The sequence below is a fragment of the Nomia melanderi genome, chromosome 6 (assembly GCF_051020985.1).
Source record: "Nomia melanderi isolate GNS246 chromosome 6, iyNomMela1, whole genome shotgun sequence".
Lineage (NCBI taxonomy): Eukaryota > Metazoa > Arthropoda > Insecta > Hymenoptera > Halictidae > Nomia > Nomia melanderi.
Window position 1 is genome coordinate 5,470,099 of NC_135004.1, and position 144,179 is coordinate 5,614,277.

General features: G+C 43.5%; 5 protein-coding genes across 11 annotated transcripts; 1 reads left to right on the forward strand and 4 right to left on the reverse strand.

Annotated features, from left to right (window-relative positions):
• Positions 1 to 12,060: 12,060 nt before the first annotated feature.
• Optix (optix) lies at positions 12,061 to 63,900 on the reverse strand. The gene is made up of 3 exons (XM_031978685.2): positions 62,472 to 63,900; positions 14,600 to 14,995; positions 12,061 to 14,145 (listed from the first exon to the last, which is right to left on the reverse strand). The coding sequence occupies exons 1-3, from the start codon at positions 63,113 to 63,115 to the stop codon at positions 13,764 to 13,766; spliced, it is 1,422 nt and encodes a 473-aa protein (XP_031834545.1). The 5' UTR covers positions 63,116 to 63,900; the 3' UTR covers positions 12,061 to 13,763.
• Positions 63,901 to 81,510: 17,610 nt separating this feature from the next.
• LOC116427798 (toll-like receptor 2) lies at positions 81,511 to 88,224 on the reverse strand. 2 transcript variants are annotated; one of them, XM_031978576.2, is made up of 5 exons: positions 86,871 to 88,224; positions 85,939 to 86,295; positions 85,209 to 85,810; positions 84,591 to 84,837; positions 81,511 to 82,175 (listed from the first exon to the last, which is right to left on the reverse strand). In XM_031978576.2, exons 1-5 carry the CDS (start codon positions 86,928 to 86,930, stop codon positions 82,170 to 82,172), a joined length of 1,272 nt encoding a protein of 423 aa, XP_031834436.2. In that variant the 5' UTR covers positions 86,931 to 88,224; the 3' UTR covers positions 81,511 to 82,169. The 2 variants fall into 2 exon arrangements, with proteins under 2 accessions (XP_031834436.2, XP_031834427.2); XM_031978567.2 differs by lacking the exon at positions 81,511 to 82,175 and having other exon boundaries at positions 82,463 to 84,837.
• Positions 88,225 to 89,387: 1,163 nt separating this feature from the next.
• On the reverse strand, positions 89,388 to 93,856 carry LOC116427770 (FERRY endosomal RAB5 effector complex subunit 3). 6 transcript variants are annotated; one of them, XM_031978556.2, is made up of 11 exons: positions 93,543 to 93,701; positions 93,417 to 93,456; positions 92,210 to 92,764; positions 91,425 to 91,646; positions 91,151 to 91,354; positions 90,954 to 91,069; positions 90,753 to 90,889; positions 90,562 to 90,682; positions 90,373 to 90,491; positions 90,163 to 90,288; positions 89,388 to 89,846 (listed from the first exon to the last, which is right to left on the reverse strand). In XM_031978556.2, exons 3-11 carry the CDS (start codon positions 92,713 to 92,715, stop codon positions 89,733 to 89,735), a joined length of 1,665 nt encoding a protein of 554 aa, XP_031834416.1. In that variant the 5' UTR covers positions 92,716 to 92,764; positions 93,417 to 93,456; positions 93,543 to 93,701; the 3' UTR covers positions 89,388 to 89,732. The 6 variants fall into 6 exon arrangements, with proteins under 6 accessions (XP_031834416.1, XP_031834391.1, XP_031834409.1 ...); XM_031978531.2 differs by having other exon boundaries at positions 89,389 to 89,846; positions 93,421 to 93,456; XM_031978549.2 differs by lacking the exons at positions 93,417 to 93,456; positions 93,543 to 93,701 and adding an exon at positions 93,708 to 93,856 and having other exon boundaries at positions 89,389 to 89,846.
• On the forward strand, positions 93,803 to 95,476 carry Aos1 (SUMO1 activating enzyme subunit 1). Its single transcript, XM_031978601.2, has 6 exons — positions 93,803 to 93,954; positions 94,076 to 94,247; positions 94,309 to 94,565; positions 94,637 to 94,818; positions 94,961 to 95,093; positions 95,184 to 95,476. The coding sequence occupies exons 1-6, from the start codon at positions 93,857 to 93,859 to the stop codon at positions 95,344 to 95,346; spliced, it is 1,005 nt and encodes a 334-aa protein (XP_031834461.1). The 5' UTR covers positions 93,803 to 93,856; the 3' UTR covers positions 95,347 to 95,476.
• A 40,123-nt stretch (positions 95,477 to 135,599) lies between these two features.
• LOC116427809 (protein mesh) lies at positions 135,600 to 137,873 on the reverse strand. Its single transcript, XM_031978588.2, has 5 exons — positions 137,479 to 137,873; positions 136,693 to 136,934; positions 136,427 to 136,614; positions 136,038 to 136,353; positions 135,600 to 135,905 (listed from the first exon to the last, which is right to left on the reverse strand). The coding sequence occupies exons 1-5, from the start codon at positions 137,792 to 137,794 to the stop codon at positions 135,756 to 135,758; spliced, it is 1,212 nt and encodes a 403-aa protein (XP_031834448.2). The 5' UTR covers positions 137,795 to 137,873; the 3' UTR covers positions 135,600 to 135,755.
• Positions 137,874 to 144,179: the final 6,306 nt, after the last annotated feature.

A 144,179-nucleotide genomic window follows, 5' to 3' on the forward strand; every position in this document is an offset into this window, starting at 1 on the left:
ATAAATCGTCGGCGTAGCCGTCGACGTTCCCGTCGTCCTCGAGCAACGATGCCGCACAATGAAACATGAAACGTCGACTCGGGGCCCCTCGCCCCACCGGGGAGGAACTTACCGATTAACTCATCTATCAGAGGCATTGTTGCCCTCAATGAGAGGATACCGGTCGCGTTTATTATGGATATCGCGTTATTATACTAACCTACTCGCTTTTGTGCGGCGATATAACTTTTCCGGTCGGTCGTTTGTCCACCCGCTGTTGGGGTGCCGTCGCTGGACATCACCGGGATCATTCTTTATTTACTTCAATGGCGACGGATCTTTACTCATTGGCCTGGTGGTAATCGTTTTGCCATTTTGCGGGACAATATTTCAGTGTTGTGTTTTTTCTAATATCAAACTTTAATTTTACTTCAAAATGAAATTCAATGAAACTGATGAATCAAATTGAAGAAGTTTTGAAATTAGTCATTGATACGTGATGGGTCTGGAGTGGGTTGGTTGTTCTGCCATTTTACGGGATTCGTCGTTGGGTTCGGACTAAATATCAATTTATAATATTTTTATTTTACTTCAATCTTAAATCAATTAATCAAATTGATCATCGAAACTGACGAAATTTTGAAATTCATCTATGATATGTGATAGGTGATGTGTTTAAATATATTTAGAATATGGATGAAAGGATAAATAATTAAATTCCAAAGTTTACGTTGATTAAAACTTTTTCAATTATTTCTTTAATGATTGGTGTTTGATAAAATTCGTTTTAATGTCATTATGATATTAAGTCTCATTTGGACGAATGGTTTTAGTATTTCATGAAAACTCTCGCATTAACATCGATCACGTAATTCGTTCGGTAGATTCGCTTGTCAAAATGACGATGTTATGAGACAAGCCTCTCGTTTACTGTTGAAGATTGCAGGCAATTGCGAGATTAATCTGCAATTTGTATCGCGAAACTACCGGCATCATTAGGAAGATTTTAATCGTCGACTATTAATGTCGCATTAAGAAATCAAGATTGATCATCGGCAGGCCTATTCAGCCTTTTTAAGAGCACCCTTTTTCGTGGTTCACGTTTACCAGGGAAGCCGAGATTGCTTCATTAGAAAATATGAATCTTCTTTTATAAAGGAGTACGTTTATCATGGCACAGAGATGTGATAGTTCGAGAATTCATCGTCGATGACAGAATAGCTCCTTCTGATCAAGATTAATAAAGCTCACATGCATGAATAAAAGGTATATGATTGAGAACTCTTGGGCACTTCGGTGATAGACTAAAATTCGTTAATACGGCGTTAATTGACTCCAAAACTATATTACTGGTAAAAATCCATAGAATAATAATCCAATCAAAACTCCTCGAAGAATAAACTCTAATAAAATAAATTACAGTATATAAGCCATTCTACACTATCTTCTCGTAGATACAGAAACCATTATATGTACCTAACTTCTCAATTTTCTCTAACTGTATTATGCTGATACTTATGTCTCTTCGATTTTCGCGATCAAAAACATTAATCTACATAGAAATTTCAACCATACCTTCGATGTCTTCAACGTCATCGATACTCAATATTAAAATGAAAAGAAACGAAGCGCATACACGTGTAACGTAGCATCGAGACGTTGATCGTTCGCAATTAACAAGTTCGCCGGCCTCGAATTATAAAATCGCAGAGAAATGAAGTTCCAAAGCGGATTCGAGCGTCTTCTGCCATTGAATCCTGACCGCGTCGATCCTGCGAGATCAGATGTACATATGTACACACATACGTACATGCACGGTTGCCGGATAAGTATCAAGTATACAGGTCGAGGCAGATATAGTCGGCCAGTATCGACCGGGTAGCCAAGTTCAACAACCAATCCTCGGCTGCGCGTTAAAACCACGCCCTTTATTTCGCGGTTGCATTAACCGCATCTCGCTGTCTGTATTTAAGTCGCGCCTGGATACTTAAACCATTTCCTCCAGATCCGCCGCCGGGGGAAAAAATGCGAGGAAGCGTCCCTCGTTGATCCGCGAGTCACGTACAATGAATTAGAAGCTGTTTGCTCGACGCGTTTCCTTTCCACGAACGTCTCACACAACACGCGGATTTTCGCGAATCCCTTCGACCGACGAGAATTCTCCACGTTGAAAAATAAATCCGCCGTCCGCTCCTCAAGTATTTTTTCTGCAATCTTGACTCTTCGAGGAAATCACCTCTATCTCTGAAGAAAATTTACCCTTTGGATTTGAGAGGCAACTCTCGGTCAGCACTTGATTTGACATAGCAAAATGAGGAAGTTTGATACTTAATATTATTAATATTAATACTTAAAATAAAATCCCTTCGTCGAACGAGAATTTACGACGTGCGGGGGTAAAATCACGATCTCAATCAGTGCCGGCGATGTTTGTGCCGGATCGCGGGAAATTAATGGCGCCGTGTACTCACGATCCGCGCAATTGTTCATGGGAATTCGTTGCTAACGAACTCGCGAGCACTAATATACCGGCATCAGAGAGATTCACTGATTAATTGAATTCATTCGATCGTAACGAGAAGGAATAATTACCTCCAACGCGCCCGTATACTAGTATTACAGGATACAGTGTCGTTGAACGAACGAGACGAGAGTGTCTTTTGTCGATCGGTTGCTTTTATCGGACTCGTTCCCGCGAACGAGATGTCAGTTAATTGTGAACAGTTAATTGCATTCTTTCTGTCCCTTTGATGGAATCATACCGCCCCGAATTGATTCGGAAAGTTCCGATGCTGAATCTCGGAGCATGAATATAGTGTGCTATGTAATACCATAATTTTACGCAATCATCTCTCTTCGTTTCAAAATTTGTCCATTCCTTAATTGTATTATACCTTCATTCTGCAATCCTAATATTATATTTATTGTCAACATTACATTGATATCATCTGAAATTATCACTGAAAAAATTTTGATAAATATTCTCTAAGCACTTCTAATCGCAAACTCGTTTTCAGTGGAAATAAGAAACTTTAATTTTCAGCAGACCCAAAGGAATTTTCGTTTCCATATTTCATATATAATATATCATAGATGTTTTTAACTTCTAGAAAAATAATAGAATTTTCTTATCTTACTTAGCAAACACAAATTCCGCTTTCATGTATCGAAAAACAATCTATTGAACCGCTATGCATTCTTTAAAGATCAATCCGTCCAAAATGTTCGATCTATTTCGCGACGGAAACGGCGGATCGCGCAAACGCATCAGCCGCGGTAAGTTTCCCGCAATTCACGGCCATTAAAACTCTCGTATTTATGTAAATAAGGAATTCGGTTCGGCGGCTTGGGAAAGGGACGCCAAAGGGTAAGACGGCGGAGACAGCGAGGAAAGGAATGAGAAACCGTGGGAGGGCGAGACGGAAGCTGGTTGCAGGAACGCCGCGAAGGATATCGAGGCGGAACAGTGCGTGGAAGGAGCGCGGGTCTTGGAAACGAAGGAACAGAAAGCTCTCGTTAATGAGCTTCCTCACCCTCAAAGCTTTGAAAGCCGGTTACACTCGTCTCGCCCGGGCACGTCGAGCAAGAGAGAGTTGTTCAATTCAAAGCTTCCAGGAAATTATACGTCTGTTACCGTTCCATCTCGGACGGGTAGGGCGCGCGGGCTCAAACTCGTCGTCTAATAGCGGCAATAGCGTATTTTAATCTTTCCTCCGGTGGAAGTGCATTTATCATTTTCCTGTCGCGCGAAAGCTCTCCTCGCCTTAGAGGCTGCAATTTGCCGGGCGAGATCATTCGTTCAGAACGGTTTAACGGTGACGCGCGTCGGATACTCGGGAATTTCATCCGGTGGTAAAGTAACCGTTCCTTGCCGTTCCCCGGGCCGCACTGTAATACGGGGTGTCTCGGTACAAATTGAACACTTGGAACTACTTCTGTTTGAGTCGGTAGCAATGAAAAATGACCAAAAGGAATTTCTACATTCTTAACGCATTCGTCGATGATAAGAAAATTCTCCACGATGTTAACATTATACGATATAAATCGTTGACAAGTTGAACTGATCAACCCCACGTTTTCAGTGTCTCCATACGTCAGCATCAAAACGCTTGTTACTACTTATATGCAGTTTCATCAGATTTGTCTACTTTGTACAATTAATATTCATCGAATAGCTCGTATAGTTCTAATATCACAAAGCATTCGCTCATCAATGTCAAGGTTGTCGATAGAAGTTGCAGTGGAGGGGTGGAAAAGTCACGATTCCCTGTCGCGTATCGTTTAAAAACGTCGCCGGTGTTTTCCGATAGTTTCGCGAGCTCTTGTTCACTCGCCGCGTATCATGGCACAGCGTTGCGTCCGGGTCGCCGTCGGCTCGATCACGCCCGCCCCTTTAAAAACGGAGCATTAGAAGTGCCATCTGGACGAGTCACTTCGAGTCGCTAAAGTATTCCAAGCGAGCACCCGGAGCCCCGACTTGGCTGCTACGCCGTCACGGCAATTTCTCTGGGGGATGGTTACTTACAGTGTTGGCTTAAACAACATACTTAACCGGGCTACTTAGTACTCACGGCCGCGCAGACGTACCCCTTGCAATAATAACATTTCACCCCCTTTAATCCGCGGCCCGCTGTTAGTCCTCGGCTAAGTATCTATCCTCCTCTCACCCTCCATTGTCGCCGGCCCCGAAATCAAAACACGGAAAAGCCGATACAGTTTTGCGTAATACCCCTCGTCGGAAACTTCCTCAAAATGTTTTTCCGCCCTGTTGCTGAGGGGCGCAGCGATGTCGTAGCGAGGAACACTTGAAAAAAAAGCGCTGGACGAGGAATTGTTCCGTGCGTTTCGGGTTCTAATTAACGCGTCAATTGCTTTTTGGAACCATTGTGAAACTTGATTTACGTCACTGGACAAGGGGCAGGGAAAATTGATGAAATTACATGCGTTGTTTTTAACGTTCTCATTTTTGGAACGTTTCAAGTGCCTTGGAGGCTGCTGCTATTCCACGTGAAACTGGCAAATTAAGCTTCATAATTGCATTCCGACACAGGTAAGACAGTTTTTGTGTATGAAACGCCGAAAAATCTCGAACTTTTCAATTTATATAGCAATTTATTTGGTCGAAGATTTTATAGTTAATCTATATGTATGAAATAAGCCTAAGATAGAAGACAGAAGTGATGTGATCTGAGATATAAGCGAAATACGTAACGTAGAATTAGTAGACGAATAATTGCGTAAAGAGAAGGAGATGGAAGAGAATAACTGCGGGTTTTCGAATTTTTTAAAAGGTGAAGCATAAAGTTGGAGTCAATAGATGGAGTCAGCTTGGGAATTAGCTGACATAGGTGAGGGGAAGAAAGACTTGACAGAATATGCAACGAAATAGTATATTCGTGCAGCAAGGGCTAAGAGCTTCTTTTTGTGTTGAACAGTTTTGTTTCTGTTAATAATTTTGTAACATTGTATAACGCATTGTGACATCTGTGTAAATTTGTATTTCTTATTTTGTTTGTAATCTATATCATTTTATTTAATAATAACTTTAATTCTTTTTTATATAGCATCAAGAACTTATGTCTAATTGTAAGTTGTTTCTTTAAAAGCTTTAACGTAATTCTACTCGAGAAAAAGCCTTTCATTCATCGTTCAAGCATTTGTAATATCATTTTTGATTATTTTTTATCATTAATAGAGAACAGAAGTTGATTACTGATAAACGTCCAATAAGAGGTTCAAGGAACATCGCATTGGTACCATATGTGCGGTCGAATGATAAGACAGTGTGCAGTAGGCAGGGTTTACGGATTCCCATATAAGTTCTACAGAGTTAGGAGATACCCCATCGAATATAATACACCGTAAACCCCATAGTGCTAAGCGGCTTACTACCTCGCAAGGGCAGTGACGCCTGACATATCCATATAGTATGTATTCAGTCGGGATACGTGACAGTTCTGAGATACATTTTCGAAACACCTTTTTTTTATCCAACGAAAGATTTCAGTCTTAGAGAAAAAGAGAATTTGTGTAGATTCTGGGAAGAAAAATCATTATTTTACAATACAAAATCTTTTATCAGTCAAATTACCATTTTGGAGTAATATACTAGTTATTCCTGTTAAATCTGATTATTATTTTTTATGCAAACTCAATTACCATTATTCATTAATAACAGGATATTTTAGATCACCAATCTTGCGAAACGTATAAAATTCAAATATCAGAGAATTAAATTATTGAAATGATGTGCTCCCATAATGTATGTCTACGCAATGGTATAAACATTTTTTGTGACGCGCGCACTTCAATGTTATTGGTATGAATTGCTCCCTTTAATCTTTATTTACCAACACTTAATCGGTTTAGACGTTTCACGCTAATACCAATCAAAATTCATAATTTCTCCATGCTGTTCGATAATGTTTGTATAAACAATCGCAAGCGGGAAGAGAATGTTTTCGGGCAGTTATTGCAGTTAGCTAAATATTTTGTTTTTCCCATGAAGCCGACGCGGGTCTCATAGAACCGGGCCGAGGGAGCGACGCGTGACACACCCCCATTGAAATCCTATGCACGGGATATACTTAAATTAAACGGACGCCGGTGTCACATTATGGCGCAGAATGGCGAGTTATATCTAACCTCTCATTAACCCCGTGTGAACTCGGCTATAGCAGAACCCTCGTTGAAACGCGACACGCTGATTTTCGAATTCGAAATTCGCACTGGGGCAGTTTATATTATGGGTTCAGACGGGTCGTGCGGGACATTTTAAAACGATCAGGTTTAACATTCACGAAAGAAACACTGTTGATACTTTCCATTTCATAACGATCCCGTATAGGGTGCCTCACAAGTTTCCTCGAAAACTTTGCCGATATTTTCTATACAATTAAAAATAAAACAAAAATATCAAATAACGAGCAATCCATAAATGTTATTCACGCAATTGATTGTTTTATTTAATAACAAATGCAACGAAAGTAACTGTAATCCTACCGTGAAATTATATTGAATAAACAATTGGTCAAACAAGTACCTACTACAAAGATTGAATTAGCTAATCGCGTCATATATATATTCATCCAAAACAATTAAATTACAATCGTCGAAATTTCGAATACGCGGGAAGACTGCCCGTTCTTGAAACGAAACCATCGCAAGATCAACAAATCAAACGGTATAAATACGATTCGCCGCACAGTCGATCGTTCAGTGTCACCGTTGCGCCATTATGCGATCCGTAATCACTAAACTCTATAATACCTCTCGGCGCGTTTCCTTTCGACGGGAGTCTGCGTCGCGCCCTTAAGCAGCTAAGAGCCCATGATCCCAGAAGAGAACAGATCGAAGAATGTAAGTAGACCGTTCACGAGCGAGACGAATTGCGGTGAAAAAGGTGTCACGGGAGGGGGTGAGGTGAGGAGGAAGAGGTGTGGATGCGTAAAGCCGAAAAAACTTCTTACCGCAACAATGGCGGGTAGCCGATTTTTAAAAAGATCCGTCGAAGATTTACCGTCACTTTCACACCTTTGCTTGGCACCCTAGCGTCTGGCCTAAGACCTACAACAAATACCTGGCGGGCATCGTAATCTCGCTAAGGCCTCCCATAGCGGGTCCCTGCGGGCCCCCATTATGATTTTTCGCGGCATTGTCACGGTGTCGAATCTGTCTACAAATAACCACTAGAGAAATGGTTACCCTGTCGATACTCTTCAACCGATCCCTGTCTCTTCCCCTCCCGTTCCCTCCGCGGCTCCGCTTTCAGCCACTGTCGACACCGTCCACGTCTCTACCCCCGGTTAGCGTCATACCCCTCCGCCCCCTTTACACCGTCCCCTCGTTCCGCTACGCGCCATTCAAAGTGGACTACATTATTTTGTTGTAAGGCCCCGACCACACCGTATTATCCTAACATCTAAATCCGGACAGCTGGATGTCTATCAGAGACTCTCAACTAGAACGGCCCAACGATCCCCTATTAGCGCGCCTTCCGGGATTAGATTCGTGTTGGAAATGGAGCTACGGCTTCATCGGTCCCATGATTCGATGATTTTGATAAGGGATAAAAAGATTTTTGCAGGTTGAAACGAAGTAATGATGTCCTTGTGTCGTGATAGGTTATAACTGTTATTTACTCTTCTTTCGTGCGTATTCGGGTTAATGTGTCTTCCTTTGGAACTTTAGCGTCTTACCTTCGAAATTTCTTTAAATATCAATATAATATTTGTATTGAGTGAATGTGGTATTCTGATTTTAAAGAACAGATCAAGACACCATTCTGAGAATCCATTGATTTTTTTAAAAATATCAACTACCCACAAAAAGTTGAAGTAAAAATGATTCATCTATGAAAGACACAGAAACAAACCAGAAACAACCTGCTCAAATTTCGAAAACTACAATTAGTGCCGTTGATGTCTACCTGGGATAGAGAACCACTGTCTAATGAATGTGCCAGAGGTGTCAGAGCAGCAACTGTCAAAACACGATCGGCGAGACGAGTTGTACGACGACGAGTAGGGACCGAAGTGGGGACGAGCGAACGGACGGAGAACGGCCCTTTTCACGCCATATTGGATGTTACCTTGGAAAACGGTACACGGAACCGATGCCTATCGATAATCGCGACATTCATCCTTCTCCCGTTTCCACCCCGGTACGGAATTCTTCCGCGGCGACACGGGCGTTCCGTCAAGGCATTGTTCGCAGCGCGCGTTTGTTGCACAACGCTCTCTCTTCCTCCTCGTCCGCCTGTCCCACTAACCGCTCGTCGGATCGCAGACGATGCTTATCAACAAGACCGCCTCATTCCTTTTCTCCTCTTCACTGTTCCTTTTTATTTCTTTACTCTTCCACTTTTTTTCTTTTTTATAGGAACGCGGAGAAACCGGGAATTAGCAGCTCGTCGACGTTTCACGGTTTGCTGTTCCAACGAGAGGATTAATGTAGATCGCTCGGCTGGGAGTTCGAATCGTAACGCGCGGGGCACGATGCCGAAGGGGTGCCGCGAGATTTGATTGCGCGCCTCGGGACGATGGGGTGGCTGAAAGGGGAACGGGATTTTGTTCGGTGACACATTGTATTACCTCTTTTTTGTGTGTTTTACTTAACTCGACGTATAAGTGAGGGGTTTTTTATTGGGGAATGGTTTGTAATACCTTTGGTTACTAAGGCAACTCAATTTTTAGAAGGTTATGAGTAAAACATATGTTCCATGGTTTAGGAATTCGTAGTTAGGTTAGCAGCTTTATCAGATGGTTAAAGAAAAGTCATCATGAATAGACGAGTACTCGTAACACAGCAAGTAGGCAATATACGAGTTAGCAAATTAGTTCACAGTATTGTATTTCAATTGCTACTGCAATGATTATAATAAAAACAAAGGAAATATCATATGTAACTATATGAAACACATTGATGTGCCAATTGCTCAAAAATGTAATGCAGATATCATCGTTTCACTGGAGGAAATTATTCGTCATAAACAAGTTGAAATTTAATTTCGATTTCCAATATCCAGCCAAACCCACGAATCAGTTTTTACAATAATAATTACGATGCGCCAGTCAATCCAGGCAATTAAGATAAACGCGGCCCGCTCCGAATCGAGCAAGAACCAAACATCCCCCTTTCCATTACCGTAAACTATCCCCCAGCAACTGTCGCTATTCGAACGCAACCGACAATCATCCCTCTCGGGCGGTCCAAGCGGATTCCGCTTAACGAATCTCAATTGGGTCGGTCCGTCCGATCGGCTCGATGGTTCGCCCTGGAAAACTACGCTGCGCCAACGGGAAGAACATCTCTATTCCCGGCGGCGTGAACGACTCCATCTTCCAGCGGCGAGGAATCCACCCAGCTGTCAAAAACTTTCGCTGGCTGTGGCAGGCGAAAGGAAAGGGTGCAACAAAGGAAAGACGGAGAGGAAAGATCGCAGCGGGAAGGTTCACGCGTCGCGCAGGAAGAGTGCGAAGGGGTGTCGAAGAAAAAGATGGAGCGACGGAAGAAAGGAGGGAGATGTAGAGAGAAATGTGTAGAGAGAAAGAGTAAGTGAGAAGCGACGAGCGAATAGAAAGAAAAAATGAAATGCAATGAGAAATAGTAAGACAAAGTGAGAGAGAGAGAAAGAGAGAAGTAACGAGTAAATAGAAGGAATGAGAGAAATGCAACGAAAAAAAGAGAGAAACGCCGAGAAAAGAGAGAAAGAAAACGATATGCAACGAGAAAGAGAAAAGAAGAGACAAAGAAAAAGAGAACCGACGAGAAAATAGAGAGGGAAAGAGGAAGTGGTCTCGCGTAGAAGCACCAGGGCAAGGGTGGAGTCGTCGATGTGGTACGGTTAGGCGTGCGCTCTGGGCATATCGGCTTTTTGGAGAGTCTTGGTCGATGTTCCTGGTTCCTGGTTAACCCGCGGGATCGGTTACAAGGCAACTCAGCCAGCCGATTGGTCCATTTTGTCAGCGACACCCGCCCACGCCACGTTATCGCGCGCAACTACCACTCACTCTCTCTCTTTCTCTCTCTCCCTCTCTCTCTCCCTCTCTTTCTCTCTTTCTCTATCTCCTTTCATCCTTTCGATTCGCTTGTTCTCTCTTGCTCGTCAACACCCTTTCCCTCTCCTACACTCCCCTTCGCACTAACACGTATTCCCGGGCCTCTTTCTCTCTTTCCAGAGCAGAGAGTGACTCGTGTCGATAACCTTCCCCCTTCGACTGATCTCTTTCTCCGTCGATCTCTCCCTCCACGGCTCCGTCTCTCCCCGTTTTTCGACCTCCTCCTCTTCTTCCTTCTCCACCGCCATCGCCAACGCCGCCGCCGCCGTCGTGTGTCCTCGCCACCTCTCGAGAGCGTCCCGAGACGCGCGTTTTGACCTTCGACGAAAAAAGAGCCGGTGCTCCGAACGCGACTTCTTCGAGTTCGTTAACAGGGAGCCCGGTGACTAGGCGATATTCGACGGCATCGTGGGGAACGGCTCTCCCTTTCTCTCGAGGAACGCTTAAATTGTGGGAAGAACCGGCGACGACGGAGAATGGAGGGATCGGCTCGTTTCTTTCGCGGGCCGAAGTTATTTTAATTGTTTCCTCCAGCGGGAACCGGGACCCGGTGCGGACGAGCGCGAATCATCGCGGAAATGGAGACGTTCATTTGGTAAATTAAAGGGGCGCGCTCTTTTTCTTGGAGAGTAAAGGCTTGTACTGCTCTGAACGGTTGGAACTAATGCGACCAGTATTTCGCAACGATGTAAGTGAATATTAGAACACGATCTATGTGGTATGCAATCGGGTATTATGATTTTGTGAGGTGGAAAAATTGTTGATTGATGGGATAACGATAATTAGATTTCGTCGACGATTATCCTGTGTCTGAATCGGAATATCATTCTTTCAAAATCATTGAACAGCAAAAAAGGCGTACTGTAGCAGTGTAATAAATATTTCTGTCACCGTTCATACATTCTCTTTTACTTGAATGTTTCCAGTAAATTCAACACAAAAAACCCGAAGTACAACTTAAGGTCCGCAATCCAATTATCAAATCTTGCGCGCGTGTCTTCCCAAAGATAACGGATTTACAGAGCAAAGTCAACGTTGCCGTCGAAAAGTTTACAAACACAGGCGCGCTCATTTGAATCAATCGCTTTAATTAATTCCGTCGCTGTCGGTTTACCGATGACGCTTATAGAGCCAGTGGCAAGTCCAACACCTGTCGTTGGATGAGTATACAGTACAAACGATCACAGAGAGAATGTGAGAGAGAGAGAGAGAGAGAGAGAGAGAGAGAGAGAGAGAGAGAGAGAGAGAGAGAGAGAGAGAGAGAGTTTTATGACGGCGACAGTTGAAACGGGCTGGATAATTGCCGCGAGCCAGCCGCATGATTTTACCGCGGCTGGCGATATTTTCGGCGTTGCGGATTAACGGGGACGATCGCATAAATTTCTGGCGGGATTGTTGAACGGTTCCTGGTTTGTAATGGAATGGGATTGAATGGCATTGGTGGTCGCATACGGTGAGGGAGATTTGGATCGCACGAATTTGAAGTGAGTGACAACCACGGTTTTGTTGTAATGTCATAATAATCTGTTAATATATTTTCGCGTGAATGTTATGTACAGGCGCAAATAATAATATTAATAATATTTAATAATAATATTAATAATAATAATTTTCATAATAATAATAATAATAATTCATAATGATTCATTCTCTCCTCCATGTATTTATATATGTATAATTCCGTTGGTAATAGTCTTTTACGTAAGGTGTGTCTATGTGTACATAGATCGGTAGGTATGTTCAATATGTATAAGGGCCGATTACACAAGAAATTCGCTAATTTGTTTTTGTTTTTTTTTCTTTATTCTGTTCCTTGCGTGTTACGGTGTACGTATTGGTTATCCGCGATGCGTATCTACAGAGAGAAGAGGAACGTCAATTACGGGTGGGATGTCCCGGCGTCGAGTTTTTCTACCGCTCAGTTAGGCTTCCTTCGGAGAAAGATTCATGGATCGATCGACTCTTGTCGATCTTCGAGTCATAAACCGCGGCTCGTTCTGCTCCCGGAGCGAAACGATTTTAACGTGACCACGGACGATTTCGGAAATTTACAAATCGCTAATCTCTACTTAGCCTACTGGGGACGAGGATGCGTGTTTATCGTGTGTTTGTACGTGTACGTGTACGTGTACGCGTGATTGTGTGTCCGCCTCTGATCACGACGTATGCGTCGGTTCGCGTCCTCCGCGATTTTCACTTTTTCACTCTCGGTCGTCGAGTAAGCGACGTTGTGCGGTTTTGACGTCGACACATGGTCGACGCTGACCCTGAGGATCCCAACGCTTACCGCTCTGCGTTCGTTGGATCCCGATACAAAGAGGATTCAGAGACGACGTCGTCGTAATCTCGCGTGGATCATTTACGAAATGGTTATTCGTTTATCACTCGACAATTAGCTCTGACAGTCTAGGACAAGGAACTATTGTCTAATTCCTTGACCGAATAAAGCGTTGGATATTTCGATCATCCGCTCGACGATGATTCGAATCAGCGTCCGAGAGGCTCCAAGCGACCACCGAATAGTTTCTCGAGTAACGACTACGAACAACCTGTCCCTTCCTATTTTCCTCGTGTTCCATTTTTGGTTTCGCAGAAGCGTCGCTATGTACAAACTACGAAAGTAACATCTCACTACACTGAGAGTCCGTCGCTGAAGCAGACCGCCTGGTCGTACCAGAGTCCCAGGGAAACTATTTACACTCGGATTCAACTTTCCATCTCGGTTAAATTGCACACGTCCGCCCGTGCGATCTGTTTACCAACAACGCACCGTCAAAACTAGAATACTCTGGCCAGGCTTCCTGGAATACGTAATCGACAGCGTCGTCCGTCCCATCAGCGTTTTCTTAGGCGCTGATCCCGCCGATCTCCTTTCCCGTCGCCGCACGAGTTGTTCACCGGATTTACGGTGTCAGATGTTGATTGATTTCTCGCGGCACAGCCCTCCGCCCTACGAACAGCTTCCTCGAGTTACTTCGTTCTTTGATCTCGAGTAATCATCGGGCAGGGGTGATCGTCGAAGTCTCGCGAACTCGGTTCGCCTTTGCGAAAACGATTCTCCCCGTTTCGCGGCTTTCATCGATCTCACAACACCTCGAACCGCTTCTCGAGGAACAGCTGGTGCTCCCCGTTGCTGGTGGTTACTGCTGCACCACTGGGCACTGAAGCCCGGTAGCTCTCCCGTTCCTCCAACACAATTTCGTCCGGGTCGTCGTCCTTATCGTATCACGCCGGCGAGAACGGTCTGTGGATCTGAGGCGGTTTCGGGTTCGGCGGTGGCGTCGCAACCCTTATCAATCCCTGGCCCTGGGACTGACCCTGCGGGGTCGGCTGACTCGACGGTGGGCTGCCCCGCGAGGAGGGCGTGTGAGGGCTCGGCACCGCGACCCTCAGCGGACCCGTCACCGACAGGTTCGTCGCCATTAGCGGCGGGCTGTGCGCTTCCGATAGGCTGTCCGAGAGACGCGAGATCCCGCCGTCGGAGAGCCGCGAGCCGTCCGATAACCTGGACATTCCTTCCGGTAGCTGGTGTGGGACGTGCGGATGATGGAGCAGACCCTCGTGCGGATGCAGCCGCGGCGGCGGCAATCCTAAGGGATCCGGCAGTCTGGAAAGAAAGATTTCAGTTTCAGAGGCGAGCGCGGAGAAAAATGGCGCTGGGGGAGCGAAGGCTTATTTGGCGATGCGAAGTCTTTGGACTAGAGGATTTGAAAGTGAGGATTCGTGTTTGCAATTAATTGTGATTTAATGTTAACGTTTCAATAATAGTATCTGTTATTATTACAGCAAACATGCAATTGTCTGCTATTCCTCCGACTTCTGCGCTTCTACGGACTTGTTTATATATTTATATAGAAGCTGCAATCATTTTCTCGCGTCAATTGTCCAATTGTGATTCCTCGTTACGTGGTTAAAACAAAAAAAGAGAAAACCAAGAAGAAGCTAATAGTGAGAGGACGAGTTCACCGGCCCGTTGAACGGGTTAAAGCCAACCAGCGATCCCGCAGATAGCCAATCGACTAAATGTGTTCGATTAAGGATGGTTTTTTCGAGCGACTTACCTCGATCCGAGATCACCCCTTGGTCCCACAGCCTGGAACGGGCTCGTTTCCGTCAGCCTGAAGATCCCGCCGCCCGAGATGTTCGGATGATTGTGTTGCGGGCTGTGCGGTCCAAACCGGAAGCCCGATGGCGGGAACTTGAAGGCCGTCGCGTGGTTGAATCGAAACTGCGATTGCGACGGATCGAAGCGGAAATTTAAGGATGGCGGCGGCAGAGGTCCGAGGGGCCCGAGAGGAACAGGAGATGGTTGATGAGTCGGCGGAGGCGAGGAACTCGGCGACGGAGGCGACGTTCCGCCGAGAGAAATGTCGGAGTCCTCCGAGTCGCTGCCGCCTGGGCCGGGGCTCAGCGCGCGACGTGTACTTCCGTTTCCTGTGCCGGATTGTTGCTGCATTCTGTAACAGAACATGACGCCATAGCGTTAATAACGAGCCGATAATTTCGATTTGCTTGATCGCTTCAATCATTAAGCTCACGTTATTGCTCTAAACAGGATGTTTCGTCAGATGTTGAGGATTGTCAGTAATATATAGATTATGGAATTATGTACATTCGAAAAATTACGAAATAAATTTTCCCAAGATTCTAGACGATTTTAGGCGATTTCACATGTTGCGAAAGTGTTTATTATTTAGAAATCGAGACACTTCCCGCTGCACTAGATTGTTAGATTTACACGTTCCCTTAAGTGAAAATTCATTAATTTGGGTTGGTTGGTTGCACGCTGCCTATTAAAGTTGCACATGCTAAAATCTACTATCTAATAGTCAAATTATGATTCAGACATCCGAGATCTCGTGGGAAAGCCTCGGTCGGTGTGTAATCCCATCCACTGACAATGAGAATTAATATTCAATTACGCGTTGACGATGCGCGTAGGATATGCAACCTGCGTATTTCTTCGCATTCATCGAGTGACACTCTTAATCCAATTGCCAGCTTCTACGTCAACCTTTTTCTTTTCAACGAATTCAACAGCTGGAACTTCAAGCTATTAATCAAGCTATTTTCCGTCGCTGATTCGGTGCGCGCAGCGTTACGTTGTTCTTTTCCGTATCGATTACTCGAGCATGCATCTCCCGTCGCGAGGTTAACGAAAAAGGTCGCCGGCCACCAATGGCCGCGTTTATCGCGAGCCAGAAGCCGCGTAGGCGTCAGATCGCGATGGGAATTTTAATTCGTTCCCGCTTAGAACGGGAACGGGTGGGATGCACGACGCGCACCGCTGAAAAACACTTTGTTTCCAGTCATCGCCGGCGTAATTAATGAGCGGGCTCATACTTCCCAGGTAAGCAAGGATTCACGGGAGAGTAACAACGATTCCCGGCGACGCGACGTCGCGCTCTATACCGGAGGAACGATCCACCTCATTACTCGGGAGATTACGGACAGATAGAGAAAACGCCGTGGATTTCTCACGCGAGCCATCCTGCGTACGCGATAAATGACGAGCAGACGCGGCGTGATTGAAAAACGGATGTTCCGATCTGTCGACGGGAAAAATATTATTCACCGTGCCCGCACACGATGAATTATTTCTCTCGCGAGAAACGTGGAAAACATCATTCGTCTCTAGGTTTCGACAGCTTTCTGTATGCAATATTGATCCCTTTTTCTTGTCATTTTTTTATTTAAACATGTGTAGAATTATTAACTTATTTTATCATCTATGATGGTGTTACATTAGAAATGAATAGTTATGGTAAATGAATAGAAATTAATAGTCTAGAATAGTTGTTATAACTCACTTTAATTCAGCTTCAATGTGATTATGCACGCTATTAGATTATCATTGAAGGTTGGTATTATTCTATGATTCTAGAATTTCCACCGAATCTAGTCTTAATGCTTAATTTCCATGCAAAGACGATTGTTTTCAGTTCGATTCTGTTACGAAAGTAAGTTTAATGAAATTCAAAGGCACGTATGTTCGAAACAAGAACGCTTCCCGTCGACAAGGTGTAAACAGAAATACAAATCCCTCGTCTGTGCGTGAAAGACAATGGGATGTTGTGGTCGCCTTAAAAGCCTCTTCGGCTGCAGATCGATTCGACGTCGGTCCTGGCCGAGATACTCGCGTATTTTCTTTGCTAATCGAGTTTCGAGCCCGCGCAGTTACCACGGTAACACCTCGAGTGATTTCGAACAGGTTCGCAGCTCGAACGAGCATCGCGTCCGCCCTCCTTGTCCTTCAAAAAGGAGAGAGAAAAGAAGAGAAAAGGGAAAGAAGAAAAAGAAACATTCGCGAGTAGCTGATTCAGTGCCCTGATGCAACCGTGGGCTACCGATATCACACAACAATTGTAATTTTTTCATACTTGTACGAGGAAATCTGTTGCGACTGTCTTATTTCTTAGATATTTATATACACGTATAATCTTATATTAAACTTCTAAACGTCAATAAAAATCAGATTTTTAAAGTGTATGAAGACTGTTCTAAAGAGTATCAAAAGTGAAACGTGTAATACAAAAATTCCCAATTTTTAACAAGGTATAGCACTTTATAAGATCACTAAAGATAACAAAATTCTTGATGCATTACTCTTCGCGCAGCGAACCATCTAAGCAGAAATTTCAGAATATAAGCGAAGCTTTCAAAACTAACTTTCAACTACCCAGATCGATCAAACATCCCACCACCGCATCTATAATCCATGTTAGCATCGAAAGGGTTAATCCTTCCCAAACTATTTTCAAGCGCAACCAAGAAATCATATTTCCTTTCGATACTTCACAAATAACGGCGACCTTGAATGGATTTCTAATGAGAGACGTCAAACTTCTTTGACGAAGCGCGGCGTGAACACGATTTACTCGATTCCAGGGGGTTGGACGATGAAAAGGTAGCGGTGAACGATGGAACGCGATTCGAGCGGAGGCCACTCTCACGAGAGAGCCCCTCTCTTCTCGAAAACGCGTCGGACACGCTGGTAATCGAACCCTTCCTATTCTGTCCATCTCTTTCTCGCGCTCTTTCCATCTCGTTTCGCCGGTGTCTCGATTCGACGGGACACTCGACGCGTTTTAATTATGCCTCCGAGACCGCTCTCGCCTTTGTCTTCGTCCTTTCACGGGACACCCGCACGAGCGCGCTGCGACTTATTATGTGCCAGCCTCTCGTTTTGTTTCGCTAAGTGCTCTCACTCCCCCACCCCCGTCATGGCCCACCATTCAGGCCTGCCGTCTTAATATCGTGGCATTAAAGTGCGGAGGCTCAAGCTTACGGTGTCAATTTTTCGGCGTGAATGCCGACTGGAGCGGCATTAATTTCTCTGATTCCTTTGCCCCGCATGGAACGCTCGTCTCGTCCCGGGGAAAGTTTCTCCTCCGGCTCCTTTATTTCTCGTTTCTTTTCGGGTTCGTTGGATTGCCTTGTTAACTATCGTACGTGTGAGCGTATACGTGTTAGCGTGTATGCTAGAGAGAGAGAGAGAGAGAGAGAGAGAGAGAGAGAGAGAGAGAGAGAGAGAGAGAGAGAGAGAGAGAGAGAGAGAAAGAGAGAGAGAGGAGATTTCAACGTTATTCAATTTCGAAAGACGAGTTTTCAGTGTTGATCGCGGCGACGGGTAATTAGCTGACTTGCGAAGATCGATGGTACGATCTACTGTTGGGAACTGAAAGGTTGCCGCGAAACTCGGTTACTTTTGAAAAGCACTGCCTTTTCGAAACCGCTGTGACCAATATCCTGGTCACAATGACTTCTCGTTTTTACCTCGCTTCGTGGTTCTCTGTGGAAGCTACTTATCGCGAGTTGACGTTTGTTCTTCCAGACGGAAGCGTCTTCTTCGCGATACGTGCATAGATATAAATTGTTTGAAATTTTTAGTAACATACGTGACATGGCATTTTGTGTCCGAGAAAAAATTACGTTTATATAACTACATAAAGAAAATGTTTCCAATATTCTCAATATTAAGCAATATCAAACGTAATCAATCTAAAACTCCTTTATACATTCAGTTGTCAGTAAAATCTACCGAGAAACATTTCAAATCTAACTTCGTGAAAATTCCCTATTAAAATGTTCAAATCTATAGGAATTCATGGAAACCGTTCAGTTTGAAATGCATCCTTGGTTCGCTCAGCTCGTGAACCGACCACGGGCTCACTTGAAAACGAGCGGCGCAGGGCCCGAGAAGATGGCTCGATGGATTTTTAGCGAAGGGGCCTGGCCACGGTTTTTTCCTGCGGCTCATAATATATTCGCGGCATGTGTAACGCGCGTGCAACGCGTATTCCCCCGAATCCGCGTGGCGAATCGAGGAACCGCGTCGAAACCGCCCGGCCTGGGGAACGAGCTATCACAGGTGACGCGGTGGTTTCGGGTGGTGGCACGATTAAAAAAGAAATTCATCAGGCGGTTCTCGCGCGTCCAGAGGGGAAAGTATCAGGTGCGGCCGGAGGAGGACACCGCGATGAGGATGCGCCCCGCCGTTAAGTATTTACGCCGGATGACGAGTCACTTTTAGTAATCCCTCCGTGTATGTTGTAAAGTATTATGCACGCGGACGGCGACCAGCGCTCAAACCGTGACGGAAGCTACTGTAATTACGCGCAAGATGGTTGCCGGTGAGCGCGACGCGCGGAGGCCAACGATCGATCTCCGATCGAGGAACTAACGAGTCGGTGAAAGGCGCCGAAGCGGCTGGCGACTATAACGCTGAGCGACTTTTCGAGAAGGTCGATCGTTTCGTACACGAAATCGATGAAAGATGATCTCATTAATATCTCAATTGAACGCATGCTACCTTACAATAAATCGTATTAGGGTAGACCGAGGCGTATTGGATCTTCTCTTCGACACTAAAAGAGTAATAATACTGAAGCATTACTAACAGAAACTTAAAACGAAGTTTTAAATCCTCCCTTTGATCCGATGATCCCATGATCCGATTCGCTTCGGATGATAGTACACTGAGCATTACTAAAATATTATTTAAACTAATTGAAAACACATATCCTTGTAATTTTTTATATTTCCAGTATCTTAAGTACGCATTACAGTGCATTCACCCCAGATTTAGACAACCAACGGTGGAACTAGTCGACCCACACATTTCTCTAACAGCCTCGAGTCATCCGTAAGAGAACTCGTTCGAAAAAACGTCACTCAAAAAATTCTAGATCAATGCTCCCCTCCCGTTCGAACAAGTTTCTCCAATTCTCAGTCCGGACGACACGGTTCTAAAAAGAGAAACGATCAATTTCAACCTGATATCGGAATCGGATCTATCCCCGACTCCAGTGGAGTGACGGGGGATATCATTCTAACAGAATCTCTACTCCGTGTGTGCGTGTGTGTGCATGTCGAGCAGTGTGGATTTTCGTGCGTGCGGTGCACATCCCCCTCTCCCCCAAATTTCGGCCAACCCCGTGCCATGCTAAATACCCGGCGCGCACAATGGAGGAACATATCATTCGAAAATCTGAGCTACACGACGAAGGCCTCGACAAAAGGTAACTGGACACCGGTACGAGGAGGAGACGGCATGTGAACAGAGGGCCCGCGATTTCAAGCAACCGGGACGAGCCCGTCTCCGTCCCACCCTGCCCCGTGCCCCGTGTGTCCCGTACCCAGCAACCCCTCGTCGTCGTTTCACTGCTTCCTTCTCTCTCCCTGTTTTTTTTTCATTCTCCTCCTTTTTTGGTCTCTAGCTCATTTTTAATAGCCGCTAATAGAGACGTTAAAACGATACGGGCCCTCTCGGTCGACTCGGTTGTCGATGCTCAGTTCTTTCTTCCCTTCAGCCCCTCCACGCCCACCCCCTTTAATACACGTCTCTTCTGTTTGTCCTTCAACCCCCTGTGTTCTAGAACGAAATGTCGAAATTGAAGAATCTTGTGTTTTAACTGGATCGGGCGAAGTATTGCAAGATGTCTTCTGCGGGATGCACACATCGATTTCATTATTTACAGTGAACCCATTCACTACCGATCACGAGTGTACATTCTTCGTTCGTTGAATTTGAAATGCGTCTTTATATAATGCAGACTGAATTGAAAATATAAATGAAATGGCACGTTTAATACTGGCAGCATGTGTGTTAAAATAAAATTTTATGTAATATTGTATAGAACGTTTAAAATTCTCATGGCAGTGGACGTGTTAAAGGTATACTTATCTCATTATTCGAATGGCGTTTATTGAAGCCGAATAAAATTTACTTAAGTCAGTTATTTTTATTCGTCATAGGAAAAGATCCTATTGTGAAGAAAATTACTAAATAGTGTTTTTATAAATGCTATTCAATTGAATCGATCGGAAGGACATTAGTATCTAAAGAGGACACCGGATGGTTCGAGACAAAGAGGAGTCGCGTGGAAAACAAGCGGGCGCATGGTGCAACGTGCAGTGAGCTCGAGAGAACAGGTAGCCCATGATTTGCAGTATTTTAATCCGGGCTAAGATCGGGAAGCGGCGGCCACAACATGGCGTCCGTGGCGAAGGTGAACACCGCGCCGCGAGAACGGCCTCGTTCGACGCGAACGATCGCTCACGGTTCCTTCCTGTCACCCCGCAGAGGAAACAGGCGAATGTTTGCCCGCGAACAAAGAGTATCCACTGACGCAGCGTTCCCGCTCTGGACACTGAAACCCTGATCTGTTTGCGGGGATTTTTAAGCGACGGGAGAAACGAAATCCACACGGTTCTTCCTCGAATTTTGTCCCATCGCTTTACACTCGCGTGACAGACCGTAACCTTTCGGAAATCTTGAAAAGAAATATTGTGAATTACTGCGTCAGTGTGTGGACAAATATTTTACAGAATCTTGAGTAACAGTCGAGTTACGCACTAAATAGTTCAGTACAATATTCTCCCGATAGATTTTAAAGACTTTTGCTGTTTACTTCCTTAGATTTTCTAGTCTTTTGACTAATTGTATAGATAATTGGTAATGTATATTTTTTAAACTATTTTCATTTTATTCCCTATTTTTAGGTTAAATTTCAAAATTGCATCTCATGACTGCATCCACCTTTTAGTAGTTGCTTGCAATATTTATGTACAACTATTGTTCAGTATCTATTAACTGCTCAAAATATAGCTCTATCTGTTATATACAGATACACCTCACTATAACTCTTCCAATCGATCACAATCATTAGCCCCGATCGTCCGCATTGTTCCGAAAGTATCGAGCGACGTGTCCCCTTCCGTTCCGCGAGAGCTCCCGGTCATTTACCAGGAACGACAGATAATTTCCGACAGCGGCATAGACGTTTCGAGTGTTTGCGGAGGTCCTTGAGGCATCCGCCACCGTCCGGACCGTTCCGTGGGAAAAATCCTCGGAAATTAAATCCTTGCCTCGACCTCCTCGTCGAGTCGGGGATCCGGCTGCGAGACTAATCCCGTTGTTTTAGGCCGTGGCTCGGCCTTTCCCTGAGCGGCTCCCGAGGAAAAATTATTCCTGGTCGGTGGGCCGTGGTCGCGAAGGAACGAGGAATGCGCATGCCCGAAATGCTTTTCATGGCAAGAACGAGTCCCAGGGAAAATATTTGCGGTCGACCGAGATAAACGAGGATAGGATAATTTTCCCTTTCGAAAAACATGGCGTCTCTTGTTACCGGGAGTTCTTCCGGTGAGGCGTAGGTTGTTCCGTTTCTTGTACCGAGACAATTACCGATCGGTTTAACGATCCGGGACAGGCTAATTAACCGTCACGATCGTCTTGTCCGAGAGCCGATAGATCGTTATCCGATCCTCTCGGCTCGTACTCGCACGGTTTTCAATCTTCCGATTATTCGAGCCATTTCGCTGGTTGACGAGCTTGAAGGGACGTAAAGAAGATGCCGGCGTGCCTAAACGTTTGGATATTAGCCACTGGTTTCGTAAACATTCCAGTAAACACTGGGCCGATCGACAACGGTGGGCGGCGCTCGATCGCCCGGGAACGGATTCGAGCCGCATTCCCGATGAGAATTCTCGCGTTCTCATTTAATTTAATGACCCGTTTTCGAGAGAAGCCGACTCGGCACATACGTCAGAAATCACTCGGTAAATAATTAATGTGTAATCAGACTCGGTTTGTATGCGCGAGTGAAAGGGAGGACTCGCTGCGCTAGCTCGGTCCCTGGCGCGCACGGGCTGACGAGGTAGCGTAAGGGGGCGCCATCGAGGAGACGCGAGAACGAAGGGTGTTTGCCGGCAAACACCGTCGAGGACCTCTTAACGTGTCCTAAACCTATGCGTGGGGCTTCTTTTCGTTGAGCAAAGCGACGTGAAAGATGGTGTATCACGGGGGCCCGATGGCACTCGCTCGTGCTCGTCTTTTCATTTTCGTACTGGGGTCCTTCGGAACATCTTGGGAAAGGTAATCTAATTTTGACAAATTTTGAATAAAAGAGTTATCTATTCGAATTGAGGTTTCGGAAGATTCCAGCAGCGAATTGTAACACATTTTACAAATTTCTGATACCAAATTATAATACATTTTTTGAAATTCTAATGCCAAATTACAACACATTTCTCAAGGTTCTACTGTCAAATTTAAGTATAATATGTACTTTTCCCAAGATGTTCGTAGCGAACTATAATTCGTTTAATAAGTTTCTATTACCAAATGCAATACATTTTTCAGGATTCTAATACCAAACTGTAATACACTTTCAACGACTCTAATAGTATTCTCCAAGTCACAGGTTCATAACGCTCTTAATCAAATTTTGCGAGGAAGGTTCGAGGTCACGCGATCGGATATTTTGCGGATGTCGTTGCAACATTGGCGATACATTTCTGATAGTTTTTCTAGCTGAGGGGCGAGGGAAAAGGGTGCGTAGATGGCGGAACGAGTGCACCGCAATCGATGTCTCTCAATTATCGCACGACAAGAAAGAGAGGAACTTCAATGGCATCCGATTGAGGCACGCGCCGTCGCTTAGAGGCTCTTCGAGGTTCGAGAGCCCTCGAATTGATTCGAGTCCCGTGGCACACTTCGGGGCAAATTAAGTTTCGCTTCTGAAATATGCCCTCCCTCTTCCATTCTCTCTCTCGTTCTCGCTCTCTCTGTCTCTCTCTCCTTCTCTGTGTCCCTCCTCTCCGCGACTCGCTCTCGTTCTCGTCTCTTTTCTTTCCTTCGCCATTCATCTTCGCGTCTTTCATCCTCGGGGTTCGCCGAATCGGCGGCGTTGCGAATCTGCATCGAGTCCGATCGTCTTCGCTGTCAAAGATCTTGAAACCGAAGATGAGGGTGATGACGTTAGAACCGTTCGGTTATGGTAATAACAGCAAGACAGAAAGATTTAGCGACCGAACCGTGTTCGATCCGGCAGAAATCGGTTAAAAATGAAAAGAAGCGGAGTTTTGTTCGGTCAAGTAGTCATAGATAAGGATGTGTAAGTTTAAATCAGAGAAAGGAAATGTATGTGTTATTGTTGGAGTGTTGTGTCTTATTAATATAAAATGGTTGCGTATTCTGTAGAATAATGAATTTCTATAAAATATAGAAGTGTATAATTATATAAAATATTAAATTGTTTTAGGTAAAATTGGTGTTGTTGATACTGATGATGAATTTGCAAAAGAGAAACTTCTCGAACATACAAAGAAGATTTTTATTATGAACCTAATGCGACCATCGAAATATATATTTACCACAACATTAATTTAAATTCACTAGTACGTATCGAACTTCAATTTCGTCTTCGACTCCTGTTACTCTCAATTTCGGGGAGGCCGAACCGTAACACAAGCAGGGAACAAGAAAAAGTGAGAAAGAAGAAAAGAGAAAGAAAGAAGGAGGGACGGCGGAGGTAAACGTCGAGCGGGGCCCGTGCAAAAAGAGGAAACAGCCCCCGGTAACCTCTCGTTTGCACCGGCGCACGCTCAATTAACCATTTTCAGGGAAAAAATTCGCCGGCCAAATTCTGCGCGACAGCCCGTGAAGTCCGCGGCTCGTGTTCACCGCGAGGCAACCGAGCCGTACGATGGAACAAGTGGACGAGAGGGAACACCGATCCGGCGCGCGGAAAAGAAACAGAGAAGACGAGCGACGGGGACAGGAAAAAGACGAAGAAGAACGAAGAGAAAGAAAAGGAGAACGATATCGAATAGAAAGAAAAAAAAAGGAAAAAGAGGGAAAGTAAGGGAGGTCCATTGAGGTAACCCTGTATCGTTTTTCAAAGAGGCCTGTTTGCGACTCCCTCCCTCCCACGCCGTTCCTCTCTTTCTCTCTCTCTTCGTTCCGCCTCGTTCCCGATTTTTCATCCCTCTCTTACCTCCCGTCTCTTCCTTCCGCTGTCTTTTTTCTCCTCCCTAAGCGAAGATCGTAACGGCACGGTCCGGTGTAAGATTTCACGTGTACACGCGGGATGGATCAGATTGGCCCGGCCTTAAGCCGTCGCAAATTACCCCGTAAGCCTTTTAGTCGCCGTGTGTGTTTTGCTGGCTGCGCCCTAAACCCACCCCGGACCGCCGACCTCCTCCCGCGCCCTTTGCTGTCCAGGACCGCCGCCGAAGTACAGAAAACCCGTCACCCCCGTCTCCCCCGGCTGCGTTATTATTTTGTTGCCCCGTAATATCCTCAAAACCCCCGTGGGGCTTTGCTAGGCCACTCTAAAGGGAATCTAAACACGGCGCGGTGGTATACGGGGGTATATTACAGGAATAGTTCTAAACTCGGCGAATTATCAATCGGGCACCGACCGCCGACGTCCTCCTTCATCCTCCCAGCTTCCACGTGGATCAAGAGGAACTTTAAATTGGAGAATGGCACTTGATGGCTGGAAGAATGAGGTTCCGACGGGAATGAGGTTGTTTCAACCCCTTTTCAGATTTTTCAGTGACTTGATTGTTCTGCGCGGGGTGTACGTTCGTGCGACGGTGATCGGAGTGACTATGTGAAAGTCGATTTTTTGGGAAACATGTATTGGATTTGAGTACTTGAGAACTAAACAAATTTTTTTCCAAGTAATTGTTATGTCGGTGTCCTTAAATTTACGCAGGGTTAATTTTCATTTTTCATAGTTCTCAAGTTTACATGGTGTGTCAATGCCACCTAAACATCTGACACAGTCCTAACATTCTCGACGTTTGATTTACAAACCTTCCGTTTCTCGTTCGCAACACCACAGAGCAAAACATGATCCTCAAAAAAGCGGAAATCCCCATCAGATGGTAACAACCGATAAAACAAAATGAACTTCCATATTTGAAAGATCACGGTTCAGGGGATCGCTTTCATCTTCTGTTTTCGAATGAAATCCGCGATAGCTACCCCGCCAGTGCTATCCGTATCCCCTATAATGCTATTTTGCCAGCAGTAATAGGCTCGGAGACACCGTATCGTCCACTAAACGCATCTTTCCCAGCCGATTGGTGATCCCGGGCATCAAAAGACCAAGACGCGCAACCCCCATCGGCGTGAGGGGTGAGTGGGTGGAGTGAGTCGCGCGAGAGTAAAAATTTAACGTAATTCCGAGTGATTACCGCAGTCCGCTCTGTGATACACCCCTTATACCATCCACCCCTTGATTGGCTTACATTGTCGATGCTTAACCGTTTCATGCACCAGTGACCGAATAGGGGAGGATATCATTGCCTGCGATAGGGGTAACGTTTTCATAGCCCCGGGGGCGGCCGGCGGTATCGTCATTGTCGGGATTCAAATGTAAAAATCGCCCGCGGGTCCAAGCCAGTGCCCCGATGAAAAAGATCGGTCGCGTCGAAACAAGTCTTCCGAACGATTCGCGGCCATTACGTTCGGGAATAATCGACGAATCGCGTGACCGCCGCGTCGCCCCGACCTTGCTTGCCGTCGACGTTTCGCCCCCGTTTTTATCAGGCTGATGTCATAGTTTTCGTAATTGTACCCCTCTCTTTTTCATGGACATTGAAATTGTATCGTGCGCGCAGAAACAGTTTCCCCTTCCATCGTGTATAATTCCTTTTTTCACCCCCTCCCCCCGCCGGGCGAATAATAACGGTGGCCGGTAATGGTCGACAGTAGACCGGAAAGGATATATCGGTATCTATCGATCGGCCACCTAAAAGTAACGGCAGCTCGTGTCGTACGTTTAAACAACCATCGCGGGGAAAATGATCGTTATCTGATCGTTAGAACAATCGGCAGCATCGGGATCGAGATGCGCCAGAAAAATATCGTGTCTTTAAACGGTTCGCTTGGTATGTATTGTTTTTGTAGCGTTCCTATGAATAATGCGATATTTTGTGTAGATTGTGTGTACTGTAATCTAGTGTTTTGTGCCCTGCATTAACGTAAATACGGTTTTTCGAGTACGGATAGCATCTAGACGGTATGCGCTTGATGTCTTTAATAACCTCGTAATATTGCTTCGAGTGTGCGACACGTTTGATATGTTAGATTATATACCGTTGTTCAGAGATATTTGATCAGTCGCAATACCGTTGGACTATCTGCGAGCAAATATTTTCAAATTGCTCGGAAAATTATAGTAGACAACCACAGGTCGGGGCAAAATAAATTTTAGATGAAGATGATTGTGTGTTTGTATCATTCGCAAATATATGAAACGTAATATTATAAAATAAATATGTAACCTAAGTTTCAAGTAATCTAAATTAATTTATAAAAATTTGCATTATACTTGCGACTAGATGCATCACAGTTTCGAACACGGATTTCCGGACGCTACAAGAATTTATGAAAGGGGAACGGAATTTCGTGAAAGCTAGATCTGGAGGATCAAGATGCGTTCAGCGATAGGGAATAACTTTTCGTGTGTCGTTCGAGCGACAAAGAATATTACGCGGGGGTCACTCGATACCCGGCCCGTAGCATAATACGCGCGCCATACGTGCGTGCAACGCGCTGCAGCCAGGTATGTAAGTGCGCGACGCGTCCAGGTCGCCGGAGATACCATCTCATTCAAGGATCAGGATCAGGACTAGAGTGTTGCATTACATCACCGGTTACGGTTATCCCTTAATATACCGGGTGCTCTCTTAACGAGACCGTAAGCGAGCGTCGTGTTACGGATGGGGGAATGGGGGCCTTTAACGAGAAAACAAGACGAAGAAAAAAGGAGAGAAGGAGGAGATCCTTCGAGTCCTGCTACACGGGAGAAATGGGCGTGCCCTTGTGGTACGACCAATGTGGCACAATAAGGATGGCATTAGAGCAGTGAAATTGACCCCGCTCGGGTCACAAGAGAAAATCGCGAACCCAAAGGGTGAAAATATTTTTCTACCCCTGGAGCCGAAGATTTAACATTGGATTTTATAAAAAGTGATGTTAAGTATTGAGTTGAAAATTGCATGGTACCTACAAATTAAAATTGGAAGATTAAGATAGTGAAAACTAAGAAATTATGAAAAATTTACTAACTATAATGCAGTCTTTTAGAAAGAGTCTTAAGCAAGAGATGGACTTTGTAAATTTATAAGCTTTGTTGTTTACATTTTTAACTGCGTATAGTAGGTAAATAGTGGTGCAATCATATTTTCGGAATTTAATGGCCAATGTATTTCCATCGGGATTGTGACAGGTTACGTAAATCGAGAGTCTTCGAAGCAAAATCAAAATGGTGACACCATTGGTGGTAACAATGTTAATTCGGTTCACACTGTGTCCATCATATCAGTTAGTTGCGTGATCACCGCGACACAACATTTCACTGAATTGAATAATTAAAATATCATTCGTGTACCGGCTGATACACGAATGAAAATTACAAACTGTGTCATCGTTTGACACTCAACCGACCGTGTTCACTGGGTGTTATTACCGACCGTTACGGCTAAATGCGCGGCCACACGAATATTCCCAGTTGAAACAGTGGCCGCGATGCCGTGGTACTAATACACTTTCCATAGACGACTATTAGAACCGAAAAAAAACGATTAACACATAAATGAACAAGCTTCATTGAAATGAATTACTTACGTAACAATAGAAGTATCAGTTCAACTTAGAATTTCAGTTCACTCGAAGTGCTAACATTATGCATGAAACATAATCTGCATTATATATTCATTTAAGTACCTTTTTATGAATATCAACAAAATCCCTCCAACATTCTCAATTTAAAAATTCGATCACGTTTATCAAAGAAGTAAGCATTGGTATTATTATAAACACTACCTGCTATCACCCTACGAAAGTGACTTTTTAAATTATTCATCTTATCCCTGAAACAATTTTCTCAAAACATGCACAAGCAATCCACACAAAAACATGAAATTTCATTTCATCGAAAACGTCCTTTGACTGCATCGACCAGCGATCCTCGAACGAAAAAGGTCGTGCGCGTCGGGCGTCGACACCGGCTGCGACCGTTCGTACGAGCGCGCGCAGGAGCCGGCGTATCGTATCATATCGCGCATAAATGCCCGTGTCGCAAGATTTACTACGTTTGATTAAGCAATTAAGCGGGGCCAAGATTTTTTGCGCAGCAGCGTCGGCCTCTCCTCGTTACAAGCTCCATCGTCTTCGACATGGAAGTTTGCCAACGCTTCTCCTCTTCGTCCAGCCTGCGTTCTCATTCGCGGCGAGTGGCCGCGATAGCTGCCGGGTAAAAAGGGGGTTGATCGACAGGCGAGGGGTGCAGTGGAGAGGTTCACGTCAGAAATCTCGTCACGGTGTACCCCGTATCCGCTAATTGTCGCTATAATCTGCGCCGCAGGACCGAAATTCCAGGTTGTTAAAAGCTAACGATCGCGGATGGCTGGGTGAAGTGGGAGAGAGGGACACGTTAATTATCCTAGGCTAATAACGCGAAGCTGTGCCGTTTACCGGTCAGATCCGGACTTTCCATTCGCCCCGCGTGATCGCGCGATGGAAGGGTATTAATGATGACGTCCGACGTCTTTTTAGAAGAATCGACGGGGATACGCGCGCGTCTTAACTAGACGATGTTAATCGAGCGTTGATTTATGCAAGCCTGGTAGAGAGATGGGGGAGCCGTGGCTCGTTTAGAAGCGACACGGAATTCGCCGGGCAATTATTTAACGGCGATTAACGGGAGGAGAGACTCGGCCGTCGATTCCGTCGGAGCTGGAAAAAAATTCGTTTAGCTAATTCCTCTCTCTCTCTCTCTCTCCCCCTCTCTCCTCTCGGAGGCAGACTCTAGCCGCCATCGCGCGCCATCGTCATCCCCCTTTCTCCTTTATCGCCATCTCTTACCTTCTTTCCCACTGCCCCCCACTTGGAAACTGTCTGCTGTTGATTCATTTTATTAATTTTTCTCATTCCCCGCGATAACTCGATCCGGAGACGAAAGCGAAGCGGCGTCTTCGACGACTACGGAATTAAAGACGTTAACCCCCAGCGCAGGCCGCCCCCCAAAATCGCTTCGTTCCAGCGTGCTTCTTCTGTTGTGTCTGTTCTGACTGTCGTGTCGTTAGGGTGACGGCTAAGGAAATTGTCGTCTCGCTCGGCCCTATGTATTTATTAACGACGTCGCGCGTTATTATCATGGCCAAATTATGGTCCCGCTACCATTGAAACTTCGTTAACGATTCTACCGTTACTTGGCTTGTTCTACACAATTTTGCATATACTTCCCGCATGTTTTTGAAATTTACGAAGAATTATTGTTTAACGTGTCGGCTGCCTCGAGAATTTTGAGTGTTTTGTATATCACTTATTACTTCATAACAAAGGTAAGTGTGAAAATTAATTGCTAACGGTTTAGCATCATAGTTCTCAAAATACATGATTATTTCGTCATTTATACTATTAAATATTGTGATTCAACATGATTTTTCTCGTTATAATTGGTTTCAAGCAATTTGGAGGATCGGGTCATCGGTAATCACTGTGGCGATCAGCGTGTTAATTGAATTATTTGCGATCATTTGATTTGATTGGGAGCTATCGGTAAGCACAGTATTTAGCACCGATATACTTGTCGGTTTCGTTGAATCTCGATCGAATGCGTGAAGTTTACCTTTAGATTTCTTTTCTTTGGTCTGTTTTGTCGTCTGGTCGGCTTCTCTGCTGGCAAGGAATAGAAGGACGGCCCGCAGGGAATAAACGTAGCCGAGCAGAAAAATTAAACGCATTCAGCAGACCCTGGAGGGTGGACCGGGCGACCGGTAGGGCGGCAAGAGAGCGCGAATCAATTTCTGACGTGCCGGCCGTGTCCGTGTAAACCAATTTCAGGCAATTTCGCGTCAAGAATAGCCACTTCAACAATGAATCGACCCGCCGCGAGGACCTTTCCAATTTTAACCGATCTCGAGGAGGCTTGCCCCGTGTGGAACGGACCAGGCCTCTGAAACTTGTCCCCCGCTCCTGGGTACGATCACGGTGCACGACGCGGATAAGGTTGATATGTATTTGCTAGGCCGAAATATTCTCGTAGCATTGCCATTCGATAAAGCAGAACTCGAGTATTATGTCCTTTGAAACGATTGATTCGATTCGTACCATAAGACGATGGGTTTTATTACTTTAGGAAACCAAGCCTTGAAAATTGAACTGGTTGTTTTTTTTATAAGAAGCGCTTCTTTTTTGTACGATAGTATATTAAATATTTCATTTATCTGAACATTGTGCCTATTCGTGAATCTATAGTAAAATCAGCTATCAGTTTGTACAATGTACGATATGGTCTTCATTCAAACAGTTTCATCTGCCTACTAGTGAATATAATAATCTATATATCTGTTGGGTCGAGTCAACAACTTTCACTATAAATATTTAAAACTTATTGAAATGCATGAATCGAAAGTAAATCAACGATGGAGACATTTAAAAAAGTACTGACGATAATCTAGTTCCTAGATGAATATTAATTCTAAATCATCTTCTAATGACAAGAGCGGAAGCTTACGCCTCCGGTGAGAGTACCTACGTTGGAGGATCCGATTTTTCGCGAGGACCGTGAATTTTTTTAATAAACTCGCGTGTATCCGGTTTCATTTTCCCAGAAGAATTGCCACTGTCCGGACTATTTTCTCGGCGGGGTGTTTTCTGGCTGGAGCCGCCTGTCTCGGGTAAAATTAGCGAATCCCAGCTCCCCCGGGGCGTCAGGATACGCATCGTCCACGTGGTGGTTGCTCGCCGAGCAATGGGGTAACCGTCCCGTGCATGTGCCGGCAGATATTCGTAGCCCCTTTTCAATGTTCCGGCTTCTTGAAGTGTCAAATTTAATAAGCTCGCTATCTAGATTTTCTGCCGGCGAGAATATATACTCCGCAGAGCGCAGCCGTGGTTCAGAGACTCGAGTTGCCCCCGATACTTTTCCACCAGCCGATAATGATGACGCGGAAGAGTCTCTTGTCGTGAAACTCTTTGCATTTGCCGCCCGTATAAATTGCCTTGTACGTATATCGTTAAATAGTAATACATCCACGCCGCGTAATTTGCCTAGACGTCGTACCGAAATTTATTACGCACCCCGCAAAGCAGTCAACGTCGCGTTTCAGGGAAACTCAATTACCGAGCGCATAAATTGCTGATAGCTCCTTCCCCTCTCTTCCTATGTATATCTATTTTCCTCTTTCCTTGTTCTTCTTACTCCTCCTATCTCTGGCCTTGCCATTATTCCACTTTGTTCTTCTTCAACGTTTGACTCTGTGACTTTCAAACACGAACGGGGAAACGTCGATACTTTGGACGTGTTTCGGAAATCCTTTGTGTAACATATCTAACCACGGTGTGGTCATAATGTGCTAACTCTAGAGAAGATTGAGCAACTTGTTCGTTTTGTGTATTTGATTATTTCTGATCCATTTGTTCAGACGTTTTTGACGAAACGAAAACAATTTTCGATGGCAATCTTGCAGGAATAGAGAATAAATTTTGATAAAATGACAAAAGTGTTAATTTCTTATTTAGTAATTACACAAATTCACCCGAGTAATTTTTATATTTCATTCTGTAGAAGACGCATTATATCTCGCGACAACTTGAAGGCTTTCGTTGTTTCTATCAGAGTTTCACAGACGACCGTAGGAATGCTGTACCTTGATATAAAAATATAATAAATGTATCCAACGAGGAATTGGGACACCGGGATTAATATCACCGCCACACACTGTTAATTACCCTCCGCGCGACAAGTACGAATCCTTGTTGGAACACTCTCGTTACGCCGAGATAGTTGTACGGCGATAAAACGCAATTAACACTCTCATTACTAGTGTCATATATTTGTAGCGATCGACATTTTGTATCTCATCTAAAGAAAAGTAAATTATTTTTGCCTGTGTATCTTAGTCTACTACCGAAACATATGATGTAACATATAAAAAGTCAAGGAGACTTTGCTCTTGAATTTTAATGGTATCACGTACAAACAATCTTAAAAAAGGTATAATTCAAGGATCCGAATTACTGAGTTTATAGATAACTAGACGAATGATTCTGTTAATGGAAGTTCTACTGTATTAACATGAGGACTACTGAGTAATCGAACCGATTTTTCCTAAGTTTCATATAAAAACTCCAAAAATGCATCTATCGATGTTGAAATTGATTTATAATTCAATTTTCATATTATTAGATCAATCCTTAACAATCTACTTTGATAGAAATAATTTAATTGCTTCTTTGGAAGCAACTGCCATCTTTTATTACTTATAATTTTATTTTAATAATTGTAAAGGAAGTATCCCAGAATGGATCGTCCAAACCTGATATATCCAGCATTAAGGTCGCCAGAGCGATTTTTTATCCAGCGAAGCCGAATTTCGAAGTTTAATGGAACAAAAGAGTGATAAGATCGCAGGGGAAGAGAATTTCGGGAAATTATCAAGCTGCCCCATCGATCTTCACGTCTCTTCGCAACAACGGTCGCGGAATTACATGCAGATTTCGCGGGGACCGGCGCGCGCGCGGTCGTTACGATTTTTTGTAGCTTAGGCTCACGAACAGCTTTTCGAGGAGCGTGTATGCACACGCACCAGATCGTATCTGCTGGACGTTTACGCTAAAAAGGCCACGCCGCGAAAGGTAGCGAAGGAACCGCGTTCGAAGCTGGCTACGTAAAGCAATCCGTTATCTGCGTGGTCCGATCCCGATTAATTTCGTATCCCGCTGCAACTACGACATTTTTCACGCGTGCCTCGTGTAATTGCGTGTACCAGCGGCCCCGTAGATTAATCAGAGTACGCCAAGACAGACGGTTCCGGAGCTGAACATCTACTGTCGACTCTCCCAGATCGTCGATTAAAAGGAAGGCTCTCAGATTGCAATCGAAATGTAAGGAATTCTTTCGCTTCGCTTCTGGTGTAATGTTCTCTACAAGACATTTTCATCAGGCGCTTCCTTTGCATTTACATGAGATAGAAACGTCTAACCAAAGAAGAAATAGGAAAGGCAATCGAACTTAAGACGACTTCGAATTTGAACAATATCTAGACGTGACCATTAGTGACCACTTGATTCGATACAGTAGAACTGTAAAGTTTAACGTTTAGTATTAAATATGATTATTTAAATATTATTGCTTAATATTAGACTTTGTATAATGTATCGCTGCATGAAATATTGAAATAAAACAAGTTAATTGGCTTAGTTCATATACGATGTCATTAGAAAATTGTTAGTCAGAAAACATTGAATGTTTCCAGTGAAAGACTTCCGACTGCAAGGAGTTAAGACAGAAGTATTCTACAGTATTTAGAATATATCCCGATAAACATAAAAACTCTCCTGTCCTCCGCTTCCCAGCGTCGATCTCAACCGATCTCCCCCTGTTCCGCCGGAAGTGCACTTTTCGCGTTCATAATCGCTGGCGAGGCAACGCGACGCGACGCGATTTCCCAAGCCCGAACAAAAAAGGAGGAAAGAAACGTACGCCGCGGATGCGCCGCTAGAAGAAACTATTACTTGCAGTTTCAGCTTTATGGAAATTAATCGAGGAGCCCCGTGCGATCGACAAGAAAGCGAGCATCGCGGCTGACCGAGGAATTCTTCGGACGCGTTGTTGTAATCACAGCCTCTACCGCCGGTGTTTAACGGCAGGTTGATTTTTTAAGATTTTGTAATGTAGCCGGCAGCGCAACCGGTTCTCGCTGTTACGTAGAAAGCGCTCCGGTTTTTTCTCTCCCCCGATACAGCACGACGGTATCGTGAATCGATCGCGCACACCGCGATCCAGCGCGGCAGCAGCGCGGCGCGCACTGGCAACCGGCGAAACACGGCTCGTCGGCGTAACGAGTTTAATAATTCGCCCCGGGGACACCGGGATCGGGGACTCGGCCGGACGTCGGCCTTTTAAGGATCGATCACAGTTTCGCGGGCGATCGAAGTCGCTCAAGTGCTCGTAGCTTTAATTCGGAGCCGCGGAAAGGGAGCGACGCGTTTTTCAGCGTCCGCGATCGATCCTTCTTTAGTCTCTGATTCGAGAAGACTCGCGATTCGACTCCACTTTGCATTATATTCAATTGGAATTCGACACCTGGATCGTCGGTTGATTTAACAATTATTTTCTCGATGTCATATTGGAAGAACAGAATTTTGTTAAATGCATAGGATGCAGGAGGGTTAAGAAAAGAATGCTGAGAGGTGAAGAAACAGCTTTGAGTTCCTGCTATGTTAGTGAAATTATTTTTACTGTAAAGGTTCCCGACAAGTATTCGATAGTTAAGGTATTCGCTGAATTATAATTTTGTCGTTGATTTGAATCGACCGAATACGTTTCTGCGAGCAATAGCGTGGTGTACGCGTAGAAACTCAGTTATACAAATATTACTTCCTATTACGTAATAATAAATGAATAATAGTGGCAGGAACAATTAATGTACCTGTTATCTGAACCGCCTTGTCCCACTACAGGTTTTAATAACTCCGAATATATCAAAGTCCTACAGTTACTCCTATCTTATCCAATCTTTACCTACTACTGCTGTTTCTTCGCAATTGTCAACTTCTCGGAACATCGACCATTCCGTTCACCCCTCCGTTAATCCGAAACCGGACAATAAATTTGTCTTTGAGCTGTATCGTGGACGCAAGGCTGCGTCTAAAAACACAGCTGTAATTATCGCTACTTTGTCCGCGACGTAATTACACCATGCTATTAAACGAAAAACGAGGCAGAGGCCGTGGTTGGTCGCGTTCTATGGAGACAGGAAGTGCACGTTGGCGAGCGGGAGGAAATCGCGCTTTAAACGATATCCACGCGGCCGTGCGTGCTGGTAGTACACGCGTGTACGTATACCATCCGCTGGACGTCCCACGATCATTACGCAACGGATAGTTCGACGTACGTTTAATATCGTCCGTTTTCTTCAGCGGTGGACAGGGTCGCGTCCCGTCGCGGCCGCTGTTCATCGCTTTTCCGTTTCCGGTGTAATTAGAGCCTCGCGCCGGCGAACCTAACGCGCGTGTCTCGCCGCCCGGTGAATTAGCTTTTGCGTAACGCGAGAACGAAATTACTCGGTCCCATTGTTCCCTCCTCACCCGCGTGTCCCGTCTTCGTCCTTCTCTACCACCCCTTTTGTCCGTCCTCGCGAACCGAATCCTCTCCGTCTCTCTCGGTCTCTTGCTCTCGCATTTTTCTCTGTTCGTTTTTCGTTTCTTAACCCCGTCGGCCGATAACTAGGTGTCTACCCGCGCAAAGTGGCCGGAGAGCGAGGGGCCGCGAAAGAAATTTCGATTCGACAAAACGATAAAACCGGTTTAGAACGATCCCGCTGGATTAATAGCGCTTTTTCTGCCGGTCGCCGGTCGCCGGTCGAACGCACCGGAGATTTACACGCGGCGGTCTCTCCCCAGCTGCCGGACACCGCGATCGTGTTACCAGACGGCCGCGGAAAAATGCGAAATGCTGTAAGCGAGTACCTACGCGCGAGTATTTGAGCGAGAAAATGCCGTGCCCCGCGGAGAACGCGCGGGTAACACGCGTCACCCCGTTCGCAGCCGCGGACGTTATCGCGGCGGAGGATCTCGACCGGTGGCGGCGGGTCGAAAACCTCGCTTTTCTTCGTAAATTAGGGGCCCGCGGCTATTTTCGATGGCGGATGTGACGCTGCAGCCTTCGGAAGTGGCCCTTTTTGTCGGAACCGCGAACCGTTCGGACGGCCGACCCGACGTTAATAACAGTTTCACCTTGCCGCGCCTCTCCTTTTTCGCTCTGCTCGCTCGGCGTTAAGCATCGTAGGTTTTAGAGTCTCGCCTCGGAAATTCGACTTTGCTGATAAGGAACTCGCTTCAATCCGCCTGGTAATGCTTGTTTCCGGCGTTAGCACGTCTTTTTGCCGCGCGTGTTACTTGGTGTTCACCTATATTCAAAATCAGGTTTATATTGCGGAGAAAACCGGATGTTGAAGTAAAATATGGAACGTCGAAGAGATCAAATTTTTTATAGAATAATTATTAAAAATTCTAACGAATGCATATAAATATAGAGGATGAAACTTTCAAATTGTCTATCGCAATTTACGGTAAAATAAAAATTTCCTAATCTCCATTCTTTTGTCATTTTCGATATTGTTAATGAATCGCGAGTAAGAACGAGTATAAAATAACATAAAATGATCCAAGGATTCGTAGAACGCGGGACTTGTTAATTTTTACTAAGACGCGAGATTCTCTCTAACAGACACGTGGAAATCGAAAGTGAATCGCTGTAGACTCTCTTCCCGATTACTGTGGCAGCTTGTATTTTCAAACCGAAACTGTCATCTAGTGCTGACTGGCAAACTCGATGCCCCGGTCTCCCTCGACCGGTATCGATCACGGTCCTGCTCCCGCGGATGTAAACTAATTACTTTCATCGATATCGCTACTGTCGATCGCCGGTAACCAATATGGCGACGGGCAAGCCGAGCCACGTGACACGGACGCAGCTCTTACCGCGCTCTTAATGAACCTTACGAAACCGAGCTCCTTGGAAGATATCCCCGGAGTTACGCGTAATTGATCGGAAACAACGAGTCAATTCATCTTTCCCGTTCAACAAACTTGACACCCATCAGCTGTTGCAATTACGCACAGCTCGGGGAACACGATCGCGCGCGGATCGGCCGGTAGCGGCATGGGAAGATTGATTTCAACCGCACTCCATTCGTCGCTTCGAATCACGCCACGCTGTGTGAATTTGGAGCGGTCTGTCGCGATTGTTCGATACTAGAAACTCGTCTGTTAAACGATAACGGTCCTTCGGAATAATTCGGAACGTGCGTTAGAATATATACATAATATTCCATAATGATCCATTTTTTTTTATTTTTCTAAGTACCATTTTTCTAAGTACATTCTTAGAAATTTTGTATTCCCATGAAGATCAGCTTGGTTAGAATGATTTCAAAATGTGGTCTTCTTTTTAATATTAGTTGGGAAAAATTATCGGAATTCAATTCTTTTAATTATATTCATAGAAGTTTGTATTTACTTAAAGATCGAATAGGAGTGAGAATGATCGCATAACGAAACTCGAAGGAATCTCATCGTCCCGCTTTCTCTTCTTTCACTTTTTCTCTCTCTATTATTTGAACCTCTCCCTTTCCCTTCTTTCTTTCTCCTTTCTTTTTTCTTTACTATTCTTCCATCTCTCATTTTCTCTTTCTCCCTCTCTCATCTACAGGGTACACCTTGAAAGCGAACGAATGAGACGGCGATTTCTTCTCATGATCCCAAGAACTTTAACAGGCGTGCAGCCGTTCACGTAAACGACTGCATCGGTAACGAGCGAAGAGAAGTGAGAGGAGGTAGGGGGATTATTTGGGCCCCGTTAAATGTCAAGCGTAAGTAGCGTGGACCGATTTCGACGACTGTCTAATTGCTTGTAAAGACAATGCTGGACCAGTGAAGAAGAGCTTCCTGAATGAATCGAACGAAAGACCTTCTGTAGGTTATTCTCTTATACAAAACATAATGAAAAACAGTCGTACAAAATGTAATCGTTGTTCCGTAACAAATTATTTTTTATAATCTATCAATACAGTAAAACCTCAATCACCCGATTTAATTGGACAACTAACAGTTCACATAAATGATAAGTGGAGAACAAAATTTTCAAAGGATGTTTGCAAAATTCATCCATAATATCCTGAACTATTCCTCAAGGATCCAAATTGTCGAGCTTGTGGATAACTACAGCTCTGAACGGTCCAAATCGCAAAAAAATACCATGTCGGTTAACTGAGATTCTACTGTATCATTAATCTATAGTTTAAATTACATAGCCATTAACTAGTCAGTAAACTCCTACTCAATAACCATAAACAATAACTAGAACTCGAGCAAAAAGAATTGCATTTCAATTATTAATCTCATAGTCAGATTATAATATTGAACCCTAACTCTATCTTCCAGAAAGAAACAGGTCGACGCGATACTCGTCCGTTGATTCGATTCTCCCGTCAGGAAAGCCGCCTTTTATCGAGACAGCCGATTCAAACCGTGGCTGAAACGCGTCTCGCAATTTCGCGGGACGAACGAAAGAGGTAACGCCGCGCCGGCTGAACACCTGTCGTTCCTAGCTAGTTACGCAGCGCGCGCCCGCACCTTTCCGCACCTTGACGCCGCGTGTCATCGGCGATTTCGCGCGAACAGGAACCGCCGCCGCCGCGTTTTTGCGCGACCGCGCGAGGCCGACGGGGGGTAAACGTGGCTACGTAGACGCCGCGAACTATGCGGAAAATGCGGTCCGCTTCCGAGTCGCCGGCGCCGAGTCGCGAGACCGTTGACGGAGACAAATCCACGGGGCGCGACAAATACCGTGTCGCGAGACGAATATCGAGGAATCTCGTTCGTTCGACATAGAAGGGAACAAATTTGTCGACATGGTTGGAAGTCTTGTGAAGCTAATGGAAAACGAAGCACCCATTTACTTTTTGTTGAGGAAGAAACCTAATAACAGATTCTGATGAATATTTTAGAAATATTGTTATTGCAGTTTGAAAACATCGGCATAAAAGTTGAGGAATATCTTTGCGTCGATGTTGAAATGATGGTTTAGTTTGAACGTATAGTGTAGATACTTCAAAATTCTGTTGCTAAGTAAATCATTATTACTTTTAAATAGTTAATTAAAATTGTTAATACTCTGATGCTGAGAATATAATTAGGGGTAGATTAAGTTTGAATTGCGATCAATAACTCAAAGGACATGGAATCTAGATACCAATGATAATTTCAAGAGGACCGATACTATCTGCTTGCGAATGCAATAGCTTTGCGCCCGACTCACCCCGAACGAATGGTGGCTGCATAAAACTACCACGTGGTTAATTATCCTTCACTAATCAGCCGGCGAGGGTTGAGAGGGTGTGGGTACCGTGCATCTGGTCCTTCAGCGGGGCCCAAAGGCAACCACGGCTGCGATGGCACGACGATAATCGCAAATTGGATTATAATTTGCAGGAGATAAGTCACGCTCGTCACCTCGGCTGCGAAATGGCCGGGAGACTGTGGTGGGAGAGAGACGGGGAGAAATGGAGAATCGGTGTACGGAAAAAAGAAAGAGTGCGTACGGTTCGTTCGTCGAGAGCCCTTCGATCCTCTTTCTCTGCGTCCCGCGGTTCCCCGTCCACGAGTGCCACTCTCACCGTCAATTATTTAATAATTGAATGCGTGGTAGCCAAGGAGTCATCGTTTAAATTATCATTCCCGAGCCACTGTCCACAACGCACCGCACACACGACACTCGACGGTGTTCCATTCTCAATCACCGGCGAAAGCGTGAGCTTGTCCCATTGAGGTTCAATTCGCATGACGTTCAAAAGCACACCGAAGTACTCCGATTAAAAAACTTCGTTTCCTACGGGGAATCTCTCATAATCGAAATGGTAAAGGCGTGAGACGAAGAATGATCTCGGGAACGAACAGTCCAATCTGAGGGATAACGAATCGACTTTCTAATCGATTCCGATCAGGATATCGAGCAGCTGAGCTAAAGAGAGGGAGAAAGAGAGAGAGAGAGAGAGAGAGAGAAAGAGAGAGAGAGAGAGAGAGAGAGACTTTCTTCGCGAACCAATCTCTTTCGGATGAAAGGGTGCAGGTCGTCGTCACGAATCGAAAAGCCGAAGCGCACGATTCGTCGCGCGCGCTGCTCGTTTCGCAGCCAGATCCTTATCCGCGGGGCTAATAAATAGCTCGAGACGTGACTACAACGTTTCGTGACAACTTAATCACGCGGCGAGACCGGCAATCCCCCGGGAGGAATCGCGGCAACGCGCTGGATGAATCCACAGAAACTGCACATATTTATGTAAATGCGGGCTGGCCGGGCCTAGCCCAGCACTAGCCGGCCGCCTCTTTGTTTTACAAATATGGCACTCGACGCCGCAGGAACTCGCGGCCATCTTTGTTTGATGACTCGACAGTAACCGCGGTCTCCGCGCCAGAGCTACCCGGCCCGATCATTAGGGATGGGATCAAGCTCGATACATGGCCACGGATACGAGTCAATTTCGATTCTCGAGTTTCGTATATTGTGAGAAATTAATGAAGACGGGAAAAAATTTGCCGCGTAAAATTGAAGATGGCAACATTCCAATATCTTAGGATCGTTGAATTATGGAATTCCGAAGTTTGACAGATTTTGCATTTGGTAAACAGAACTCCATACAATGAAGGTAGAAAAAAGAAGCAAAAGATCGTTGATCATATTTAAAACATCAAGTTTGTCACGATATCTTTAAATTTAGTTTAGAACGAAAAAGGCGTTCGCAATTGGAATTCGGCTCCAATTTTCAGAAATCCATTCTGGAAAGGGTGTTTTACGATTCTGACTTCATCGAATGCTCTAGTTGGGAGATTAAAGCTATCCTCTTACCTCACCCTTCCGCGTTGTTTTCGATTTTAGACGGTTATGTTTGCGCTGATCGACGCGACGGTACCCAGTGCAGGACGCAGGCCTGGGATTAGGCCAAATGGTAATCCGCTAGGCAAAGCGTGGCATTACAACGCGGTAGCGAGCGATGTTTTTACAACCGGGGACACGTTAACGCCCCGTCACTTGTTTCGTGTTTGCTCGCTCGTTTGATCTTTAAGCACGCTTCATTTGACGGTTATTTACCCTAGCAGCGCCCGGCGCGGCGTGTGCTAGCGCTCGCGCGCTTCGTCTCGCTTTTCTACGTTCGCGAGTTGCAACATAAGGCCGAGATTTCACGGCGCGGCGGCCAATGGAAAAAGCAAACAACCGTGGGCGACTTCGATGGACGGAGGAATGTGTTCCGGGACTAGTAGCCTTTAAGATGCCACTTTCTGTTGGCTTCTCGTGGGGTATCTGAATAATAAGCGGAATGTAATTAATCGCTACCGTTGCAAGGGAGTCAGAGATTTCAATTGCTCGATAAATTAAAATATCTTTAATTCTACTTTAATCTATAATACTAACTCGTAGATCAAAGTTCAAAGACTTTTAATACATGATCGTGCCAAGGGACAAGTAAAGTTTCAACATAATGTTCTTCAGTCATCAAATCCTTGTTTACAGTAAAAATATTAACGACAACAGAAGTATAAGGAATATTATAAATAATAAAAATGAGGATTATCAAATATCCTTGATAACCGCGATAGTTCAAGTCATGATGAGCGATTTTCCGGACGATAGAAAACGTATTACACGGGGAAAAGAAGTTAATCAAAGTCGGAAGGAAGCCCCGTCGCCATCGTAAGACGATCAATTTTTCTTGATCGGGGCCCGTCAGAAGGCGCGGATATGAAAAATTTCGAGCAGCCGGTAATGAGGCGCGTCCACAAAAGCGCCGCGTTCACGTTTGGACAGCCACTGTCATTTGTTCTCGGGTCCGGGGTCATTTGTCTGAACGCGGGCCAGGCCTGTCTTTTGTTGCACCGTCAAAACAGCATTGTGTCGGACTAACGACGTTCATCCCGCGCTGCTGCCACCCTCTTGCGCCGATACACCGGGGGCCCAACGTCGTTTGATTCACGCGTGCCTCCGTCTAATCGCGCGTTTATCAAAGTCTCCGGACAGGGACCAGGTGATTCTTGAATCTATCGGAGGAGCAAGGTATCGCTTCTGAAGAATCTTCGTAGGGGACCGACGACTAACCAATCGTTCGTATCTGTGTCATTATACATTAACACGTTCGAAGCGGTTGGAAAGTTCTCCAAGTAACTGAATCCTTAGTTTTAAATGCAGAGTACAACTATAATTTCCGAAGCGGTAGTTCTCACGATGATACTGTAATCTCCAAGGTAAAACTGCAGTTTCCAATTTAATACTGTAGTTCTCAAAAGTCTCGTAGGTGGTACTACAGCTGGCAAAGTGAGACTGTAGGCTACAAGGTAATTCTATAGTTTTTAAAGTGATATTGTAATTCTCAATGTGATACCATAGTTTCTAAAACAATACCATAGTTCTCAAGGCAATATTGTAATTCTCAAGGTGATAGTATAGTTACCAAAGCCATGCTATAGTTCTCAAGGCGATATTATAATTCCCAAGGAGATAGTAGATTTCCCAAACCAGAATTCTCTCTTGTGAACTACAGTATCGCCTGGGGAGCCACAGTATCGCCTGGGGAGCTACAATACATTACCTTGGAATTACAGCGTTGCCTCAAGAACTACAGTAACGAAATCGAGATTCGCTCACTTCGGAAACACTTCCCATTCGTTCCGAACGCGTTAAGATACCACGTTACACAACGCCGTGTCTTTTACAACGGGTTATCGAGTCTCAAGCTCGCTCGCGTAGATAAAAAGTCCCCAGATCCAAAGGTTCAGTGAGTCGGTTAATTAACGCCTCAGTAATTCCTATCACGTTTTAATAGATATCGCGGCGCACACGCACTGTGAACGGCGCGCGTTTAGAGCTGTCGGCGATCGACGGAGCATTAATCAAACTAGTTCCCCCGTCGAAATTCTAAACCGGCCTGCTTTCCATCGGTCGGCGGGATATAAATCGCTGATATCATCTGTGCAATTAGAAGCTAGATAATTTCCAGATACCGACGATTTTTCCCGGACGGTCCGGTGATTGGTTAATTCACGAACATGCGATCTGAGTCCGCGAGCCGCGACAGCACACTCTCGCGCGGGAAAGTTTCTCGCGTGAGAATTTACGATATCTACAGCCGTAGATCATTCGTTTCGCTCGCGGATCCGTTGTGTTGACAATCGGTGGCACCACCCAGCGTGGCGGATGCTGCGCGTTAGAGGTCTTCGCGAGAACAATCGACCGCCCCGGGTCACGACAGCCCGAGAAACCCCGTGAATTTATCGTAATTTTATGTATGGCACAATCAGTGGCCTCGGTCGCCGGATTAAAAGGAAGGCGAAACGCGTGATTTACTGGCTTTTAAGAGCGCGCGGCCACGGCACGGGGGCGGTGGCCGGCCGCGATTCAACGCGTTGAAAGTGATACGATGCTGCCTTTGAAACGAATGTTGTTTCTTGCGACTTTGAAACAGCCATACATGGTACTGATTTCTCAGATTTTTTAGAGCAATTGGTAATCTTTACATAGATTCGAATTTTTATGTGAAACTTGTTCCTAGTTGCTGGAAGGGTGAATTAATTAATAGAATTAACTGAAATTTTAAAGAGTTCGGAAAACATGGATGAAATGGTCAATTTACAATGCAACGAGCACAGTAATTGACAATTAATGTTATCATGCAGAATTTTAGAACACCGCTTTCTTAGTAATAAATCTATTAAACGGCTTAAACGATGAAACGAACTTTCTCTCTGTGGCCCATCAGCCACTGAACGGGTTCAGCAGACTTCGCTCGGGGGACGTACCATAAAGCTGTCACGGATGAAAGTTTAAAACGTTTCTGTTCGCACTTTATCAACGGAAAGTTGTTCCTCCGCGAATATAAATTAATAACTGTCGTTGCTGCGAGCGTTAAATACTTTTCCAAGGATACACGAAACTCGGTGATCGTGAAGATCGGGCATCTATCTAATCTTTGAGTACGATACTTTCTAATGGAACAACAATTGGGGCAAAGTATTCGAATAATTTCAATCTGTAACGGACGTAGTGAAACGTACAATCAATCGTTCTAATTTAGAATAATGTAATTACGCGAATGAAAGCGTGGTAGTTAAAATCCTTATATCAATTTGCCAATTATTTAATGATAATTATTAACACTATGTACAGCATTAATACACTAAAACTACCGAATAGCTCAAAGTGACCCATTCCTGGATTCTTCTTTCTCGATTATGGAAAAGAGTAACAGGTGCTTCTGTAAGAAGTTCCTAAAAAAGTTGATTGAGCAACACGCAAACCGAATTACAAATCAATCGAATTCAATAGTTGCATTCTTAGAGTTTCTACAAAAAAGAAAATGTTAAGAAGTCAATTTGACTGTTCGGTAGAGAGTAATCTATGTAGTGTTAAGAACTAGAAACTGTTAACACCGCATAAAAATCGTTATGTGTCAGTTATTCAATTCCATATAGCCCGAGGACAGGTTCCCACTGCCCACGGAACAGTTTAGTCCGTGACGAGGCTGGTATCAAGTGGTATCAGGTTACCGGTAGGAGCTTAACGAAGCCTCAAGGACCGAGATCCGACAACGCAACGTTCGAGTTCGATTTTTATCGCGGAAACGCGCGAAGTGAAGTAAAACGCTTCTTGTAGCTCGTCGAGGAGTGAAGAGGAGAGAAGAATGCCGGTGGTCGTCCCTGAATGCAGATCGTCCGGTCGGCTTCGCCGGCGATCGGAAACGACGCGATGCCGTGGCGCGGCCGAGGCTTGGTGCAAAGACCTGGCACACTTTGTAACCTCATATACCGTGTCTAATTGACACGCGAGGCGTAGGGTATCGCGTCGTGGCCGGCCGACGATAATCTGGGAAACACCGAGTACGGTATTATACTTTATAATAGAAGGCGTACGATGGTCGCGCGGGCTGAGGCGTGCGGGCGAACGGGGCGGTTCTGGAGGAGGGTGGAGAGAGGGGCGAGGTGAAAAAAGGGAACGAAACGAGGGAATCGACGCCGACATTCAATTTTCTTGCCGGCGGGCCAGCACGTACGAGAAAAAGCGTGTTCGAAGGTGGGGTTCCTCGACGGAAAAAGTCGTCCTGGTAGGCCGTACCAGGTCGAAGGCTCTTTTATGCCACGCGAACTGCTACGTTCGACGCGTAATGAAGACGTATTATTTAATGTACGTGTTCCCCGGCCGACCGGCCGGCAAGTCCACGGAGCCGCCATTGTATGCTTTACACACCGTAATCGTCGAATTTATCGCGGCTGAAACACTCTTGCCGTGGAAATTTTCACGAGAACATTGCTGCCCTGTGTATTTACACGCGTGTACTTCATGCTCCGCGGGGCCTCCCTCTTTCCGCCTTTTCTGCAACGTTTCACGGCCGATTACCGTTTGACTTCGATGGGTTCTTCAGTCGTTGAGCTCAAGAGGATTAATTTCTCAAGTTTCTGATTTACCGAGCTGGCGAGCGTTATTTTAAAGTGTATATTTATCATCCAATAGTAATATGTTTTCCATCAATTCGAGTGATGGCATATTCGTATTTCTGAAATTTAATGTCAAAGTCTTCGCCGTGATATGATATTATACGCTTAGGAATTAAAGACTTATTGACCAAAGCGATTACCTACAGTTTTACTCGACACCGCCGCCATTTTTCCGGCTTAGTTTTTCTCTATTTATTTCCCATTTAACCAGTTCACTGTGTTTGACGAGTATACACGTCATCGTAAAGCTTGACATGATACTAATTCTTTCAGCGATGAATTTTTTATTTTTTCACATAAACATGTAATTCTTCTTTGTTTCGCTTTGATATTTCATTAAAATATACTCTACGTGCATTCATCCTGCGTTCGACGAGTACTCGCTCCATTTTTCGATTTTATTACGCGCAGAACGAGAGGTTCTTCCAACTGAATTCCACAGTTAACTGGTTAAAGTGGAATCGTTCCTGTTCCCTTATTTATTACACGCGAATTAGAACGTCACAAAAATCAGAACGAACAATTCCTTCAATGTTCCACCGGCTTAACGGTTCGTCGCGGCGAGAGGCTTCACGACTCGATACCCTGTTTATTCGACTCGACATCGAGTCGACGCGTCGTCCGTGGGGGCGACAAAAGGAGTGGCGGTACACGGGGGACAACGGTGAAGCGTGAAAAGGAGAAAAACAAAGCGCATCTCACGGGAGGACCACCGTCGAATCGAGTGTCACTTGTCTTCGGCGCGTCGAGCATGTTCCCCCCTCGACCCCCGGTGTTCGCCCCGAGCACTCGTCGAGTGCGTTCGCCAAGGGGGAGAACCGGTCAAATCGATACAGTGTTTTGTTTTAAGTGACGTTAAAAGGGTCGCGCGCGGGACAAAACACACGGACCGGCCGCCCACCCCCGCACTGCATCCTTTCATCGGTTTTTCCTTCATTTCACGATTCCGACGCGTTTCCTTATCAATGAGCCATTGTCCTTGGCCAGGACGAATCAGGTTCCTTCCACGGAAATGTTGGAAACGCCCGTAGTTCCCACATCAAGTAAAACCATTGCATCGTACCTATAACTACATGCGAGCATGGCAAACAACAGCTTTTGTTTCGATAAAACCGAGCGCCGGCTCGTCGACGATTCGATTCGTCGCGGGCGGATTCATTTTATTCCATGTTCCTCTTTTTATCGCTGCCGTTTCACGCGTCCCCGCATGGAAAGGCCACAGCATATTAAGTATGAATAAACTCGTCGATATAAAATATGCACGCACTCCCGCGCGGGGGGAATGGAGATTCGCGGAACACTGGTGGCGCGGGCAGAAGTCGCGCGCGCAATTTTCCGTCCCTTTTGTATCGGGCTGGGCCGCCGGATAATACCGTTGATAATTTTTTCCATTTACAAAACGTTACAAAACAAACGGCTTGGCCTTTGGTGCGCTGGCCCACGAACAGGCCGGCCGACCGGGACGTGCGCGCCCTTCGATCAAAGCGTCGGAGCATTGTGACGAGGAAACACGAATTCCTGGTCTGGAAACGAGTGTTTTAACAACCCTCCTCCGCCTCCGCCGCCTCCATACCCCACGGCCCCATGGTTCCCCCTCGCGGACCCCCCGGAGCCCGGCCACGGCTCTCAAAATCTATTTTCATCGCCGGACAGATGTAACTTCGCTCTCTCGTGGCAGTGCCGCGTGCATCGATCGTCAGATGTCTCCATCCCCCTTCCTCTCAACCCTCGCTCATTCTCATTCTCTCTTTCTCTCTTCGTTCCTCCTCCTACCCCCTCCCACAATTCTCTCTCTTCAATCTGCAGTCAATTGTTTCCAGCTAAACTGTTTGCCTTTCAGTCGGCACCCTTTTGCCGCACGGCACCGTCTATTTGCTCCGTTTAATGTGCCGCGCGCTTTCGAGACTCGCCGAATTTTCCGGCGACATCGAGAGAGAGAGAGAGAGAATGAGAGGATGAGAGAGGGAGAGAGAGGAAGAGAAAGAACGAGAGAACACGGAACAGAGGGCGCGGAAGGACGGTGAAAGACTGCCGCTGTCGTTTTCCAGCGAGGGGCGAACGACGAGTGGAAGAAAGTTTCTAGGGGGATGGAAAGAGGCTCGCCGCACCGCGAATCACGGAATAAATTCACGGGAATACGTGTGGAATTGCGTTAAATGTCTTATGCCCGGGATCGCGATAGTCTTCCGAGGCTTTGGGGCTGGAAATTTTGGCGACGGGAATGGAGAGGACCGAAGTTGTTATCTCGGTTTGAATGTAGAATTTCAGATCGATAAAGAATATTTTTCGGTGTGCTCGTATCCCCGCTGTGAAACTTGTTAAAATCAAAACTACTGAATTCTCGAATTACCGAAAAAAGTGATTACGTGAAATTTATATACATATTTTCTGGAATAAAAAATATTACAGGCGATTTTTGAATAATCAAGTGAAAAAAACATTAAAAATGACAAATGATTATTGAATAGCAGGGTACAGAAACTTGTTAAAAGTAAAAAACCACGATATACGGTTTCAGAATGGCGACTCCCAAATCGCTCAGTAACACGGTTTCCAATAATATGTAATCAATTAATCGTATCGTTGACGGACAACTAATTTCTCATTGATACATGCTTTACTCGTTCAAGCGTTACCAGAAAATGAATTGTGTTAATACACGGACGAAATGATTTTCGGTGGCCGCAAGATTGGTCCAGACGGTGTTTGTTAGTCATTAGTTTTTTTCAGCCTGTACAGGAGGGGAGGGGGACAGAAACGAGCCGCGTAATTACGACTATAAGTTCCACGTCTTGTACTCTAGTCGGGTACGATGAAATTAAGACGGCACCGCGATAGGTTTTCAATTCGAAAACAATTAATCACCGCCGCCTCCCGCGCGTCCGGGCCTTATCCAGTAACGGCTTAATTATAAAACAATCACGCTCCGCCGGGGCACCGGTACATGTAAAAGGCGATCGGGATGCGAACGAGCCTCTCCTGCTCGAATATGTGCTAAATCATCTACTGGTCGTTTGTTGGCAGGTACCGGGGCCGCCTCCTGGTGTAACTATCAGCCGTGGGGGCCAAGAAACGAGAGACGATGCCTTCGATACTCCTCGACGATATAATCCGCTCTCGTTTCTCCTCAATTCACCAAGACGGGTACCGGTGAATGGGTGCGGGCTTCGTTATTTTTAGCGAGCGGAACTTCCACTGAATTTTAATTACCATGTGGATGGAACTACACTCGATGGAAACGTTCCGCAGTGGTTTTTTTTCAACAAAGAAATCAATTTCCCTGACTGAACCGTATCGTTCGTTGATGTTCCATTGATTTGATGTAATGCTCATGCTGTTAAACGCCAATCTGATTTTAGTTGAATTTGTTTTTGATAATATAGTTTACGGTGTCGTTGCGCGATTGATCGCAGAAGGTAAAATGTTTTGATTAAATTACTTTTGAATTATGTACGTTCTCGGGTTAACTGTGATTGCAAAGATATTTTAAAGTAAGACTGTAAACGTGTTGGTTAAATGTGGTGACATCTTTTTTGTTCTGCCTTTTTATGCATCGGAAAAACAGTGGAAACGATCGTAAATTAAGATAAAACGTTTTTCAACGATTGTATAGCCTTCTTCTGTTACTGACGTAACAAACGAACGCTTCGAATATATAATGCTTTCTGGGACACCGTAATAAATGTTGGTAAACGCACTGTCGCAGACGACGAGCGCAATAATGAGAACTGTTATATAACTAAGATATTAGGCGGCATTCGAGTGTTTAGATCCGGAACAGGCGTCGGTAACTTCGAGCTGCAAAACAATTTAGTTATCTGCTTCTCGTCAGTCGGGAATAAAAAGCTAGAAAAAAGTAATGGAGTAGTTAGACGTGTCAAATACGCGATTTCTTGCGTAGAAACGTGAATTTTGCGGGATTGAATGAAGGACTGTGCAACCGACAACCATTGGTAATATACGTCAAAGTGGAATAGCGATCGTCATAGCAAGCCCTACTGTTTCGTACATAACGTAAAAATAATTATCCATCGAGTTTACACTTTTTCACCTTATATCGTAACGTTTAACATCCAATTCTTATTGTCAATTTTCCATTATTTCTCTTTTTCTATTATATTCTTCAGATATTCTATTTTCACCCTTATTCCAGTTTCACTCTCCTGATCATGTTTCAAATCACTTTCCATTTATCCAATTCATATAATTATCCCCACTAAACACGACGCAACAAACAAATCCACAACAATAAATTCTAATCTCCAAAGTCGAAACTACTCTATCATCGAAACACCGAGCCCCGATCATTTCGTAAGGGTTAAAGTTTAAAACGGCCATGGAATCGAGCGTCAGCTTTTCCGTCCGGTCCGAAAACCGAATCACCGATCGGCACGCATCGATTCCCGTAAACCTATCTCCGCGAGGCACTCTACTGCGACGATATATTCCGAAAAAATCGAAAAAAAGGAAAAACGGGCCGAAGGTCCCCGATACAAAACAAGTTCATCGATCCTATCCGATCTCCTCCGGTAACCGAAGTCGCCCTGTTCCTTTCTACGCTTACACGCGTTGCATCGATCCAGAGGCGAAGGGATGCGGTTGGGTGGCCAGGGGGCTGTGCAGAGGGGGGGAACGCGCGACGAAATCGTATATTCGGTAGAAAGTTTAGAAAACGCTGCCGCCAGGGATCCCTCTGGTCCTCGGTCGTAAGGTGGATATCCATGGTAATCAGGATGATCGATATCTCTTGGCTAAGGTCTCTGCCTCCCTGTCTCGCTCCCTGTGCCACGGCACCGCTGTCTTACTCCCGATCTTCTTCATTCATGCTCGAGGAATTCCTTCTGTTTACGAGTTCCTGAAGATCGCGGGCCCCCCTGACCGCTAAACCGTCTCGTGGTCAGATTGTCAGCCGCTTAATTAACCGTGAAACGAGCGAGGGGTAGCCGGACACCATAGACGAGACCGCACGATGGCAGGACATTCGATACACCCCCGAAACTCTTCTGTTCGAGAGTCCAGCAACCGTGGCTCGGAGGGACGGAGAGGGAACGAGAGATCGCCGGGAACACGAGGGAGGAGAGGACGGAGCCGGCAGAGAGCAGAAGGCCGAGGGGAGCAGTGGCTCTACACGAGGTAGTCCTTGGAGAGCAAACGTTAGGTAGGTTGCTCGAACCAGGTAACCGGACACCCTGATCACGGACCGTTGGAACTCTATATCACAGGTGGTAGTGGCTGTGTACAAAGGTCCTCTGACTGTCAAAGATGCTCTTTTTTCTGCTCGTTCTCTCTCCGTATCTCTCTCTTTCCTCTTCTGAGTCTATTCTAAGAAACGCTTCTCGCGGAGATCGTTACGGTAATAGACTGTTTAGGTGAATGGTTTCGTTACGTTCGGCTAGTTGAATCTCGGTGCTCGAGTTCCACCAGGGAATCGGGTGTCGTTAAAGGACCAATGATCCCCGAGAGTCGTCGTCGCCGTCGCAGGGCCAAGTTTCCTAGTTGGCGACCGACCCCGTAGCTGCTGCCGGTGACGTTAATTGATTTGTAGCTCAATCGATTAGCGTAATACTGCGCCTCTCCGCGCTGGTGTGATGTTTCCAGGAATCTTCGCCATTGAATTCGGATAATGATTCTCGTGTGCGAGGACACGGTGTTGGTGAACGATGGAATACTAGTTTCGTTAGAGGTTAATACTCTCTATGTTATCCAGTATGATTTGAAAATGTGACGATTGATGTCATTCAACAGTGATTTAGTTCTTTTCGCAGGTGCAGGCGCTTTTTGGTAAAATAATTATGGTGAATAGATAATTGTGATCTTCGTAGGGAATTACGAAGATATAGAAGTAGCAGCTTGAAGTGTTCATCCAGAACTTTAAAATTGAATTGGACATCTAGATTGATATTTCTTCAGTTTCTATCTATCCGACAGAAATAAGATAGGAGTGATTTCAACAATGTCCCCATGTTGGTGCCCGCATCGTTAATTATCCGACGGTAGCCGCTGTCGCGGTGCTCGTGTAACGAGCAGTGTCAGGTGATCGAAGCTCGTTTCAGGGGATCGGTTGGCAGCCGGTGCAGGTTGGCGAACACGTGGTGCACGCCATGCGTCGGTACCTTTTTCGAGGTTACTCAATATCATGCGGTACGCTATGCCTCTGATTCATTGCTCGTTACGCGTACTTTGACACCCTGGCCAATCAAATTACTGTGACTCTTTCCACAACGTTGTTCCATTTACCGAAATTAACTTTATCGACAGATATTTCGATTCTGGACTCTTCCTGCGACGAATTTTATATTTTATTTCCGCCATCTGAAATGGGCTTCAAACGAATTACTGAACTCCTGGAGATCTATAAAATTCTTTATCGCGAGTGTAATCTCGAAGTTGAAATGAGAATATAGATAGCATCTGTAAGATAGATCTTGGACACGTTTAACTGACGAAGAATTACTAGTGAATCTTATGCACAACTAGCATTTTCCTGTACCGTTCTTATTTTGCATTAATTGGAATCTTCACCGACCAGATTGAATGAACACATCAGTAAAATGGTACACTTGTAGTCAGTACCCTTGATGTCTAATGCGCTTTGTACAATATAAATCGCGCTACAAATATGAGCATGAAGATTCACAGTTGATCGGTAAGCAAAATCGGAAGCAGAAGTCGAGTCCGTATCACGATTGCGTTTCGCTATACTTCATTTCCAGGTCCAGGAACAATAGAGCTGTCGAGAGACAGAGGGCATATCGGTTACCTGGTGCACTCTTTTCAACGCCTTCCACTGGTTCCTCCCTCCCGCTCGAAATCTCCTCTTTCTTGATTCCTTCCTTCCTCTTCTCCTTTTTTTTCTCCTCGCTGGAACTCTTTCACCGTTTGCAACCGCGTCCTCCTTCCACGTTCGAGATCCTCCGCTCGACCGGACCGTACCTTCTTTTCAGCGCGCATAATACGCTCCTTTAGCCTCCTAATGAGCGGCAATTACGGTGTCTCTACGGCTAACGATCAGTGACGATCGATGATCCCTCTTCCCGCGGAGGGAGAGCACGCCCTCCGTGAACCGGCGGTCATTTGTTCGCACCGTGGAACGAAACAAGGAAGCTTGTAGGTGCGCGCCACGGTAAACGCGTTCCCCGCTGAATGAATCGAAGGTCGCGCGCGGGGGAGATGCGATCGAAGGCGTGAGAGATCGGGAATGAACGATCCGTCCATCAAACAGACAGCCAGCGTGGCCGACACGAGGCGCCTGCTCTGAGTTTTCTTGTATTCGATCATCTAAATGCTAGTTCGTCGGCAGCTACACGAGATGATAAATATTAGGTAGCAGGGAATCAAGTCCAATTTTGTTTGGTGAAGATTAGTAGTATTGTACTACTGTTATTATAAATACTGTTATACTAAAAATTATATACTAACGATTAATATATTTTAAAGAGTTAAATCTCTACTTTTGATTCTTCTGTTTCTAAAGATTTTAAGAAATATTCAGCGAACATCACGAGATAGCCAAAAATTATACACAATCAAGGTCCGGCACAGGCTAAATATAATTCCTCAATGAACGATGGAAGGTCGATCCTCCGTCGAAGCATAGGTTCAACTGAAATTAACCTTCGCGCAAATGACAATGCATTCGGTCGGTCGGTCACGCAGAGTGCATTCGCGGTTTAATATTAGCCGCGCGATTAAACCGTCACGCGACCGAATTATTTATATCCGGGGGATCGATAATTCGGGAGTGCGGCCGTACCGATTCACCATGTAATGGATACCAAAAAAGCATCCCTTCTTCGCGAGTTACGCCTATATCGCCGGGTATCACGAAGAACGACGTTAGAGTAGTTCGACATCGAATGGAAAGCCATTGTGTTCGTCTGAAAACGATCCTGGTTGCCGAAAGTGTATAGATGTCCGTCACGAAACGGAGAAGCTTCGTGGCTCGTTCCTGTCCAGGACAAAGGGCCTAGGAACACTGGCCGAAGCGTTAACTGCAGGATACCAGGAGAACGGAGGGCCGAAACGCGAGAAATTGCCGGATGCACATCACCGAACGATTCCGTGTCCGAATCAATATCACCGTACGAATTAGTAGCTTGCGGTCCAATATCTCACCCTAATATTTCGGCCCCTCCTGTGACCCCGCGGTCCGCGCTTCCCCATCGGCGCTACCGCGATCGGCAAGGGGAACCCCCACGGCGACGCCGTGAAAACAGTCACCAGGCGTCGGTCTCTGCGTCGACGAAACAAACACCCGACCGTCGCGGAAACAAGTAACAACATAGCCACGTCAATTACCCGTTTCTACGATTTCTTTCGCGGCCGCCGGACACAGTGCCACCCAATTACAACGTTGATGTGTCTCGATGATGCGATTTTAGACACGGAGGTCCTGCGATTGAAGTGGTGATCCTGGGAGATCACTGGGATAATCGAGAAATGTGGCTGTTTCAGAAATTGATTGTGAGGTGTTGAGTGATCTTATGGGAAGTTTGTCTTGGTGGAAAGACGTTTTAGTCGATAGGACCACTTTATCTTGAATTAGCGTTGATATTTTGATACTATTGCTACGATTATAGGGATCACGTTCAAATTTCTGTAAGTGTTGAAAAGGGACCTGTCACCGGTGACTATAAAACAAACTCGCAACACTCTATTTTCAGTCGAAGACGCCTTGGACCACTGAACTTCTCCGACAAAAATACGGTACACGCTTCAATGTAACCAGATTAAAAAGATAGCCTCGAGCGGGTATATACAAGATCGAGTCCTCTCAAGAGCGGTACACAAGCTTCTTGTTCCGAGGATCAGTTTCTTTCCGGTAACCCAGATCTCGCTGTGTCAAATGGAAGTTGATCACCGAAGGTTCTTATAACCGGTGTCGAAGCGATCGGCAAGAAGCCAACGCGCAAGGAGCAACGGAGATGCTGGAAGGTGGCTCGCTAAACCGACACGGCAGATCGGTGTGAATCTTTAACGAGTCCTGTCAAACGAACGTGTTTTCGGTGGCCCTTATTAATTCACCGTTTTTCCCGGCGGTCTCGTTTCACCCGGCGGACGCGCACGAAATTTCTTGCGGTTCGGGCCGCGCGGCCATCGCCGAGGGCACCATCAATCACGTTACATCATGACAGGGCTTTGACAAAAAGCTGCCACGCGAATTCCGTGGCCACCCCGGGAGACCTCGGGTCCGGTAATACCGGGGAATTCTTTTCTCCCATGGCTTCCTGAATATCGTACAGAATGTCGAAATACGGAATCATTAGTAAACCGGCTAGCACGATCCGCCGGCGATCCTCTTTCTCCCTTTCTTCTTTGCTTTCGCTTCTCTTTCTCCTTGACTGCCGGCCATCCGGGTAATCTATCACGAAGGGCTCGTGCGAGCAGGTGTCATGGCGGCCGGGCCGCTAATGATCCTGGACATCCAACGTGGAATTAATCATTGCCTTTGTCTCTCTTGTCTCTCCCCCTCCCTCTCGCCCTTCTTTACCCCCATATGGTTTTTGCCGTCGTGAGTCGTACGCAAGAGACGCCGCGGCTTTTCGGTCCCGGGTTCTCTCTTGCAAATCGCGTGCCCTCGGCCGCTTTGGTCATTATCGTCGTTAATTCGCCGGCCATAAATGACCGCCGGTTTCGATGGCTGACGGCATCTAAACGATCGCCGCGCGACAGGAACACCGCGGCCACGACGAGAGATTTGTCACGGAGAACGGTAATTACCCACCTGTACAAGGTTTCGCTGTTCGCTGCTGGGTAATTGAAAAACGCCGGGAAGAAGAAGAAAATATATCCACCGTTGTCCCGTTATATGCTTGACGGTGAAAAAGATGGTACCGCGAAAAAAGGTAATATCTCTTCCACCCAAATGGACAAAACGAATCATTTTGTTAAGTATCTGGAAATCGGGACTCCAGGGTAATGGTTAGAAGGGAATGGAACCGATATTGGAATCGATAAAACTGAAATTCGTGATTCATTGTGGGAAATGATCTTGAGTCGATCTTCCATCTTTGAAATCGCAACTTGCGTCGTCAACTTGTTGGTACTTTATCTCTATCAACGAAATGCACGCCAGTAGATGCCGTACAAATGATGAAAAGGCAGAACCAAATCAATTTTGCAATCAAGTCGAGGAATGATAAGTAGTAGGCATTAAGTAGTAGAAGACACCGATTACGTTATCATTCCGCTGCTTCCCGGTTCCACAGTTGGACGACTCGAAACATTTTAATTCCGAACCCAACTGAGGATACTGCAAATTCCTCACCGCGATGAGAGTCGCCGAGTACTTCTGACTTTTCGTTCAGCTCAACTGACATCCGAGGAATCGATCGAGTCGAAGAAAGCTGGCAATTTTCCCGGTCGGACGCGCCGTTCAGAACCGGAATTCTGTTCGTCCCGTCAGACAGCTGTCGCCTAAGCAGAGAAGAGCAGCCCCGACGAGAAAAGACACCGAGGACGGGACGATGCCTTTTCGCGACGGTAGATTGCGCAATGCCGATGACATTCGCGTCTTCTATATTCCATCCTGGTTTCGGGTCATCAAGATAACGGAGGATGCCTCGGACCGACGCTCGGCCATCGTTGCACCGGTCGAGATGCATTCCTGGGATAATGATTGGCGCTGGATCCTCGCTCGCTGGAGGAAACGGCTCGTCCAGAACGTCTCTGAGAGCTTCACTCGGCCGATTACTAAAAACTCCTACTAAACCTTCGCGTGTTCTCGTATTAAAAAAACGAACTCGATACTTCCGCGATTGGACTATCGAGTTTCTAGCGATCTAACGGATGCTTCGCTGCCTCAACGCTATTGTTCTCTACGTCACCGGTTTGCAACGCTAAGTTTCTACTGACAGTCGTTTACTCTTGTAAATAGAATTCTATAACCTCTAGATTTTTAGCTGTTAGACTTCTGATAACGGTTTTAAACTGAACAGTATTCTTTTGAAATCGGTATGAAACACTTTGTACCTTAACATGATTCTGCTCTAATATAGTTAGAAGATTGGAGAAATCCCTGTGACGGCACGATATTGTCAAAGATAAGTGCACAAAATAAAAGAAAACAGGAAACGTAAAGTCAATTGCTACGAATGTTAAGTGAATAAACGAACAAAATTAAACAGCAGCATCGAACGTGCTAGCCAATTACCAGAAACACGAAAAGACCCGAGGAGGTGTGGTGTATAACGATTTCTCGAGCTCAACGAATCGTGTCACTCGTCGCGGCGAATGGAGAAGAAGGAAAAGCTCCGTGGATTCGTTTGCCACAAAGGGGGAAAAGAAGGAAGTCGGCGCCACCCCAAGATTCCGATGGAACGGAACGAGAAAGACTCGGCTGGTAGGGTGGAGCGAACGAGGTGGAAGCCAGACGGGATCTGCGTGGAAACGCAAACAGCGCGGCTCTCTAATACACCGGGGACTTTATCAAAATCTGGTAACTTCAGAAGCGAAGGCAACTGCGAAAGAGGAGAGGTGAAACACGTTCGGCTAAGCCACCCCCGAAAAGCCGGCGTCGCGGAGGGTTGTTGAGGTCGTTATCCCCTCCACCTCTCTTTTCGCGTCCCTACGGAAAGCTTCTCGCCGCTCCGAGAGGTTCCCCGACATCTTCTCCGATGTAACGCTCTTGGAAATTTGTATTCGAGTTACAAACGGGTTTGTACACCGGGAGGAGCCCGGTAGCTGGGCGTGAACCCCGCGACTACCGCTACCAACGATATCCCGAAACGTCGCAGTTTGATATTTCATCTCCGCGAAAGAAAGATGATACAAAATCCCTTGAACGTGCAACCATTTCGAGACTTGTTTTTCGATTTTAAACAGTAAGTTCGGTTTTCTTTTGACCCTTCCCTAAATCAACCAACAAAGTTCTGCATCTGCACGGACATTCGTCGATAATCTTAAACCCTTTGCACTCGATAGTTCTTCACTAGAAACACTTGCAACATTTTCTGATGAAATACATTCTTTGAAGCTAACTAATGAGAAGGCATACATAAATTAAGAAACAAAGCTACTTTATTGAAATGTTTCATATGTTAATAATAACACTTTATAACTTTGCTGTATCAAATCAAATGGCGACCAAGAGTCACCTCTCGAGAGTCAACTACGCTATAATAACGCAAAGAATCCAAAGAATCATCTGAAAATATCCCCGCAGTACCGGCGATCTCAACCAAACGAACTCAGCTATTCAAGCTTCTCGAAGCTCTTCGCATCGGACACCCTCCAGTAATAAAGACAAATCAGTGTTAACTGAAAACGCGTGTCGCCCCCACAAGGTTTGTCGCGCAAATTATGCGACCCGTGGTTGTTGGCCGCAGTCACCGAGGGAACTTTACGATCCGCGAGAGTTCCCGCAACGTAGCGCGTTGCGGAACGTGACCGATTGCGCTCGTACAGCGGAGAGTGCCGTGTAGGTACCAGCAGGTAGGGACAGTACGTGTCCCAGGCTCGTCCTCGTGATATATAGCCGGTGTGTAGACGCGGCACACGAACGTAATCGTTGCGCTAGCGCGACGCGAGACCGCCCCTGCTCGACAGGCACACAAATACACACAGAGAGAGATACACACATATACGTGCATACAGAAAGAGCCAAGCTTCGACTCGATGGTAGTTAGACCTGTGTTGTATGCGTGTGTACGTGTACAAGTGCGGGGTACGTGCGAGCACGGAGATTGCTCCGGGGCTTTCGGGGTTGAGCATATTGAATAACTCGCTCACTGGACCGCGAAAATATACCGCGAGGCTGCCAGTATGCGGATCGACGTTCCTGAAAGGACCTTGCAGGATCCTCGGGGCGGGCACTGTATCCTGTCTACGTGTGTCTACCTAACCCACCCCGAGCGAAATGACGACGACTACGCGCCCAGTGGAAGGAGGACTTGTCCGCGTATTACCTCCTCGCCGGGGGTTGAAAATGCATCGCGAAGGGAATCTCGTTGTGACCTAGACGCAACAAAGGGGATGCTCTCTTTTTTCCCCTTTCTTCGGACGAAATGCGCGCGGAACTTCGCGACTTTTTGATGAGAGTTATTGCTCATAGGGAAACGGGAGTCGTATGTTTCAGCGGATGTTTAGAGGAAATATATGAGAATTGTGTATAGAAACAAACGAGGTGAACATTTGGAGAACTGACCTGAGTCGTAGAATTATCAAACAAATATCTATTTCCTGGTGAAATTTCTATGTATACTTATTGATTGGAGAATCAAGAAGCTGTAGAGAATTTACAAATTATCTGTTCACAAAATGAATCATCTGTTTTGGTTAGTAGAGATCAAACCCAAAGATTTAGCGTCGAAAGACAGGCGTAGCACGGATGGCACGGATAGAAGTTGAAGAGGGATAACAATGGTATCCATATTGTACGAACATTGGCGTTCGATACTTGAATCGATATTTTTGAGAGAACGGAACGAAGCTTTCCGTCCACGCGGAGGTGGAACGTACGTAAGGGGAGGAGGTGGAGGATTCGTCCGGGGATTCGCAGGATTACGTGCAGGAAAATGTGGCTCGAGGCCAGAAATGGAATGTCGTTACGCCGGGTAACGATAGGTACGGCAACGGCCATTGTTGGATAACCTGACTGGAATACACACAACGCTTGTATCGGCGGAAATGTAAAGAGAATTGGTCATTCGGGGTATCTCGAATATCTTCGCGAGCCCATAACGAATCATAGACATCTTCCTGTCATCGTGCTCCTCCTGCCGTCTCTAATGCGTCATTGTTCACCCCCTCGTGACACCGAAGATCTCCGATAACACCGAAAATAATTCGCTGTATAAAGCAATCAAAGAGTTCTATCCAGTTAGAACAAAAATATCCTTCTATTGTTTCCAAACTTCGATTTACTTGTCTTATTTCACTTTTAATATAGAAGAAAAATATTTTCTCTGGTTCTAGAAGTGTTACAAAACTTGGATTTTGATGTACAGAAATTATAGATATCATGGAACTGTTTACAGTTGTACAAACGGCAACAGGTTCTAGTGAAATGTAAATTTCTGTTCTATAAATTGTTCCCCGTTTCTTTCGACGCGAACCGAGAATCCGGCGACAACGAGCGCACGAGTCGCAAGCCTGAAACATGTAATCTTTTTCCCGTTGCGCGGCCTCATCAAGATCAATTAGAGCAGTACAGTCGGACGATCCTTGTCCGTTAACGATATATCAATTACAGCATAGACGTCGTAGGTAATAACTATTAATGACTTCATTCGGGGCACAATAATTACGGTTGTCCGCGCGCACGATGAACAATCTGGCTCAACCAACTTTAAACAAAACAAGAAAATATATTCGTCACTCCATACTTTAGTGAAACGATCAATTATCACATACTAAATGAATTATCGAGTTTCGATGACATCGAGAAATAAGTCACAAGCTTTTCAACCTGTACCTTGAACGAGATCATCGATCCAACCCTTCGGTCCTCGCATCATCCAGCCACCTCATTTCAATTTCTATTATGAAATTTAAAATACTTTGCGCAGGAAACCCCAATATCCCGGTCAGTTAAAAAAGAATGTTATTATGATTATTTGATGACGAAACTTGAACACAATCAACCCCATTCTTTCAAAATATAGCGCAAACGTCATCTTCATAACGCTCAGCGAACCCCTTTTTACTGCTCGGAATATTATTTGGTGCGATTTTGGGAGACAAATTTTAAAAGCTACAAACGTATACAGATTTACGGTTTATTCGCAAAATAATATTTTCGATATAATATAACAATGCCTTATATCAAACAGTAAGAGTAATAAAAGTTTGCTATAAAAAAGCAATAAGTTTCTATGATTAATATTCGAACAAAAATATTGCAAAAGGCTATATGTACTTTTATAAGGTTTCTCAAAATTGGCAAGCCATATGTACAAGCAGTCAACAGAAATGTTCATATGTTACAACTCCGGTATAATAAAATCCTTTTCATTAATTCTGTAAATACGGTAACTGTTCTTACAAGGCAACCATACGTATAAGCCTGAGTTGGAGCTGCGCCGAAATAAAGTAATACTTTGTAGAAAATCGGCTTGGTTTTTCCAGGACTCATAAATTAAAAGACATTCGAGGGCCACGTACAGAGGTTTCCTCCAGTACAAGGAGAAAGATATGCCTGCGGAACGAACCGCGGGGAAAACCCATCCGGGTTTCCCTTGGCGTAAGGGAAATAATCCCGTCGCTGATAGTCGACGACAAATAGCCGAACAATATCGTCACCAGGCGTTACCTGAGATTGAGGTGCCTGAAATCGGAACGACAGGTGGTATACCCGGTTCTTCTATAATCAGTGCTCGAGCAACCAACCCCCTTAACAAGGACCAGTTGTGACTAATCGAGGGTGGAGCAGATAATCACGTATATAGCCTACTTTTATTTCAGCGTCGAGGAGCCGTATTGACAACGTTTCGCAAATTGCAGCGTTCTTATTTCGCAACCCGTTATCTTATTCTTTTGATTCACACGTTTCATGAGAGAAACTTCGTTTCTGCTTAGCGTCTCAACATTTCTCTAGGAATTATGTTTTTTAAATATATGTAGCGCTAAATTCACGTTAATTTGTACGGACTTATGGTGTCATAAATATTATTCATGTTCCTTAAAAATTTATATTAATTCTAATTGATGTAATTGATGCAAAACGTCTATAAATTTGTATATTTATCATTATCGTCGAGAGAATATCAGTAATACAGTTGTTTGAGGTTACAAACGACTGGGTAACTATCGTTAGATAGATGTATAAAGGGGTAAGGTATTTATCGGCGGCGTGGAAAGGGTGAAGATCGTTCAATAACCGGGCTCCGAATGGAGACGATACCGAAATTGACTGGGACTACATTTAGACTCGATTCCGGGCGAGACTCTTCTCCTATGCAGACGTATCCGCGGAACGAGAGCAGAGGAAAGCATCGACGAAACACAATTTGAAAGACGTAATTCGAAAATCGTTGTTCGCCCGACGGCAGCGACCCTCCGTCGGACGTCAAAATGAAATTACGCGACCCTCCAGCGTGGGGACCTTGGGGTAGGCACAAAGGCTCGTTTGCCGAGAGAGAACACGGCACAACAATCTGACTAAAGGGACCTAAACCACTAATCGTTTTGCGATTAACTTCCATTAAACGCTACTTAATCAACAAAACATTCGTACTCCTCCGACAAGCGGGAGCTGCTTAAGAATGCAATCCCAAAAAAAGGTAAATACAATAAAGAATCTCCAAAACCCATTAACAAGATCAGCTATTGGTATTACTTCCAAAATTTCAATAGCTACAACATGACGATTAATTAAAAAAGCTTATGGTGCTAACAATCGAATTCGTCGAACAGATTTTTGTCTTCGCTTCGATAGTATCATGATGATCGCAGCTCAATGTTGCCAGTGCTATGTCAGTTTATTCTACAAATTATCTACAAAGATCCTGTTCCGTCCCTTGGTAAAGACAAAACGATCAATGATTCTTTCCAAGAATCTCGCTCCAATTCTGGTTTGGAGTATTACCATCCAAGACATGCTCGCGATTCGTCGCGACACGAAGTAAAAAGTGTTGCAGACGTACCTGTTCTTCGCGGCAGCAGCCCGATCCCGTTGTCTCCTGTTCTTGAACCAATTCCCCACCTGGGTCGGCGTGAGCCCGGTGGCAGCGGCCAGTTCCCTCTTCTTGCCAGGATTCGGGTAAGGATCCTGCAGGTACCATTCTCTTAACAACGACCTGGTCCTTTCCTTGAAGCAGTGGGTCTTCTGCTCGCCGTCCCAGATCGTCCTGGGCAACGGGAATTTCTTTCGGACTCGATACTTGTCAACCGGACCAAGCGGTCTGCCGCGCAGCTTCTCAGCTTCCTGATAGTGCGCTTCTAACCACATCGCCTGGAGTTTGCCGTGCGAGTCCTTGGTGAACTTGTGCCTCTCCAAAATGGCGTACAGCTCTCTGTAATGACCCGAATGGAACGCGACGATCGCCCTCGCCCTGAGGACTGCCTCGCTCTGATTTAGTTCCTGGATGTTCGGATGAGCGACCGGCAAGCTCCAAAGGAACCTGGCTAGCCTCTCGATGTCGCCGCTCTCTTCCAGAGTTTCGCAGACGGTGGCCACCTGGCCGACGGTGAACGATAACGTCGGCAACGCGAAAACAGGGGCTGGCACTATCGGACCGTTCGCGGTGGGCGCGGCGGCACCAGTGCCCGCTGGCGCAACGGCTGACATCTCTTCACCTTCGACCTTACAATCCTCGAGATCGCGAGTCTCGCTCGGCTGTGCTCGCCTTTCAAACTCTTTAACTCGTCCTTCAGAGCATCGATCGTCCGTCACGCGAGACTCTCCGAACAGATTTATGCTTGCTTTTCGGAGTTCTCATGATGAAGCCGGGAGCATCGTACTCATCATTCACCCTGCTCCATTCGGTCACTGGACTGGTTTTATATGGAACCTCACTTCACGAACGACACTGAACGTACTCGTGGATCGCGCGGATCACTGGGCCTAGAAACGTCACCGGAAAGCTCGCGCTGGAAGAATTTCCGGTACCGGTATACGTCCAAGTGTCTCTGTCCGACGCTCCAATTCCGACTGACAAGCGGTCGGACGTGCACGTCCAGCTGTCACTTCCGTTGGACTGTTTTCTAGATGGCACTGGCCGGATCTTTGGTTAACTATTGCAAATTGACGCACGCGGCGAAAGATCGTCGACTGTGCTACAACCGGTCGCCTACGTCCATCGGACTAGCGGCGTGTCTCATCCCCGACGCAACTGTCAACCGACTCCCGGACGTAGGTAACGTTCGCCAGGTAGATATCCTCGGGGTCACCGGGCGAAAAAGTGCGGTGACGTTTTACTCCTCCTCGATGCCGTGGGGATATCACGCGAGGCCGCTGTTGCCTGGATCGTATCGGATAGCAAACTGGTTTCGTTTACAAGCCGGCATCTCGGCACCGGCCCTACCCAGCATGATACGTTTGTACGCGCCCGTTGCAACCGGGTAGTCCCGCCGGCCGCTCTTGCGACCTACCTCTACCTCCTTCTCCCTCGCACCCTCGTCCTTTCTCCCGGCCGCGAACGGTACGCGGGACAGCCGTGCGGTTGGTTGGACAGGGACAACACACGCGAGCTCGGAGGGGGGGCCAATGTAGAAGCCACGCCCACCAGCCAGACCGGGATTGGCCGGATCCCATCCACGTAGCCATGGTAACCTTTCTTTGCTCTTCCGTACACCGCCGTCCGTACTCACGTTTGTGTCGGTTTAATTATCCCTACCACGTGCTGGCCCAGCACCGCCGATCGCTCTCCCTTCTCTACATTCTCTATCCCCCACCATGGACGATCAGACGAGTTCGTCCTTCGCCCCTCCAGCCGTCTTCTACCCCTACCACGACTGATACTTCACTCCCGCTATAGCTGTCCGTCTTTAGCGCCCCACCATTCGACGCGAACAGAGACAGAGAGAGAACGATCGATGCATTCGGATGAACGCGGGATGAAGAGCGTCGACGTAGAGGGGTTGCTGCTGCTGCTGGTGCTGCTGCTGTTGGCAAGGACGGGGTGACCGGCATGATCCTCACGTTCAACTGCTGCCGTTCCCTACCTTCTGTTGCTCCTGCTGCCGTGATCTCTCCGGCGAACTGCTTTCCGCCAGACCTCGTTGATACAGGGCCCGCAAGGTCCGCGTCAACCCGCTCGCTCGCTTGCTCGGCTTTTTGGCTCCGTTCACTACCACGCGATGCCATTTTCGCCGATCGCTAACCCCGCCGCCGACACTTGTGATCGCTGCGACGGATTTGTTCGTTGTATCGCTTTTCCGGATTTGTCGACGGTTCTTTGGTTTCGTTTGCGGGAATCTTTCGGTAATGCTTGTTCCCTGTACATGTACCGTAGAACCTTGATAGATGCGCGACACTGGTGTAGAAGAGACATGAGAATATCGTGGTTGTATCGTGTAAGATCTAGTGTTGCTTATAATAATGTTAATGGTCATTTATGTTTATCGTTTATAGAATCATTGAATTTATAGGAAGATGAACCAAAATGGAGAGAATGTTAATTATACTTACAAACTATGTGAGATGAATCGCCACTGAGATTCCACTGTATTGTCCTTGAAAGGGGTGCTAAATTGTAGAGTGCACTGCATCCAGTGGTATAGTAGAGCCTCGATTCACGGAGTTGCATCTGTCGCATTCACTATGCGAATTTTAATTATCCATTAATATGAAATTTTTTATTTTTCAATAAGGCGAGATTATATAGATTACTTTATAAAATCTGAAGATAGGTATGAGACTAAAGTAAAATATTTTGCTGAAAAAATCTGTTACTTTTTCTTTGCAAAATCGAGAGGTTCTACGGGATTTGCGTTTTTCTCGCAACTTCCGTTCTCGGAATCTGCAGAATATGGTTCTGCGATATCGCCAATACGGATGGAAGCCCTCTATTGACACGCGACTAGATTTCATTTCTCGTCAAGGCGACAGGTACGTGTGTATCGAGAAACGGAGGACGCGCGACGGCGCCGAAGGCGTCTCCGTTTTATCGAGCGCGCACAGCCACCGCAGGAACTCCAGACTCGTGATAAATATTCTGATTTGTAACTCTGACGTATCCAGGCCGAAGTGTCGAGTCAGTTGTTCAGGGATATTCGACGAAGGCTTCTTTCAAAGACACTAGTTTTCGCTTCTCCCGGATTGCTTTAAACGCAACCCCTTTAATTAAGATCATGGAAGTGGTGTCGAATCACTTGCTTGCAATTTACGTGTTACTTCCTTTGCAGTTTGAGATACGTATGGTTGAAAGATAATAACGCATATATCTCTATAGATAACAGATATTCCTATTCGCCGTTTAAGATATGAAAGAACAAATTATACGGCGATTGAAAAGTGTCGGAATAATTCTGTTTAAACTCTTTAACACGCCCGTTTTCATCCGTGGTAAATTGCAAAACTAATTTTGTTAGGCAATGTATTATATAGTGCATGGTTTTGAAACCAGGTAGACAAATTTGAAACTCGGTTTGCGAATACAGTAATTTTTAGATTATTAACTACCGATCCAACTCGGTGTTCCGAAGCAGAAGTTTTCAGTGTTTATGTGGTAATTGAATTAAATAGTTTCATTGGCATAATTAATATCACAGTAAGTATAATATCACACTATGTTCGCATAAACAAAAACAGATGAATAACATAAACACAATACTTTTAAATTTTGACCAATAACCTACAGCTGTACAAAACTTTTCCAAATGAAAATAAATGTAAAGAAGATCGTCCTGACCTTCTGTGGAATATTTATTTTGGATAAGTTTCTTAGTATCGCATCACCAGGGGTGAAATAGAAGGAAATATAATCTCGGCCGGTCGATGCCGTCAATTGCTCTCGTTCGCAATCGCTCGTTCCGTTACACGATCGCCACCGGCCGATTGGCCCTAGTTAAATCGGATTACAGGAAAGCGGGATTACGAGTTTTTAGAAAGACATCATTCTCGTTCACATTCTCGTAGCTCGGCCCCTGGGTTTTTCCGGATGCGATCCGCCATCCATCCGTCTGCGTCACGTCGATCCATATACCGGTCATTACCTGATAGTCGCCTGACTAAAGGGGTTGGTACCCGGTTTCAGATTTTCAATAGCCGGCCAACGAAAGCGCCCACCATAATCTGCCGTTGCGACAATGGAGGTTTCGTGGCATTAGACCCAGATAATGATGCGACTTTGTTACCGAAGTCCACCCGAATTTATGCCACTTTAACATCGATCAAATCTCTCGTATTACATTCATGTTCCTCCGTTTCCAAATGGACGTGCTTTTCTTTTCACGCGCTTAACATAATTTTTATTATATTTCACTTTAATTTCCTATTTTATTGTTTATTCGAGCTTTTATTAAACATTATGTAACGCATAATTGTGGCAGATAATACTTTGCGTACGTGATTATGTAAATTGCATCAATTTGAACAGTGTTCCATAACAATACTTTAATTAAATAAAAATAGATGTTCAGGGTTTTACTATCAGACTTGTTAAATATACAACATCTTGTTACTGCACTGAAAGTGAATTATCTCTCTCGTTTATGTTGAATATTACTTCAGTTATAAATTTTCTGGTTACATCTATTTCCTCTATTATATCGTTATTGGACAAATACTATTGGGAATTAATTTTAATCAAATTTCCACAATACATAATCCTATCTAAGACATTATATTATCCGAAATATATATTCTAAAACAAAAAAAAACTAGATAGTAAAGTTTTTCCTTCCGAACATACAGTATCTTCTTCAAAGATTATTGTTACCCTCGCGATGGGTGAAGCAGGCTGTCTGATTATTTATACGAGTATCTATTTACAGATCCGTAACGGAACACCGGTAACCAATAGAAGATAGTATTTTGCAAGTGATTTACGATCGGTAGGTGTTCTTCGAGTCCTAGCCGACGGCTGTTTAAAATCAGGTGTAATGTTTCGAGAAGGTGATTCGTTTCAATCCGAAACACATGTTTCAGTCGCAGACCAAGGAAACTTCAGACGTGCGAAGGCCTTGGGATTTTCCCGGGGAATTCCCAAGGATACGACGACTAGGTACAGTAGAAACGAGACAATAGGGTACCAGCAGACCCCTGTTGAGACGAGTGACCGACCATCAAAATTGAAAGGTGGTAAATACTTATAGGGCCCAATTATCCACCGACTGGTGGCTTCATTCTCCTCGTGCCCAATCCATGGGAACCGAGACGCATCGATCTTTCTTTGTCTCTCTCGCTCACTCTTACCCACCCCTCTTCTTCTTTTCCACGCTGCCCACAATCAAGATTTCTTCTGTTTATTCACTCCGGTAAACGTGCTTGCTCCTTCAAAAATTCTACTGTCTATTTATCCCCAGCTAAACAGATTCCCTAAGAATATTATCTGATTTTCTGGTAAACGCATAATTAAGAAACTAGGAAATACCAGAAGACACGCGGTTCGTTTGAAAATGAAGGTTTAAGATACCGACCGTCTACAAGGATGAGAAGTATTTAAATAATGCACGTTGATAACACTATCGATGGCTGATAGTCCGCGGTAATACCCAAAATTACTGTTACAATCACGTTTCCTTATAACAGTAAAATAAATATCGCGCAAGATGAAATTCCATTTACAATAATCTTTACGTGATAAATTTGTCGTCTTGATTTCAGTGGTATAATCTCGCCACGGCGAACTATTCGAGCTTATTAAACCAGGTTTAAGAAAACCTAGGAAAGATTCGCAGCCACGGATGTGCGAACAAGTTGACGACGACTCGAATCTTTTTATTTCCAAGCGAGTCGTATTAAATCGTCAAGATCGCGACTCTTTCTTATTACGAACAATTAGCTGTAATCGATTTACTCGGACAACGGACCACGCAATCGGCTTGCGCAATCGTTAAATCCTAATTGTGGTTGCTTGTTCGCAACGACCGGGATTCTCTGTTCGATCGACCGCCCGCGGATATTAATAAATAGTTTCCGCGGTCGACGGAATATCGATAAACCTTTCAGATTGGCGTCAACGATACCGAAAAGTTATCAATAAATTTGTATCGCGGTCGAAGCGTGCGCGCGAGCGCTAGTGAATCTTAGTCATCGGATAAAATCATCAGCCACGATTCCGCTTAAGCACCGTTTCCAACGATGCCACGCGCGATATTAAAAGTTGTGGGCAAACGAGTTTCGAGCGCGATGAATTCTTCGGCAACCTTTGACCATCTTTGCCACCCGTGAATAGCTAGCAATTAGTCGACGCGTGTAATGGATAAATTCTCCGCTGATTGCGCGCTTTAGTTCCTATGCACGTGTTTGCGGTATCGCATCAACGATGCGTTTTGTATAATGCGATCACCGATGCGCGCTTGTCACCAGACCACCCTTTTCGACATTTTGGGATCGATTATACGACCAATGACAGGAGAGGGATAAATACAAAATTGTTAGAAAAAGATTTGGAGGAAAATTAGGAGATCCAAATAGGATAATCGATTTCAAAACTAGTGATTTCTTTTCTAGTCAATTTATGTCTTGTAAATATTTCCTATCAGTATGATTGTTTCGAGTAAAATTTTGTATTTGTTGCTTTAATACAATGGTTTCCATCGAGAATATTCATGACTGTGGTATAATGTAGACGGTATAATAAAGGTATTGCAGCTAATTTGTATGCATAGCGTGCAAGAACGTAGTGAAACTGTAATAAAGAATTCATATTATTTCCAATGCAACGTTACCCTTAATGAAGGCAATAAACGTGAACGTTGAACCCGTTTTTGTAGATTAGTATGAAAAAAAAGAATTTGCGCAAACATATTCGCAATTCAATAATGAAATTCACTTTGCTTAGGCAACCGGACTGCTAGTGTTCACCTAAATGCATATTTTTACAGAATAATATAGCAGACTCGTAATTTAATTTACATTTATTCACTCTACTAAGATCCTCTCACAAATGTGAATGAAACGAATGTTCCATGGAATTTCATCGCAAAATTTGTCTCTAAATGTTTTTGTTATTTGTTAGAACTATTAATTCTCTATTATATTACAGCCCGGCGTGCGAACACATGAAATTAGCGTCATATTGTGCCAAGGATCCATCGACGACGGATCTCTCACGCGATTATACGCGGCACAATGTTACAATAATTACAAATTTCATTCTCCATTATTAAGAAGCGCAAACGATAAACGTGTTTAGCGGTGAACGATCGCGCGGGACGGCCGGATGACGAATTACATTGTCGCGGAATATAATAGAATATCGCGGGCGAAATGTCTCGCAGATAAATGTCGCGATAACGACAGGTAGGCAGTGAGTATTACACCGCTCCATCATCCCACCCTCGATTATGTGGATCGATGTATCGGCAGTGTCGTTCGTTCGCTGACCAGCGGTTTCCTGCACAGACGATTTCTCCGCAACAACAGCCATTTTGTTCCGTATCGTCCCTTCTTCCGAATGTTCACCGATGCAATCACGAGTTTCACCTCTTTAACTTCTGATAAAAAAATCTCATATTCTTTAAATGAAAAATATTCTCTTTATTGTTTATTGCACTTTTATCCAGTGTCTTTATCAAATAAGTATAAAATTTCAATATCGAAGAATTAGTAAATAGTCGATAAAGATTGAATAAACAATACAAATAATCTCCTCTAATAATTTCTTACGAAAGTTTAGAAAAATGTTCTTCATTTAAAAAATTTTTATGATTCCGTTCGAGATTTTTCTGCGCGGCAGCCATTTTTCCCCTCCGTTGTCTCTTTTCCGAATCTTCACCGAAGTAAGCGTCTGGTCTCGCCCCATCCCATCGTTCCTGCAGCCCCCTAAGGAAAATCTCGCTCGGTTCTCGAGGCGAGAATTATTCGTTCTTCTTTATCACATGTTGTACTTATAACAAGCGGCGGTCATACGTGGCAACAAAGGAGCCTTCATTGAATACCATCGGGCACCGCTATTACTTTCCGCGATGAGAACTGTCAAGCCGGACTCGTTACCGAGGGTAGATTAATCACGGCTTGGAAAGAAAGGAAAATGCTGACCGGGGCGAGCGTATCGCGGATATTGTGTCCGCGCGATGCATAATGAATTACGTCGCCCCGGGCCCTCCCTTTGTTGTCAAACTCCGAATACACGAGTTCTTGGTTTCGAAGATTCGAAAGATAACCTCGGAATGGAGATTACTCTTTGGTGTGGACGAGGCTTAAATTTTCTTCTCTCCAGGACAAATGGTGTTCTATTATTATCTGATCCTTTATACGGGGTGCAACATTTATCTCGACCACCCCAAATGTTTCAATTGCTCTTGATGGTGCAAAGTAGTTTCGAATGAAATTTATAACATTCGAAGAGAAAATTTGATTATTATTAAAAGTTCAGGGTCAAGAATATATCTTTGGAAATTTTAAGATTATTGAATTTCTTTTGTTTTAAATTAGTATCTATTATGTACCTTTAGTAGCGGTTATTATGTAATAGTCAACATCATAATAAATTTAACAAACTACTAGAATATAAATTTCGGTTACTGTCAAGCAGAAAATTATTTTGTCTACACAAAATTTTAACCTATTTAATATATATCTGCTGTACAAATAGCTGAAGGTCTAAAGTGTACGTGTAATACCTCGTGTGTCACACGTCGGAATCACGCACACTGAAATTCACTTTTACAATGTTAAACCGACGAAGTCTGGCAGCAGACGTCATCACCGGGAAGAAGAAAAAATCAGTGCAGACGGAGCGCACGAGGATTACTTGTGCACCGCGTTATCGTACGGAAACGTACGTGTTTGTCGTCGGATTAGGCTGTATAAATCACTGTCAACGATTCCGTCGAACGTAAGCTTACCCGATCGTACATTTCGTACACGCATATACGTGTCGGTAAGTTACGTGTTGCTGGTTGCTTGCGACCCACAGGGAAAGGGGAGCGCGAGACATATCGTTGTGGGATAATCCTCTTCTGGTTGCGCCGACTATAGGGTGGCCGTTCCTAATATGGAGACTGTATTATTTAACGGCCCAATCCTAATGGGGCGTTCCTTGTATTGTTGCGTACAGCTCGCGCGTGCGAGTGTGCGTCCCGGAGATGGGGTCGAATCGCATTCGACTCTATTTAAACCTTCTTCATAGATTATCAAATGTTAACTTCGATCGCGGGCGAAAAATAGAAGAAAAACTTAGCATTCCATTTCTTCCCTATTTTTGTTTTATAAAAACTATCTATACGATAAATAAAATTCTCCTTCTAAGAAACATTATTTTTCTTAATTTAAAAAGAATAATTTTTCAATATCGTATTGTAAAACGCAAACAACGAAAAATTTTCTGCGGATACTCTACACGACAGATGCAATATATTTGAAACGTTCTTTAACCGTTGATTTCCAAGTGGCAACCCCCTAGTCATTCAAGGGTTGACAGTAGGTTGCAGCTTCGTTATTTCGAGGTTACTCCCATTAGCTTCGTTAACCACCATTTTGCTCGTCGTACTCTTCGGTAGCTTAACTTTCCGTTATCGTTGCTGATCAGCTAACAGAACCGGCCCCCGGATAGGAGGATCCGCAGGATCGGCCCGGGAAAAAGCTCGTGGAGTCGAGAAGTCGATTTTGGGTAGGGTCGCAAGTGGCGCCGGGGTATGTCGCTCCTCGTGGTATGTTTACAGAGGAACTTCGGAAGCCGGGGTGAAATTTGAGGTTTGAAACGCCTGCGATACCGAGGGGTCTAGCGAAGGAAAAGCCCTGCCTCGAGATCGGCGGACCGGCGTCTGACGGGAGTCATCTGCGCGATGGCGCCACGGCCATTTGTTTGTTTTACTTTTCTGGCTGCCTCCGAACCACGGCCCTCCATCGCTTCTAACCGTGGGTTAATGAGGTCGTTAACGAGCCTCCCACTAATTCCGCTATCTTGGTCGAGAAGCTGTGCCGCGCCCTTCCACTTCGAGATATTATCTCTGTACTTTGTAGACGTCGAAAAATCTTGTTTCCTTTTTGTACCGTCGGCGAGGAAACACGTTCACTGGATTTTAAATCTATCTTTCGTACAGGTCTCCCAACACTATCACCTTTAGTATCTATTCTGTGATTACGAGTTAAGATTTCTACGTGCATCATGTGTCGCTTGATGCACGATGGCGCGAGCTTACTGGTAGAATGTTGTGAACTTTAGACACTTAACGATTGAATTGTACAAACTGATGTCGTAGGAAAATTTGAGTGGGCCCGTTGTGGGTTCTGCAGATTGAAAATGAGTGAATGAAGATTTTGATTAATGTGAATGATGGACATGAGGAAATTGACAGTCTGCACGTGGCTGCTGAATATAACGAAGTTTAAAGTAGTTGAAAGGAAACTAAGTAGGTAAGTACTTACGTGCAGAGTTTACGTGTGCCTCGAAATATATTAAAATATTAACATATCTACTCGCACGTCCATCTCCCGCGTCTATCCAGAGGAATCGCTTATTCTATAAAACAGATTTCGTTCATCGGATTAAAGAGCGTTTCACTTTTGGGAAGGTTGCCCGCCACAAGCGATCGTAAAACTTTTAACGCGACGAAGAATATGTGTCCCTGTGCAGAAAGTGGATTTATTAAAAAATTGCTTTCCTGTTTGCGCGTCCATCTAGCGCGCTCGGCGCGTTTCCCTGGATCCGAGAAAAATCTCATCTTTCGTTTTATGTCCAAAATACGGAAGACTCGGCCAGACAGGCTTTTTCAACGCATCTTTTCCAGATAGTCCTGGAAAGGGGCAGCCGTGCTTCGATTAAACGTTCCATGCTTTTTTAGATACCTCCTATTCACGGCTTCCTCCTTGACATTTTATACTTCTATCCCCTTCCTCGCCATTTAATTTTCGTCGCGCCCGTTCTTGCTTCTTGGTTCGTCATTCCATAAATTGTTCACATTCATAGTTCAAATTGTACATTTCTTTGTATCTTAGTTTTTCCACTGTTTTTCTTAATGTTAACTTTAATATTTTTCAAATCTGTTTGAGATCCTTCATTTTTTAAATCTTGTTAATTACGTAGAAATTATCACCGACTTCTTCCTTAAAAAAGAACGCATTTAACAAATAAAAACCTACTAAGATTAATCTGTGCAAGAATCTGGAAAGAGGCTTTAAAGTCACGGAATCTACGAATACGTCTATCCCTCCACCACATTCTTCATTTTATCTTTCCTTCCTCTTGCCTGTGTATTATTCTCAATTTTCCACCCTCGTTACTTCGCTTTTAATACTTTCCTCACACTTTACACCCTTCCGCTCTCTCTCACTCCCTCTCTTTTTCCTCCACGAATATTTTATATTCACACGCTTCTGTTATACTTTTTTTTCATTTCCAAGCACGTTCTCCCTCTTGGTGCAACGCTTCTCTTTCTCTTTCCCTCTCTGCTCATCCGTATCTCCGGGCGTCCACTCGTTATTAATCTTTTTCGTACTCTCGCCGGCAGCTCATTACTATTTTTCGCACGGTTTGCTACGCGTGCCGTTGCTCGAACGACCGATAAATTTTCCCGCGATATTGCGTTTGGCATTATCGCAATCATGAACGCGAGTGCCTTCGTTGCCGCCCTTCAACCCGCGCGGCTCGCGTCACGCGAGTAACACCGTATCCGTCTACCCTCAATGGATGGTGCACAGGGTGTTCATGAAGTCCCTGTTTTTGAGAATGTATTTTAAACGTATTCACGTGTACAATCGATTCTTTTAAATCTAACGCAATTTCACTTAACAAATGAACGAACACTTTGCCTTATTTTTCCTTGGATAACCTACACGTTGACTGTTCTCAGTTATTTGCGTATTGAGAATAGTAAACATGCACAATATGAATCGTAATGAGAAGGGACAATGGCTAAATAGCATTCTAAACGATGATCGAATTTATTGGTTTTTCATTTTCTTCCTTATCCAATTAATTATTTTTTCACCTTACCGTGTTATCGTATTTAATGTCATTAATTGCGATTAAATCTTTGGTTCAATCATTTTATTCGTTTTCGCGAAAGGCTGGTAGAGACTTTACGCACACCCCGTATTTCCGTTCGGTCGCGTATCCTGCGTGTATTACGCGCGTGCACGCTGTCCCGAATTTACATCGTGCTTTTAACATCGACGCCTCCGCCATAATTTCCCCACTGTACGCAAAGCTGGCCGACCGGAACGCGCGGCTCATTACGTTTTATCCCATGCACTGACACTCGAATTTCGGCCCGAAATACGTACAAAGAACGCGCCGTGACGCGCGCGCGGGTCCATAATTCGCCAACGTGACGCTGATTTTACATTCGTCGGGCGAAATTGACGGCGTCGATGATTATCGGTCGGCCAATCTCCCGTCCCTTTCCGTTTTCCGTGATTTTTTCTCTTCCTCCCTCTCTCTCTCACGCTTCCACCTTTTTTTAATATTCCTCGTCCCGACGAAAATCCTTCCGCTTACGCGAATATTAATGAAATCGACGCACGCGCGGCAGGGTGTTCCGCTTCCGATGATTACCGTACTCGTTCTATTTGCCGCGTTGTAATTAATGCAATTGACGGATCAGTTGACGGGCATGATTTTTGGTAACGGGGATTACCGTCATGACTCTCTCACTGCACCAAATCGTTTTTAACTTTAATATTAATTTCAATATTGTCCGTGATAAAAGAAAGTACAAAGTAGTTCATAATGTCCTGAACATATCTTAGAACACATGACATGTAAACTTTCGTCTTTTTTTATTTTTTGTTCATGAATATGGAAAATTGGAATATGGAATGGAATATAGAACGTTACCTAGTAATGAAACTCAATAGAACCTCGAAATTTCGAAATGAAATAAAATTTCGAATATTTTAGAAACATTCGTTTTTTCATTGGAATAAAAATGTTCGAAGTGTTACTTATTCTCCATGCATTAAATGGAACAACAACTATTATCACCTAGCCATAAATTGTTACGAAGATACTTTATGTAACACATTAAAGACGCCACGAAGGAGTCACCCCTAAAATCACGGTACCCGACGCGTCCACTGTTTGTTATTTCAATACAGAATTTGTCCGCGCGTGGCTGAACGTCGTCCAACGTCCTACAAAGTATATTTTCGTGCATGAGTTTTTTATTGGTGGCGCGAGTAAGGAAAAAGAAAGTAGGGGAGGGTGAAAGAGAAAGAAGGAGAGCAGCAAGCCGTTCACGACCAAATGCACTCCGTGAGAAGGTCTATTCCTGATGCGTTCAAGGGTGGCACTCGTCACTTGGTGAAACGTCAGGTCGCCGACTGCAACGGCGCCATGGACGGAGTAGACGAGGAAGAAGCGCAGGAAGTGGCCGGGAACTCGATATCGTCCCGGGCAAATACGTTTTCTTCCCCCGAGCAGCCCGTTCGGTAGCTGTTTGTTATGTTACATCTTTGCTTGGCGAACGGGTGGCCTTTTAAAATGCCTCGTTGTCACTTTGTAAACGTTGCCGCGACGACGGGGCCGTCTGTAACCTGAGGAAACGCGAAAAGGCTGTCTAATCTGCGCGAAATCCGCGAGCTTTCAGGCGACCACGGCTTTTTACCTTTCCTGCCCACCCTCTGGCAACCCCGAGATATATACTGTACCGAAATTAAACGTTACACTGGCCGTTTTGTCGCCGTTTAACGCTGCTCGGTACTGCTTTCACGGTGAACGTTCCTATAAAGTGGCAATAAAGCTGCGAATGAAATAGACGGTAAACGCGGGGCACTCGACTCGAGAAAATTGTCGCGCGAGACGATTTTTGAAACCGCGGCAATTGCGCAACGGCATTGTACACGGTTTTATCTAAATCTGAATTGTCCCAATGGAAATACTGTTTTTCACAACACGCAACCGTACACAAAATTATACGAAATTCTATGATAAACATAATACAATCCCCTTTCTTATTCGAACCAACGATAGAGCAACTTTTCTCAGCCCAGTCGCAAAAAAAGATCATAAGGCAGGTAACTTAACGAAAGATCTGTTATCGGCAAAGTGTAAAAAAAGTCGAGATTATGAAACATCGTCAGACGCTGTAAAAGTCGGGACCCGAGCTCGCTGTGTGAAGGATGGCGGCAAAGGCTCAGTTGTAAGATGGACGTGTCAGACGGATTTCAAGTTTACAACGGCCAGTCGCTAATAAAGTTATCGATCTGAAGTGGATGGCCGGGAATCCCGTGTAAACTGCACGCGACGTGGCTGAATAGCGGGTTCCAGCAGGTTCCCGGGAATATTGCGAGCTCGGACAGGTCCTTGTTCGGAGGGCCGGCACTTTGTTGGGTCCCCTGAAACAACAATAAAGTCGGACTACGTACACCAGTCGGGTGTAATGCTGGCAGCCTCGGCCACCACATCTGGAAGCAATTACGAAGGACAGGGGTCTTATGCTCAGGTGTAAGATTCCTTTCAGCCAGTAGGCAGCTTTGGCGGTCGGGACGCGAGGGGGTGAGCTGCTCGCGGAACGGAACGTGACGATTCCTGGGGCACAGGGATTACCTTGCCGATGCTTTTCGGTTTTCCTTCTCGGTGTTACGGAGGATCCGCAGAAGTCGTGATACGATCTGTCTCGTGTCGCTCTGGCCTGGAAACTGCACCCCCTGTAACCGTACACCGGCGGAGGCGTATTGTTCTCCGCGGCCGGATCGCGTCCTTGTTTTACATTGACTTCGAGAGCCAGCTCGATCGTCAAATATTTGGCCCGTGTTCCCTGAGTGGGTCGAACACAACCCCCTTCTTCGTGTCCCCACACTTTCTTCCTTTTCCTTACCGGTTCATTGCCGCGTCAACTGAGACGTTACCCGTGACAACGCGATACGTGTTACCGTGATTTCATTGGACACGTTAATCTGGTGAGTACTTATTCGTTTCTTTTATCACTAGGTTTACGGCACCTATCAATTTGATGGATACTGAATTTTTTAAACGTTATTTAGTAGTAGTTTAAGTTGATTTTGATTCGTGCAATTATAAACGAATATGTAACTTTCTAGAACCAATAGAATAAAATATAGAATAAGCGTCCGTAACTCTAGTTTTAATTCCTTCTCTTATCACGACAAGTGAGATCCGTGTTGAAGATTTTTATTATAAATTATATTTATTATATTACTAATTGTTTGTTTTCCTAGGCGTCCTTTTCAAAGTCAATTCATTATCTGTTCACGAGAAATACATCTTTAGAACACCGAAATAATTGTTATTTCGATGACTTTGTCTCATCTTCATAGAACAAATATAAGATACGACTTTAGCGAATAGAGTAAAATCTTTAATATAAGTAAATTTACAATCGATTAAGCGAAATGGCATCGAACTACTAAATCTAACAATTAAACCATTCGAGGAGAGTATTTTCTATAGAATTCCGTACGTGTTCAATAGAAACTCAAGAGATTGAATGAAAGGGTCGAAGAGTGGCGACGCGCAAGGAAGTCGTCGCGACGCGACGCCACCGTCCGATTCGAATCCGATTCGCGTTTGCGATATTATTCCGCGGAGCGGAACGTGCCTCGCCCTGAATCGCAGGGGCTCGAGTAGATGCCTCTCATCCCGGAGAAGTGGCCGCTGGGTATTTAAGAAGCATATTCCGTCCATTTGGCATTGTGCGCTGCCGAATGGACACTCTCCGCCGGCCGGCGAGCGCGGCAGGGGCGAGATCGAAGGATCGAGGTATTGATCGTAAGCGGCTTGGCCTGTGGGGACTTTACCTTTGTGCTCACGACCAACTCTATTCCGAGCCGATCCGCAAGTTCACACCTTGGCATAATCGGAGTATCCCGGAAAGCGGAACGCGTCCGACCATTACTGCCACGACATTTACACCGTAAGCGGAGCTCTGCGCACCCACTCGCCACAAAAGCGACCGTGCCGGCGGTGATTATGCGCGACGAAATTGCATGGACGCCAAAGAACGTAATCTTTCCACGAAGTAAAGCCACGTGGCCCACGCTGCTACGACTGTCGAGACACAAACTAAATTGGTGGTTTCTTTTTTCGATGAAAGGGAGGTTGCTGGCCAAACGTTTGGACTCAACCAGTCATTCTAGAGTAAAGGGTGTAAGAAATGCCTTTGAACCAAATAAAATCGATGGTGAAATATTAAAGGATTTCAGTAAGAACAGACTGTTACCTAAGAATTCTTGGTTAGAGGTCCACGTTGCAAAGGTTTACAAAAGCAATGTTAAGATCTAAACAAATTCTAAGTCTCTACACAGTGTATTGCAACCATCGGCAGTCGATCGATGGACTCCAGATGACAAATATCTTAACGATGCCGATCACTTGTTCGAAATATCATTCGAAACTCAGATCCGGAGATACGGCGGCCGCCATTGAATCGATTTTCCTCGCAGAGAGCTACCGCGAGAGAAAACCGCCATTTGTAACAGCAATACGTAACGCGGAACCCCTGATTTGCCGTTTAAATCCGTTCTGGTTCGATGCGGGCCCCGGTGGGGTTGGCGTGACGTCGACTCGGAGAAAAAAGTCTGTTTTCTTTGCCGGTGTGGCGCGGCGCGGCGCGTAAATGCGTAACGTACGGTCCGCACCGCGCTTAGAGCGCGCGCGTGTGTGCGGATCGTATGTACGTGTCGACACCCTCGCGGGGGACTCCATAATGTAAGTTCATCTCGACCGCGCTGATGCGTGTGTAATCCCGTGGTGCCCGCCGATAGCATCGTGGGTTTTATTTTCATTATTCATTTGTTCGACCGTTCCCCACGGACGCCTGGCCGAGCTTACACGCGTAACCCCGTGTTTCTATGTTGGTTTAATCAGATAAAACCCCGGAACGCCAAAAATCGCCGCGCACTAACCAGCCTATGCTACTTGCGAATCAGAGCTTTCATCCCCTGTAACGTCGATGTTCCTCAACGCGTTGCGCGTGTTATCTATGGGTACGCGTTGTCAGTGAGTTCTGTTGGTGGAGAATTTGTATGACCTCTGCACACGAGAATCATTGGACGATGATGAGAGTATTGATGATATTCGAATTCTAATAATAAATAATCAAATTTTATATTCGGGAGGGTTATTCCTTGAAGTTAATATGATTTTATCAATGCTATTCAGTGACAAAAATGCATTATTTGGAAATAGTAGTATAGAGAGCAATGGCGGAGAGAATTATTATATCAGTAAATACGTCGAGAGCCATAACGCAAGGTACTTTTGTCAAATTTATCTTGACAAACGGTTAATGTGTTTTGATAAGATTTCATAAAGTATTTAAGATTTTTCTATGAACTTCCATAGGAACATGAATTGATTGTTATAGGAATCGCAGAGCGAGATTTTTTTGTCTGCATTTTTACTGTCTTCAGCTGCTTCAAACAGTGGGCGGGACGTTGCAGGAAACGGTAGGTCACCGGAAAATGAGAGGAGAGAGGAAACGGGTGAAATATCAGAGATATAAGGTAATTAGCAGGGCAGCTCAGTTAATGCGAGAGTCCTGGTTTAACGAATCGTGATCGCGAAAAGTGCGACGACGCTTCGAAAATACATCTCGTTGAGTGTTAAGCAAGCCGAATGCACCGATCAGCCGGCCGTGAACAAGCGCCACTGATTTTTTCGAATAAAAACGGCGGAAGAGAACTTTTTCAGTGTGTTCGGAGCCGCGGCGACTGCACACGAGTAACACAGTTTCTAATGTGAACGGAAAAATTAAATCCTTACTCTGAAGCATTGATGTTTTCGTTATGCACTTCGAATCATTTGTCACATTTGATTCTGTTAGTCCTCTTATCAGTGCTAGAAAGAAACCATGGCTTTCGAGTAAAATTGTATTCGACTCTCCTAAAAATTCACTAATTTTGCATTTTATTTTTGTCGATCATCAATTACCTCATCCTTTGGAAACAAATGTTAACAAAAAGAAAGAAAAGAAACCCTCGTGCAGATGAAGAATTCTTCCCATGTTCCATTGTAATTTCAAATTAAATAAATATTCTTCCTAATAAAAAATTGTCTTATTCTTCAAAAACATTTCAAAAATCTTAATTTTTTTATCTAACAGTAAAAATATCTCCCAAACTTCAATAAAAAAAAACCCTGCTCCCGAATCAACCCTCCTTATGAAACATCCCTTTATCGTTTCACCAGTGACTTACTAAAGACACTTTCATCGACGTCGATCGGGATACGTCTTCCGTTTTATCTTCGCGCATCTAACCAGCAAAGGTATTTTTTTCAGCGTAAATATCGGCAGAGCTATCGAGGCGACTTAAGGGAGGATCTCGTATTTGCTTGGTTGGAAACACGATATTCCCGATTGGGCCAGGACAAGCCAGGCCAGAACAGACCAGGCCAAGCTTGGCTAGGCCAGGACCAGGGGTCTGCCCACGTGTTTTACGTTCGACCGTTAAAAAAATTCGCTTCTCCGCGCCCGCTCGCGACATCCCGACGTGCCTCGACGCTGGTAGACGGTGTATTATTTTTCCGCTGGCTCGCCAAATTGGCTCGCACAGGATCTCGAATTACCGGACACTCGATATCACCGCGTAAAACGCTTCGGCGTCCCGCTCCGTCGCGTCGTCCGGGGCCCTCTCTTTCTGGAATATCCAAAAAGGAGTTCCACAATGTTCTATTGAGCGCGGATCGGGATAATCGAGCATCGGTCCTCGATCTCCTCGTCCTGTCTCCCCGCTCTTCGCACACGGAAACCACCCGCAACCGGGTTTGACGATTTTGACGCGCTCCCGCAGCTTCCCACCGACCTGGATAAATTTTGTCTTTCCTCAACCGAGTTTGTTCGAAGCTTGTGTCGCGTCAATTATGTCATTAACGATAACTTTGCAAAATGTTACTATTCCGTTCAGATTTTTTGTAGTGCTTTTCGCATGGCTATCGTTCGGAAGTTTTTGATTGAAAGCGTGAACGTGATCGTTGAAGCGATTATTTATGTATGTACCTATCAAGAAGTGAGAAGTATTTATGGAAATTATGAAAAGTTATGAAATGATATTATAAACTTTTAATAATATGGGGGAAAATGATAATAAAGTTTAATGAGATAGATCGCGACAGTGTATTTCGTCTATGTATACTGTGAGAAATGGGTTAGATTTTGGATCAGCGATGGAGAAATGAAAAATTACTTTGTCCTTATCATTGAACGCGAAGTCTGAAGTAACAATTTTAAGTAAATACGGGTTAATGGATGCAATTTCATTAAAAGAGCGCTTAAATTGGAGTGATCAGTATTTTTTTATAATAACACAGACTTGGTTGAACAATATCGTTTCATGTAGAATAGAAGTGAGATCGAATAAATGTTTGTGTTCGTGTGACTTGAAAAGGAAACACAAGAATTCTGTTTTCTGCGACATTTACGTTAAAAGGGTTTATTTTGTGGAGTGAGCGAAAAGACCGGTTGAGATCTATCATTTTTCCGCCTCTGAGAAGAAAATTCGCGTGATTTTCGATCGTTGCGCGTTATTCGACGATGAACTTTGAAAGTGTTAAACCCGGCGACACACGACGTGATTTCCTCGTTGGCCATACTTTCCTGGCGTAATGTGTTCTTCCATATGGAAGGCTCTCCGGGCGTAGCCGTAACCCAATAGGCTTCCCGTAGGAAGATCATGCTTCGGTACAAAGGCTGATCGCTACATCGCACGCGATCACGGTGCACGTCATGGAAACTGACGATCTTCATAGCACCATTTGTTCAACCATCCTCCGCACCACCAGTATCGCACCACGTTTATTTTTTTTAACCGAAGTATAGATACGTCTGTTTTATTATATCTGAGAACAAAATACGAAAAATTCATTGTTCGTTAGTTAACTGTAGAAATCATTCAATCAGATGTTTTGATATTTTCGAATAAACGGAGTACATTACGTAATAATAAGCTTCGGATTTTATGCATTTCTTACTTAATCAACTCTGAAAAACACAAACTCATCGTCAATTATCATTTTTCTTTAATGAACAAATATTTTTAAGTGAAAGTACTATTTCGACCTTTTTCCAACTGTAGAAACCTCACGCAAATCGGTTTTTTCATTGTTTTCAAACACTGCGTGATCTATGCGCAATAAGCGTAGCAAACGAAATGCCATTACGTAGAGAAGTAACAATGCGCTAGACGGCTAATATCCCAGAACCACTTCATCTCATTGTTTTCAGCCCTTCATTCCTTTATCTCCGTTTTATACATTTGCATCCAAAAGATGCTTTTCCGGATCGCTTATTCTCTTTGTAATACACTTGCTCGAATTTATTCTAACGTCCCGATAATTGCCTTCCAGTTACGCAAAGTACCATTCATCCAAACCAGAGTGCATCCATTCATTCCTTTGTTTCCTTCGGAAGAGGAGCAAACGGTAGAGCGCAGTCAATTTCTGCCCCCGGTTCGTGACTCTGATCCAGAAAATATCGCGGGTCGCGTTGCTCAAATAAAAAGCGAAGAGAAAAAAAGAGGGAAAAGAAGAAGGAAGCGCATGGTGAAGTTCGCCGGCGCAAAGGGTGCTCGTCGTGTTTCAATTAGCCGCGTTCTGAAAAAAGGTTGCGCCGCGGGCTTGTCGATGCGTGGAAACGGTACTTCACGACGTGCAACCGGCAAAAGAATCATTCGGAAGAAATGAGCCGTCGGCCGCGCTTTGTAACCATTCGGGCTTTTGTTCCTCGAGGACGAGCAACTCCGTTTTCGCACAAGAGATCGGTAAAGGGTTTTCGAAAAACCGCGGCCGACAATAAAAGACGTTTTTTTTGGTGCGCGTATTGTTGCCCCGTGTGCGCGTCAGTGAGATGCTCCGCGGCCGCCATTCGATACGTAGGGATCAAGGGATGATAGAAATGACGAGACGCCACCTCTTCATATTTACACTGTATTTGCCTGGATTTCGACACGTGGCGAGTTATAACAAAGCCTATTGATCTATTTCTATTGCGGACGTCACCGTATAATTCTCGTTTGTTACGTATAAATGGTAAATTAACTGCACAGGATGTTTCAGAACGGCGGGATTCACTCTACAAGCACGTACCGGAGTTTATAAAATCGTGTTTTAGAGGTACCGACGTGTTCACAGTGGCAGTGATTTAATCCTATGAATGTTGAGAAGCGTTCTTAGGTATCTGCGCGTGAATAAATTTGAAACTATATCCTGAAGTATTAAATAAATCAGGAAAAATGTGCGTCAATATGCAACGTATTGAAATTGCGATAAAGGAACGCGTTAATCGGTACAGGTTCGTGAACCTCTATCGCCCCCTTCGATTGTTATATCGTTGACTTTTCGCCGGACTCTGATATCCGAAGAGTTCAAAACGTCAACGATTTACGGTGCTCCCATTGTTGCGTGAAAATATCTTCAAACGGATTAGATAAATTTCTCTGGAGTAAGTAGCTCTTCAAGTGAATTGCGGATACGCAGTACTCGTGAACCGTAAAATGTGTGCATGCAACAGCCACTAACTTTATAGAGTAACCGTTAAATCCCGGAGATTCATGCAAATTTTAATTTTCGCGGAATGTTTCACTTGAATCGAAATCAGAAAAAATACACGAAGTTTGCAGTCTATTTGTCAATTTCTGCCTCTAATATTATATATCATTCTGAAACACTCTATACATAACTTCGTACAAAACTATCAGTTCGAGTTTATCGAGTTCTTAATCTGTAACATATTTCTTTCTTAAGATTCTATTGCTTATCCTAAGTTAATACGTTTCTATTGTATAAAAGATTTGGAATAAGTCGTGGCATAAACGATTTCTTGTGCAAAGATACGAAGTGAATAGTAGGAGGTAAATATTTTACATCCAAGACACTGCATTTGAGAAATATTAATTTAAAATCCTCGTATGTCTTATTGTATATTCTAAATCGTCATACTTGTTATATCTGATGTATGTAACACATGAAGTTTTAGTCATAAATAGCAGTATAGAAAATTTGCATACAACAAAATAAAATTCTCAGACAGAAAATATTACGTTTCGATTGTGGTAAAGTATCATTTCTGTTCCTTAAAGTCAGTTTCTTCAAGAATAGACTTTATATAGGTATATTCTGTGTCATTTGTATTTGTACAAGAAATCATCCAATTTCCGGTGGTACAACGAATTTGTCCGCACCCCGTGCAACGTTCGCTCGATTGTCAGCTCATTCCCCGTTACGATCGACTGTTTCGCCAACAGCCAGAATTCTCACCATATCGTTCGAGGACTCATCAACGTTCTTGTAGGTGACCGTGTCCCGGTTTTTACGCCTGATGTCCCATTGACCGATTGGTCGCCGAAGAAGGAAAAAGCCCGTCGCCAATATAAATGCAACGACAAGCAACAAAATGCACGCCCACAGAACAGGATAAAATACTGCCGACATCCTTTCGCATTTTAGCTCGTTCTCTGGCACTTCCCTTATCTGCTTGTTGCGATACCGTTCCGGTGTGTTACACCTGAGAACAACATATTAAAAATCAAACAAGTTACTTAGTGATACTTTTATTTCAGATTTCAAAGATTGTAAAACAGACATGAACGCTTTTTAAGCGATAAGATGTTAAGACACTAAAATAAAAATAATAGAAATAATAGAAAATTAATTTGTATGTTCAATTGTGGTTTAGTAAATTATATTGAATGTTATAGAATTTTTAAATTTGAAAATCCTCTTTATGATAAGAATTGGTTGCGGTATTTGTAGCGCCATCTCTACAGAGGTGGTTCAAACATATATCCAGTTACCGACTGTTCCCGGTTCCAAAGAAACTTATTTAAATTATTGTTAACGGTAAATTAATAGCAATATTGCGTTCTGTTTACTTACCTAATATCTTGACTAAGAGGTTTTGACGCAAATAATACATGAACCCACATCATCTGGCAATCGCAGTGCCAGGGATTGTTCTCAATGCTCAAAACCGGCGATCTGTTTATTACCACAAGAAGGCTTTGATCGAGCGTTTTCAGACCGCAATCGTTTATCCGGAGCTGTTTTAAGTGTGGTAGAAGTTGTTCGTCGTATTTGACAATTTTCAGCTCGACTAAATTCTTCGAGCCAGTTAGCAACAACGTTTCTAAGCTATTTAAGCCCTTCAAATCATCTAAACACAGTTCTTTCAGATTTGACATGTTATTCAATTTCAATTCTCGTAATTTGGGTAACATGACGTTTTTCAGTTTTGTGATCATAGTGTTGGAAAGATCGAGTTCTTCTATATTGGTCGGTAATGTTGGAATTTCCTTTAGAGGATTGCTCGATAAATCTAACATGGATAAGTTAGTTAACGTTTTGAAAACCTCCGCGGTAAAATACGACGATGATACGTTGCTCAGGTTCAAATACCGCAGTGCTTTCAAGTTCCAGAATGCATTTTCGTGGATCGCATCGTTGATCGGATTGTTAGCCAACGAGAGATATTCCAAAATCTGCAAATAATAAAATTATCATTTGAAATGTTTTTTTTCATGTTAAATAGTCCATATTTTAAAACGCATATCTATGAGATCATCACGACCTCTGTCATTCAAAAAATTACGTATAATCAAATGTTTACCTTGAAATGCTCCATCATGGTCTCGTTGACAATCGATAGTTTATTCGATGATACATCGAGAATCTTCAGTTTCGGAATTCTGTCGTTGAACGCATGGTCATCGATGTATTGCAGGTTATTATGGCTAACATTTAACACTTGCAAATTGTATTCCTCTCTGCAGAGGAAGAAAAACCGTTGAAGATGATTATGCGAGAGATCCAACGTTCGTAGACTCGTTAGATTAGTGGAACAATCGAGGAAACTGTCAAACTGGTTGTCACGGAGAATCAGATTCGTTACTTCCGCTAGAGTGATCTGCGTTTGAAGCTTCAAGAAGAAGTCCTCTTTCTTCAAACCGCGGCCTGACAGATTGAGCTGCAACGCGGACGTAAGTCAATCAACATTAATTTATAATCATCACCTACATTATCAAAGTAGTCCTCTCAGATCAAATAAATTTCGAATAATTTGAATTTACTACGATCCAAAGTATTCGCTTAGGATTTAACCAATGCACCTTCGCGCGCTATTTCAGAATCATGGCGTCTTGCAAGAGAAACATCGATTAACAAAGTATTTGTAGGTAAATCTTTTAAAAAAGAAAACATGTGGTTTGTATCATTCGTATCACAACGAAAGAACGAAACTTACCGAAGTACCTTACTTTTTTACATAAAAATAATTAAATCGTTAACCAACAGAAATTTTGGAAATATAAAATATCGTATAACTGAAAAATTTAAATAGATCTATGCAGTGGGATGAATATTGCTTTATATTTAGTTGGTTCACGTTAGCGACCGCGCGAATATTACCATACGGATTTTTAATTGAACAGCGTCGCGACATGTTAACTGTTACACGCATCTCCGAGATACTGACATTAAAGATAAAAACGAGAAAAAGAAAAGAAAATAAATAGGAAACGTCGTTTCGCAATTGCCACCCACCGTCTTCTGCGAGACCGCCGAAACAATTAACGCGAGGACCGTGATCGTCCGGGGCCACATTGTCCAGGTGGTGGATGAATTTTATCCGGTTCCCCGGTCAAAGACGGACGCGATGCAATTCCGGTTGCTCTCGAAACGGGACCGTCTAGTTTGCAACTATGCTTCCTCACACAACGTTCCGCTGGAATGGCAACGACTTCATCCGAAGCATACACAGCTCACGATCACAGTGCCGAATTAAGAGGGGAGCGGGAGGGCATTCGGCATTCTGATGCACTTGCTCGACCGACGATCGTTTCTTTCTTGTTTTCCTCTCTTTCCTTCGCCTTCCTCTTCTTTTTCTTTCTCGGCGTTGCGCGGCTGCTTGTCGAATCCTCGACCCGACGCCTTTCTATCTCCAACTTGCCACCGTTTCACACGCTATTACCAGCTCCTGGCTCCCTAAACAATTGCAGACATTCCCTTCGCGGCCACTTCACTGAACTAGATCCATGAATTGGCCCCGAAATATAGAAACTGATTCTAGGATATTTTCAAATTCTGAAAGCGCGCGGGATGTTCAGATGTTCGTTGCCTCGAATGCACCTTCTAGTTTCAGGGAATTGGCGGTTAGAGGTTTCTGTTAAGTATCTCTATCGTCACGAAATAAATGTTTGGAATTTAGTTGTAGAGTAGTGAAGAGAAATTTATTGAAGTTCTTATGACCTCATTGAACATTTGAAAATGATTTAATAATGAAGTCTCTGTATGAGGGTTCTCCCTTAAATTCTATTTGTTAGTTTGTCACTGTGCGTTTTATATTCTTCTCCTTTGTTTTTCTTTTAAATTAAGTTTCTTTTTTGAAATTCTTCATTAAATTCGAAGTTAAGTTTTCTTCTCACTGAGGAGCTCGGCCACTATTAATTCCAAGGAAGATGGAATAGCGTTCTCCATGTAGTTGTTCGCAGAGAGAATAGAAATCGAGGACTGACAATGAGACGGATTGTCCGGTGCGTTCGGTTAACGAAAACCGGGAAAATAGTTCTCCGAATGTCCTTTCGAGCTACTCCTCGGGGCGCGCGCGGAATTAATCCGTTCCCGGCGAGTTCAGAATCCGAGAGGCTAACGCACCTCTTTCCCGATATAGCGCGATTATGCCCCGGGTTAGTTTCACGTTCTGGTTTATGTTCATCGACGTTTTTTTCTCTCTCTTTCTCCTTCGCGTCTCTTTTTTTTATTTTTCTTATTTCTGCTAACCGGCAAGCGTCCGAATCGCCGCTTGTTTTTTCAATTAATTTATATTCGCGCGACGATATCGTTAATCGCGAGTGAAATGGAAATAACGACGCGGATAACGCGGCGATGCAACGGCACCTCTTCGTTGCAAACGAGATGTGCGACAAATTATTGTACGCCTGGCGGAAATAGCGATGCCTACAGTCGGTTACAAAAACATTTGATTAAAGATATAGGTTTCACTTTTCTGTTTTATGTTTGGAGAACACGTGGAATTAATTGTAATTAACAGATCTTTAGATGGTTGAAAGGAAATGGAGGAACACTTGGTATTGTGACGAAAATGGTTCAACCGTTGTACGGTTAGTTTCAAAAATTGAAATACTAATTTCTAAACATGTATTAATTTTGTTTACATTCCTTTTGATGTATATGTTTCCATTTTAGTAAATAAACAATGTTTGCATTTTCACTGTGAAAGATTTACATCCAGCACAATTATATTTCAATTTCTTTGTTCATCGACCATTTACGTAAACTGCAGGATATACATGTTAAATTATATTAGTATCTGAGTATCTTTGTGACCGACTGTATCAGCAGGCTTCCATTCGAAGAGAATAAAAACGCGGTTGACAAAGATAAAGCTCGCTACGCGACGCGCCTACAGTAGGATCGGAAAAAGACTCTGCATATGAGATCCCCCACCATTCCTTTTAGGGAAATTCTTCCGTGATTCTGTAGGTTCAGGGCTAGCTGTAGGTTCACGCGAAGAATAACAAATTAGAGAAGATATCTGCAAGGTTGCAAGACAGAATAACAGAACTCGTATATTTCCATTTATGAGATACCATTGCCGAAACTTATTGGTATCAATTCTTGATTTTTGACCTCAGTATTACTGCATTCTTATTTTAAGAAAAAACGATTCCTTTAATGCATTCTTGATACACGTTAAACTGCAATACCTTTTAAAGCTCAATTAAAAATAGAATAACAATTGTTTTTATCAATTTACTTGAAAAATGACAATAAAATTATAAAACCGAAAATTAGAAGATATTAAATATACCAATTATATTGTAAGTAGAAGAATTTCGTAACCATAAGTCGATTATTTCATCAAATGTACCATAGTCATGATAACGCGTTCGCCTATGCGCATTTCATTATAATTAGAGCAAACTTAAATGTCATTTCTGCTGAGTATGTTGAAAGTTATTCATACATTATTTTTTTCCTCTTGCTACCGTGCTTAGTCGCATTTCATAAATAAGTTGGACGAAACTCCTTTCATAAAATAACTTGTGTGTTCATTTTGTGTATAGTTTATTGGAAAAGAGATAAAGACAATGGCTTATTCGGTTACTGTTGTTCAATTAGTTTCATTCGAAGCGGCGGGTGTATACATTTTGATATGGTCACGAGTATCGTGCACAATCGCGAATTGCGCAGCTATCATTCGAGGTATGATGCCCGTGTGAAAGTAGTATAAACAAGAAACTCATTAAAAAGCATCGGACGTTTATTCACGGAATCATATCTTATTCCCAGTTGTGGTGAATGACTGCCGCCAATGCCTCATATACAGTAACAAATATTTTAATATTTTTATCGCGTGCACGATAACGGTGGCAAGACGGTCGTTCACTTTTTCGGTGTTTGCGGTGTACTGGTCGCTTTGAACACCAGCGGATTTGAGACACGAAATATGCTCGGTAACATTGTCGCTAGAGTACCAAACACTTCTTCCGACATTCCCTGTAACAAATAGTCACGTAGCGGATGTGTTTTATTCTTAAATTTTACATAGTTCAAGGGTAACGAACTTCTCTGTCAGAAACCGCGCACACCCCACTACTAAGCAATAGGTACTCCCACCAGTCGACTGACTGCTTGCTTTCATTATGTTACAGTTGATATTAGAACTTATAACGCATATAACATACAAACAATACATATAACAATTCACAATTAATGAAACGTTGAATTGTATATGGGATCACTAGTTCATCGCCCTAAGTAAGAGATTTTGAATTCCAGCTTGAAGAAACTACTGATATTTTTATTGAATTACCTTTGGGACTAGGAATTGTAGATTTTTTAATTCGGCACCACCCCATGATGCCATTTCTATCATGAACCCTTTCACACACTTAAAAACCAGTTCTGCCCGCTTCGTGCACCATGCTACGGTCATATCCTTAAAATTGTAAATGTATTCATTATTCATTAATAGCAATATATTTTGAAAAGTAATTAGTCTTTTAACGAAACACTATCCTACTTCTGTCATTTCATGTACGAGAAGTACAGGAATGGTTAGCGTAGTCACGTCGTTGCAGCAAGCAGTTTTTAGAATATTTCGCAATCCTAGAATCGCTGGATGCCTTGAATTGATATCGCCTGCGATTTGAAAGAACATTATAATTCACGTAAGAAATGATTAAAAATGACAGCAATATGAGTCACATACCGGATCTCAAAGAATCATTCACGACCATATGGAAAATTACATGAACTTGTGCTAAATTCGAATGCCTTGTAATGTAAACGTCTCCTGTCTGTAAGCTCTTGCTTGTTGTGGATTTTTTCGTCTGTAAATAACATATATACACAATATTTTAGAATAATGATCAGGTATTCTACACTTTTTTAATTTTTCACCTGTGAGTCGTTTGCTTCTTTATGATGCGTTTGCCTCCACGCGATAGCGTCCTTGACATCGTCTCTTATTTTTTCTAGTTGTTCATCAATTGGTGGGAAATGAAACTCCGTTGTCAATTGACATATAGAGCATAATTCTGTAAAGGAGATAAATGAAGAAAGAAATCCAGGGATAGTATAAAATTAACATTTGAAGGCTACCCTTTGTAATTCCAGAATAAGTTCCTAAGTGATTGTCGCTCAATAATACTAGCCCACACAAATCATTAGAATACAATCCTAAAGCTGTCTGCAGTCTCTGTGGGGTTGGATCCATTCTATATAACAATAAACATCTCTTTCAAATTCAATGAAACTTTCTTTTCGATACTAAATTTGTATTTTTTTCAATGACTTACCCAGATTCACTCTTTTTTGTTCTACAAAAATCTAGCACATCCCCTGTTAATATACGTATGTTATGCATTTGTTTCATTTGGGAACCCAAATGTATAGTGAAACTTTCCTCCAAAATGGGATAATCTGCAGTTGTTTTATCTTCACTATGAACAAAATTGTCTAAAGCAGGTCGAATCGGTGGTGTTGACACCATTGGAGAACCTCTAATGAACGTATACATTTATAATTATTAAAATATCATTGTGATTGTTTGATTTGTTTGCATAAACATACACTGGAGTCGGTAACATATTTGTCTGCTGCTCTTCCAATAGTCTCATGATCCAATTTCGATATTGTCGTTTTTGTTCTAATTTCAAAGCATCTACCCTTGATCCCCAGTGCCCCTGCAGTAAACTTTGTTCTTCAAAATGTCTACCAGCCATCTCATTTATGGATTTTTCAGTGGAACCAGCCTCCAGAGCTTCCACAGCCTTACGCATTTCTTCAGTTTGCCTGAAAAATTTATTTCCTGATTGTTTCTCCTTTGTATATTCTTAAAATAAGCAGTGGATTAGTATTGGAAAAAGTAATAATTTAAAATCAAGATCATAGTATTGGAAAAGATAAAGAATCAACTGAATTTGTAAATTACTGTTTGATAAAACAAGATAAGGTAAAAATTTAATTATGTCTGCAGATCACTTATTACAGAATTTAGAAGTGAATTTTCTCTAATTAAATAAAAAGATCATTGACTGTCTAAATGTAATCTCAGTTATATTGTGACTGTTGATGGTCTGCACAAAAAGGTCAATGTAAGTGATAACGTGAGACATACGTGTTATTGTAGAGTAGATATTGTTATGTGAATTTTGACCTTTCTTTTCTAGCATGATAAGAACAGGAAAATGTGAGAAAAAAAACAAAACATTCAGTTAATGGAGCATAAAGATTGCATGTTACTAAGCAGAAGACATAAACTGCTAAGAAGTTACATACATATTTAAGAGTTTAATTGAAAGTTCTGTATATTGGTATTATACTGTATAATTTAGTATAACAATTTAAATACTAACTTTTGAGTGAGTTGCTCGTAATGTGTATCCCTCATTTGAATGACTTCTGTTACATCTCTTCCAAATTTATGTTCTGCTTGTAAAATGGGTTCCAATGATGGGGAGTGTACTAATCTATGATATGCAGCTGCAAATAACTCTTCATCAGTTGTTCCAATTGGATCTGCATATTCTGCTGTTTTCTGTTTATAAATTTTTTCCCAGTTTTTTATAATCTCTTCAATATCTATGCTTCCTGATATTGCATTTTCAAGTGCTTTCTCAGCTTTTTCATCATAAAACTGTAACGTTAATTCTTTAATAGCATGTTCCAAAGATTGTAATAAATCTGATTCTACATAACATGGCAATTTAAACGATGAAATAATGCGATGCATGAGTTCTTTAACTGAACCATGGTATGGTATTTTTAATGGTATTTCCAATACGTATTCTTGATTTGTTGTGCATGTTGGGAACTTATACACAAAGGTTTTCTCCACATATTCTTCCTCTGACATATTCATTTCTCTTGCAACAGTTTTTCATTATATTTAATAATTCATATGTCTATTTCTAAAAAAATAAAAGGTTAAAATGATTAGTATTAGTATTTAATAGTATTAGTTTTTAAATAACATGCAGATATAAAGAAATATTAACATATGTATATATCATTGAATGTGATTAATGTTATTTGTTTTTGGCGAATAATATTTTTCAAGGGTCAACTTTCATAACATTCAGATTGAAAGGTCATTGATAATGTGTAAAAGCATTTCTGATTGCACCTTTTATCTGCATGCTTTTAAAAACAATTATTTTCATGTATTAATTGTAATGGCTTTGGATTTGCCTTTCAGATAAACTTTGTTAATATTCTCCATTAATATGTAATAAATAATATAAATTTAAGATTACTGCTTAATTAATTAGTGCTTAAATCTAAGAGAACATTCAACAGTCTATAACATTATAATTAATATGAAAAGAACAAAATTTTAAAAGTGTTTTCAATATCATCCTAAGAGGGCGCTGCTATAAGAATCATTTGTTTATAATTGTTTCATATTTGAATGTTACATGAAAAACAATGGTACTGATATTTTATTGTTCGGTGAAACATTAATACTTTTAATATTAAATATCATTTGACAAGTATTAAATTGAAATAATAGAATTATTATACAGTTACTTCCATCTAACCTAAAAGTCTAAAATTATGTACTTACAAGTTATTTTTCTTTCAATGATTGACTTGTCCTGCACTGTTAAATCGTGTATTAGTATTTAGAAATGATTTTTCACATTATTCTTCAACACAACATTCTAAATAAACAAACAATGCACTCACATAATTCTGAACACCTTTCAACGCCCCCCAGACATTTAATAAGCAGTTTCTCCAACACAAATATTTTCACGCATCAATATTATTTCCATAAACTTGTAAACAAATGTAACATTTTGTAATCTAAATTCGTTTTACATATTCAGCATTAAAAATTTTAATTTATACCTTAGTGGATAACCTGCATTCTGTTTCTTATATTTAAAATAATAGTCTGTTATGTTGCCTACACTATAAGCGTTGCAAAGTGTCGGTACAATTTGAGATACGCTTTTTGGCGGTTGTAAATTTTTAAGGATAAAATTAGTATTAGTAAAATGGTTGAAAATAAAAATCAAAACGTCGAATTGACTGATCACGAAGCTGAGTTATATGATAGACAAATTCGCCTCTGGGGTTTAGAATCACAAAAGCGGTAAATATATTAGAACCTAACCTATCAAACAAGTAATTTAAATAAAACGTTTAGTTCTTCATTATTCACTTAAATTTACATACAAATTTTAATGTTATGGTATAATGTCGAATAATTTCAGCTTACGCGAAGCTAAAGTTTTATTAATAGGCCTAAATGGTTTTGGAGCAGAAGTAGCAAAGAATATCATCTTAGCTGGTGTAAAATCAGTTACATTTCTAGATCATAGAAATGTAACAGTTGAAGATCGCTGCTCTCAGTTTCTAGCGCCTAAAGAACTGATGGGAAAAAATGTAAGTAAATAGTTAAGATAAAAATATAAGTACATTATTTTTATATAAATTATGTCTTTAGAGGGCAGAGGCATCTTTACAAAGAGCACAAAATTTAAATCCCATAGTTAATATCGAAGCAGATACATCTAATGTTGATGACAAACCAGATGCATTTTTCAGTAATTTTAATGTTGTTTGTGCAACACAATGTTCCATTACACAAATGAAAAGAATTAACGAAATATGTAGGAAACATAATGTGAAATTCTTTTCCGGTGATGTATGGGGAACTCTAGGATACACTTTTGCAGATTTAATAGTGCATGAATATGCAGAGTGAGTACATAATTAATTGATATTTTAGGACGTTTAAAATAAGTTATTACATAAGAAACTAATAATCATAGGGATGTAGTACAATCAAAGAAAATTCAGCTCTCAGAAAGTGGAGAGCCTGCAGAGAAACCAAAGTTTGAAAATATAACTGTAACAGAAAAACATAAAGATACCTTCGTGCCGTTTGAATCAATTTTAAATGTTGACAAATCTTCTGTTCCCAAAGAATCTGAAATATATTATATGATGTTAAGTAAGTGTAATATATGATTTTCATAATTTTTAAAGTAATGCAATGTGTTACATCTTTTCATTATATATACACCTTTATTCTGCACGCATTACTAAAGTTTAACAATAGTAATCAGTTTTACATACCATATTTTCATCTTTAGTAATGCTTCATTACCGTGAAAAGTATGGCAAAGATCCTTTGCCCAGTGAAAGGGCTTCTGAGAGTTTTAAAGCTGAAGCAGAAGCGGTTATTAAAGAATATGAGCTCGAGGATAAAATAAATCATCTAGTAGAGTATGTATAATAGAAAGTAGCAATTTTTCAGTATATGCAGCACTTTAATTATGTTTAATAATTTATCATAATCCGTATCGTGAATTCAAGGGGTGACGTGTATGCTCAAATTAGCCCAGTGTGCGCTATCGTCGGCGGTGTAATGAGCCAAGAAATAATTAAAACAGTTTCACAGAAAGGCGCACCACACAATAACTTATTCATCTTTAATCCAGATACATTATGCGGGAAGATTTTGAGATTGGGTCAGTAACGACTATTTTTCGTCGTCGGTATGTTTCATTGTTTCGGTGCACTGTTATTGCCATAATTATTCTTTCCACCAATTCTTATTCCATGTCTTTTGCTACAAAATTTGAATAAATGTTTGTCCAACAAAGCAACATCATTGTGTTCATTTGAAATAATGTTCCTTTAAATTATGCACACTATGTATACACACATAGCATTGTTCAAGAACTATCCAAGTATGTTAAATGTTCCCAATCTGTTAAATAGTATTTAAGATATTTTAACACATTGAGTGCCATGTGGGGGCCGTTTCGATAACTTTCTATAAGAAGAATCATTATACAGCCCAAGAAAAAAAAGCACATGCTTTTAAATTCATTTCTTTCTCGATAACAATTATTTTTTCCGATATGAATGGAAAGTCACGTGAATTGAGCGCAGCACTCAACGGGTTAACGATAAATATTGATATAAAACAAGTTATGTATATTTACCAATGGGAAAGATTATTTTATGAGACTTTCCCCGGTATTTAGAAGACACTATATAGACATACTGTCACCTCGGTTAACTGCATTTTGCCTGTGGTCGTTCGCGGAGTTCCAAAATCGAAAACAGTAATATCGGTCGAGTTTTGGAGCTCTTTGCATTTATAATATTACCTCTCGCATTATTGCATTCTCCCGGTTATATCCTTACACGTGCTTTTCTCGCTATTATACCATTGCCAGGGATGTGAATGTTCATTGTACGCGGGCACACACGCAGTTGTGGTAAATGTCGCCTATCGCAAGCTCACGCACGTCATAAGATATTTTCGTTCAGTGCCTGGAAGGGGTCCTCGCGTACGTGGAAATATGACTCACTTTCCCTGGCTTCCGCCGGGGCAATTTGAGACCCGCTTTGTAGATTTTTTTTTTCGTGCCCTCTCACGCGGAAAACACGGCGGGAAACGTAAAATGGAAATTGAAAAATTGGAAAAAGGGGAAGCGAGCCCGGAGCACGGCTCGTTATGCTTTATCGGCGCGCCGATATTACCTACGCCGCTCGCGACAATCTCCCTTTTTTTCAGCCGTCTGTTATTCAAAAACCGCTTTCGTCGCATTCGGAAACCTCACCGATAAAACTGTTCCTGTCACCGTTGCAACTTAATTGACTTTATTCATCGAGAATCGGGCTAATTGAGCCCCCGCTTCGCCCAGTTACACTGTCCCGCCATTCCTGCAAGTTCGTTTGATTGCCTCCACGCCGATGATTCCGTTAAGTCCACAGCAAAGCCCTGTATGTCGCGCGCCCGACGAAAGTTAACACATTACGTATGGGGGAATTATTTAATAAGATTCCCAGATCCGACGATTAACAATTTCGCGGCTGTTGAATTCTCTGATTCCCTGAAACCGAGGGGGAAATACACCGAAACAGTGTTCGTCGATTTCTATGAAATTCTGGTAAGAAGTGATTCTTATCAAAGTATTTTACATATATTTCTCTTACCAATCATTATTTATACTAGAAAGATAATAACATCCTCAAAAAAATGATAAATACGTTTCATTAAATATCTAATGAAATTGTCTGCACTTCATATAAATTTGTTAGTCACAAGTTGACATAAATTACGTAAAATCATCGACGCATGTCCATCCCAATATTACTACGCTAAATCGCGAAGAATTCAATTATAAGTACAATGGTTTCGGATCAATATACTTCACTGTAAAGCCGTAAACAGGTTCGATGTAGAAGGGATGCGACACCGCGGCGAGAAGTCATCGCGGTGTGGCATCGTCATCTTATCGCTGGAGAACGAGACGCTACCGCTCACGCGAAATCCCCCGTTGCTTTTACCTGCGTCTGACGCACACGTAGGTGGCCGAGAATTGATTCGATTTTCACCAGGGAATTATGATGTATCGTCTTTCCCCGTGAACGTACGGTGTCGTTACACAAACCGGCGATTACTGGCCGTGGCCGTATGTAAATGCGAATATCCCGGGCTCGCGTGTATGCGAATCCGCTCCCGGTTGCAGTACATACACGCATACGCGTGCATCACGTGTTTCTTAACGATCCGGTCACGTGCTTTTCACGGCTGTCGAATTATGTTCCATCGCGGATGCTCCGCTCTGCTCCTCTCGAGAAACCATTAGCGTGACACGATCTCATCTTCGTATGAACGGCTGCCCTTCGTCTTTCCAACTCGACATTTTGTTAACGCGCCCGTTTGGCTGGGGGTGGGTCGCGTTTATACACGACTGGTTTGCACGCCGTGTACATTCCGGGACCGCGGCTAATTCTATTGACTGACGATTTATAAATTTAATGGTTCGATGTCGTTCGAATTGGGGATCTTGAATGGATATCCTTCGCGGGGTTGGTTCCGGGATGTTTTATTAGATAACATGGTTTAATAGGATTGGTAGTGATGTTTGTGTTTTGAGTTGGATGAGTTCGAATAATTCATATCTGGATGGGGAGTGTTCTATGTTCAGTTAAGGAAATTTCCAATCGCAATCTTTTTTTAGGGTTCTTAGAAGGAAAACCAGAAAATGTTAAGTATCCGAATAAGATGATAAATATTTCTTGTAGCCAGAAAAAAGGTGGAATGAACGAATGTTTGATTATTCCGTGGAGGATTAAGTAATTAATCAGCACAACGGGAATCGTTTTGTACCTGATATGAATCGGTACAATTGTTATCACTGCCGTGGCCCGACTTTATCGCTAGAGTTACGTTCACGATGTTCGTGTATCAGCACCGTGGAAATGCGCGCAGTTGCTGTAAAATATGATCGAGCGGCACAACAATTTACTTCCCCTTCCATCCCCCCTGTCGTCCTAGATCCACCATGAGCGATGTTATCTCACGGGCAAATAGGCTAGAAGACGTACAGGTACTTCCCGTGAGTCAGCTAAGGAATTTACCAAGACTACTGTCACGGGTGCCGCGTATACATTCACTGAATCAATACGACACGTACGCCCCTAGGAATGTTAAACGACTGCGGTGGAGCAAACATACAGGAACGGGTATTTCATTACGAGCGATACGGCTGCCCAAATATTCCTTTGAATTGCTGTTTAACGTCGATTTGTGTCTTGCAAATTCAACTGCACGGCGCACTATCGCCGTATAAGGGATTTAACCCGTAGTAGTGCAATTGTAACATCCGCGTAATTTTGTAATGTTGCGTTTTCGAAGATAATATAGAAGATAAGAATATTCATGCAGAATAATAATATAAAGCAACCTTGACACTTTAAGTATTAAGTAACCACTAAAGGAATAAACAATACTTAATCAACAAAGATCCCGGAATCTCAAAAATGTTAGGTATCATGAATCTTTTCGTAATGCATCAAATACAATTGAATTGATTCTTCGTTGCGAAAGTGAATCATTTAGCTTCGTGCGATACAGTTATCAATTATTATTACTAAACACGCCCGCATCGTGAAGGTCGGCGTTCAGCATCGAAGAGGCGCGAAACAGCCGACAAGTCGCGGCATTTTTCCCCCATAAATTAGTTTGACGCGCTTCAATCTGTTCCTCTCGGGGGCCGAGGCGTGAACTATGCCCGGACGCATTTGTCGTAAGGAACAAGAGAACTGGTTTGTCAGCCACTCTCGTTTCGTGAGGCGTTCCGCGGGCGGGGGAGGGTGCGTGCCGAAGAAAAAGGAGTCGCGAAGGGTGCGCCCTTCACGCGTCCCGGGCTGCAACGGCTGATTTATGGCGCGACGAAAATTATTGCCGCCGTTAAAATACCTCGAGGCGTATTTATTGACAGACACGCGTTCGCCTCCGCGAGACTGATCCCGTGATGCGAGCTGGTCCTCGACGGAGGACAAGACTGTACTTAAGCCGCCTCTAAACGCCGGTTGTAAAGCCTCCGGCGTAAACGAATCGGCCAAGGGATCGTTTTCGGCCCGGAACCCACCGCGTTTCTTCCAAATATGCCACTTTAACGGCCGGCCATTCCGGCTTCTGGCATTGAGACCCAGCTTCCAGTTGTTTTTCAACCGTGCCACGGAGAAATTACTCTTCACCGTGTGATTCAAGTGTTCATGCTCCGAAGACTTCACTTCACCCCGTTTTATTTGCTTCACCGTTCGCGTTCACGGTCGTAACGTTTATTCATAGTTAAGGCTTCTATGCTACTATTGAAAATTTTGGAAGTAGTCATTCCTCCAACACTTATATTAAGTAATCAATATTCCTACAAAATTCGTTCCAGTAAAGTTCATTTACCGGTTCTAACTTCATAACCTTTCTATTACGTATATGCCCTAAAAAATGTCCAATTTTCATGAGACAGGAGTACAAACCACAGCATCTGAAAATATTAACCGTTCCTCAGCTTCCTTTCCAACCCCGGGATAATACAAGTTCTCCTACTTCGTTTCGTTAAATCGCAGTCGTAATATTCGAGGAAGGGATTCGCAGCGCAAACTGCTTCGCAGCAAAAATTGCGTACGTGAGGCAACTGCTTACGACATCGTTCGGGCGCTGGTCGCTTCCTATTTATACTGGCCGAAACAATGTTTCCTCCTTATCAGTGTCTTATTGTTCTCGTCGCGACTCGGTTTATTAACTTCCACGGCCCACCCCCGCCCCTTCAACGGCTGCGTCGCCGTGTTTAAAGGGTTCCGTCGTGCTAGCACGAAACCCGGGGTTGACTCGTAGGTGAAACTCCGCGGAGTCGAAGGATGAACGCATAAAAAGGCTTTCATGGCCCGTTCCCTGACCGTAGGGACATCATATTTTCTCGTGGAGTCGCGCGGATCACCGGGCTAGAGTGCATTAACAAAATAACGTAATAAAATCTGCCTGGCACCGCCTTGACAGCTCCCCTACGACCTCTCTCCGGCCGTCCCTCGTCCAGCAAGTCGTTTCTTTCTCTCGTTCCTCTTTTTCTAGGTGGCCGCTCGTAAAATCGGATACATTGTGCGGCCGGCCATGGCGTATTCGTCATGTCTACGACCGAAGACACGCGATCAACTAAAGGATTGACCCCGCAGAACGTCCACGAAACCTCTCCCACACACCCGTACCTAACGCGGCAGTTCCACGAAGCATCGATTCACCGGGTAAGTCGCGCGAATACGTCCTGTCACGGCGAAGTTTTTTATGCGACCGGCGAACCTTCGGTATTCGCTGGTTTATCGTGACCGTTTGCTGGATATTTTCATTACCCTCGACCGAACGAACGGGCATCACGTCGCGATCGGATTGTCGCGTCGGCGTGTATTTACTGGAGACTTTGTAGATTCGTACGGTCATAAGTCTTTCGGTTTATGGGGACGAAACATTGAATTTTTCCACATTTTTGTGATGCCTTTACTGCTGAGACAGTACCCTTCTTAATATAATAGTAATAATGGTACTTTAAATGTTGATCCAATTCAAAACATGTAACATAAGAAGCAAAGTTGTTTTAAGAATAGAAAATAGTCAATTAGAAAAGTAAGATAGGTTCCCAATCTAATCATCATCCTTAATTTTATGATCCTAACAAGAATATTTTAACCCTTTGCACTCGAGAAGTGATTCTTAACCACCACTTGATTTGACATAACATTATAAAGTTTTGTATATAATATTAAGCTTTGTATATTACATCAATACGTAAAACATTGAAATGAAATAGCTTCGTCCTTAATTTATGTATATGTTCTCATTAGTTTCAAAGAATATCGTCTATATCCCATAAAAAAACGTTGCATATTTCTAATAACAAATGCTCGAGTACACATGGTTGAAAAGGACGTAAACGACTGTCCAGTTGCTCCATCTTGTAATCTCGTCGGTCGATTGATAAGGTATTCGCGTTTCGTCGGGATTCGGATTTCGAGCTTGATCCCGTCGCAATATTCCCGGACTTTACGAGCAGCCATCGCATCGGTGGCAGTTCAGAGAGTTTTTAGAGTCAAACGAATAGCTAATGCGAGCACGCCTCCGCGACTAGCATTATTTCACCTCCTCCTTTCACAGACCGATGTTAGTCTGGACTGGCTGGAGACACGGCGAACCGTCTCGCCCGTACTCGACCCCATCCACGTCGGTCCTCTCTCGCCTTCGGGAGAAGGCATTACGCGAGATCTTAATGATCTTCGTTACCAATTAAGACACGGTCGTTGCAATTAATTCCGCGGCCGGTCCTGGAAACGAGAACCGGAAACGGCATCGTCTTACGAACGCGACGGGGGTGGCTGGCTCTCTCCTTGTCCTCTCCTTCGACGTCGGGATGAATATCCTTAGCGATGTGCGCGCGACTAAACCAGCTCCCGGGACCAGCCACGACTAACGATCCTGATTAGGAGAGAGCACTCCTCGGGCCTTGTCCCATTTCGCTCGACAATGTCCGCCCCTATTGCGACGGTAATACAAGCGTTCGGGGCCGGCGCAGAAACTAGAGAGACAGTTTTGTCGCGCGTTTCGTTGGTACATTGAGTTGTATAAGGAACTGGATCAACTCCAGTGACGATGACTCGAGAAATCAGGTTGCTTGAAAATTATTTAACTCTAGCATTGACGCTGTGATATTTGTTTATTGCAGGTTTGTAATGAATCTCCGGGTATCTTTATATTTAATTTGTATTGTATGAATAGAATAATATAAGGGCAAGGGAAAGGTATTTGAGAATTGAAAGTTTAGAGGAAGTTTTGTACGGGGTTGCGTAATTACTTTGTTCATTTTAAATGCTTTTGTTGTTTAGAATAATATAGTGTTGTAATATAGTAGTGATAGATGTGTTTATCTTTTAGAATGGGAAATGCGATGGTCAGTGGTTTCGGAAGGCTATTATTAAAGATTTTCTCACTGGATTTGCATAGAGGGACTGAGATTATAACATTTTAAAGAAGTTTATTAATTAGGCTTCTAAACTACTTTCAATGAATGACTGTAAAAAGAGAACAGCTAGGTTACTGTGGGTTAGGTATAGACTCGTGCGTTGATTGAAGTAATCTGCAACAATGCCATGCGGGTTGTCTGCTCGAGGGGCACCGTAATTACTCTTAATTGAAAGAAACCTTCATTGCATCTACTCTCTCTAATCATGCTGTATACGTATATCCTACGCTGTCTATTACGATCTTTAAAAATAATATCTTCCACTTTCATTATATAGGATTCAATTTATTTACATGGTAGATAGTTTAAATACATGTCCGTTAAAAGGTACAACACTTTCGAGAGAACTAAGAACTACGATCTTCATTTTATCTATTTTAACTAATATTTATTAATGAATATTATTAATATTTAAGCTCAAACTGATGGAGTATAAATTACTAGAATATTGTTTGGAAGTGTCAATACAAGACGTTGTCGCATGGAGACTTTGGCCCCAGGATCTCGTCAGTGCTAAGCTGTCAAGTCCCCAAGGCACTGAAGATTCTCCAGACCATCGCACGCCAAACTTTGCTTCTGTAGCACCTGGTCACTATACTCAGACCTAGGCTACTCCATAAATAGTCCCACTTTCTTCAAATGTTTATTGCGAAGTGAATTCCTTCAACATTATTATATCCCATACCCTAATTTAAAGAAAGGTATCCAACGAAAGGTAAGATCTCAAAATCCCCAGGACACGAAGTGAACCACCTCGCAGAAGCGTACCAAAACCAAACTTTTCAGGATAGGTTTTGTTAACCGGGCGACTTGCAATTGATTCTCCATTAAATTCATGGCTACTCATAACGAATTCATCGGTTACCGCCGCGACGAAACTCGTCGGCGGCCATGAATACTTGGTCAGAAGGAGGAAGGGGGGAGGGTGCGCTCTCTGATATTCCAGACTCGATCGATTCTGGTGGAAAGGCAAGAGTGTGCGTTTGTCCGGGGCTGTTGACCCTCTCTCTCCTTTTCCTTTCTAGTTTGCTCTCTGCATAGGCGTAAATTATAATGCCGGGGCTTAGAGAGCTACACTCTGACAAATTACAGGTTTGTTCTCCGGCCACCGGGACGCGCGTCGGAGATAGATTTCGTCGCTCCATCACCGTCGGCCCGACCGGACTCGCTCGCGCGGCTATGCATATTAATTCAATTTCGGCCCGCAACCCTCCGCGTCGTTTGGGAAACGCTGCCTGCCCTCACCCGGACCGCCGCGCTTTCTTTCCTTTTTTCCTCTCCGCGATATCCGCCTTGCGTTTCGAGGCTTATTCCGTGTTCGAAACTTTTAGATTAATTACAGCCCGCGCGCCGGACCCCCGTCGTTGCATTAATCTTGTCGCGCGAGCACGGAATCATCGACGTTGAAGGGTCAACGCTGCGCTGGTGTCCTGACGCCCCGTCAGACAAATCGGCGATCGTAATTGTTATTCGGGACGCGTGCGTTTCATTTTCGTCTCATCGCTTTGTAACCCTTTGTTTAATTCGGGTAAGTCGATCACGTTTGATTGGTTTTTCAAACAACAGTCGAAAGTATGTAGCTTTAACTAAATGTTTCTCTAACCACTCAACAGCAGAAATGGCGAGTAAATTGACTTTTTGAAGATTTTCTGTAGAAACTCCAAGAGTGCGTATATTAAGACTTACCAGTTATCTTTTCAATAATTGGCAGAACAAGTCGTTTTGATCTGTCTGAAAGTTCTAGTGTTAACTAATCATTTTCCTGTGTCTGTAATGTTTCTTTGAACCACTGGATACTTTTTGTTTCGAGGAATGATTTTAACCAACGATCAATTCACTTACCGGTAAATCAAAATTCAATTGAAGCCAAATTATAAACGTACTTCTTTAATTCAATCCCAATGTGGCTCCGACATCAAATAGTAACGTAAAACTCTTTTCACCATTGTTGAAGATCTTTTAAATATAGATTCACTGGCCTTTCTTCCGCAGTCTGCAAAGAAATTCCCATCCCCACGCCCCTGGAGAATTCTTCTCGACAGAGTCTTCTTATTAACCCCATTACACGCTCTTTCCGCGTATCGTCTCCGTCGCAAGCTCTGCGAGTATCCAGCGAAACAGAAGCGCGCCGACGGTCGAGACGAATTGTTAAATCGTCCCGTTCCCTCGAACCGAGAAAGAATTTGTCATGTTTCTTCGCGTAGCTGCTCGGGAGGGTTGAGCGTTGGGTCGGGTTCTTCTTAAACTCTGCGGAAAAGGAACTCTCGAGCTGTTTGCGCGGGGTGGGATAGGCTAGGGCAAAAAGTACGGAAGAGGAGAGGCCGCGAGCGCATCCGTTAAATTACAATGGGTACGTCCGTCGCGAGCGTGTTACAGTGTTTTCATCCGCATATGCGGAAAAAGGAAAAGAATCGGTGAGCAGGAGTGTGGCGTGGCGAAAGGAGAGCGGAGGTGAGAGGGAGGAAACGTATCATAAGTTACCGAGCAGGCAGAGGGGCCCGTGACGTCTCCGCGCAGTCCATATTTCATGCTTTTGTTCGATTCTGTCGGGCATTATTTTAGGTTACGTCGAGAAATGCTTTCTGGATCGCGGTTTCCCGATCTCCACCCATTCTCCCCCCTGCATTCCCTTTTCTTCTCTCTTTTCGCGACGTCCCATCTCCTTTTCCCGCTTCCAACCCCGATAACCATGGGAAAAATATGTCGAGTTTCCTGCCTTCGGCCGGCCAACGTTACAAGGGCTACGCAATTTCGTCCTCCGCCTATCGACACGCTCGACATTGTTTGCTCTTTCAGACGAGTCGGACAAACAATATTCGACGATCGCGCGTTAGAAGCGTTTAATTTCAAAGTATACAAGGAAATGTATACGGATGCGTTCTACGAGCTTCGATCGCGACAGGAAAACGCGCGCCGCGCTGGCTAATCCGATTTCGCGGGAGACGAGACGCAAACACAGGGATTTCCGTTTTTCTTCCTCGTTCTTCTTCAATTTCTTCGTCTCCTTTTTTTCCTTGTCCGTTCTTCGTCACCGGGATTCGCCGCGAATCATTGCTTTTATTAAGGGGACGCGTCGCGCACACAGCTGGGTGGAAATAGGAAACGTTATCGTGCTCGATGGAACGATCCTTTTAGAGGATTTGTGTACGGTTTTATGGTAGAATTGCGATGAAGTTATGGTTTTTCGAACGATGTCGTTTATAGTCCGGGTAAAATATTAACGACACTGAGGAAACAACGCGCGCGAGAGGAAACGGAGGATTAGGGAAGAGATTATTGCCTATAAAATGTTGATTATAACCGATATGAAAATTGCTTGGCGTATGGAAAAAATTATCTTTCATAAGCGCAGAACGGTGTGAGGGTTTAAGCTCGTTCTCCTCGGATCGTTCGTTTAGAATACAGTGTAGGCCGGTGACTATTAAGATCTTAATAATTTCGTAAACTATAACTAGTATAATGGAGTATTAAAAGGAAACGCAGAAATGTTTTTACTTTTAATAACGAACATATACTGCATCCGCAGTTATTGTAAAACTAAAATTATATTGCACACAGCAAAAAACCACGAGTGGGTGGCGCGCGTTTTGTCCCGACGTTTCATTGTGCGACAGAGGCGTTATTGCAAGTTAAGTGGTCAGCGTGAACACAATGGTGCCGTAAAAATATTTTATTTCAAAAAAAGTCTCTCTGCAGGTTCAAGTGACATGACACGATATTTAATTCGTCATGGTTAAAAAATCAATTATTTATCGTTGAAAAAACGTGTTACAAACCTGCGGTCACGTTCACTTTACTAATGTTAGTTAAGTGCGCTTACCCTTGGAAAGCTGTAGCTTTTCAACCGAATTAACCATAACAGTGTAATGTATTCGTTGTGACCACACAACACAATACTAATGTAATATTTTTTCAAATAATTTGCAACTCGATATCTCCACACCATTAATTCCAAACAACAACGTCTTTAATAGTTCAACAGTTCAACGACAATGTTGTACTATTCTTCAATCCGTACCACGATGCGTCGTTCAGGCATTTCAATAGTACCATTCCGCGTGTACAAATTGCGCCACTTGCACCACAATAGGCCGCAGCGTTGCGCCCCGCGTGCGGCGTTATAAATCAAGGCCGCGCGCGTTATCCTGTTCGGCGAACGCGGAGTTGTCCCGCGCGATTTTAACGACACCTCGTCCGTTCGAAATCGTCGCGAAGGTTGGCCGCGTGTCATTCTCGTCGGCCGTTTAACAACGGTGATAAAACATCCTCCGTCCCTCTTCCTCTTCATTTCACCGTCCCGCTCTTGTCTCCGCGAAACAGTTCGGTCCCGTTCGCGCACGACTAAGAAGACCATGGTGGCGCTTTAAAGTATTTTCGGCGATATACGGGGTTGACTTATGGCCCGGCTGCGATTCCTCTCTTTTCCCCCGCCCCGTTAAAAGGATGGTGACGCGGAGAGCCAAAAAAGAAAAAGAAGAAAGCGACGAAGGGGTGGGGGTGGGGAACGTGGACGCGCACGGTGCCGTCTCGACCGGGACACGACCGGGATATTGCATTGTGTTTTCTTTCGGGACAAATGATTTACCGTGTTTCCCCTTATATTGCCGCGAGCTACTACGGCCCCGCAAAAACACGTAAGGGGTTGCGAGGAGTCACCGTAGTCGTCGTCGTTCGCCCCGTCGAAAGAGAAAAGAGGGGTGGTGGCGGGCTGTGGACGGGGGCAAGGAATGGGAACCGTACGATATGGGAGAAGAAGGAGGTATTACATATTTATGGGCTTCTGGTACGGGCACCGAAGCAAATTTCAAGCAAATCTTGGTCGGGAATAACGTTAGAGCCATTGGTACGTAAGGCCGACTCGCCGTTTTCGGGACGACGACATATATCGACGTTTCCCCGGATATTATTTTCCGCCACGGTGTTCTACGATTTTTGCGCGCCGCGAGCGGAATTTTTCGGCGGGGTTTATCGCGCGTTATACCAGGCTTATTTCGGCGGTTTCCTTCTCGCCGTCGTGCAGATTACGCCGCGCCGTGCGTCTTGATCTTCTCGGGGAATTGTTCTTTTCGCTGTACGGTCTCGAATCATTGAAGTTCTCAGTACTATTGGTACGTGGGAGGTTATTTTATTAGGAGAAATTGTAGTTTCCTTTGTGTGTAAGCGTCTTATTAAAATTGAACGAATATTGAATTTATGAAGCATGTATATTACCCATGGGTGAGGAGTATGAAGTGAATAGCAGTGCAGAGGCATAATTCTAAGTAGGATAGAATAAATATTGAATTCACGAAACTTTCCGCGTTACTCACCGGAATTAGAAATGATAAACCGACGCTTACGCATCGGTATTGCTCACTTTTCGTAGGAGTGCTTTCATGTACAGTTTTATCGAAAAGAAAGAAAACACAATGTGCGACAATTACCGTCCCTTTGTCTGCGGCACTTAAGAATAATCGCGGAGAGCTGAAGACAATGTCCAGTGGACATCATCCTTAATAGCGTCATCAACATGAGATATCGGCGCGAGCCTTCGAGTCACCGGAAGAAGTTAACCTCTATTTCGTGCCGGTCATCGAAACGTAACGTCCGGGGCGACTTCCGATTTGTTTCGGTTATATTTTATTCGACCGTGGACCCGTGGGTCACCGAACGACCCCACCGAGGGCGGATTTCTGCTTCGGATGGCCAGCGAATTATTGAATATTGAGCAGGGCCGCTTCTTGAGGATCGATGTCGGGGGAACGGAAAACAATGCGTCGAACCAGCGTCTGCGACTGTAATTTCCGAAATCCATATACCGATGTACATATTTCACCCCAGTCGGAAAACTTGTATACCGTCTCCCGCGGCGAGACAAATTTTTACGAGAGGAATATGGTACGATGCTGGTCCAGAAGATTCGGTGATTAGTACCATTTGGGAAATGTCGATCGTGAGGGTGAGAAATGGAATTAATGGTGTTAGAATGGGAAATACAGAATTGTAAAAGTCGAATGGGAGAGACGCGTGGTTTTCCATAGGAAAAGGTAAATTTAGGTTGAATAAGTAAATATTGAAATATTATTATTCATACTATATTATTCTTTACATTAAGGATATTAGCGTTTCTTATATGAATGGTGACCGATAATACAGTATGCAAAATCTATTAAGAAATTAATTTTATAACCTAGTTAAGTCTAAAGTATTTCATACATAAATAAAACGATGGAGTCATTTTATGAATATTAAGATGGCCGATTTGAAGTGACTTCTACATAAAACATGTACGCACAGTTCGAATTTCGTCAGCGAAATTTTGCTTACGTAATCTTGCCCGTACCTCTACGCCACTCTTACGTTATCCCGATCCACGGTTTACGACATTACGCCGTGCGGAAAATGACCGAATCAGCGTGAAAGCCTCTCCCGAAGCCCGTAGGGAGGAGATAACAGCCGTGTCACGGAGCCGCGAGCATAAAACCGAAGCTGGAACAGCCGGAACGAGCCGTGGCAATAATTAACGAAGGTGTTTTATTAAACGGAACGCGCGTGTGGCTGGGCCGTGTAGTTCAGCCGCAGCGGAATGTGGCCCGCGACCAAGCGGATACGCGAGTTCTGATTTCCGGGTTAAGTAAGAGCATCGTAAAATGTTTTTAAACCCGCTCCGGTGGCCAGTGTCCCGGGGTAATTATTGTCTCTTTTATCTCGCCTGTTCCCCGGTCTTTCCCAAGGCCGAGAGACCTGCTTTGACCGGTCGCTACCTAATGAATATCTAACACGACGACTTCTTTTTTCACGAGACTGTAAAGCACGCGGATACGCTATGTGCCACAGTCAGAGCTAAAAGCTCAATCGTAGGTCGGCTGCGTTTTTCACTTTTCATTCTATCGGACTTTTCATTCACCTTAGTATTTACGTAATAATTTCCTTTTCTTAACCCTTTGCACTCAAGAGACAACTTAGTCACCATTTGATTTGATACAGTAAAATTATACAGTTTAATATTTCATATTCACCATATGAAGTATTGAAGTAAAAAACTTTTGTTCCGCAATTAATGTGTAAATTAGCATTAAAAAGCATCGTGTATATTTCATTAGAAAAAGTTGAATATTCTCAGTGAAAAAGCAAACAGTCAAATTAGCACTCGTAATGCACAATCCCTTTTGCCTTCATTCGCAAGGTACAAAACTACCCTTAACCCAGCCATTGCTCGCGAAAACGAAACGTCTTCTATTTCACCAATGCCTCGAAATTCGCGTGACACAGTGGAAACTGAATACACAAAATTCCATGCCATATTGGTTTCGGGGAACAGCGAAACTCTAAAGGTGTTCCATCGCATTGTCGCGGGGCGTGATTGTGCGCTTATGTTCCGCGATCCAGGAAACGCGGTTCGCGGTATCAAGGGTCGCAACGGCGTATCGAGGACTTCAGCGATATCCTTGGTAGTCGCGAGCCAGCTACCCAACCAGCCAGCCAGCCAGCCGGCGCCTGAATTATTTAGTTAATTTCCGGTAAACTGAAACTCCCGTTGTCGGTAAAGCCGCGGCTGAACGCCCGGCAGCTTTCTGCGGGACCGGGCGCCGTGAAGAAGAGACGGAGCGCGTTCAGCCCCGCGGAACGTATAGACAAGCCCATCGGGGGCGGAGGACAAAACGGGACGCTCGAGCGAGAGAGCGAGAGAAGAGGCGCGCAGCCAGTTAGCACGGTAACGGATCAGACCTAAGTACGTACTTAGTAGACCCGAAGCGCAGCCGGAGGCGTCTTAATCACGTAATTGCTCGCGAAATCCCGTGGCAGTGTATCCAACCGCCCGACTCATCCCCGCCGTAGATACCGCCCACGGAAACCAAACCCCGAACCCCTTTCGACCGTGGCAAGCATGCATCCGCTAGGGAAAGAGGAAGAGAGAGAGAGAGAGAGAGAGAGAGAGAGAGAGGGCGAGACAGTCGGTCGAACTACAAAGTGAACGCAAACTGCTCCAGGCTCGATATCTTCTTACTTATTTATCCGTCGTTTCGCCTTGGCAATCGAAAATTACTCGGTCGTCTGGGCGGAAACGACATGGAAGCTTGAGGAGCAACCCCTACTTTTAGAGTGTCTTTTGGACCCGCGAATCTAATTCTGAGAGATCCAATGAACGATATGTTGGTAGATTCGGAGTTGTGTGCGCTTATACTGAATTCGATTAGCTGATGTTTGATCCATTAAGAAGATTACTGAGTGTTTTTTTATTGTTTATCCGAATGAGTCGCAAGAGTTTTTGTTGTGTTTTCAAATTTGAGCTTAAATTTGATGGGAAGTCAACTTCTAGCTGATTAAAATTTGAAAATAGTAATAAGACATTGTTCTTTTGAATTAATGGATTTAAAAATGAAGATCACCGAAAAAAGAATGTATAAAACGAATGCGAATCGCTCAAGGCTCGATGTCTCTTTACTTATTCATCTGTCGTTCCGCTCTGGTGGTCGAAAATTACTCGGTCGCTCGAGTGAAGCGACACGGAAGCTCGCGGAGGCCGCGCTCCCTTTCAAGGGGCCAAATTCCGGTACCTTTTCGAGCCGCGAATCTAATTCCACAGACTGCTAGTGGGAACGACGTGGATTCGGGAAGGGATGACGCGTCGCCTGTTTGCGGATCGTGCTCCAAACGCTGGGAATGAATTAAGAAGTCGAGTCCCGCGGGACCATGGGTGTTTAAACTGTTAACCGGGGGTGGTTTCTCGACAAGAATCGAGCTTTGAGTAGAAATCGTCGACTCAGAAGACACTGTGTATGCCATGGAAAATAACTTTCAACAATTAAATAAAAAATTGTGCTTATAACTAGTTAAACAATATATTTTCTACCGAAGAGGTATATTCTGTTTTTATACATAACCGATTTTGACTTCTGATTTAAACTTAAAATGGAATAATAAACAAGCTGTTGCGCTCATTTCATTCAAACTCTTTAAAACTTGAAAACCCAAATTTCTCTCCCGTTTCCTCGTACAACGGATCTCTTCTAGCCGGTAAACACTTATTTCACCCGGAACGCGGTCCCGGTGCATTCTAATGCTGCCTGGAGAATAGGGATTAAGTGTTTAATAAAAAGCCGGGGCATAATCTCGGCGAAGAAGGCAGTCGGGAGGACAGATAACTATAAAGCGTCGAGTAGCAGCGAAGGAATCGCTATTCCGACCCCTTCCCACTGACGATTCCGACGCGTCGAACCACTCCAAGTGCCTAAGGGGTATATGACGCGTGGCATGGTGTGAACGAGGCCTCATTTGAATCCGAATGGAGACGATTTTCGCAGAAGAGGTTGTCAGTGAAATGGCGCGGGGTGGAGAGCGGCGGCGGTGGGACAACCGGGACGGGCAAGAACGCGAGAGGAACGCGTTCACTCCACTTTCTGGCGTAACGACGATGCCAGCAATATGTCAACGACAGATATTCCCAGCCCGGTATTCCAGAGAGTGCGAACTATCGACCGGAAGCTCATGTATTTCCGTTTCTATATTGCATCGGGCTCTCACTTGAATTCCCTTTCAACCGACCGGCCCCTTTCGAGCCCCTCGTCTTCTTTTCCGTCGCCATCCACGGAAACGCTGATTCCGTCATTTATAAGCGACGCTTTCAAACGATCCCAGGCGGACCTTTAAGCATCCGGATTCCGTCCGCCGCGGAAAAATTCAGACAGATTACTGACGTTCGATTCCTGAACGGAGCATTAATCCTTACAAGCTGTCATAGGTATATACTAGTTCAAATTCAATAATATTAAAAATCTGTGAATTCTCTTCATTGTGAAATATTTAATTTTTAATCTTAATACCAATTCTCTAATTTTCTTCTTCTTCGGTGACATTTCTATACTATTCTACAAAAGTACTACACACCTAGCACATTTAATAAAATACTGTAACCAAGAAGATAGTAACCAATAACAATTTAATTCGCTTCTGAACATATCAAAAGAATCGCTCGAAGATTAATAACGCGATACATCACGACGGAATCTATTATAATTCTACGAGACGTCCATTTATTTTATAAGTCTCCATCCAACCAAGGTTAAAGACACTCGCCGTCCATCAAAGGTACAAAGGACCCTCGGATACTCTTCAGATCCTCCGAAACTCGTCTCGGGGGTGTTTCGTTTCACCGGGTTACATTATCGTTCCGCCTCAGGCGGGAGTGCGGATTAAGTCGCGGGACTTTTGCGAAGAAAAGCAACAGCTCCGAGCGTTCTCCGAATGCCGCCGTTCGACTATTAGCACTCTGCCCGGCTGCTGTTTCGTTGCCTGGGTTATTATCCCGTCGATTTCATAACATCCTTCGAGTCGATGGTTCCTTCGTCCCCCTTTCCTTCTGCCTATCCCCATCGAGCTTCTTTCGAGACACCAAGTCGACGACACTCGTACTCCATTAACGTAATGAAGACACCAAGGACGATTCTCTCGCCGTCGTACGACGTGCTTCAGGGTCCAAAGGGTTTCCTTCCAAGGAATTTATTCCGTGTCGGGGGCTGTTAAACTCAAAACAAACCCCCGAACCGACCCCTTTCCTCGTTTTCCGTGGTTCGCGTCTTCACCTTATCCGCACCGTTGTCGTGGTAGACGACGCCGCCTCGTCACGGTGCGGAGGACTTTATCGTTTCGCCTGCTTTGCATCCCGGACATTAAGCCGCCGTCCGACGACGGGCTGTTATTCTTAAACCGCTTCGCTCGCGGCTCTTGCCGGCTCCCCGATTACCCTTTAATTCCAATTTCGCGTTATCCGCGCCTCCGCTGCGCTTTCGGTTTTCATAAAAGCGGTGGATGTGCCCGAATCTGCTAATTTGCTCCGACGTGGAACGACACTCGACTCTCATCTCAGAACAATTGACAGTTGTCCCGTGACTTTGGCTGCAGCGGAGTTCGTTACGCGTGTTGTCAGGATGTTCTAATTAACAATTAAATTTATAACACAATGAAAGGAAAAAGAATAACACTGGTAGAAAATTTGGCAAAAAACTTCTTCGCAACTAATTCTATTATTCGCTTCATTTAACGAAATTTTCCCCTGAATTTTATCGTTAAGATACATCCAATGTGTGTCAATTTTATCAAATATAGAAAGCACAATTAAATTACATTCTTCCGCAAGTTTTCCATTTGGGAAGTAGTAGTCCCGAGCAACGGGGCTCAAAGTTTATAGGGGCCAATCGGGGGCAGTACCTCAACGATTCACCTCGTCGCGGAAACGCGTCTCACCGAGCAGTCACCGAGCCAGCCCATAAATATAAAAGCTCGCGCGTGGGCGAGAGGAGTGCTACGTTTCGTACTTAACTCCTCCTTCCAAGCGTCGTTCGTTGATCGATCCGCTCGGGGTGACGTGTTCCGGGCCGCGCTGCCTGGAAGCACCATCCATTAGAGGCAGCGTGTTTAATCAGAACTCTAAAGTTTCTCGCCGCGCGCGCTCTCCGCTCCGGTCAGCATAATTGGTCGTTCTCCGCGGAGCGCGGCGTATTTGCTTGCCGCTTTCGACTAAACTCGCGGAAATAAAGGAAAAGAAAGGACGGAGGCAGGGCGGGAGATGAAAGCGGCAGCGGCGGGTGGGTGGCGGAGGGATGAAAGGAGGCATGGGCGGCGAGGAGGAACGCACCGGCAAGTAAGACGGAGGGGCAAGGATTGTATCGCCCTAGCTGGAAAAGAATGGAGAGAGAAAGGCTCAAGGGGTTGCGCCCAGAGTAAACATGTCAAGCACAGTGCCGCCCATTAATTAGAACCCTCCCCTGGCTCTCCCTCTCTTATCCTCTGGCTCTTCACGAGCGGAAGAAAGAGGCCGCGGAGCGGGGGCGACCAAGGAAAAAGAGGTTACACTGTGTACACTCTAGCTGGCTGTCGCGAAACTTCGCGGACGCGTCTCGACGAAATCTATCGGCCCGACCGCTTTCGGCGGATCGAATGAAATGCTTTCGGTTCGTTTTCCGCGACTGTCGAGGCGTTCGATTAATCAAGCGGGGTAGAGTAAGTGATAGAGTAAATAGACGCACGAGAAAATAGAAAGGATATCAGATAGTACAAAATGATTATTTTTTAAAGAATTTTTAATACGACACTTTATTAAGTGTAAGAATTGAAATGATTCTTTTATATCTTATAGCTTTTTAGATTTACGAAATTAACATTTGGACCTATTACTTACCACCGTGATTAGAGCAAAGATAAAGCTAATCTATTGCACAAGAGAACTCCTTGTCTAGTAATTCAATTATATAGTTTAAACATTCTGTTCGCTTTACTTCGAATTACGAAAACTTCGAAGCCAACGTTTGCTCCGGAAGTTCCGTCACCGCTTCGACATAGCTGTTACACTGTTTGTGCCGCGGCGGGAATCCATAGAATAGAGAGGGTTGCGCGCGACGAGTATAAAAGGGTGAAGCGGCGTTCGCTGTTCCCGGGTCCCGTCACGACAAAGAGTTCAATTATTTGCAGGATGGCTGTCAGAAGGTTTGAGGGACGTCGAGATTTGTGAACACCCCCTCCGCGGCCGCGGTCGCCTGGCTGCGAGCGCTTCCCACGCCTCACCTGTCCGGCAGATCCTTATCTCCGCGTCCCGTTCACGTGGTGTTCGCTAAATACGATATGGGAGAGGAATGAATCGTTTGTTCGACGTTGACGACAAAATATGTTATCGAGACAAAGAGTAGAGAGGTAATAATAAACTCCGGTGAGAGGGTAGGACGGTAGAAAGGAACGGGACGGGGAAAGGGGGTGGGAGAGAAGTTGAGTACAGAGAAGAAGAAGGCAGGAGAAAATATATGTACACTCGCGATCAAAGGACCCGTTGCGGGGGGCCACAACGGGGTCTGAAAAGGCAACAAAACGAAAGGTCGATAAGTCGTGACCGACGAAGAAAGGAGACGGGAATGGGAAGTACGACGACAATATTAGTCGTTCATTATTCCTCGAGCACGTAATTACGGAGCCACGAATGCCCACTTGTGAAGGCACGCGACCCACGCGACATATGGCGAACGACGTGCGCGCACATTCATCCGTACACGTGAGCCGCGAGATCCGTCGATCCGTTGCGGTTCTCGATCCCGCGCGCCGAATCTCCAACGCTGGATCCTCGATCAAAGAGCCGTGTCCTCGACTCCGGCTCACCCTTGTTCCCGACTTCGTGACAAAGTCGCCTCTGTTCGATCGCAATTTGCCGCGACTCCGCGGCAATTATTCGCCTTTTTTTTGTATTTTGTTAATTGTGATACTTGGCCAGTGTTTTGTTCATGATTCTGTGAATGGGACTGTTGCTGGATGCTTATTTGGCGAGCAATTCGGATCGATGACACTTGTCTGTTAGATTTGAGTTTTGTGCTCGCGGCCTTTTCTCGTCGCGCGGAACGAGTAGTTTAGTATGAAAGTAAGCTTGAGGATTTAACTGGTTGAGAAAACATAGGTAAATTAAGAAATAAAGCTGTGTTATTTCATTGTTTCACATATTGATGCGTTATGCAAAGCATAATATTATATTTACAGGTTCGCTATATAAAATAAAGTGGAGAGCCAACTATTGCAAAGGCTTGACACAAAATTAAACTTGTCTCCAATTATGTTGTGACCGTTAATTTACCTGTACTTGATTCGTTGCGATTGTCAACAGTGCCACATGGTAAATGCATAAAGTGTGCAACTTATTATTAACCGTTCCGTAATGAAGATGTAAAAAGATAATGCAGAAAACATATCCGAAGCCGTGCTCTCCGAGCGGTGTGCGCGATAATATAGCTACCGTATTTTTGCATGAGCTTCATCTTCACGATCGGAACGCTTTAAGCAAGCAAACTATCAAAATCCTCTTATCCCGGTTATTCCTTACAATTAGCTCTCAGTTTTACGGCGACAAACGATGCCCTCCGGACACGGACAAGCGTACCCAATCTTAAAGGCCCGATTAAAAACATTCATTTTCCCGTTAAACGAACGTCAAGCATCCGCGGGATCGTCTCCGATATTAAACGGCACAAAAACACAACCAGCCGCGCGTATAATATCGATTACACGGCGCAACTTTGTACAATAATTCCGGTTTACCCGACCGTCGGACCGATATACGCGCGAACGTAAAGATACCCAGGCAGGAGCATCGGCTCGAATACGGCGATCAACCGCCATTCGCGCAACCGGTTGTTCCGTCTAATGCGTTCACGGCCTTTCAATTACCGGCGAATTTGTAGCAAAATCTTTCCGCTGAATTTTCACCGAGAAAACCGGTTAAATATTCTACCGCTTTTTATAGTAATCCTCAATTAACGACGAAAACGTCTTATCGTTCCCGCGAACGAACCGTGGTTGGATCTCCGTCTTGTTTTACTCCACTTTGAACCTATAAAATGATTGATAGTATTTCATAATTATTGGTGAATTAGTAGTCAAAATTCTTCTTTTGCGAATTTCAAGTGAGTAAACCGGTTAGATATTTCACCGCTTTTTACGGTATACTTTAATTAACGAGGAAAATGTCTTATCGTTCTCGTAAAGTCGCTGCTTTAATTCCCGCTTCGCGTTACATTCATTCGAGACTATAAAATGATTAATGGTGTTTTATTTTTTTGATGTCCTTCGTGTTTTTTCGCGGTTATCCGATCTCGATCACTGCCGTTGCGTAATCGGCGAACACCACTCACGTTCACCACTGCCGCGCAAAGAGGACAACACGAATGAAGGAGGAAACGCGTTTTGCGCTCGCTATATCGTAATCGAAGCGCGGTGTGCGTATATACCTAGATACGTTCCGCACGTTTTCCGACCTCTGTTGCGCCCGATCGATCCGCGCGATGATTATTACCGTTGGGGATGACGCCGCTGTTGCAACAGACGCGATATCCACTAGCCGTTGCCCCAAACATTATCGTAAACGTTTGAGGATCGATCGTGATCTCATATGAATTACCGGTGGCCGCGCGGGTAATGAGCTTGTCGGATTTCGACGCTTCCTCGTTTTCCGAATGCTAAGAGGATATCGAAGGTTTCCGTTAAGACTCCTACCGATAGTCAGATTTCCGCGACGTTCGTTCAACCGTGCATTTGAATTTTTGAAATATATTTTAAATACATGTATCCTAAGTTCCGAGTTAATTTAATTTAAGATGTTTATGGGCTTCGTTAGGAACGAGTAGATTAATGAAATGATAATGTATAGTAATAGGAACATTATTTCTTCTATTTTATTTCTTTTATTTTATAGTATAGTTTGATAGAAGAAAAAAGAATAATATTGAATTCGCAGTGACTTTCTCTTGATTCTTAGTCACCAAATGATTTCATACATTAACACTAGATTTACAGAACCCGTCAATTTAATAGATATTGAAGTTTTTAAACATTAGTTGGTAACAGTTTAAGTCGATTTTGATTCGTGCAATTATGCGAATACACATTGCAATACTCTGAAGCTACAAGTTTTGCGATTTATATAGACGAACACATAGTTTTCTAGGAATAGACTAAAGTGTATAATAAACGTCCGTAAATCTACTGTCAAGATCACATGGTTTGATATTTAATAAACCCCGTATAATGCAATATTATACGAAATATCGGAATAAAATATCTTTCTTCTTCAATTTATGTACAATTCCTCGGTAAGTCAGTTGACAAAAATGTTGTCTACACGTCATCAGGAGACGTTGAATATTTCTAGTGAAAAACTTTCGAGTGCAGAGAGCTGGAGCGCACTCGAATGCAACAGCTTCTCCACCACCCGACAGTAAACCCGAAAGCTCCAAGATGCTAATAAGGGAGTCTGAGACAAAAATGAAACACTCGACAACGAAAAAATCGCAGATTCGTGATCGACCCTCTGCATAATCGCGTTCCCAGTCCCGAACAATACACCTCGCGAAGAGAGAACATCGATTACAAAGCAATTTGGCCCATAATTATGGCGCACCTAACAATTAATCTACCTTGGGAGCTGGGCGTCCGCAGACTGTCCATCACCCGGAGCGACGTATCCGTTGAAAACGTGGACGCCGCTCGCTAGCCCTGACGATAGTCAAGTCACGTGTGACCGGATTCTGGACCCGGAGCAACAATGTCAGGTCCGAACACGCGTGTAATCTCCGTAGTTAACTGCGGCCGGCCTACAATGTGTACGCTGGCGGAAACACGTGTGTGCACAGTGTAAGAGGGCGCAGACCATAAAGCAGCAATTTCCCCGGCGGCTACGGAGGCAAATAATGTCCGACGCGACCACGATCGATCGTGCGTGCGATCGATCGCGTGTTAAACACGTCGTGCGCCGAACCTTCAATGGATCATCGGTTCCCTATCCGGTCTTTGGCTCTTCCTTCTCCGTTTCTCGTTAATTGCGACGATTTCGCGTGTTCGATCTATCGATTCAAAAGACGATTCGTTGCCGAAAGGGTTCGGGGCCCTCCACGGGACCGATACCGATTGCGACTATCGTGTGAGTGCTTCTTCATAGTGTCACGTGCACGCCGCGTGCTGGCGGAGGTCAGTGAGTACACTTCTGTTTGCGCTGGAGATCGCGGGTGTCTTTATACTTCTGCGTCTTTACTTGTAGATGTTCTATTGGAAATTTTTGTTTCATCGTTGAAAATCTGCTTGTCTTTAGAATTTTTGTTTTGATGTTGGGTATTTCGTTTTTGAAATGGTTGATGTGTAGTTTATTTCTGTATCAGTGTGTGAGGTTATGTGGTGGGGTAAAGAATACAGAATGGAAACTACTTGTTGAAAGTAGATTGCGAAATTACGTCGTGAATACGAAGTATTGTATATTAGTTTGGAGGAGTTTGAATCAAATCAAAGGTTTGGTTGTTTTATCTTATGTTTTAATAGACGATGCGTTTATCCTATACAGTTAAAGGATTAATATATGTCATGCTTTCCACGAACCCATTTTATCAGCTTAGGCTGGAGTCGTTAAGAGTTCAGATGCACGTATGAATCAGCTAAGATAACATAGTTGCAAGACAGCAAGCTTGAATGATCGTGGCACTTTAACAGAAATATATGTAACCAGTGTAATTCACGGAGTTAGAAATGAAACCTGTCGGTGAAATTGCATGCCACATCTTTCGCAAATACTCCAACTTTGTCATGCTCTCGTGTGTTTAAATCATTCAAGAGCTCGTGGACTGACTATAAAACACCTAACTTGCTGTGCGTACGCGCTTCCTGCAGGTGCGACAGGAAAATAGTTACAATTTCGCAATTTTCAAGCTCGATTGAACACGTCTACTCGGGACAGTGTTATTATCGTTGATGTCGATGTTGCTGCAACAGCAGTTTGTTGTCGGGGAAAAATTAAATGATTGTTTAAAGCCATTGAAGTGTTTTTTGCTATGCACTTCTCTAAATTTCTTACAGGCATTTCAATTATGAAGTTGAGTGTAGCCTTTCGTTGAATTTCAAAATATCAATGACTTACGTAGATCCGTCGATGATTCTAAAAGACCGGAAACAGAAAAAACTATTCCTTATTGAAAAAATAAACATTTTCAAATATGTACGAAACATTTCTATTGAATATATTAATACAGACATAATATTTAGATATAATCCATTTACCAGAATAGTAGACATTAGTTAAACATTAATAATTAAGATTAACAGTTAAACAGATCAATCAGTAAAACTGTCAATATTCAAACACTATCGAATAGTTCCAACGATCTCAACCACAATTGTACCTCGCTCAGAATATTTCAAGCACCGTCCGTGACAAGCGAAACGATTACTCGCCGCCAGAAAATCGTAAAGTCACCCCTTCGAAGGAGCCGGCAGCTAGCTAAGTCACTTTTGCCGGAGATTGAACAATCCTTTAAGCGACTCCTCGTTTCACTGCCGTTTAATGCGTTTTATTACTTCCAGCCCGGTCAAGTGATTTTTAATCATCCCCCGGGAACAATTCATCATCCGGCGTTCTTTAACCCAGTCGATTAATGATCCCGCCAAGGTCTCCTGTTCCATATTTATCCGGACCCTATCCCGGGATCCGCGACCCGCCGCCCGACTCGATTCGGCAATAAATAAATTTCGTCACGCGATGCCCACAATTCTTCGGCCGAGGCAGGACGAGTCACTCCAGCTATTTCGCGGATCGGCACCGACCCGGGAGCCACCCCGTCGTCTACGCGCGCGCACGATCTCGTTGGAACGCGCGCGACCGTCCGGCTGTAAATCAATTCATCGCAACGGAGGTATTTCAGTTAAATGACACATGAGTGCCCAGTCCAAGGTCCACTCGTCCCGCCGCTCACACTCATCCCCTTTTTCTCTCTCGCTTCTACCGAACCTTATTTTCTTTCACCCTCCGCCCGTTCGCTTCCTGCTTCGATCGCCACCCCTGCGACCATATCAGTTCTCCGGTTCTTATATCAATTTATCGTGTTTCTCCTCGTCGCGCGCGGTACCCGTATCATATCGTTTCTTTTCCCCTGATTTCGTACGGAGTATATTTCTTTCCCGATCTCCATTCTCAATCTCCTCCTGCTTAGATTCTTCTATATTCTGCTTTTCGCTTCGTTGTCTTCTTTTGGGTCTGTCTTTATCTCCGCGTTACTTACGAAGAAAATATAACGAATTTACAATTTTGTTTTTGTTCTAGTGGATATTAACGAGTGAATAGGTTTAGAATCGGGAGAATATTTTTCAGACATTGAGTTGCAGTTGGGAGAGATTAATTAATCAGTGAAGTAACTGCTTCTATAAATATAGTTAATCAATGTATTTAGTATCAATCGAATGAAAAGAAATGAAACAGAAGTAAGTTTTCCACTGAGAAGCTGAATTGCGACCACTTTAGTCTATAGTCGCGTTGCCAGTTCCAGTGCATTTACGGAGAGGAAATACTCCTTCGACTTTCTTTTTCCCTCATTGCTTCTCGTTTCCTTCTCTCTTCTCATCCGTGGCCTTCTTCTTTTTTTCGTCTCATTTTCGTCTCATGGTTTCACTCTATTTCTCTGGTCAAATCGACTTTCTCGCCTTTTCCCTCACATGCGACCCTCGGCATTCTAGGATTCTATACGGTTCGAGTATAGAATTGAATGCGACGCATTGTCCGGCACAGTCTGACCGTACGATATTGCTGGAGGAAGAGGGCAGGAGGAAGACAGCAGCGGGAGGGTCGGACAGGGGGCGAAGAGGAATAAGCGAGGTGGGCGCCAAGTCTCCCGAACGAAACGAGTGGAACGGGGGCTCGAGTTATGTACCGTCCACCCTTGGCCAATGGGCGCGTTAAATTATGCCTTGTCTCGGCCGGGATGCTGCATCCAGACTCCAAATACTTGGTTAGTCGTTGTGCTATTCGCGTCCACTACTATTTATACTTTTTTTTCCCTGTCTTTATTTTCTTCCGGCTTCGCCGACGTCGTTTTGCTTTGAGCTGATCGATTAATTCGAACCCATTCTATCTTTTTTACGGCTTATGTTATGGTGCGAGAAATGGAGCTGAAGAGATGTATTTAATTCACTAAAGATTTTGAGTAAATATTGTTCAATAGTTGGATAAAATTAAAAAAAAATTACATTACCAATACTATTTCAAATACTAGACACTATATAACGTAAAGGAAGTGTTAACACTATTTTATATGCACTTAAAGCACTCCTTGCTAAAAGGACTGTTAAAACACCTATAGAAAATTACATAAAAGTTGACGTCCGAGTCATCTAAACAACATCTACAACTTCAAGATCAGAAAAAGAGTACACAGCGTTAAATTACAATAAAAATCCACGCAACCAAACTCTAATCTTCACAAAAACTAATCCATCTCAATACGTGTATCTACAAACAACGACACCAAAGATTTTTCTACTATTCAATTACGCCCTTACAACATGCCACGGAAGACACCCGGAAACGGGTGATGTTCCGGCCGGAAGAACGCGGCATAATCGTCGCGCGCGTACGCGCAGCGCAATAAATTACTACAGCGCGTGTCTCAGTTTCGGTTGGCCTGCTCTGCCATGTGGTACCGCGTATAATCAACCGCGCGATGTTATCTGCGCACAGGTCGCGATCGTGATCCGAGGCGAAGCGCGTTTCCAGCGGATCCGCGGAGACCCGAGACGCTGCTCCGGCTCTAAATTTTCCCTTCCTGCGGGTGTCGGGAAACGCCGGGGCTACAACGACGATTTCCGCTTGGATAACGGATCCTCGGACGATTCACGGAAAGCGATTCGATCGTTCCGTCGCTTCCTCCATGATTCCTCCGTGCCGCGCCGCGGCGGCGGGGTCCCGCACGTCGTTGCCTCTGATCCCATTTGCTCCCGTCGGAATCCGTGCTCGTGTCCGGTAACGAGGCGGGGGCGCAGGAAGAGGTCCAAGTTTTATAGACGGCGGGGTCGCGTTAAAAGCGAAAAGACAGCGACGCGGGGGATGGGGCCTGAGTTGGGTTGTGAGAAATAAGGGATGCCGCGTGCGCGCGCGTGCGATTCAGGAATCGCGTAATGAGACTCTCAAAATATAGCTAACGACGATTGTCGAGGGTCAGTCTACCGTGCTTTAACCGTAACTGTCTATTTTTATTATTTTCTCTCCCTTACGGAGGGAGCTTCTTTCGTTTTTCCTCCTCCTCCTCCTCCTCCTCCTCCTCCTCCTCCTCCTCCTCCTCCTCCTCCTCCTCCTCTTCTTTCTCCTTCTCCTCCTTCTCCTCCTCCTACTACTTCACTCTCAGATTCTACAAGAAAGCGGGGTTGGGGCTCGGCTGCTTTTCCTTTATCCTCGACCGCCTCGACGCGTCGCGGCGTCGGAATAAACCCGGCGATAAATTCAAGACGCTCACTGCTTTTCGATGGCGACGAAAGTCCGCCGGGAATCGCCTCGATGAACCCTCGGGACACGGGTTCTCGTTCGAATTGGTGTCGTGGAACGCGGGAAATTCGGAGGGTGTTTGTTCTAGTATATACCTTTGTTTCGCGAATGATGGTCGCGGAACGGAAGTATTCGTGTAATGAGAACAATTTGGTGAACGTAATACTTAAACAAATAACATTATTTTCATGTATATTGTATAATAATTTGTTCTTCGAATATACTTTTATTTGAATAACATTGTTCGTTATTTCTCAATTCTGTGATTTCATTCGTTATTTAAAGTGAAATTTCCTCGCCGCTGGCAACACTTCCACAGCCGTCGAGCGCAAACGCGGCATCCGTTATTTCCAAATCCCGCGAAACGCTGTTGTTACAGGAGGAGTTTCCCCAGTTTCTTCGTCGATATTCACAGCTACGGGAATAAAAATTTCAGCGACGCGCGTTGTTGTCGGCTGGCGCGTTCTCGAGCGGTAGTTTCTCCGCTGGTTCGCCGATGAATCTGATTGCTGCCCGGACGCCCACGACCGGGTTAGGAAAAATGAACGGAAACAAAGAGAGAAAAAAAGTGTCGATCGCTTTTGAAATGAAAAACAGGGAGGAAAAAAATATAACCGGGCGTTCGTAGCATTGCGCGAACGAGGACTGGCCCGAATGAAATTCCGCGTTGCTCGTACCGGCGCGTGTTCGCGCGTGATTGATATCGAAAATGTAGTTCCCGGGGCCAAACTCGTTGGCATCAATTCGTCGATAATTTTTTTTCCTTTCTTTCCTTCTCTTCCTCTTGTTTCCTGCCTTTCCTTTCTTTTTTTTGTTCGCTTGACATCTATTTGGTATTGTCAAGACAGGATATTGATGCCCGGGAAACGTGCGTTTCATCGAGCGGAATTTCTGACTGTAACGACTCTTGCTTTACGAACCTCGTTTCGTCTCTCTTATTATTTTCGCGTCTCTAACCGACGAAACTGTGCAAATATGACGGGAATGCCAGAATCCGAGAAAAGAAACCAGTCTCGTATGCAGTATCGCGTTTTCATTGTCATGATTTCTGACATTTGGATGGAAGAGTACGTATACTATCGTTTGTAAGTACTTCGCATGCTGTATTTGGCCATACTTTGATCAAGTATGTATCGAATTTCTGTTTGGAGGAGTTGATTCTTCTTCCTAAAATCGAAACTAGAATACAAATACAGTGGGCCACTGTACAATGTGGAGGATACGTCCCGCGTTACAGAAAATCGTGCCTCTAAATTGTAACAGTTGTCGTACAATATTTAAAATGATTTAAATTGATTTTCAAATTTTCGTACGTAGCGATTCGTTAACAATTAATAAAATAATATTTATAGTCAAAGAATATACACTTTTATCATTAGAAGATTGCTTAGTTCTCAATGAAGTTTAACTTCCAATCAAGTCACAGAAAAACAAATACCATTCGATCGCTTAGCTACCTCATTTTCAAACCACCCAGCGAATTCACCTTCCCAACTACATGTACAGTTTCATTCCAAATAAACCAAGACTTGCCCGTAACAAATCTCATTATCAGAGCTTCGTCCCGAAATCCTAGATCTTCCCCTAACAGGCGAAACCTCGTTTCATCGCTGCTATCATCGAAATATCTCTCTAACCGCAAGTGGAAGATCGGAGTAAGGGAAAATTCCTAAGGATCGCGGTAAGAGAAACGTCACAGGCAAGCCACGGTAGAAAAGAGATACAAAATGAAGGAGATGGGAGTCGAAAGAGAAAAGCCTATCGGACGAATAATCGCGGACACAAGGACAGATAGGGGGAGGGTGGTTAGAGGAGGTGGAGGGTGGGTTGTCGGTGCACGCGGTGGCACTTTCGTACGTAAAACAAGCGAAATGGTTTTGACATGAAGTGGCGGGGCCACCGGCGGCGGTGGACGTCGGGGGCAGGGGCGGCACCATTCCATAATCCATTGTGTCCAGTGCCAATTAAACGGTGCTGCCATGCGTATGGTCAGGAACTAACCGGCCGTTCTCAACACGATCACGGACCTCCGCTCACGCATACCCGTGTGAGAGCGTAAGAGGAGAGCGCAGATAGCTAGAGGAGGAGGTGAAGGCAGAAGTAGAGGACCGTCGCTGATTGGGGAGCATCTGGACCTCCGCCCGTACCGGCAATTACCAAACCCGGTTACCTATAACTCTGCGCCATTCTATACCTATACGCACATACACGTGTATACACGTGGTTAGCTCTCCTGCAGTGTGTGAATGGTGCACAGGCTGTTCCATAAAATGCTCTACTCGGATATTGTTTACTTACAGAAGCTGGTTCAGTCAGGGTGCAATGAAGACTTTTGCTCGACGAGGTTTTCAAGAGCGGCTAGCTTGATCGAGAAGGATCTTTGAATTAATATTGACGCGTGTTTGAATTTCGGAGAGGGAGTTCTTACTTGGTTATTGTCCTCTTGGTTCTTTCGGAGACTATTGAGCGTTTATAGATTTTCGAGTAGAGCAGGATACGTGAAACTATCTTCCACAGTTAACTGGCTAATGAAATAATAGGATAATTTAAACTCCAATCTTCAGATCTAAGTTAGAAATCCAAGACATCTATATTCTGTTGAATAATCCTCTCGATACTGATCACGATTCATTGTTCTATGAATCAGCCTGTACAACCTCTCACACAGGTGTGCGCATACACGCACGCGTTCGGTGGGCGCAGAACGTGGTCGCGATGCGTTATAATCACGATGGGTCGCCAGTCGTGCGCACCGGATCAGTAGAAATCCGTTGATTGGTCTCTGCCACTTGATCCAAGCTGGACCCACGGTCCAGTCAGGGTCCAGGAACACGAGCGGTCGAGTTTTCTCTTGCGGTGTCTACCCGGTCGCTGCGGTTTCTCTCGAATCTCGCCGCAACGTGCATGCCCGTTGCACAGCACTGAATCGGCGATTCGAGACGTTCGGATTTCCGTAGCGCGACGAGATCCGATTGTATCTGGTTTGTTTAGGCCGCGACGGGATCGTTCGCTCGGTCCGACATCGTTCGCCGAATTAAAATTCACTCCTTCCTTTAACCCGCTACGCTCACCCTCTTCCTGCCGACTTCCGGCATTAAATTCCCATCTCGACGATCGGAACGAATGGAACCGAGTTCTCGATGTTTGTTCTTCTCGAACTGTTTCCGAAGTGCAGCTCGTTCGGTCCTCGAGTCGAGCGCTAAAAAGTGGTCTGGGAGAATCGTAGGAAAATGGGAAAGTTCTCGGTCGGAGCGGAGGATGACTTCAAGAGGACGAAGTCGGATGAAAAATAGTAACTTTCTTTTCTTCTAGAAATATATGTGAATAATTCAACTGTTTTATACTTTAATTTGTGCTTGATTTAATAATTGATTCTTGTGCTTGTAAAATATGTTCCCATAATTTGAATCGATTCAGAATTGATAAAATTTAGCAAATCTTCTAATTCATTAGAAACCTTATCATAAATAATTATTGAACGGATATGTTGATGCTAGTCTAACTAATTTAATGTAACTGCTCCTACTTTAAAAATACTCAATCGATTTGCATGATTCATCGCAGACATAATGGATTTCTATGTTTGTATACCAGTTCAATAAATTTTAGCCGCTCGTAACCGGGTGTCATGTGCACCGTACGGCAAGAATCAGCGTAACGCTGTGTTCGAGCAGCGCCAACGTGTCGTGTCTCAATGCCGCGAGACGTGTGCCGTAGGTAACTGGGCAGGAAGACGAGTGAGCGCGTATTCTTCAAACTCTCGTTTTCCCGCTGACACACGATTCCTCCATTCATCGTAGCGAACGTATTACAGTAAGACTCGCAGCAGGCTCCACGACGGCGGGGACGTAATCGGTAATATCTGTGTTCGTTAATGGGAGCTCGACGCGCTACCGGCATTTATAATGTGGATCGTCCCCGTACCCGCGACTCGTCTTCCACCGTCGCTGGGATCGCGATCGTTCTAATTGTTTACGATCGTTCGTGCCCGTCACGGTAAACGTCCACCAATGATTTTAAGACCGATCGTTGTCTTTTTTTCCTCCCTCTCTCCGTTCTCCTCTTCTTATTTGAGCCGTCTCTGGTTTTTCGATAAGGAACACACGGTAAGATAAAGCGTAATGGCGTCGGCTTACGTGCAGTTGATATATCGTTATGGGATTCGAGAATCGCTAGGGTTACGATACAATCCTTTAATCGGCACTCGGATGGTTAATGCCGTCCATATTTCATCGACGTATCCTGCTCTACTCGAGGATTAAATTCGTTGGATTTACACCATGCGAAATATAGAATTTATTCTGTCGACTTTAGTCGGCTAACTGAAACGCTGACAACACAGAGCTGCGCAAGTCGTAAAGAATTAAGGATATTCGATTCTATTCAGCGCCGAACAATTAGGTCTCATATATCTCAGCAGTAAACTGTCTATAGGTTCCGCAATTCAATCCTTTCCGTGTCGAACACTTCGTACAAAAGAGGTCTTGACCCTAATGCAACGCTAGCGCCAAACTGATGCCTACTCCAAGCCTCATCCGTTCTCGAATTCCTGACACTTGACTTTTCACATCCGATTCTTCAATTCGGTAGTCTAGACTAAATTATAAACCAGTATTGTACTAAAAATATATAATTCTCATTACATTTTCCCAATCTCATCAGTATTATTGTTTATTTATTTGAAGAAACTAAATTTCTCAGGTTATCGCACTCAGGCTATTAACACTTCGGTAGAAGAAACTACGCAACAAATCAAGCGTGAAAGTCGACGGAGGTAGAAGTGTGCGCAACTCTTATCGTGAAATGGCCATTCCGCTTGTACACACGTGTTCGACCACGTGCGTCTTGATTCTCAGCCGTTACATCTGCCTTCGCGTGTCTTTTTTTTTATTCGACTCTCCTGGTACCCTCAATCTTCTTCTTTCTCTCAAAGTCGTGTTCGCTTTTTTCCCAGTAGATTACATGTTATTGCTCAGTGGAATCTAAACATTCAGTAGCACTCACACTTATCTAATATATTCCATTAAAATGATCATTTAATTTGTAGGTCGTATTCAGTGAAATAACACGTATCCCTGCTGTGACTGTAATCTATTTTCAATTTATTTTTGCTAACAATTTGACATTCTTCTAATATAGGATGGTAATACAATGTCAAATGTAAATATAGTTTTCGAAAATACCAGATTGAAGTCACTTTCATAATCATCTAACTTCTTCTTTTCCCAACGGGAAAGGGGATCTTAGGATTTTATTAGAAAACGTTTGTTTGTTGCGATTGCAGTCACGAGACAAAGAAGCGGGGTACGTACTAGATTGAAGATTCATATCGCGTCCCGTCGTCTCGCGGGAACCTTTTTCTCCCTTTTATTTTCTGGATCCCGTGGATTTTAGTGTCGCGACGCCGCTGGATTGCTTAACGCGGCTCCTCGCGCGATCGTATCGTTTGATTATCGTTATCGCGCGACCTGCTCCAACTTCGGCCGCAACTTTCATCCGTGGACGCCGCTGGGAGGGTGAAATAGGAACTCGGAATCTGTAGCGATAACGCAGTACCTTTTATTGCTTGGATTCCTGGTGCCGACGTAGAACTCAATTATCTGGAGGAAAGTTTCAGATAAAACAGAATGTGCACGAAGTATTCACCTTCCTTTGAAAATAGTCAAATTATTTTTGTAGCAGACGAGACACGAGAACAGACGATACATTTGCTCCTCCTATTTCTTCTCGTTTCGCGATTCGTAAACGAGAAGCTCTACAGAACTCCCTAGGACCGCTTATCGTTATGAGAATTGATCCATAATCCGGTAAATAGTCATCGACGAACTGTCGTCGCAATAAGATGTCGAGCTATTGTTATTTACGAGCTCTTATGCTGCATAAATTCATTTATCTAGGAACTATCGATAACGCTTGATGGCAATCGCGAAATTTATAGCGGTGGAACCCTCCGATCTTTCGATTCTTTCGTCGGTTTCTTCTACGTTTCCCTATACAGGGTGTTTTGTGATGTATAGAAAGTATTACAGCAGTGGATTTAGAAAAAAAATAATAAGGAAAAGTTCATATAGAAATAGATGCTATGTGAGCTTGTTTTTTTAATTACAGTTATCTTTTTTGTTCGATGAATTCTCTTGCCAACTTGAACTCAGCATTCAATTGTTTATAAGCGACATTTGATATCTCGCATATAACCTTGGCACATGGGAATTATGGGAATTAAGAATCACCAATAAAGAGGACGCGTGAAGGTTAACACGGTTCATGTAGGAAGAGAACTCGCACTTGTGATTCGTGGAATTATTCGACCTAAATGCGTTAATATAATATAATAGAGTTTATTAACCCTGGGTCTTATAATATCGAGTGGAACTGGCGTTGAAGGTTTTACACATTTTAACAAAGATGAACATTTTTCCTTACAGTGAAAATGCAGGGGTGGTCTATTACTTTTTTAACCAACATTCAATGTTAAGGTAAGATTTTAATAAATTATTGAAGACAAAATAATTCCGCTAACTAAAGTTACGAGAAAATTGATAATCAAAAGGTGTAAACTTTATAATAGAACATACAGACTACTTTACTTTTTTTTATATCGTGAAACCACCTTCGTTGTAGTTTCCATATACCACAGTACACCCTATATATCCCCATCGAGTTCCCTATTTCTTCCTTCGCTCCCTTTTCTGCCTTGGGGTATTATTATCTGCTTTTTCCCTGACCTGAATCGTTGTAGCATCGACATCGGCAATAATCTCTTGATCTGTGCGGAATGGGAAAAACAATCAACGGTACCTATAATTATTTTCCGCCGCTAAATTCCTATTAAGACAAAGGTTTTAGCACGTGCACGGAGAGTCAGCGTTGGGCCAAAGAACTTCTCCGAGTAAGATGTAACCTGATATATCTCCTTTGTCTTGCGCTACAAGGCTACAACGAGCAAGTAGCCAATGACAACGAAGACAAAACAGTTTCTGCTACTTTTTAACGTCTCGACGAATGACCCGAGTAACGAAACTTTTCACAAAGAAAAATCTAGTACAATAATACTTACCTTTATTAATCGATCCTTTAACTGTTTTTAACTACCAAATGTACGCTAAATATTCAATTTACAAATAACAGTCTAGCATACACAAGAAACCCAAAATATACTCAAATATACACGTGTCCTTGACAAACTTTTTAACTCAATATTTTGCAACATATATATTTTAATATAAATAAATATAAAATTATAAAATTATGAAACTATATTTAACGTCCTTCATTCGTCTTTAAATAAGGTAATCTATTTTTTCTGGTTGAATTTCGATTATCGAAGCAGCCTGTACATTACGTCAAAGATCGACCTACGTCGCCATTTTTCCCCTATCCGTGTTATTATCTCATTTGGACGGGACACTCGGTCGAGATCGGTAATAATTCCTCGGTCTTGTAAGGGGCGAGAAAAACGATTAAAGGTTTCCGTAATTATTTTCGTTCGTCGATTGAATAAACGTTACTCCCGAAAGAGGAGGGTGAGGGGTTAGAGGGGCAGCTTCAATTAGGATTACTCTGCCTTTTCCGCGGAACCCAGCATTAAATACAGTTTAATGAGCCTAATGGTACTTTAATCCTTCCCCGTGAGGACGCCTTTGAAGTACGGTTCGCGATCCCCGAAGAAAACTCCATAAGCCGGGAACAGATAGCGCTCTACGAGACGCGTAGTCTCTCCTTCGTCTTCGTTCCCGTCCCACGGACTTTCGTCTGTCTAATAGCTAACCCCTTGTCGTATGATTTTCCTCGCAGCCATGCTCTATAGATTTATATTTCGGAATTTCTTAATCTTTGAAGCTTGTAAAAAGAGTTTAAAAATTTCAGATTCTGGAGAGATGTATTTGGCAGTTAGAATATGTGGTAGAGGAATATTACTTTGCCTATAATTAGGGGATGAAAAAGAGTGCTACGAATGGACTACAGATTTGCATATTAAGTCACTGTCTTATAATTTTCTCCGTAGATATACTGATTAAAGTTATTTTGTAGTTGATATTATTTTTATAATTATATAATAGAAAAATTCTTTTTTATTTCGATTATAGAAAAGTGTATTTTATTTTTTGTTTTCAGGTTAAATGGCAAACCTTCATTATGAGGTACACTCGGTATTATAAGGCAACGGTTTAGCTTTATACTTTTTTAAAAAATATCCTTTCAAAATTGCTGTCGAACTGTTGCACGCTTGAATAAAATCGTTCTGTACAAAAATAAATTTGGATATTTATCCGTGGTCTTCGTTAATTAGAAAATTAGACGGGTCAAGTGTAATTGTCATATCGGTGTCTCGAAGGTTATGCCCGACTCGCTCGCTACTGTTCATCTCATTAGCAGCATCACCGTTATTATCCAATTAGTATTGCGCAACGCTTATCGTGCACGGTGCTCGGAAAACGGAAGCCGGGTATTAGAAAGTTTTATGAGAAGCATGCATTATAGAATTAATTGTATAACTCCGGGAGATTTTTCTCGCTGCGCATATTCTTGCAGCGATGCTGGTTATTGTGGAAGAATCATCGATCGTTGATTAAAATTGATAGGGAAATTTAATTAAATCTTAAGGAATTTCAATTTCAGATTAGCATTAATTTGATATGTGATAAGATATTATTATTGAGGCGATGATCGTATAATAACTAGAAAATGGGATATGGGCATTTATGCAAATTCACGCTTTTAAAGAAAAAAAACAACAGGAAATCGAACCTTGTTGAATTATCCATTCTAATTAAGTTTCAATACAAAATTATAGAAACTGTGATTTATGTACCTTAATAATTTACACTCGTAACAAACTTAATGATGAACAATACATAAATCCGTTTCTAAACTTTACTAAATTGCATATATTATAGATACATGAAATTCGCAATTCCATAATGAAGTACAATCTCCGACACTTAATAGAAACATTACTATACTCACTATCCAGAGATAATGTCCGACGAATAAGATTAATGAATTCAATAAGCCAAGTTGAATATATGAGGAAATATTTATTTCCCGAATAACAATTTCAAATTGGAACAGTTTCATTTATCTCATAATTAACAAACGTTTATGAGTGTTCTCGATTATTTCGTGGAGGTAATTATCAGATTGATGTTCTAGTTTCATCCAGCTGTCCTGCTCCGGTATTTAATTATGTTGTAATAATGAAACGGGGAAAATAACTATTTTACGGCGGTGCCGTATTGTGCTGGAAGACAGGTGTAGATTTATGCTCGCGCCACTCTTTAAGATTTAACTACCCTATCATTCACTGTTCACAGACGTGAATCCGCGAACGCGTGGCCGTCGCATCGGGTAATCTGAATGATTATCGCGGCTCCGCAATAAAACCTTGAATCACTCGAACGTGCACTAGCGACGCTAGCCGTCGAGTACGTTCGCCGATTATCCATCGCGCTATTCCATTACCAGACATCGCTGCAATTATTATCCAATTAGTAGCGTGTAACGGTTAACGCGTATACCGTTTCGAAAACCAAAACGGGCTCTGCACGCGCAATCGGCGGTTACCTGAAAAATCCAGAAAATATGGGATGGACAAAGATCGGGATATACGTGGGACGATGGGAATAGGGGAGAATATGGGAGGCTTGAAGGAACTGTCGAAAGCGATATCGACAACAATGATGAGACGTGATAATAAAAAAATAATTCTTAAATGGGGAAACCTTGAAGTACTCAAGAAAGATTATATAAGTATTTAACAGAAACTAACAAGATTATTCGAAACATGACGAAACTATTCTAAAAAGAAAGCAAAATTTCCATTCAACTCAAGATTCTCTAAAATAACCCATAAAAAGCATACAGGAATCATCTGTTTAATCAGAGGAATCGAAGAAAATTAAATATATCTGCTCCTACATCATTGACCAAAACAGTTCAACGATAAAAAATACCAAAAATCCTTTGGCCAAAGAAAAAACAATGATAATCCTTTCAGAAAAGCTACGTGCAAACAATAAATCCGAAAAGGTTAAAGAATACGGATCGAGAGCAGAAACCATAAAAATCCGGTGCAGAATCACTGAAATCAAAAGAGAAGAGGTTAATCTCAAAGGGAGAAATAAAAGTGGTGAAAAGCAAGAACAGAGAGATGTCAAGAGAAAAAGAGGGAAGAGAAGAGAGGAACAGAGAGAGGGAAAGAGAGAGCGAGAGAGAGTAGCGGGGTAAGGTCAGTGCCGTGGACATAATATGGTTAGTGACCGCGTGACGTCACAGCCGCACCACGTGACGCTATAAAACAAGCTGTTCGCTGGAGGGGATGGACAGGGGGTTGTCGGAGGAGCGAATCAAGTAGGCACGGACTGTCCGATTCGCGGCGTCGGAGGGGCGAGGGGATGACGCGTAGTACTACGCCTCGTACTACACGAGCGTGCGTGTGTAAGACGATAACGAGGGATACACGCATTCGCTTGCGGTGAACACGCAGTCCGACGTATACAGGGTGACAGGAGAATGTTGGCTGAAAGCTTTGGCAAAGGTACTCTGTGTTGCACACGAGGAAAGCTGTGGTAGCAATGAAAGTCTAATTGCTCAGTTTGTATCTGTCCTCGTCCCATTTTCGATTCTAATTTGGTATTCGTGCGGTTACACGTAAGCGTTCGAAGCTATAAACAAAACAGACAAGAGACCCTTCATGCTTTAGGCCGTGTCGGAGCTTTTTTTGTGCGTAATAGAATACGTGTTCATTCCAGAGTAAAATTATCGCGAGTTAACGAGGATATTTTTTGCAAGTTCATACTGATATGTACTGTATGTATGACTGGAAATTTTTGGAGGCGTTAGAAATCTTTCTTTATGAAAAAGTAAAGTGGATGTTGAACTTTTAAATAGTAGGATTTCTAATAAGAAAATTCACTGGTCTTTTAATGCTTATGCAGTTAAATTCTTCGGTTGCAACTTTCGATTCTGGAATTTGACGTGGGCACTAGGAGGACGCTAGTTCTCAAAGGGCTACGGATATTCGAGGTCATACTATATATTACTGAGGGGCTGCTATATTACCATATTACTGTATTATTGATAGACTACGGAAGTTATTGCGTTTATAGCACATATAAATATTCATAAAATTATGTTATACGAGATTCTAATCCACTTTATTTCCCACTCACTGAAATGATTCATGAATGGAGTTATAATTTGCGTAATTTTCATCGAGATTACCCATAAAAATGTCCACTTGCATAAGCCGTTGCAATATAATTATCGAGTTCCGACAGAAAGAAGATGATAACCGCTCGTAATTACAGAGTCAACTGTTCGTATCATGAAATATTCAAATCTTAATGCAAACAAGGGATGTTTACACTTTGAAAAACGAAGACTTTGGGACAGGTATTCAAATGATCTTACTTCATTCTCAGAAGAAACAGAATATGCTGCCGAAGTTTAGTCACAAATTTTCCTGTCACCCTATATATTCGAGAGAAAGAGAGAGGAAGACAATGGCAGGGGAATGGAAAGAGAAGGAGAGCAGGGGATAGGGTGCAATAAGAGAGCACGATTAGAGCCGGCTTACGCGCTCAGTCAGGGAGCTCGTGTTTGGAGATCGGTTTAGTCGATGGATACGAACGTTCGACGAGATGTTTCGTTCTTCTACTGTCGTGCTGAAGTTCGGGGCGTCTTTGTTATTTAAATGAATGAAACTTGTCCGCACGCATTCGTAATGAGGTGCAGCAGAGTAGAACAGTTTTTAACAGGTTTTAAGCATATAGCGGTCCTCTTAATCGACGCAGCTAATTTGTGCAATGAATATCATCAATAATTCTATGTCATCAAAATTTCCATCGAATTCTATTTAAATACGTGTATAACAATTTCAATACGTAGATACTTAACACTTAAGTCACACTTAACTCACGGTGAAACACATCGACATTTATTTGATCCAATCGTCTTAGTTCATGGCAAGATCGGGGAAGAAAGTATTTACACCGTAAAATCAGAATAATTTGAGCCTAAAGTTCATAAATAACGACGAAAGCAATCCTAATTCATAATTATATAATTCTGTTTTAACGAATGGGGGTTGAACTCTAATAAATATTGCACATTATTACTTTGTGTTTTAGACGTTCATACATAAATGCGAATGCAATATGAAGTCTGCAGTTCGCTAATGAGCGTGGCAAGAGGAAAAGGGAGAGCACGTGAACATCGGAGGGCGAGTCTGTAAAAAAGGGAGAGGCGGAGGGAGGGCAGAAAGATTCGCATGGAGGAGCGATAACGAATTCTGCAGGATGAGTGATAGCTTCCGTATCGAGAAAGGATGTCGCGTATGCGTGGGTGGACAACGTAGACGAGGCCATGGACATATTTTCTTTATCGCCCCTGTTGCGGATTTAGACGGCACGAACCAGGAAACGCGACTGTCTAGAATTATCGATCACGTTTCGTCGATTATAAATGAGCAGAGATCCCGCGTTACGGGCTCCGTCAGGTGAACGAAGATTAACACGTTGCTAATGAGAATTTCTTCGGCGACATTTCCTGCAGGAAGACGAAACACGTAAGGTTTTACCTTATTTTACTATAACAACGTTTACACTTTACTTGAACTGGTAGAACATTAGACGACTATTTACTTGATAATGAACTATATAATTAATATTATTTCAATAATGGCAAGTTTGCTACAGGTGTTACACATGAATATTCCCGGTGTCCCTGTCATTCCCTTTTTTGTGTTCTTTATTCGAAGTTCGAATTATATCGATATCAAAATATGAACTTCCCGTCTATCTTGAACATATGACGCCCTGGGAAACCATTTACCCAACCTGTGCCTGTTAAGCCGTGTATAGCCGGCCTTTGAGAGTAGGGGTTGTATTCGTAGCTTCGGGTGCCATTGCCAGCGTTGAAACCAATCTAATACAGAGGAAAATGATTTCAATGTATAATAAAGTACTGTTACCAAATCTACATCCTTAGTTGTACACGATCATAAGCAACAATCTTAACCATGTTTCTAAAAAATAAACAGTAACATTTGCAACTTACGAAAGCAGGTACACCGCCCTCACCATCAACAACATCGCCGCCAGCCTCTGTGTGACTGGTCCACTGAATATTCAAGTAATTGAAAATGGCGTAAGTGGACACTTCGTCTGTGGCCAAAACCATCTGGAAACTGTTCGTCTTGTAAAGGGATTTATCGATACCACCGGCGAATGATACGTTCTTCCACGTGACTATAATAGCGTGTTTCGGTTCGAACGACTCAGAACCAATTATCCCCTCGCGGATGTCCCATTTTAAACGCTCCCGCAGCTCGACACCGAACTGGTCTTTCCTCGTTTGTAGATTTGTCTCGAGTCTGAAACGTTTCAGTGTATGGTGCTGTTCACGCAAATGTTCACTGTCTACTCACGAAGTGAAGCTTCATATACCTAAAGTAGACACCCGGCAGTCTTTGGTCTACATCACTCCTTCTTATGTTTCCTATTCGGCATTTGCTGAAGAATATTCCTATAAAACTGGGATCATTCACTTTCGGCCAATTTTTCACGGGGAATACTAGGGGGTAAATGTAGTGCTCGGGGGGATCGCTGAACTCTAAGTAACCATTCAGAGATACCTAGAAGGTGAAATGATTCTTTATTGCTTTTTTCCTTCAAGATTAGTATAGAGTATAGAAGATCCATCGTCTTCGTACTTTGGTGTAATTGAATTTAAACCCGAAGAAGGGCAGCTGGAAATTGAAATTCTTGCGTATCTGAGGTGTTGACGATTGAATTTGTTTTTGATAATCGCCTAGATTGTTGTCGCCACCTTTATCAAAATACCAGTACATAAACTGCGAACGGATTTCGTTCAATCGCGCTTCAGTTAAGTGATAACCAGAAATTGAATCTGATGGACAGGGCGCGTACCTGTTCGCTTTCGGTGACTCCGAATCTGCGGTAATTTGTTAAAAATATAAAATATTTATGATTCACTACAATATGGATATCGAATATCGCATAACATTTCAAGTTTCAATTCAAATATTAGTTAAACATGGTAAACATCGAAGATATAAGTATGTATCACGTTTTCCATATTTTTAGAGTCGAGAACTTAAAATAAAGCAATAATAATGAACATATATGTTATCATTACGTAAGTACTGATGGTCCAATGATTCATTTGTGATTTACGTTCGTGCAGTAGACTGATAAAGTAGATAAGATCGGATTCGTTAGTGCAGAAATATAGTAAATAACGATTCTACATGGTACATATGCCAAAAATACAGGTTCGAAAAAAAACATATGCCTGTTCTAACGATAAAAAAGAAAGAAACAAAAATTCGGGTGAATTAGTCCTGAGAGAATTAACCTCGAAATTTTGAATGATGAAACAAAGCGTAAAAGATAGTGATCACGTACATCGATATCGAAAGACTCATCATATCTTACATACTTTTTGCTTTTTTCTCCGCTCGCTCTACCGGAAATACCTTCAGAATACATGATTTCGTCCTCCGGTTCCGAAACGACGTCGACGTTCAACGGAATTTCATCCCTTTTCCATTCGTCCATCTCCCCAAAAACGTTTTCATCGTCGGTTAGGTCCTCTAACTCTTCCGGTGCCTTCTTCACCGATGCATCTGCAATATTCGAATCAACACATTCGGCTCCATCCAATCTGAACGCATTTTCGAAAGTCTCCTCCTCCTGGGCCGAGGTCCGACTCGCCAACGACAGTAAAAGGCATCCGAGAAGGATCGACTTTGCAAAACCGTGAACGCGGTCAAAGCAAAGTTCGTTTCGCATTTTTAATAAGTCCCAGAATAGATGAACCTATTCGTCTAGTACGTCTAAATACACTGAGCCTCGCTTTAGGCAGCGAAGTCCTCTTAACGGGACCGGTATCAGTTATATCACGATAACACGGGTTTTTTTTCTTTCTGCAGGTGGACAAGGTACTGTAACAACTGAGACGAATGAAATAAATGAAATGATTATGTACTACATATATTCTACCTTTTCCAATTAGTATAACACGACGCACGATTACTGTATGTTCGTGGTTTTGTTCTAATTAGCGTTATTAATTACAGAAGCAATAGGCGCAGTATATTTTTGTAGGGAGCTTCGACGATGATGTTTCGAAAGACATAAATGTTACATGTGTCCCTTGTAACTAAAATTAACAATTGAAAAAGTTTCGATTTAAGTAAATTGTTTATTGTATTTTTGGAACGTCCTGTTTTTACTTATCCACTTATTTGATTGTATACGAATTACCAGAGTTTACTGTAAATCGAATTTGAAATAAAACTGCCATGTCATGTAACTACCTCCAGGAGTATTCCCCGGCTCATTGAGAAACGTAAGACCGAATAGGATTATCCGCAGAAGATCTACGTTATATCGTAGCAACTGATACTGATAATCGGCGCTCTAGCTATACCCTAGGTCGAGCAAGTTCGAGGAAGGAATCGACTCTGACGGTTAAGCTCTGAATATTCTAGTTCGAAAACGGGAATGCAATTGCGAGTTTTAATAGTGCATTCCAGGGACTTCCGTTTTACTGTCGTGAGTTCGCGATAAGACGTATGAATATTTCACTAAGGTGGGCAGGGGAACGCGCTACATGGGCGGACGGTGGGGCAGAGGGGGGTTGAGTATTTTAGAAGCGAAATTTGAGGGGTAATAATGCAGGCTTACGGCGCGCATTCGACATAATGTATTCCTGGATATTTCGACGTCTCGCGTCTCGCTCGTACAATTTCCCCGATACGCATCTGCAATTCAGATGCGGGCCGCGTCAATCTGATCGCTGCGGAATAGTCTGCATTGACAGGATATTGTCATTCTTTCGAATAGACTTTTTAAAGCGGTCCAGCGAGAAAGAAGGAGTGTGAGAGAGAGAGAGAGAGAGAGAGAGAGAGAGAGAGAGAGAGAGAGAGAGAGAGAGAGAGAGAGAGAGAGAGAGAGAGAGAGAGAGAGAGAGAGAGAGAGAGAGAAATAAAAATTGAATTCGAAGATCCGCTGTAAGATCGAAGTAACTGCGAACGGTGCGATTCTGTCAGACGAAAATAATTCGACAAAGGTTGCATGGCAGTTTAGAAAAAAGATGAACTTTTCTTTGTTTTTATTCTCGGACCTTCAGTTTTAGAGAAAGATTAACTTAGGGTTTAGGGATTGATCATGATATTCTTGGTTCGATTAATATTCTTGTTCTTCTCAGTTTAAATAGTATATAATAAACGATGGATTAGAAATGAATACCGATAAATAAATATTTTATTCACGTAAGTCAAAACATTACTAATTTTTTATGCTTATCTGAAGAAAGGATTGGAAGAAAATTTTGTAACAGGTGGTTCTATGATGTATTGTCCTAACTCATGAAGCTACTTATTATGTAATAATTAAAAAATTGGCTTAAACATCGAGGAACCGATATTGTCGTCAGCGAAATTGTCGGCGAGGGGTTGATAAAGAGAGAAAACGGGGATGGAGAAAGAAAAGGAGAGGGGCTGGAAGACGGCTAATGGAAACGTCAAAATGTAACGCCGCTACGGAGCACGTATAAACGCTCGGTTGTTCTGTAATAATGCCGGTATTGTTGAGCTTATCAAGTGAGGCTAATTGGACGCGAACAGCTGGGCCGGCTAGTTGCTGTTCTACGACGCTCCGAAGCGACCGCCGCCTCTACTTTACACTGATAATGTAATGGGACCTATCTGGAACACAAAAGCCGGCAATAGTTTAATGGATTTGTCTCGAATTGTCACCGAGCGTCAAAACAAACCGGTGGTCGGGCTGGGGGACCATGAATTGTTCCCTCGACAATGCTCCATATTAAATGCATAATTATTGCAACGCAAGCTGTTAACGTCGTAGATGCGTATTCGTGCGTGCGATCGGTGCCCTGTTGCGATTATCGTCCGCGGTTATGTGACTATGTATATTTCAGTGCTAAGTAGTTTCGATCTTATTTTGTTTATTATGTATCGTGAAAGCCTTCAGGTTTTCGTTGTGCATTCTATGTAATCCAATCGTGACAAGAAGATTATGGATTTTATGCAGTATTTTGTAGTATGTCAAGTGGAACTCGGAACTTTGAAATTGTAGCCAGGGCTTAGTAAGTTGGAAATTTGGAGTTCTAGGCTTAGAGCTTTAAGATTTAGAGTTTTGATGCTCAATTTTAAAATTAACAGTTAGAATTTTAGGGTACTGAAATTAGAGTTTAGACACTTGGAATTTTAGTGCTTTAAATTTGTGAATTCCATAGTATTATAGAGCTTTAAAACTTAGAACCGAGGGATTTATAGCTTTTGATTTTGACATTTGAATCGAACATGAATTCTGACTGTTTAGAATGCAAAATTTGAAACGTTGATTACATTATTCTTGTTTAATAAAGATGCTTGTGTTCGCTGTAAGAACACGCTTTGACGTTTCCCAAACGAATAGATGCGAGCGCGGGCAAGTCGTGTAAATAAATCACCGTTTTATTTATTTACGTAGTCGTGACTTCGTCTAAGTAAAACTATTCTCCGTTTACGAGAGAAGTCATTTGCCCGTCCGGGCGAACGTCGCTTCGGGAAACGTCATTAAGGATCGTTCGCCATTAAGCACGCGAAGGGGACAGGAGTAACGTAGAAACACGAGGCTGCATACACTTCCTGCTAGAAGGCAGGCTCGTTTGTTAATCGCGACGCAATCGATAAATATTAATGCCACACAATTAAGAATAAATACACCATTAGAAGGATCAATATTTTCAATCCTCCAACTCTGGAAATTAATTAACATTTAATACGATTATTAAAATGGGGTTTTTCCGCGCCACGAACGGTTCCCTGATGATTTACTGAAAGTCTTATTGACTCGTTTAACGATCGATCCTCGCATATGGCCGTTTATCTTTACATCTTAATTACAAAAGCACAACTGCCGGAACTGTTTGCAGAAAATCAATACATCGAATAGGAAGTTTACTAAGCAATTACTCTCTTTTATTTTTATGTATAGATAACTAGATAAATTGTATCGTGCAACATTCAATGTCAACGTTTAATTATATCTCATCGTGTATTGCGAATCAAGTTGCTTCGATTGACGCATCATCTACAGATTACACGAGCACTTTATTTATATGTAGTTAAATGTACACACGGAAATTAATGATTTCGTAAGACCATTCGAGAATAATGGTAAATATCGATGGACTTATATTATTCAATTATACAGTTTTGTAAAGACGATCAGCACAAAAAGAACACAGTTATTATCGAATTCAATTAAAGTTCCACATATAGAGTCATTCTACCTATTAACAATTTCTTCGTTCATTCACAGTACCTATTTTACACACCGAATATAATTAAGTTCCGTTGGCAGTTGCAAATCACTCGTGATATTAAAAACTTCATTTCAAAAAACACTTGAAAATCTCAAACAATTTTAAAGTACATATTAATTACCAACTTTTACACTTCGAAACCACGCGTAGACCACAAACCACCTCATCTGTCCATTAATACGTTCAAGTTTATTGTTGAAAATGGTAGAGATTTTGCATATTTATCTCACCAAGGATCACCGGTTCACGTTGTAACGCAAACAGGATCAAGACTCGCTGTAGTATTATCATTAATACGATGCAAGTGTTTTAATTAACATGCTAAGAAGTAGTGGATTTCTGAATCGCGGCTCGTAATGGGAAGCTGCGCCGCGTTGTCCAGTTATTCAGGGAACTCGTTTCGATGAATATTATGATTCGCCAGCCCCCGGCGCGCTTGTCAGTTACTCCCGTTCCATGGTACACAAAATCAGAGTGCGTCCGCTCGCAGACCTATCGTACGCTCGTAGAACTGGACAGTTACCATAAAACGAACAGTAGAATTAACGCTCCCCGAGGAAAGATGCGATTAATTCGCGGTCTTCACCCGGCGTTACGGAAACCGTGCAAAAGCGGCAGAAGAACGATCGACGGTATTCATGCATCTGTGGCCTGAAAATGATTCAAGACGCCGTGCACGCCGGTTTCTTGCTGCCTCGCGCATCCAGGAAGGAGGGTACGCATCGAAAATAGACATATATTCTTCCCGCGTCGAATCGCCGCGCTCCGCATTGACACGGTAAACGGGCTGTCTGATCGAAATAGACGGTATCTACTTTCTGGAACACGTTGAACACTTGATCCACTTCTGGCAAGTAGTACAAATTGAAATCTTCAAAGGGTGAAATTCAAATCACCGAATATTGTTTTTGTTGTTTCAGAGTTTTAATGGTTTTTACATGAAAGATAACGAAGTTCGTTAATATTAAGTTTATGGGGATTTATGGTACAGTTTTCTCAATTGTTCATGGAAAAATTGATACAGTTATATTTGGATCTTGGATATTGGAAACTTTCATTGACACGTTCCATAAGTCTAGTATTAATATTCTTTATATTAATATCAATAATTGATTTAATATCAATAATTCATATTGTCCACAATTCGATGCAGACATGTCGAGACTATTCAAGCAACACGTGCGCTAAGGACAAGCGTTTTCTGAAATTGACATAAATTAAAGAGAAAACTTCGTGGTTTAGTAATCAAATGATCATCACATGTCTAGTAATCAAGCTACAAGTGTTTTTAGCAATTGATATAAATTGAAGAGAAAACTTCGCGGTCTGGTAATCAAACGTTTATCAAATATCTAGTTATCAAACGATTATGAAACACCTAGTACTCAAATGATTATCAAACATCTAGTAATCAAGTTGCAGCGCTGATAAGCTGACAGTCACGAAAACACAGAACCACGCAGAAGTAACATGTCAACCGGTCGTCCCCGGTTAACATGTCAAGCGCGCGTTGGTTATTTCATCCCCTTCGTTTGGCTTAGCTGTAATTGCCCCGGTGGCGGCGTAGTTTTCACGCAAGAGGCGCATGCGGAGGTCCGGGTTCGCATTCGTGTGTGTTTCAACGCTGCGAGTCGTAAATGTTACGCGCTTGTAAGTGGTAATAATAGCCGGAACGATAGTACAGAGAGAAAGAGAGAGGGAGAGAGAGATTTTTCGCATAGTATACGCGGGCGGAGCGTAAGAAGTGGCGCGGAACACGATGGGCGTCGCGCGTAGCTGTTTTGCCTTGCTGAAGATTCACGAAAAATAACGCGTCACGTGTGCTCGCGCATGGCTTACACGTGGATTCCCTCCCCGTTGACGGCCATCTGCAATTTCTTGCGCCGGTGACGCAATTGTCATGTTTTTCGCCCCGCCCGCGTCTCTCGTTCCCTTTGCGTACTCGAGCTTTAAACTTCGCGCTTTATAGAGTGGGAACTTCAAGACTTGTCAAGGAGCCACTATGATTTTGAAAATTTGGTTTTATCGCTTTTTCAATTTTCTGGCAGTGTAACTGTTTTAAATTGAAATTTTGAAGAGATTAATATGTTGGATAAATAAAGTCGGCAAGTTATCCTCTATTCGAGGATAACAGAAGGTTTAATTGTTTCAAAAGGCTCCTTCACTGTGATAATTTTGGGAATTTGCTTTTGCCTTCTTTTCGAACTTCTGTTTGTGTAATATTCTTGAATTGGAATTTTGAGATGATTGATAGGTATGCATTCGAAAGATTGCAATAAGGTCGTTGGTTGTTTGTATATTTTTAGCGTTTCAAATTAGAAGGTTTGTTTCCTCATAACTCTAGGAAACAAACGGAATTACGCACAGAATTAATCAGCCGCAGTCAGTGGCCGCTTCCCAGCGGAAGAAATGCGACGAAGTTTATCGTGCTCCTCGCATTTTTCGCCGGAATATCGGGAAGCGCGATTACGCTGACCGTTTAGCAATTACGCGTGGCGAATGATTGCGTTCGTCACGCGATGATTACGTTCCTCCGCCATAGCAAATGATTTCCTTAGATTATCTACACAAAAACTTCATGAAAAACGTGACTGGCCAACGCATAACAAAACTTCACACATTTATAATTAAATAGAGCACATTATTGCACTAAATTACTAAAGACATTTACATAAAAAATTTCACTTAACATTATCTTCTTCGATACTTTTCGCAGTCAATTCCTCGTCCATCAAAGTCCAGCTTATAACAGTGCAATTAAAACCTTCAATTGAAACCAGAAAAAAGTCATCATGAATCCCTTCAGTCGCCCGCATTAACCTTTTGCGCTGTAAAGACGAA

Excerpts from the sequence above, each read along its gene's own strand:
- Optix (XM_031978685.2), bottom strand. The coding sequence starts at position 63,115 with ATGTCAGCCGTTGCGCCAGCGGGCACTGGTGCCGCCGCGCCCACCGCG. Across the intron at positions 14,996-62,471 it reads GCTGCTGCCGCGAAGAACAG|AATGCAGCAACAATCCGGCA; the intron begins GTACGTCTGCAA and ends GTTCTGTTACAG. Across the intron at positions 14,146-14,599 it reads AGGGGTGATCTCGGATCGAG|ACTGCCGGATCCCTTAGGAT; the intron begins GTAAGTCGCTCG and ends CTTTCTTTCCAG.
- LOC116427798 (XM_031978567.2), bottom strand. The coding sequence starts at position 86,930 with ATGTGGCCCCGGACGATCACGGTCCTCGCGTTAATTGTTTCGGCGGTC. Across the intron at positions 85,811-85,938 it reads CCATGATGGAGCATTTCAAG|ATTTTGGAATATCTCTCGTT; the intron begins GTAAACATTTGA and ends TATTATTTGCAG. Across the intron at positions 84,838-85,208 it reads CCTCTTAGTCAAGATATTAG|GTGTAACACACCGGAACGGT; the intron begins GTAAGTAAACAG and ends TGTTGTTCTCAG.
- LOC116427770 (XM_031978556.2), bottom strand. The coding sequence starts at position 92,715 with ATGAATATGTCAGAGGAAGAATATGTGGAGAAAACCTTTGTGTATAAG. Across the intron at positions 91,070-91,150 it reads ACAAAAAAGAGTGAATCTGG|AATGGATCCAACCCCACAGA; the intron begins GTAAGTCATTGA and ends ATTGTTATATAG. Across the intron at positions 90,492-90,561 it reads GAATGATTCTTTGAGATCCG|GCGATATCAATTCAAGGCAT; the intron begins GTATGTGACTCA and ends TTCAAATCGCAG.
- Aos1 (XM_031978601.2), top strand. The coding sequence starts at position 93,857 with ATGGTTGAAAATAAAAATCAAAACGTCGAATTGACTGATCACGAAGCT. Across the intron at positions 94,248-94,308 it reads AAGAACTGATGGGAAAAAAT|AGGGCAGAGGCATCTTTACA; the intron begins GTAAGTAAATAG and ends TTATGTCTTTAG. Across the intron at positions 95,094-95,183 it reads AAAATAAATCATCTAGTAGA|GGGTGACGTGTATGCTCAAA; the intron begins GTATGTATAATA and ends CGTGAATTCAAG.
- LOC116427809 (XM_031978588.2), bottom strand. The coding sequence starts at position 137,794 with ATGCGAAACGAACTTTGCTTTGACCGCGTTCACGGTTTTGCAAAGTCG. Across the intron at positions 136,615-136,692 it reads TTAAATTCAATTACACCAAA|GTATCTCTGAATGGTTACTT; the intron begins GTACGAAGACGA and ends TTCACCTTCTAG. Across the intron at positions 135,906-136,037 it reads AGGGCGGTGTACCTGCTTTC|ATTGGTTTCAACGCTGGCAA; the intron begins GTAAGTTGCAAA and ends CCTCTGTATTAG.